Raw genomic sequence first — 144,179 nt, 5'->3', positions numbered from 1 at the left:
TCCACGTATCACTCCTGAAACCTCACCATCCTTCTGTTTCTCCTCTCTCCACAGAGCCTGGTCCTGTTGACGAACCCCCGCTGCCTCTCGTACAAGAGGATGGGACAGTATATGCTGCTAAGGAAATACTGGGGTGGTTCTGTCACGGTTTCACCAGGCTCCACCACCATGCCCATTCAAAGATCAGAGTCTCCGGAATTCTAACTAGCCACACCTGTTCCTCCTCACTACACTCATTATCTTCCCTATATATCAGTGGTTCTCAACTTTTTTAGTTGAGAACTAAAAGTTAAGTTTAGTTAGTTAAGTTAAAGTTTAGTTAACTTTACAATAATAATCAGATAGTAATGCTCAATGAACACATAAACCATACAATCACTTTAAGTTGCTATTTAATTCTGTATGACTTTGACTCTCTTCAACAGCATCGCAGTAGTCACTAATCACACAAACCAAATGCCTTAATTAGCAAATTATTATAGGCCGAGTTGGCCTCATTCCAGCTGCGGTGCACTGCGGTTATTTTTATTGATTTAAAATACAAGTACATCAAAAAAACACATCGAATTCACAGTTCAGTCTTTTGAAATTGTAGGTTTTGCTTGTCAAGTTAGTAGAGCAAACAGGAAGGCTGCCCATCTCACTCATTAACAGCACAGCAAAATTCTTCCATTCTTCTTACCTTTGCTGCTGATGCTGCAACTCTTCTTGTTTGCATGTGTTCCTTCATTGAATGTTCCACATTTAGTTTTTCTCCTCTAATAACAAATTTGACCATTTTGAGGCCTAAATTTACAAAAATAATTGCTACTGTTTGAATTCTTCCAAAGCGTGCGCTTGTGTTTGTGAGTGATTGCGTCATTACATTGCCTGATGAAATAAATGCTCACCAAAATGATTTTATATGACAAATAAAGCATTATAGCTCATTTACATTTGTTTATTTCACTTTAATTTAAATTTAAAAACAAAAATAAATTGTAATGCTATAATTTATTTTTTAAATTGTGGTAGGCATTTACATTTGTGACGGGCCACGGGTTGAGAACCAGTGCTATATTATTCACCATCATTCATCTCTTTCATCGTCTGGTCTCCAATGTGGAAAAAGACTCTAAAAACCTACGTTTCTTATCTGTGTATTATTCCTGGATTCTCCTTCCCGTTCTCCTCCTGCAATCTCCCCATGCTCTCCAGCGTCTCCTTCATCCATCCGCTCCAGATTCCTAGTATATAGTAAAGACTGTTGTTCTCCTGCCTGTTTCATGTCATTTTACCACTACTTCAATAAATACCTGTCTGGTTCAAACTGATCTTTCTCAGAGTCTGGTATCCGTAACAGTTTTGGCTTTTTACAACTTAATTTCACCATAAACAAAAGCAAAATTAGTTCTAACATGAAAACAGATTTTTCACTAAAGATGAAACTAAGAATATTATGTTAGTCAATGCTTAGTTCACTTACTGTAATTGAAGAAAATGTAAGGCCTTAATGTTTATTGTGATGTCTTTTTAAAATATGCATCATATTTTCTGTTACGTACTAAAATGAATAAAACCCACAATCATTTCTACAGTCAGTAAATCTATCCAGCTCTGGTGTCGATCAAAATTAATATTCAAACAAAACTGTTTCTTTTCATTTGTTCTATGGTGAGTGTTTGATTTTAGACACACTGAACATGGCAGCTTTAAACTAGCCTGGTAATACCAGACTCTGCTACTTCACTTTGCTTCGTAGACAGAGTCTGGAATGGCATAATTGAGAAGTGTTTTCTCTCTCGCTAGGGGGCGCTTGTCTGAAGTTTAAAATCATTGGTTACCCGTAAGCCAATCAGATACGTTTAGTTATGACGTATGTTATGTGCCTGTACAGCCGCATCGAAGCACAGACATCATGCATCGAACTCAAATCTATGATTGAACTTCCACTGTAAACCTGTTGTAAACACATGATGATGCGAGCGAAATACCGGAGTGAACATGGCTGTAAACGACTTTTGCAGATTATGCGAAGTTAATCTACGCATACACGGTAACAATTGATAAATTAAACCAGGGCTCTCAAGTGTCACGCATTGAGCGTGACAGTCACTCATTTCGGTCTTTTGTCACGCACTCCCGCCACACATTGTATTTCTCACGCAGAAAAACTATTTATCATATATTTAATATGCCGCAGCGCCCAAAATGTATCTGGCCGCGCCGCTCTCTCTATGGAACCGGGCAGGAATCAAGCGCGTCTCGAACAGTGCCCAAGGAAGTCGACCGGAAGTTGAAGTCGGCCGGGTGCCGCCATCTTGTAGCAGAACTTCACTTGCGTTAGCATCCCCATTGACTCCCATTCATTTTGGCGTCACTTTGACAGTGAATAACTTTACATCTGAGGCGTTTAAAGACTCCATTTGTCCATTATTTATTTCTAAAGATACACGACAATGTATAAAGGGCTCCATTACCTTCTATGTTACATTATGGCCCCGTAGATACAGTTTTTGTAAAAATAGGCTAACGATTGCGTCATAACCACTCGACTCTCTGTCGCACAGTAGAGAAATTACCGTACAGACAGGAGGAGAAGCTCGCAGGCAATCGGGGAGATGTCAAGAGAGATGGCGTACTGGCGTTACATTTTAAAATACTATACAAAATAATTAATAAGAATACTTACTCCTGCTTACTCACGCCAAAGAACTCCCCGCTCAAGCTCGCCGTCTCTGCAAGATTAACGATGGCAGTTTTCACGCACAGCTACTAGAAGATTTACATCTGTCAGACAGGTTGCGGACGTCATCAAGCTTAGTTTGAGTCTGCGCGTCAGAAACGGAAGTGCTAAAAATCGCTAAAAATGGGCTTCACTTGTCTCAATTGAGTTCCAATGGGGTCGCTGTGTCCATTTCTTTTACTGTCTATGGTCTCGAACCTGCCACTTATCAGCCAATCAAAAAAAAAAGAAAGAGGCTACACAATAGCCAATCAGAAAATAGCACTATTGTATCTGGGTAAGATTTAACGCAACAACCAATGAAAAAAAAAAAGCATATCCTGGAATTGTTCACCATCATCCTCGTTCACCCACAGAGGAAACCACTGGAGCTCTGAGCATCACTTTGAGCACAGAATAAGTCATGATCTCCTGTTTTAATGTTACAACAAATTCACAACTTGTTTGACACAAACAATGACAACTTGTCACTCTTGCCTGTCTTCAAAACTTGAGAGCCCTGTTAAACTTTTCCCAAAACCAGTCGGGAGTAGGGCCACAACATCACCTCCATTTAAAATGTTTATCAAACACTCTTCTTGTTCTGGCTTCAGTTTGAAAAAGAGTTGAATGTTCTCCATAACAGAGCGAATTGCATCCCGTGTCTCGTTTCCCATTTCCGCGGTCGTTTCGGTTTTCGATTTCTCTAACCTACAATGTAAAACTCGGCGCTTAGCAACTACGTCACGGCTCTCAGCCCGCCCTCTGTTCGTTGATTGGCCCGGCTGTTTCCAGACCGGTGGAAAACAGAAAGCTCTGACGCTGTATCAGACTGAGTACAGAAGCGAAATGAAATTGAGCGGAAGTAGGAAGTCTGACGTAGTCAGGCTAGCTTTAAACTGGAAACCCTTATTTTCGATTATAACAATATAAAAATGCTCTTTAAATAAATGATAGTCATTTCACTTTTTTACAGTGTAGATGAAGTCATTTCCTGTCTAATTCACACACGTCTTCCACCAGAAAGTGTCTAATTTTCTAATGTTTATTAAGTGTCAAAAGATTTTTTTGTGGCAACTGTACTTACATCTGATTTGTTTGGATGTATTTGGTTGGTCCAAAGAGTTTCCGGGTCACAGGCACACAATGTAATCTTAATGATTAATGAACAATAGTCAGAAAATACGTATGACTGCGCACATTTAATTTTTTATCAGGTCAGGGAGGTTATCTGAGCAATGATGGGAAAAGGTTAAAGGGCAAATCACACAAAACCAGACTGAGAGTTCAGTGAAGATTGAACAAAGGCAATATAATGACTTCTGTCTGTCTGTCTGTCTGTCTGTCTGTCTATCTATCTATCTATCTATCTATCTATCTATCTATCTATCTATCTATCTATCTATCTATCTTCTGTCTGTCTGTCTATCAATCAAAAAAAGAAACTATGGGACAGCGCAGTATTTTTAGCTTCATTCCCATTTTCTTCTTCCTTCAGAAAAACAGAATACAAATTGCTACAAATCCCTGATTTTACATGTTTATTTGCAGTGTAAGAAATAATTAAGTATGAGAAAACATTGCTGCACTTGCAAACCACTTCTTAAAGGCACAATATGTAAGTTTCGCCACTAGAGGACGCTTATTCAAAACAAAGGCACAGCTTGATGATGGCGTGAATGAGCCCAGAATCGTGGGAGTTGTCGTCTTCATATCCACAGCCGATGGAAAGGAATCCGACAGACTTGGGCAGAAATCATGTTCATGGATGAGCTAATGTATTAAAGTTTTACTAATATTATGGTGGCATGAAGAAGGACAGGTCGAGGCCGCTGGAGCGAATGCTAATGATAGACACCTGCAATGAACAATGATTTCAAGTTTATTATGCTTTTGCTGCAGTCGGCCGCTTCCATTCTTTCCTTTGCGTATGTGGGGTAACGCAGCGCTGTTTTACATGGTTAAAACAATCATACTAAATACATTTGAGTGTATTAAAAGTTATATTATAACGTTACTCTGTGTGTTGCACTCTGCATGTAATGCAGTAATCTAGATTGACATTAGTAAAACTGGAAATAGATGGTAGCGCGGATATGACGTCATTGACAGTCGACACAATGACGCTCCGTGCCCTGGATAAAATTGCTTATTTCTCTGGATTTAAACATTGTTGGAAATGTTTGGTGATAATGCAAGTACACAAGTCAACAAAATATATAACATTGTTCTAGTGGTTTTTGGATATTTTAATTTAAAAATCTTACATATTGTGCCTTTAAATGCTAATAATTATTGCTGTCATCAGTAGTTTTTCCAAATAAAGTTGCAATAAATTGAAATAACTCAAGTTGTGACATTAGAAGAGAACAGATGATGGGAAGTTTATCAAGTCTGATTTATTGAGATTGAGAAGGATAAGTTATTTCTGTTCAGTGTTTGTGTGTAGAGAAAACACTCCTCTGTGTATTTATTTATTTGTATGTTTTACTGTAAACTTGTAAACTCTTAAAAAGTGTTGTATGAAGGGATATTACAGTTGTATAGCCTATCATTGTTATTATTGCATGTTCATCAAATGAAGGGGAAGTACCATGGTACCATACAATATATCAGATGTAGTAACATGTAATACCTTGGCATTGTAATACATATTATGGTACTGAATTATTGTCATATTCATATAACATGACATTTACATTCAAAAATACAATGAATTACCATGATACCACGTTCAAACATAGTAGTACCATGGTAATTATTTTGTATACATTAGTATCAACTTGCCAGTGTTTCAACTGTCCACTAGGTGTCACCCATTCACCATATAAAAAGCACTTGGCAAGGGCGTTCAGTGATTTTTGAGAATGAAACTACAAAATTCTCACATACAGGACTAAAACTAGGATGGAAAGGTTTCTGTCAGTTAAACATGATGTACATGTGTGTGTGTGTCATATGCTGAAGAGGCCCATGAAGGTAGCGTGAGCTGTGAGGATGAGCTCTGCAGATTTGCGGGGAACAGAGAGCTGAAGGGAGGATCCAGACTCCAGGAAGTGAATTCCTATGACAGAAATACATACTTCATAATCAGGCACAGAGTAAATATTTTGCAAATATTTCAAGATTTTTTGTATGAACAAGAACTTCTACAACAGATGGTTATATATCTCTGATCTCACCTTCATCAATCATCAAGCAATTGAGACTAAAGCTAGAGTCCATAGAAAAACTGGGGCAACTTCTCCAGTCAACACAACATAAACTCATTATCTGTTGCTGATTACTACAGAAAATGCTTTAATTTAAACATCAACATACTTTCCCAGTTGATTAATCAGAGCACATTAAGACAATTGTTCTGTATTACAAGTTTTCTGAAATGTTTAAATATTAATGGGTGTAATGGTACACAAACATGATGGTTCGGTACATTCAAAGACCCAAGTTTGGTTTGAAGATGAAAAATGTACCAAGCACAATGTTCTCTCACCATTTTCATTCACAGCGATCGGAGTGGTATTGCGTCTGTCAGAGCAGAAATGAAAGCTGCTGCTCTCCGTATGTTTTTCCATTGTCTCCGGGTGCGTTCAAATGTAAATTGTGTGAGTTTATTTTCTCCATTAGATTGAAAAATCTGAAAAAGCCCATACATTTACCCACCCATAGACCCTCCCCTTAAAGAAATCAGGACCAAAATGGTTGAAAATGGACAAAAGAGAAGGATTAAAACACCAGGTGTAAACAGGACTGTGTCTCCCTCATCCACATGTGATCCAATCGACCAAAACACATCTTAATAAAAGGTGTAAACAGGGCCTTATTTAAACATATTCAATAATTAAGACATTACTAACAGGTAAAGTAAATATAATGAATATATAAGCTAATATAGTGCATATATTTAGTGATATTCTCTCCTCTAGAGTTCATTTCTCTAGTGAACTAGGATGCTGTGGACACTAAATGACTTGCCTGAGGTAAATGTAATGCTACGTGAGATATTATTCTCAAGCTGTTTTATTGATGTCTTTCCATGGTTGAAACACTGGTTTAGAGATTACATGTAAATGTATCTATGGCCCTGTCCCAAATTTGTACCCCATTTATAGACCTTTTTTTTTTTTTCCTTTTGGTTAGCAACCACATTGTATTAGAGCACGTGCCCTTTTCTGGATTAAAGCGTGGATCGCTTGTGTCTGACTGTAACCGTGACGTCTGTACCGTGGTGGTTCAGGACAAATACATGCACTGTTAAACCCCTATTAAATATGCAAATATACTGGTGTGATATACTGGTTCACGAACTAGGGAGCATCAATTCTCCTGGTTTTCATAGTGCATTGTGGGACTTTTTAGGGAACGTTTCAGTGCACTGGAAGGATTTTGCAAATGAGACAGCCCTAATCAGTGCCCTGACTACTAAACTTGGGAGCTGATTGAGATGCACCCTTTGTTGATATTTACAGTCGTACAGTACAAAGAGTCTGATTTCTGCTATCTGATGCATAAACGATGCAAGAGTTAATTCTTTTTTTTTGAACTTTGTTGTCCTGATAACTCACCTGCAGTGTAGCAAGTGTTGAGTGGCTGGCTGACGTTACTGGGCATGCTTTTTAGACACTTCATCAGCTTAGTCTCCGCCCCCTTCAGCTTCTTCGTGATCACGTGACCCATTACCCAGGTGGTATCTTTATACAGCACCTGTGGCAAGCAAACAAATAAACTCTAATGCTTAAAGTAATTTATTATAATGAGTAGGGGACATTTAAATAGTACAAAAAGTAGTTGATATAACCTTGACCTGCTCTCCCGTGGGACACGACGCAACAAAGTGTGCTGCGGGACAAGATATAGGAATAGGAATAGACGGAGCATGTGTAAGCTAGCCTTCCCCTGCCTGCTGCTACTTCTGATTGCTTTTAGAATGAAAATCTGCCCATAACTGCTGGTCTAGGATCAGTTTTCTCCATAATGATCGCATATTGGCGAAGTAGACTTGGCAAGCGATCCGGTGCGTGTCTGTGTTTGTGCTCTGGAGACCATCAAAGATTTCTATTTACAATGTGTTTTTGCAGCGTTCTGCACGCTCACAATCCTCTCATTATAACTAGACAAGATGTGAATAAATGATTCATTGTGCAGTGTAGATAGCTTCACTGATTATAATGGAACTTTGTGAGATTGCAGTAAACTAAAATGGGTGACAGGTTTGTTTGTGATTTAAAGGGTTAGTTCACCTAAAAAATGAAAATAATGTCATTTATTACTCATCCTCATGTCGTTCCACACCCGTAAGACCTTCATTCATCTTTGGAACGCAAATTAAGATATTTTAGTTGAAATCATGAGGCCTGCATAGGGAGCAATGACATTTCCTCTCTCAAGATCCATTAATGTACTAAAAACATATTTAAATCAGTTCATGTGAGTACAGTGGTTCAATATTAATACCAAAAGAAAGACAGACATTCCGACACGGAACGCACATTACAAAGTAGAATATCTGGCTGTAGCATTGTTTTTCTGAGAAACAAGTAGGTGAACTTAGCATGTTTCCTAAATATCTGCAAACATACCGGGGAATTTTTATGCTTTATTAAAATGAAAATCTTACATATAGCCCCTTTAACTTTATGAACCTTGAGAGAGGAAATGTCATTGCTGTCTATGCAGGCCTCACTGAGCCATCGGATTTCAACAAAAATATCTTAATTTGTGTTCTGAAGATGAACGAAGGTCTTACAGGTGTGGAACGGCATGAGGATGAGTAATAAATTACATTATTTTCATTTTTGGGTGAACTGACCCTTTAAAGGGAGGTCTCTTTGCATGCTTTATGCCATGGTTTGTGAATGTAGATGCTTTAACATAATTAATCATAACATAATTTATCAGGAGTGTTAATGCTGGGATGTGTAGGTTGTGGCTTGGGGGCCTAACTTGAAATTATTTCATGGTAATAGACATACTGAAAAAATCTATGTATACTTTTACCTGCGGGCTTATGCGGGCGGAAGCGGAACACAACAGGTGAGTGAGAGCACGAGAAGGTAACATCTTTTTGTGGGAGCATGTAGAACTTTCTATTTCTTTTGATTTCACAGAACTGACACATTTTAAGTAACCAGAATTGTTTCATTGTGTTTGAGTTTAAGGAACTTAAATTTATATGAACTTAAGTTTTATCAGCTTTATTTATGATGATGATCACATGATCACTGAACAAGAGACATTTAAGGACCTGTAGGTCTTGACCCTGGCCATACACAAGGTTTTAGAAATACCAAGGTCCAATAACTGTGCAAGATGTCTATAGAGCAAAGACTGGATAATAATAGCTTTGAAACCATTTAAGTCAATCTGTGTAGGTGACAAAAAATAATTAAACAGATGGTTAAACATGGCATTTGGGTTTAAAATGACAAAATGTAAATAGGTAAATGATAACAGAATGATAATAGAATTTTCATTTTTAGGCGAACTATCCCTTTAAATTTTGAGCACAGAGCAACCATAGACATATCAGTTTACAAAGGTTGCAGAAATTAAAAGATTAAAGAAGGATTTGTATAAAAAAAATAGTTAAAGAAATAGAATTTAAAGTAAAGTAATGCATTTGATCTAATTGCAAATTATTTTTTTAAATTACAGCCACACATAGTTGTGCTCAGAATTATTGGCAAATATGATCAAAGATGACTGTAGAAATAAATCTGCATTGATTATCCTTTTGATCTTTAATTCATAAAATTAGCAAAAATCTAACCTTTCATTGAAGGAAAAGAATTAAAAGTGGGGGGAAGCTCACATTATGAAATAAATGTTTTTCTCCAAAACATGTTGGCTACAACTATTGGCAGCACTAGAATTTTTTATGAGTAAAATATCTCTTAAGTATATTCCCATTCATATTTACATTTGTTAGCACACCAGGGGGATCATGAACATGAAATTCATGTCCAGCCATGACTTCCTGTTCCACAGGAGTACAAACATGAGGAAACACAAAGGCCAAATTCCCCTTAATCATTCATCACAAGGAGTAAAACCAAAGAATATAGTTCTGATGTGCAGCAAAAGATTGTTGAGCTTCACAAATTAGAAAGTGGCTGTAAGAAAATAGCCAAAGCATTGAAAATCACCATTTCCACTATCGGGGCAATAATTAAGAAGTTTCAATCAACTACAGATGATACAAATGTGCCTGGAAGAGGACGTGTGTCTAAATCGTCCTAATGCGTGGTGAGGAGGAGAGTTTGAGTGAACAAAGACTCTCCAAGGATCACAGCTGGAGACTTGCAGAGATTAGTTGAGTCTTGAGTCTCAGAAAGCTTAAAAAAATGATCAAACAGCAAGGAGGAGGAGGAAACTGAGGCTTTACTGAGCTCAACAGCTCTGGCCGAGCTCTGATATAAATGAAACGCTACTGACTATTTAAAAAAAGGGGTGGAGCTGTTTTTTGCTGTCTTTCTGTTTCGGTAGAAATTATGTCAACGCACTGAATAATGCTGCACATTTCAAAGCACTTCAGTGGGCCTTTAAATCTCAAGCATTGTGGTAGAATTCACACTCAGCTTCAGTAAATAGTAACGGTAATGCAAACCTTCTGCTGACCAACATACATAAATTGCACTTCAAACAAAAAAAGAAAAGATAAACCGAAGCTCAATTGCTTGCATGACGTGAGAACCACTGACATTTGTTATTGCACGTCAAGCACGTACGGTCGAGCTTCCATGAGGTAACAGAATCAAAAAGACTGTATTTTGATAATGCAGTAGTATCAGTAATAAACAATACCAACCTGACTGTAAATGAAGTAGGTACCCTGGGCCTCCACTGTTACAGTATCACCTGATACCTGAAGCCCCTCCCCTCTGCTCTGCCCTAGTGCCCAAGACAGAACAGTTGTGTCATGATCATCTGAGAAAAACACAGAGAAGAAATGAGAGAAAAACATCTCCAACATTTCTATCTATCTATTTATCTGAAGCACATGAGATTTAAAGGATTAGTTCACTTTCAAATAAAATTTTCCTGATAATTTACTCACCCCCATGTCATCCAAGATGTTCATGTCTTTCTTTCTTCAGTCGAAAAGAAATTAAGGTTTTTGATGAAAACATTCCAGGATTTTGCTCCTTATAGTGGACTTCAATTGGCCCCAAACGGTTGAATATACGGTTGAATACAATACCAGACAAGGAATAAGGGTCTTATCTAGTGAAACGATTGGTCATTTTCTAAAAAAAAAAAAAATAATTATATACGTTTTAACCATAGACGCTTGTGTATTACTGAGTTAGTATTACTGCCCTCCACAGGTCAAAGTTTGAACTAATTGCTATATACTTGCACTAGCATATTGTATATGACAATTTAGTTCAAACTTTGACCTGAGGAGGGCAGTAATACACTTAGCAGTTTCTACACTGTCTGAAATCTAATAGAGAAGAAGAAGAACAGAGCTAGTTGAAGACTAGCATCTATGGTTAAAATGTATATAATTTTTTATTTTTTTTCGAAAATGACCAATCGTTTTGCTACATAAGACTCTTATTCCTCGTCTGGTATCTTTAAAGCTCTTTGAAGCTGCACTGAAACTGTAATTTTGAAGTCCACTATAAGGAGAATAATCCTGGAATGTTTTCATCAAAAACCTTCATTTATTTTCGACTTGCAGCAAATTAGCTCAAAATAAATATGAATAATTAATCATAACTAGTTATAATTAATTATTAATATTTTAATCAGTTAATAAAATTAACTTAATGTAATAAAATTAATATTACAATCAATTAACCTGTTGTTCAATGAACACACAGTGTTAACTGTTTATTAATTCTAAGAAATGTTCATTTCCAGGTTATGGGAAATAACAATCTTATTCTTCTAAAAGCCTGTAGTCAGGACCGACATGAATAGGGACTCCCGTATATGAGCGCAAAACACGGACAACCTTACGTGTGACATGAACAAGACTTTATTAACTAGACTAAACACTTAAACTATTCTAACATTCACACACATACATGCATACAGTTTACCAAGAGAGAGAGAGAGAGACAGAGAGGCTAAAGCAGAGTACAGGAAGCAAGAGGTTACAGCATTGTTGGACATTTCAGCAGACCAACAGCCTTGAGCAAACCATCAGTGTAGTTTTAACAGGCCCATCTTTAAAAGGGGTAAGGATACTCAATGTATCCGATAATGAGACTAAGTTTGATACTTGTGTAACCCTGGGTGTAATCCTTGTGATTTTTAAATATACACATTCAAGGTTGAGTTCGTTACTTTGTTTACTTTTAAGAGTGTTAACCGGTATTTATAATCTGTGTATGCAAATTTGGTTAAGCAAAATCATTCTTTTGGATTGGTTTGTGGAAGTTATGGTCCCACCCCTTTTACTAACAGGTGTATTCTGATTGGTGAGTGAGAGGGATTGAAAAAAAAGACGGTTAGGGGATTGAAGGGAGTGAGACGCTAGTTGGGTTTCTCCGTGTGTTTTCAGTTTTAAATCTTTTTTTTTTGTTCGTAAAGTGAGAGTTATTTTCAGCCAGAATATACTCTGTCAATGTTTTATTTATAGTCTGTTGTCTAATGTGAGTGTGGTGAGTGTTTTAAGCGTTTACGCTCAGATAAGAAGACGGTGTGTAACAGTGTATCCTTTGGGACGCAACATTGTTGAAACAATGATAGAGCTTTGATCGGCTACATTCAACGAGCTCCTCCGACACCAACAGAGAGTCGTCGCAACCCCAGATAGCGCTCTGAGTCCCCGTGAGATTCAGAGCTCCTCTGGCACCGCTGGATACTGTACGCCGTTACGGAGGATTTTGGTTGCAGGCGGCGGATCGAATGAGAACAAGGGAACAAGCCAGCACAAGTACAAGCCAGCTAGTAGTTGCTGTGCGAGTAAACCTCACTCCTCTGATCTCAAGAGATGCTCTAGCGACTGACGCTAGAGGTTGCAGCCTTTAGCCTCCTTGTTAGAGCGTCCGACTCCCACGCCGGAGACCCAGGTTCGAGGCCCGCACAGAGCGGGGCGAGTAGGACCTGGGTAAGGAGGGGTTACATTGGTGCTGTGACCCGGATGGGAGTGAGGTTTAGGGGGGTGAGTGTAACAGAGGCCAGCTAGTAGTTGCTGTGCGAGTAAACCTCACTCCTCTGATCTCAAGAGATGCTCTAGCGACTGACGCTAGAGGTTGCAGCCTTTAGCCTCCTTGTTAGAGCGTCCGACTCCCACGCCGGAGACCCGCGTAGGGCGGGGTGAGAAGGACCTGGGTCGGAGGGGTTACACTTGCATGTCTCTCCAAGTTGAATTAAAACTGTCCTGATGCAATTTGTGGAGGTTTCCGTTGAATCTTTGCTGATATTGTCTTGATGAAAGAGAACCAGTTGGATTCAGAGGATCTTTGGTGAATGGAAGGTCTAGGCCGAGGCCTGGCACAAGCTTGGGGTTCCTTAGAAGCTTCTAGCTTCTTACAGCATCATCTTGACGTCAGCACTTGTCAGTAAAAGAAAAGAAGAGGAGGACGAGCAGGAAGAGAGGGGGTTCCTTGTGATCAGTGAATATAAGGGGTGAAGATGTCACACCCTCTTGAGGTGTCTGAGCCAATAAGGAGTTCCCCTTTCAGAGGAAAGTTTTACGAGTCTTTGTTCTGTAGCAAGATATTAGCATAAGACACTGGATTGGATGAATGAGAGAATAACCTTCTAGCTTCCTATAATTCTAACATGTCACAGAGTTAGTAACATGTAACATAAATTACCAAATAGGAAATTAAAGTTGGAGTCCGTAGATACCAAACATGCTGCCAATGTGATCTCAGTTAACTATACATTTGCAACTGTGGAACATTAATACCAAAATAGTTCAAAAGAGAGAATTAATACATAGAATAAAGCCTATAAAAGGAAAGTCATGAGATGGGAAAATTGGATACATGTTTATACATTTCCCAAGTGGTTATATAGAGAATACATAGGATTAAGAGAGTTTATTTGTCCTTCTCAGGAAGAATGAGTCACTAGTCTCTCCAGAATTCTTCTGGATCATAAAAGTACCATATAACTGTAACAGGACACCTAGGTTGGCCTGTGTGCTAGCAACATTGGGATGCTGGTTACAGTTTTAGGGGGATGAGTTCAGAGAACTTTGATAGTGAGAGTGAGTTTATGGGTAATTCATTAAATACAATGAATAATTGTGTGGCTGATTGGTCCAGACGTTACAGACTGAAGAAAGAAAGACATGAACATCTTGGATGACATGGGGGTGAGTAAATTATCAGGAAAATGTTTATTTGAAAGTGTTTAACAGCTGCTTCTTCAAAACATCTCTTTTTTATGTTCCTTGGAAGGAAGGATGTCATACAGGATTGGAATATTGTTGTGCATTATTTTGGCTGCTCTATTTCCTTTAACTTTAGACACTGTGTGTGTTACACTCACTGTATGACTGCGAGGACACAGGAACAAGATGGAGAAATGTGTGCTGCTCTGCTAAAAGAAAGGACAATTCACATAAGATATACAGACAAACACACATTTTTTTCTCTGATAAGACAGACAGAGAGGAAGTGACAGAAGCAACTCACTGTGTCGTCTCTTTCTCCGCTTCCCCTGTTCTGTCACATCTCTCTTGTCTCGGCCCCCTTCGTGTTTCCGTCTCTCAGGGAATCTGTGATAACAGCTTACCTTATAACAGAATGTATTGGAAATTAGAAATCACATACCAAAGCTCAACTGATTTCACTTCAGGGTTTTACACTGGACAACCCCACTCAATCACTTATTTGTTCTGTAATGCCAGTAATTCCAAAGAAAACATTGTCATGCGGAAAGCTCTATTGGACTCTTCCCAAACTGTTGCAACAATGCCAAAAACACAATTCTTGGTCATTGTTCTCACATATATTACTGGAATAGCTCGACCCATCTGAAGGGGGTGTATATTGGTCATATTACCATAAACTGCACAGGCCCAACAATATGCCAAATTGTTTGACATAGACCTTATAGTCTTTATATTTGGTTTCATAATTTCAGCAGCCAATAATCTTTTTTTTTTTAACTTGTAGTAAATACTTTTGTTCATTTTTAACACTCCTTGTTAAAAGCTGATAAATCTGATATCCTACTAACCATACATGATTATATGGTTTGTTGGATTTTATTATGTGTAATTAACATTATTTCTTGAGTCATTCATTTATTTATTTCACATTTGTTAGAATGGTGTCCTAATATTTGATATTGTAATTATGGTCCATTTTGACTGTTTGGTTCAAATTTAAAATTATTTTATGATACATTGTGAACAGAGGGCAGCCATCAGATCTGTAAGTGTAATTTTCTTTGTAAAACAGTTTGAGATGAGGAAGTGAAATCAGTTGCACAATTAAATCCAGCAAAAATTACTGTGATGGTACCATGGTACATTGATATACACCACATAAATAGGATAGTCGGCTACTCAATGATTACCATATACCACAAGTGTGTGGAGGCACTATGATTTTTTTTAGATTTGTACCATGGTATTCTTGAAAGTGTGTTGGAGTACCATGTAAATACAACAGTAGGCCATAGTACATCAAAGTACTACTATAGTATTTTATACCATGACTACCATGATACTGCCACAGTACATTATGTATATAATGCAGAATGATTACCATATTTATATACTATGGTGTTGGTACTTCAAGATGCTTTAAAATGCCATGTTATAACAATGACAATACCATGGTACTTTGATATAGTACTGAAACATTAGGCTACCATTCATATTTACATTTTAATCTAACTTTCTTCAGAGAATACCTACCTATAACCAGGATACATGTGCAAAACAGGGCATTAGTATTATTTGTTAGTGAAGCAATCGATGGACAACGTTAAGCAGTTCAAATACACATTAATTAAAGCACTCACCTACCCCGTAGCACACGGCGGCATCGCAGCACATCCCACCTTCGTGTCCCGCTGTATCCAGAGGCCTGAACCGCTGCGTTATTTCAGCCATTTCAGCCCTAAGCATCCAAATGTATGTCCACTGCATATACACCACACCCACACAGGTGCAGGCAACAGTGAACACAAGAAACCCCTTCAACACATCCACGTTCACCTTCCAAACAGACGCAGGAATGTTGTGGTTGTTCATTGTAAACGCTGGTGGGATGGACAACGGCGTTTAGAACGACAGCGGTAATATTCCCCAATTGATCCGATAACTTTCGGTTTCGCAACTTTCATCAGACATGTGAAAGAAGTGGGAGTGGAAAAAAAAGTGTCAACACACGGTCGGTTTAATGTAAATTTGATCATATTCGCCAATAATAGGATCAACGAATCAAATGCGATCGTAGTGGATATGCCAGGCTTCCTAATAAATTGAAAGTAAAAGTAATGAATTCCATTAACTTTCCTTTAGGGATTTTTTGATGACTAAATAATGGGAATGCTATTTCATTCCAGAAAGCTTGATAATAATGAAATAATGATGAATAATAATGAAAAAAGTGAGTGAATGTGAATGTTGAAAAACAAAACATTACACACAAATCTAAACCAAAATTAAAAAAAAAAAAAAAAAAAAAAAAAAGGTAACAAATATGACAAGATCTCAGAGTTAAACTGTCAAAAAAAAAAAAAAATCTTAATTATGTCAGATAACACTTAAGCAAAACATGGTCAGGTCAGTGTCTGAATAATTTTTGGTTCTAAATTTTTTTTTTTTTATCAATTTTACGGGTAGTCCATTGTATGAAGAATTTTTGGATATAATATGTCACAGTTTATTTTATTTTGCTATCCTCACTTACATAAATGAACAAGTGACCTGCACCCACTAGTAAAAATATATAAAAAATATAAAAAATGTCTGAATAATGTTTGGTTTGGATCGAGATCTGGGGAATCTGGAGGCCAAGTCAACACCTCAAACTCATTGTTGTGCTCCTCAAACCATTCCGGAACCATTTTTGCTTTGTGGCAGGAGCATTATCCTGCTGAAAGAGGCCACAGCCACCAGGTTCCATGAAAGTGTGAACATGGTCTGCAACAATGCTTAGGTAGGTGGTACGTGTCAAAGTAACATCCACATGGATGGCAGGACCCAAAGTTTCCCAGCAGAACATTTCCCAAAACATCACACTGCCTCCGCCGGCTTGTCTTCTTCCCATAGTGCATCCTGGTGCCATGTGTTCCCGAGGTAAGCGACGCACAAGCACCCGGCCATCCACGTGATGTAAAAGAAAACATGATTCATCAGACCAGGCCACCTTCTTCCATTGCTCCGTGGTCCAGTTCTGATGTTCACGTGTCCACTGTTGGCTCTTTCAGCGGTGGACAGGGGTCAGCATGGGCATCCTGACTGGTCTGCAGCTATGCAGCTCCATACGCAACAAACTGATGCACTGTGTATTCTGACACCTTTCTATCAGAACCAGCATTAACTTCTTGAGCAATTTGAGCTACAGTAGCTTGTCTGTTGGATCGGACCACACGGGTCAGCCTTCACTCCCCACGTGCATCAGTGATCCTTGGCTGCCCATGACTCTGTTGCCGGTTCACCACTGTTCCTTCCTTGGAGCATTTTTGATAGATGCTGACCACTGCAGACCGGGAACACCCCACAAGAGCTGCAGTTTTGGAGATGCTCAGACCCAGTCGTCTAGTCATCACAATTTGGCCTTTGTCAAACTCACTCAAATCCTTACGCTTGCCCGTTTTTCCTACTTCTAACACATCAACTTTGAGGATAAAATGTTTACTTGTTGCCAAATATATATATATATATATATATATATATATATATATATATATATATATATATATATAGGCCTATATATGGCTGGATCTTTTTTTCCAGTTGTACCACATGATTACCATGTAATTATGTACCATAGTATTTACATTGTACTTAGCGATGATAAGTACAAACAATACTGTAACAGCAAAATGCAACAAATCCAACAAATACAAAGGAAATTGAATCCAATTTTCATTTGATTATTTACTGTTTATCTGTAGGATTAAGCAGACACATTAAAAATAATACAGACAATCACAAATGGCAATACAGTAAACATGTATCTCCATTAATATACATTTAAATTGCAAATCAGAACTGAACTTTGGTCTGTCCCTGAGAGCAAAGTCAACGTGCAAGTCTATTCTTTCATAAGCCAACTGCATCAAACACTCAAAATGTTATACCAATCTTCTGACAGAGCATTATGAACTCTTCATAAACACAATACTCTAAAAAACATTTGCAACCATAAAAAGGATTTACTATTGCATGCATAAACACTAACAGTAGATATTAAGAGAAAAAAGGATTAATTATAGAACTAGGCCTAAATGACTCAAACACTGTAAAGCTTATTTAAAAGAACTTAAGGTTCCGAAGAAGTAACATCTCTTCTTCGACGCTCCTGGGGAACACATCAGATCCCGCGGGATTCACTGTGGCACAAGCATCATCAAACATCAAAAGCGATCTATGGGCTGTTCCTGCAACAAATGCCATCATGGGGTTCCCTCCTGGAGCAAGGTCAAGAAACTGCTCATTTCCTCTAAATAGGAACTGCTGGGGGGAAATAAATAAATAATCAAATTTCTGATTTACATTTTTTTTTTTTTTTTTACAGTCACCAATTCTGGGTTTTCCACCATTTCTCTTTTTTTTTTATAGTCACCATTTCTGGTCATCCTACTTAGATCATTTTTTCAGTTCTCCTAACCAACTTTCAATTTGGCACAGCAGTTAATTTCACATTCAAAATACACTAAAACTACCAGAACACTTCATACACGACTCAAATCAACTCATTCTTCCATAACACTAGCAACACTAGCATTTGTTGTCAACCAAAAAATACACTTTGTCACTCATAAAACAATGACCTAAAAAACACGAACAACAGGTAGCATTATGCAATTTTTTTTGTAATAGTTCTTTACAAAACAAGAATGACACTCTCTACTGTTTCGAATTCACTACAGTATATGCTTCATGATCCATGTTTACATCACAGCACAAAATTATTCATAAATTGTGCCCTTTGAAATGAAAGGACTTACATCTGTATAGGTGTTCAGCTACATCGAATTATTTTCATAGTATTTCTTTTTTTAAATTTAGAATATATTTTAATATGGTATTACTGTACAAATGTAGCAAATTGCTGTCTTGTTAAATGTTGTATTATAAGTTTTGAACTTAAGTTTACAGTTTTTTTTTTTTTTTTTTTTTTACAATCGCTAGGACCCATGTCTCAATACTTGGGTCAATTTTTTGAAACTCTTCACACTCTGAGTACAATATCAGTCTATGTGTGCTAAACTGTAGATCATTTATCATTGCTTTGGAACAAAATGCATTAAATTCCTAAGAATTCTTTCAGTTTGCATGAATTCTTTCATGTTTATTCTGGATGTTTACACAATACTGTTTTTAACTAAAATTGGTCGCTCATTTATATGACAACGGCGTTTTGTGGGTCTGCAAATGCAAGCTTTTAAAAACAGGATTATGTGTATGCCTTGTGTGTATGGCTCTTTTTGGCAAACAGATACGCTATGTATAGTGGGCGTCCATAAGGGTTTTGCACAAAAGATTAACATGACGGCACATGCTAATGGATGAGTTGAATCAACTCCACAGCAACTACATAAATTTATCCACTAACTATTCAGAAACGTCCAGTTTCATTCTAAAAGTTGTAACTTCTTCCTGAGTCTCTCCATCAGTGTCGACTCCGGTTTGAACAATGTAAGGCTGAACACCGTTACTGACAATCCTCATTTTGGCTGCGTGAGATTCTCCAGCTTTGTTGTTGTTGAGCTGTTAAAGCTCCGCCCTCTTCTGGAAAGAAGCCGACTGCAGCAGCTCATTTGCATTTAAAGGATTAGTTCACTTTCAAATTAAATTTTCCTGATAATTTACTCACCCCCATGTCAACCAAGATGTCCATGTCCTTCTCTCGTCATTCAAAAAGAAATTAAGGTTTTTGATGAAAACATTCCAGGATTATTCTCCTTATAGTGGACTTCAATGGCCTCCAAACGGTTGAAGGTCAAAATTACAATATGCTAGTGCAAGTATATAACAATTAGTTCAAACTTTGATCTGCCATTAAAAACCTTAATTTCTTTTTGACTGAAGAAAGAAAGACATGAACATCTTGGATGACATGGGGGTGAGTAAATTATCAGGAAAATTTTAATTTGAAAGTGAACTAATCCTTCAAAGGGACACAAAAAAAACAGTGTGTTTTTGCTCACACCCAAATTTGACAAGCTATTATAAATGATCTGTGGGGTATTTTGAACTGAAACTTCACAGACACATTTTTGGGGACACCAGAGACTTATATTACATCTTGTGAAAAAGGGTATAAAAGGTCCCCTTTATGTTAAAAACCTAAAGTAATACAAAAATGAATAAGACAGCAATTTGCTACGTCTACACAATATTATAATATATATACTGAATCTAAAAATTGAAATACTATCAAAACAATAAGATGGAGCTGAACACATACACAGGTGTTAGTCTTTCAATTTCATTACTATCTATACAAAAGGGGACTGTTACAACAGAGACACAGAGGCAGGAGTAAAAGCAATGCTGGTAAGTTTATTAAAGAAACAGTAGAGCAGGTGGTGAAATAGCGAGTATATAGCAGTTCTTGAATGGATGAGGGAATGTGATACTGTCCTTTGATGTCTTGCAGATGCAGATGGAGAGATGAGTAGAGGGATGATGGCGGAGACACTCACACACACAAACGGGTAGGTACACGAGGAGACCAGGAGACGAAGGAGCTGAAGGAGACGACTGGAGCAGGTAAGTATGGCGTTTAGGAGTCCTTGAGGTAAGCATACAGAGAGTGTAGTGCAAACGAGACCGGACAAATGCTGTGTGTGAGTGTGGTGGTTATATAGTGCTGGTGATTGCTGAGTTGATGACGTGCAGGTGGCGGTGATTAATACTCAGGTGATTGAGTGCGTGGGTAACGCAGTGAGGTGGAACCTGACGTGTCTGTGACAGTACCCCCCCTCCCACGGCCCGCTCCTGAGGGCCGCGGACCCCGACGTCGTGGTGGTCGTCCTCTAGGGCGTGGGGCAGGTCTGTCCGGATGGTTGGTGTGGAAGGTCTGTAACAATAGGATCAAGGATATCATTCTTGGGAACCCATGAGCGTTCTTCTGGGCCATAGCCTTCCCAGTCGACCAGATACTCTAGTTGACCACCACGGCGCCGGGAATCCAGAATCTCGTGTACGACGTAAGTAGTGCCATCATCCAGGATGAGTGGAAGGGGGGGCTCGGCGAGGAGACCAGGAGACGAAGGAGCTGAAGGAGACGACTGGAGCAGGTAAGTATGGCGTTTAGGAGTCCTTGAGGTAAGCATACAGAGAGTGTAGTGCAAACGAGACCGGACAAATGCTGTGTGTGAGTGTGGTGGTTATATAGTGCTGGTGATTGCTGAGTTGATGACGTGCAGGTGGCGGTGATTAATACTCAGGTGATTGAGTGCGTGGGTAAGGCAGTGAGGTGGAACCTGACGTGTCTGTGACAGTACCCCCCCTCCCACGGCCCGCTCCTGAGGGCCGCGGACCCCGACGTCGTGGTGGTCGTCCTCTAGGGCGTGGGGCAGGTCTGTCCGGATGGTTGGTGTGGAAGGTCTGTAACAATAGGATCAAGGATATCATTCTTGGGAACCCATGAGCGTTCTTCTGGGCCATAGCCTTCCCAGTCGACCAGATACTCTAGTTGACCACCACGGCGCCGGGAATCCAGAATCTCGTGTACGACGTAAGTAGTGCCATCATCCAGGATGACTGGAAGGGGGGCTCGGCGGCTGCCACGTCAGGTTCTGTGGAGGGAAGAACAGAAGGGTGGTGAGGTTTGAGCAGTGATACGTGGAATGTAGGATGAATTCTACTGTACTGTGCAGGGAGTTGGAGACGGTAGGTGACGGGGTTGATCTGCCGGACGATGGTGAACGGGCCAATGAAGCGGGGACTCAGCTTCTTGCAGGGCAGACGCATCCTGATGTCTCTGGTGGACAGCCAGACCTTCTGCCCCGGTTGGTAGACTGGAGCGTCGGAGCGCAGAAGGTCGGCTGTCATCTTGCGTCTGCGCAGGGCTCTCTGCAGTTGGTGGTGAGCCGAGTCCCAAACCCTATCGCTCTCCCGGAACCAGTAGTCGACTGCGGGAACGTTGGAGGGTTCCCCATCCCAGGGGAACAGTGGGGGTTGGTAACCGAGTACGCACTGAAACGGTGTTAATCCAGTTGTGGCTTGACGGAGGGAGTTTTGTGCATACTCGGCCCAACCCAGGTACTAGTTCCAGGAGTTCTGGTGGCCGTGACAGAAGGTACGCAGGAAGCGGCCTATCTCCTGGATCTTCCGTTCCGTCTGCCCGTTCGACTGAGGATGGTATCCAGATGACAGGCTGACGGTCACACCCAGGAGGGAGAAGAACGCCTTCCAGATGTGGGAGATAAACTGGGGTCCTCTGTCGGAGACGATGTCTTCGGGTATTCCGTAGTAACGAAAAACATGGTTGAATAACAGTTCTGTGGTGGTCATGGCGGTAGGTAGACCCTCCAGGGGGATCAGACGGCAGGATTTTGAGAAGCGGTCTACCACCACCAGGATGCAAGTGTGACCATCAGACTCAGGGAGATCGTTGACGAAGTCCACTCCCAGGTGTGACCAGGGTCTCTCAGGAACGGGCAGAGGATGGAGCTTGCCGGTGGGAAGATGGCGTGGGCTCTTGGAAATGGTGCACTCCCTGCAGCCCTGCACGTACCTTCTGACATCGTTGGCCATGTTGGGCCACCAGAAGCGTTGTTTGAGCAACGAGAGGGTCTCATTGACCCCCGGATGGCCAGTGCCAAGTGAAGAGTGGGTATTGTGCAGAAGTGGAGTGCGTCGTGCCCGTGTGACGTATTGCAAGCCTTGGGGAAAACCCGGCGGAACGGTTTCTTCGGACCATTGGATAGGGTTCACGAAGATTGACTCCGGTAGGATGGTCTCTGGGGCTTCGGGCTTCTCCTCTGGGGCATGGAGGCGAGAGAGAGCATCAGCTTTGGTATTTTTTGAACCGGGGCGATACGAAATGGAGAAGTTGAACCTTGAGAAAAACATAGCCCAGCGAGCTTGGCGAGGGTTGAGTCTTTTGGCAGCCTTTAGATACTCAAGGTTTTTATGGTCGGTGAGAACTTGGAAAGGATGTGTAGCCCCCTCCAGCCAATGCCTCCACTCCTCTAGGGCAAGCTTGACGGCCAGGAGTTCGCGGCCACCGATGTCGTTGTTGACCTCCGCCGGGTTGAGCTTGCGGGAGAAGAAGGCGTATGGATGGAGTCTACTTGGTATCCCCTGCTGCTGCGAGAGGACCGCTCCCACTCCGGTGGTGGAGGCGTCCACCTCCACGACGAAAGGTAAGTCAGGGTTAGGGTGGACGAGGAGGGGAGCGGTGGTGAAGGCTCTCTTGAGGGTCTCGAAGGCGTTGGTGGCTTGTGGGGTCCAGGACAGAGACTTGGGCTGGTGACGGAGCAGGTTGGTAAGTGGACTGACGATGGTACTGTAGTTTTTGATGAATCGGCGGTAGAAGTTGGAGAATCCTAGGGAATGTTGGAGTTCTTTAATTGTTGATGGAGTGGGCCAGGTCTGAATAGCGGAGACCTTCCCCTCGTCCATCCGGATGCCACTGTGGTCAATCACATACCCCAGGAACTGGACGGAAGGCTGGTGGAAGGAGCACTTTTCAGCTTTGAGGAAGAGATGGAATTGCTGTAAGCGTTGGAGGACCTCCGCAACGTGGTGGCGATGTTCGGCCAAGCTCCGGGAGTAGATGAGGATGTCGTCAATATACACCAGAACGAACTTGTGGAGAAACTCCCGGAGCACCTCGTGTATAAAATCCTGGAATACGGAGGGGGCGTTCACCAGGCCATACGGCATCACAAGATATTCGTAGTGTCCGGTGGGCGTGACGAAGGCGGTCTTCCACTTGTCCCCCTCACGTATCCGGATGAGGTTATACGCGCTGCGGAGGTCCAACTTGGTGAACACAGTGGCACCGCGGAGATGTTCCAGGGCCGCTGGGACGAGGGGAAGTGGGTAGCGGAACTTGACAGTTATTTTATTGAGGGCACGGTAGTCAATGCAGGGCCGCAAGCCTCCGTCCTTCTTAGCCACAAAAAAGAAGCTTGAAGCAGCAGGGGAAGTAGACGGGCGGATGTAACCTTGACTGAGGGCCTCTTTGATGTATTCCTCCATGGCCTTCTCCTCCGGTATTGACAGGGGGTAAATGCGTCCCCTGGGCACTGGCTCACCCGGTAGCAGATCGATGGCACAGTCCCATGGCCGGTGTGGAGGAAGCTTGGAGGCGCGTTGCGGGCAGAAAACGTCACTGAAGTGGGCGTAGTCCGGGGGAACATCCACGGAACGCTTCTCTACAGGACTTTCGATGGACGTGGCATCGATAGAGAGAGTCTTGGAGAGAGAAGATCTTGGAACAGGAAGTTCTGGGAAGCAGTCAGGAAAGCAGCGGTCGCCCCACTTCAGGACTTCGCCCGTGCGCCAGGAGATGGTGGGACTGTGTTTTCCTCCAGAACCAGCAGATAGATGTTTTCTGTATGCAGCATGCCCACGCGGAGTTGAAGTGGTCCAGCACAATGACGGACGGTCTTACGGCTCAGGGGTTTGCCCGTGATGGAGTGGATTTGATAGTTAACCGGAGACGGGGAGATCTTGAGCTTGAGTTGTCGACAGAGGGCGCCGGAGATGAAGTTTCCTGCTGACCCTGAGTCGAGGAGCGCCACCACTGGAACAGAGGTATTTGCAGCAGTAAGAATTATCATGGTAGTGAGTGGTTGCATTTTCTGAATGGAAGGAATTATTGCACTCACCACGGGCCGAGGAGGACGGGTTGGGCATGTAGAGATGACATGCCCCGGTAATCCACAGTATAGACACAAGTTCAGGGTCAGCCTTCTTTGTCTTTCATTAGATGTGAGGCGTGAGTGATCTACTTGCATATGTTCGTTGGCTGGTTCTGGAGAGCTGACGGGTTCGGACCGACGGAAAAGGATGGTGGACGGTGACTGGCCCTGGTGCTCGAGGAGACACGACTGCATACGAGAACCCACGCGGATGGCGAGTTGGATGAAGCGTTCGAGTCCTATGGAGTCCTCGTATGCAGCGAGATGCAGCCGCACATTAGGCTCCAATCCCTGACGGAAAGTGGTGATGAGGGCTTGTTCATTCCATCCGCTGGTGGCGGCTAACGTTCTGAACTGCAAGGCATATTCGTTAACAGAGAGATTTCCTTGTTTCAGGTTATAGAGTTTCTCACCAGTTGATGAATCAGTCAGAGGTTTCCCGAAGACCTCCCGGAAGTGAGAGACGAACGCCGGATATGACTTGACTACGGAGCCTTTCTGAGTCCATAGCGAGTCTGCCCATTGTAGGGCCTTACCTTGCAGTTGTGAAATGATGAACGCAATTTTAGCCGTGTCGGTGGGGTAGAAGTGCGGCTGCATCTCCAGGACCAGTTCGCATTGGAGAAGGAATCCGCTGCAGTTCTCCGCCGATCCAGAGTAGGGTGCCGGTTTGGCCATGGGACTGGCGGTGAATGCTGGTGAAGAAGCGGTGATGGCAGGTGTGGAAGTTGCAGCGTTGGTGGAAGGCGGTGAGGGTGGTTGTGGTGTGAGTGCTGGGCGCAATGTGTCCACAAGCTCTTGGAATGGATCGTCGGTGCTCATACTGTTCAACTGTTGTTAAGGTCCGGTCTTCTGTTACAACAGAGACACGGAGGAAGGAGTAAAAGCAATGCTGGTAAGTTTATTAAAGAAACAGTAGAGCAGGTGGTGAAATAGCGAGTATATAGCAGTTCTTGAATGGATGAGGGAATGTGATACTGTCCTTTGATGTCTTGCAGATGCAGATGGAGAGATGAGTAGAGGGATGATGGCGGAGACACTCACACACACAAACAGGTAGGTACATGAGGAGACGAGGAGACCAGGAGACGAAGGAGCTAAAGGAGACGACTGGAGCAGGTAAGTATGGCGTTTAGGAGTCCTTGAGGTAAGCATACAGAGAGTGTAGTGCAAACGAGACCAGACAAATGCTGTGTGTGAGTGTGGTGGTTATATAGTGCTGGTGATTGCTGAGTTGATGACGTGCAGGTGGCGGTGATTAATACTCAGGTGATTGAGTGCGTGGGTAAGGCAGTGAGGTGGAAACTGACGTGTCTGTGACAGGGACAACTTAGGAATCATTTTGTACTGTAATGTAAGCAATGACCATGCAACATATACTGCAGTGAATTATAAACAAATAGAGTGTGTCATTCTTGTTTTGCAAAGAAATTTTACAAATGAAAACATTGTATAATGCTACTTGATGTTAGTGTTTTTTAGATTGTTACTTTATGAGTGACAAAGTGTGTTTGTTGGGTGAAAACCTTATGTTAGTACAAGTTGATTTGCAATGTGTATAAAGTGTTTTGGTTGTATTAGTGCATTTTAAACGTGAAATTTTCTGCTGTGCCAAGATGAAAGGTGATAAGGTGTATACTGTGTTCCAAATTATTATGCAAGTTACATATCAGTGGGAATTCAGTACAATAAACATTCAGATTTTAGTTTTTCTAAGAAAGTGTTTGTTTGTTTGTTTGTTTGTTTGTTTTATTTCTCCTTATCTTTTTAGATAACTGGTATCAATTTCAGACAGGTTTGTTAAAGGTCTACTTAGGTAAATGGAAACCCTACTTAAAGAGGTTGTTCCACATTATTAAGCAAGTCACAGTTCTCATGCAATATAGGGAGGAAGAAAGATCTTTCTGCAGATGAAAAGCATGAAATGGTGCAATGTCGTGCAAAAGGCAAGAAACTAATATTTTAGTAATTTACAGTACAAGATAACTCGTCAGATAAAGGTTTAAATGTTCTGTCAAAAAAATGTAATTGTATTAAAAGGACAGCTATATAAAAAAGCCACTGTTGAGCAGCAAACAGGTATTTGAAACTGCTGGTGTCTCTGGAGTCTTGAGAACCTCTCCATGCAGGCTGGCAGTTGTGCATTATGTTACATTTCAGCCACACCTAAACAAAGCTCACAAAGGGAAACATTTACAGTGGGTTTAGAAATACATGAAGACTCATTTTTAAAGTTTAACGAATACCATACTACAATGGATGAACCACTGAACTCGCATGAACTGTTTTAAATATGTTTTTAGTACCTTTATGGATCTTGAGAGAGGAAGTGTCATTGCTTTGAATGCAGGCCTCACTGAGTCATCGGATTTAATCAAAAATATCTTAATTTGTGTTTCGTAGATGAACGAAGGTCTTACGGGTGTAGAACGACATGAGGGTGAGTAATTAATGACAGAATTTTCATTTTTGGGTGAACTAACCCTTTAAGTAGGTTTTCTATTTACCTAAGTAGACCTGCCAAACTACTTAATAAACCTGTGTGAGACTGATACCAGTTATTTAAAAAAGATATGAGAAATAAAACAAACACTTTTCTTTTTTTTTTTTTTTTTTTTTTTTTCTTTTTTTTTTGAAAAACTAAAATCTGTATGTTTATTGTACTGAAATCCCACTGATAAGTGGGTCACTTCCATAATAATTTGGAACACAGTGTAAAGTGTTCAAGAAGTATAAAGAAATGGGTCTTAATGAAAAAAATGTTTTGTTTTTTTTAGATAATAAAATATTCTTCACACTGGCACTTTTAAGAACTGTTCAATGAAAGGTTCTTTGGGGAACCCAAAATGGTTCTTCTATGGCATTGCTGCAATACACCACTTTGAGAGTGTACCCCTCTCCAAAAAATACCCCTCTTTTTCAACAAATAAATTCTACCTGATGAGTCAGTGAGGAAGCAGCTTCATGAGGCTTTGTCCTGGTCATGTCAGGATTGTCCATTAAATTACTGAAGCTATCACCATCTGTACGACCAAGAAGCTCCTCATTCCCGGCCTCAGTTGGACTTCTGCTCTCCTCTGGGCTGGACACAGCAGTGACACCCAACCATTTGTCCCCCTTCAACCTGGAACAAAATAGACTCACCTATCACATATTTTCTAATCCTTAATGCTTTTCCCTCCCACATTCCCTTTCTCTCTCTCTCTCTCTCTCTCTCTCTCACGCATTTATAAGACGCTGTTTCATCCTGAGTTCTCCTAGATGTTTCAGAACGTTTGCATCCACTTTCTGCAGTCCTTGACGTCTCTTCTTTCCACCCATCAGTTGTGAAGGATGCGGCAGCTTCTTATGAGTCAGGCCTACACTTGCTCTGTTATGTCTGCTCACCTGAAAGAAGGAGTTTACAGCAGCTGAAGTGATGTACCATAGTAAAGTGATGGTAATTCCATTCCAGAGTTCTCCAACTCTTGTGAAAAAGAAGTGTGCTTGATTGTATTGAATGTGCACTAACGGTATACTTTAAATCCCAGTATATTAAAAAAAATGTACTTGCAAATAATTTATTATGAATTAAATAGGCTACTGTGGACCACTCAGGTTTACTTTCATCTTTTAATAATAAAAGCAATTTGTAATAATGTCAAATTAAAAGTTTTACTTTAAAGTATATTTTAAATCATGCTTTAAAGAAGTGCACTTATTTTGATGTGTTGATTAATATACTAAAGCACATGTAAAGTACTTAAACATAATTTTAACTGTAGTGTTATTTGATATTATTTGAAGTTATTTTAAATTAAATGCACTAAATTTATTTAAAAACCTGACATGTACGTTTCAGTAGAAAATACATTAAAGTATATTTTAGTTTACCATAAATGTTTGTCTACATTCAGTAGTACATTTTATAGTTCAAAGACAATAGAAGTAATTATGAAAATACATATAAAGATGTGCTTAAGATGGGTCAAAAAAGCACTCTGAAGTTGCGTTTAATATGCATCTTTATTTAAACTAAAATACATTTTCATTTATTTGCAGTTAACATGCAACTAAGTGTCTGAAAGCATCACATTCAGTTCACACTTAAGTATACTCTTTTAATATAGGTTACTTCCATTAAAAGTACTCTTTTTTTAAAAGGATGCTAACGTGAACTTCTTTTACATAATGGAAGGTACTTCAATAACACAGTGGGATGACTGTCATGGTACCATGTCCAAGAAAAACATGTTCATACCATGATACTTCAGAGTCATGCAGGTGGAAAGGAAAGTCATTTAGTCATTTATTTTATACAATACAAACTTTTCTATATTGAATATAATAAATAGAGCAAAGTTTGTTTCACGATGACTTTAAATGGATCTAATATGCTTAGAAGTGATAAAGGTGTCACTCACCATCCCAGCAGGTGAAGTGGAATGCAGGCCTGGATCAAGAAAGGGTTCAAATCTGAACGACTCCTCACTGCCAACAACCATACAAACACAGTCAAACTTTCAGAGCTCCCTGGAGTACTTTCAGACTCTTTTCGACTGATATAAGACTATTAAATTAGCAGTTTTACCATGGCAGTTGCACATCTGGCCTGCAGAAAGTCTCGGCATATTGAGGTGGCACAGGTAACACAGTCTCCTCAACGTGACGCTTCACTTCCTTTGATCGCCTGCAGATGGCACAACAACATTACTATGCAGACCAGAGACACATAAGAATATTGGAAAAAAAAAAAAAAAATGGTTTAGAACTTTTTTATCACTCAGAAATTGCTAGTATATTTCACAAACAGTTATAAAGAAACGGCAAGTAACACGTTAAATTAAACATGAAATTTTAAAGTAAAAAACACCCTGAAATTTTCTTGTAAAACGTACTCCAATTATCTGTTTTATTTACAACTTACAAAAATATTTTTACAGTGCATTTTGCTTAGTTTTTGGACATAATTGACAGAAACTCTTACTTTAGGTAAGGCGGAAATAGTTCCGAATCCTCTTCAGTTTGTGGTGACAGATATTTCGTGCTCCACATTTCTTATTGCCGCTTTAAACTTTGCCTGAACGTATATGTTATTCGTTTATTATATATTAGCGATATTCTAAGGCTTAAATAGGTTAGCTTATGTGGAATATGACCTAAAATGGGTTGAAAATATCTCTTCAAAAGCGCTGTACGAAGTTAGATTTTTAAAGACATTTTTCGCGCCTCTGACATGACTGCGCGTGAGAGGTAAGAGATATATATATATATATATATATATATATATATATATATATATATATATATATATATATATATATATAAAACATTTTACATACATATTAATAATTTAATTACTTTTCCCTTGAAAAAGTAAAGTAAGGGATTACTCTTAATTTTCCTGTAATTTAATATTTAATTTAATATACATATAATTCAGTATATCCATCAGGCCTTATTTGATCCAATCTATTTTTTATTTTATTTTTTACAGTCTATGGATCCAATACAAAAATAAAAAGCAAACACTTTAAACAAGTTCAATTAACATTTAATATAATTAGCCATAGGACAATATTATTATTATTTTTATTTTTTCCCTTGAAAAAGTAAAGTAAGGGATTACTCTTAATTTTCCTGTAATTTAATATTTAATTTAATATACTTATAATTCAGTATATCCATCGGGCCTTATTTGATCCAATCTATTTTTTATTATTATTATTTTTTTTTTTTTTTTTTTTACAGTCTATGGATCCAATACAAAAATAAAAAAGCAAATACTTTAAACAAGTTCAATTAACATTTAATATAATTAGCCATAGGACAATATTATTTATTTATTTTTATTTTTTATTATTTATTTATTTATTTATTTATTTTTCCCTTGAAAAAGTAAAGTAAGGGATTACTCTTAATTTTCCTGTAATTTAATATTTAATTTAATATACTTATAATTCAGTATATCCATCGGGCCTTATTTGATCCAATTTTTTATTTATTTATTTTTTTATTTTTTACAGTCTATGGATCCAATAAAAAAAAAAAAGCAAATACTTTAAACAAGTTCAATTAACATTTAATATAATTAGCCATAGGACAATATTATTTATTTTTTATTTTTTATTTTTTCCCCTTGAAAAAGTAAAGTAAGGGATTACTCTTAATTTTCCTGTAATTTAATATACATATAATTCAGTATATCCATCGGGCCTTATTTTGATCCAATCTTTTTTTTTTTTTTTTTTTTTACAGTCTATGGATCCAATACAAAAATAAAAAAGCTAATAATTGAAAGAAGTTCAATTAACATTTAATATAATTAGCCATAGGACAATATTTATTTATTTATTTATTTATTTTATTAATTGGAAAGATTGTAGCAGACGAACAGGACTTTTAACTGCTCTCCGAGTCTGCTCACGTCATGCTCTGATCTTTGGGAAGAGTGACGGCAGGGCTCTAAACTTTCACATACCGGCGATTGTTTAATTCATCCGCCTTCATTCAGTAAGATATGTCAGTATCCTTAAGAGTATAAAGTAGTTTTGTTATCACTCACAACATTGTTAGATTTACTTGACGAGAGCGCGTCTCCAGGTTTTAAAGCTTTTTTTGTTTGAAGTGCGGAGATTTGGGATAGCCACACGTTAAATGGACGCATGCGGATCACGTTCATGTATGTGAGTGTAATAAACAACTTCTCAGTACAGGGAGCAGAAACGAAGAACTGGCTTTCTGTTTCTTTTTGACACGTTTGTTGTGTTGGGTTTTGTGCGAATTCCAGTGAACGGAAAAACTTCCACCCAACTTTTCCTGCTGTTGGTCGTCGTGTGATCCAGCAGGTGGAGAAACACGAGCCGCTGTTTCATCAGAGGAAAGAACATTGGAAATCGAGTTTAAAGTAAATCTGTTTTCTTCTGAAACTCCCTCTGGATTTAATTTCACGACTTGGTGGCTTGAATAAGCAACTACCCAGAACTGGTAAGTGGTAACGTTACAGATGTGCTTATTTCAGAGAACACATTTACAAACACACAAGGTTGTTTCATTATAACGTTAAATGTTTAAGTACATCACATCTTAAAGGAATGACAATGGAAATGTCATCATTTAAAATAAATCGTAATGGAATATCATATTTAAGAATAAAAAAAAGCCATACAGGTATGCTGGTTATTATTTTTCATACACACTATTCTTATATGTTTCAGTTTATTGTTCAGAATTTAAGTGAATCAGTATCCTAGAACATTCCTTTAGGATCCCTTCAAGATTGTTTGACAATTAATTTGCTAATTAAGTGGATTATGTTTGCTGTATCCTCTCCCACACCTACTACATAAACCTTTTATGACTGTTTATGCACTATTAAACTCATCTTAGTTTTAAACTAGTTTCACTTTGTCCAAAGAAATGTGTGCATGACTCATTTTAGTAAAAGATCCCACTGGATAAGCTGAAATTCCTACAGGATTTTTCTTCTCGCTCATTCTTATGTATAAACTAATGTAAAGAAAATCAGTGAGAGAGACATGTTTTCCTTTTGATGTCCTACAGGAGCATTTTATCCTATTGGGGGTCATCATAATAGTTGAATCGTGAACTGTTTTTAATAAATATCTATTCTGTTCCCGCTGAGATCCATTAGATTGTCTTTGAATTATTGCGAACTGACAGTAAGATGATGTGTGGCTTCTTGAAGTCATGAATAAACCTGTTGAGTTACTTCAGGTGTCTGGAGTACATGAATTAGTTTGATTCATGCTGTTGGCTCCAGGCTCTGCTTGATTGATTTGACAGCATGTTATTGTTGTGTTTTGTACGTAATATCATAGTAAAGCCATTATTTTTGGACTTGCACCATGATATTCCTTGAAGTACCATGGAGTACCCTGTAAATATAGTGGTGTATGAATATTCAGTACCATGTTATACATCAAAATAATGTAATATTTATTCTGAAACCTTAATCTGTTACCACCACAGTACCTTGAAGGATTGGTTGTGGCCTTGATATTGCTGTGGTTATGAAAGGGAAACCACATTTTCTTATCTTAGTTCCGGTTCAGGAGTATTGATGCACTTTATTTGACATTGTATGTATTTATTTATCTCTCCCTCTTGCCTGTATAAAGTGTGATGTCTGGCTTGCTCTTTTTGTACTCTCAGCCTCGTCTCTGGCACTTTAATTGAAAACTGGATTTGCATGCCTGTACTCTGCACTGCAGCTGCTTGTCTTTGGGGACTTTATTACAGGGCACACACACACACACACAAACGTAATGACAGACCAACATTCCTCAGTCTCGGAAAGGTATGCTGTCTCTGTCTTACTCATTTTAGCTGTCCATCTCTCTTTGTCTCATTCTTTCTCTCAGATGGCTCGTGTCCAAACATAGAATCTGGCTGAAAGTTAATTGTATGAGTTGTTCGGTCTTTAACATGGCATTTTAGTTCTTACATAGATGGCTTAGAGAAAAGTTTAGGAATATAAACTTAGAGTAGGGTACAAAGTTGGGAAGATGGGTGGCATACGTTGCATTCCCAGATGAACATTATAGTGCCATGCTTCACTCTGAAACACGTAGCGTAGGGCTGCTTGCTTATTGCAAAAAAAAAAAAAAAATCATAATGGCTATTATTTTGGTCATAATTGTAATTGAGGTTATTTAACACGATTAGGAGTGGGCAATATGACCAAATTAACAAAGCAAAATATATTATTAAATATATTAAAAGCAAAATATACCAGTGAAATTTTACAATTCTTGATACCAATTTCAATACCACAGCAGAAACTAATACTAGAAGAAAAAGAAGAAAAAAATACTCAGTATCCAATCTAAATGTGACCTTTTTGTCAATTTCAAAAAGGGCAATACAACTTAAAGCGTTTGTTCATCCAAAAATGAAAATTATCCCATAATTTACTCACCCTCAAGCCATCCTAGGTGTATATGAATTTATTCTTTCAGTCAAACACAATCAGAGTTATATTAAAAAATATCTTAGCTCTTCCAAGCTTTATAATAGGAGTGAATAGTACCCTAGATTTTAAGCCCAAAAAGGTGCATCCATCCATCATAAAAGGAATCCATACGACTCTAGGGAGTTAATAAATGCCTTCTGAAGCGAAGTGATGGATTTTTGTAAGAAAAATATCCATATTTATAACTTTCATAAACTACAATCGCTGGCTTCTGGGTAACAGCCGTCCGCGCGTTTAAGAGAGAGTCAAGTTCTGGCAGAAGGTGACCTCTGACCCAACGTATGACGAACGTATAGTGTAAGCTCAGGTGAGAATGGACGAACACGGAAGCAAAGAGGATAGAGCAAAACAAAACGCAGATCACGAATTACAAGTCTAAAACGAGAAGTTTTAAATAAAAATGTTGGAGGATTTCTATATAAGAGAAGAGGAGCTATGTCCTATGTCGGGTCAGAGGTCACCCTTCCGCCAGAACTCAACTCTCTCGTGAACTCGCAGTCGGCAGTTACCGGAAGCTAGTGATTACAGTTTATAAAGTTACAAGTATGGATATTTTTCTTACAAAAACCCATCGCTTTGCTTCAGAATGCATTTATTAATCCACTGGAGTCATATGGATTACTTTTATGATGGATGGATGCGCTTTTTTGGGGGTTCAGAATAGGGCTGCACGATTAATCGCATGCTATTCTCACGCGCATTTCGTCAGTAAAGCCGGTTCCCTGATTACCGCTAAATCGCCATCACCTGCTTTCAAATGAAGCGGCATTTAATAGACAGAGCCGTAGGTCACTGAAAAGCCACGCAATATCGCGTTCATATCGCAGATGAATCGCCTGCGATAATGAACGCGATATTGCGTGGCTTGTCCGTGAACTACGGCTCCGTCTATTAAAAGGCGCTGCGTTTAAAAACAGGTGATGGCGATTTAGCGGTAATCAGGGAACCGGCTTTACTGACGAAATGCGCGTGAGAATAGCATGCGATTAATCGTGCAGCCCTAGTTCAAAATCTAGGGTACCATTCGCTCCCATTACAAAGCTGGGAAGAGCCAGAATATTTCATCGATCATGTTCAGCTGAAAGAAGAAAGTCATATACACCTAGGATGGCTTGAGGGCAAGTAAATTATGGGATCATTTTTATTTTTGGGTGAACTAACCCTTTAAGTGCTATATTCTTGAAGTGTAAGGAAACAAGTCATTTAGGACATTAAGTCATTTTTATGTGAAATGCATCAGTTCGTTGCACTGTTTATGTTCATCCCCAATGATGGTGACTCCGACTCCTGGGCATGCTGAAAATCAGCCGTTATTACAAAAATATTGAGATTGATATTAAGTGTGGAATTTTTTTAAACAGAGACCGAATAAAATGGTGCTCTGCACTAAAACTGAAATGGCAAACCATAGCAGCACAACTTATATACAAGAGCATCTGAAAAGAAAACATCCCGGGGCTCTCCTACCTCAAAACAATGAGACTGCAGCATAAGTATTTGGACTATTACAGTGAATTTGTACACAACACTAGAATATGGTTGTCAGTCCCATAATTTGTGCTTAATATGGCTGCTTTCATACAGCATTGTTTTTTATGAGCTGCCGTGGGTGCGAAGTGCGCTGCTCAAACATACTCTCTGCAACCGTTACAAAGCATTTAACGTTGCTGTTGGTTATTTAAAATATCTAATGGATGAACTCACACCTCAATTGGACTCATTTATTTACTAAAGTGCTGTCAATCATTGTAAAACTTGGTTAAAATATGGTTTTATGGACACCGCCATGTTTGAAACTGTCATTAGTGGTTAGTTAGAATGCGGTTTTGACTTAAAAGGTTAGTTCACCCAAAAATGAAAATTATGTCATTAATGACTCACCCTCATGTCGTTCCAAACCCGTAAGACCTCCATTCATCTTCGGAACACAGTTTAAGATATTTTAGATTTAGTCCGAGAGCTTTCTGTCCCTCCATTGAAAATGTATGTACGGTATACTGTCCATGTCCAGAAAGGTAATAAAAACATCATCAAAGTAGTCCATGTGGCATCAGAGGGTCAGTTAGAATTTGTTGAAGCATTGAAAATACATTTTGGTCCAAAAATAACAAAAACTACGACTTTATTCAGCATTGTATTCTCTTCTGGAATCCTTTCCATTGAATTGATTCCATTGAATTGATTCCGTTGAATTGATTCCATTGAATCCTTTCATCTGTCGGCGTTGGTAATGCACTTTTACTTCGCCGTGGTTGTTTTTGGCTATTAGGACATCCGTGACATTTTGAAGCATCGAAAATACATTTTGGTCCAAAAATAACAAAAACTATGACTTTATTCAGAATTGTCTTCTCTTCCGGGTCTGTTGTCAATCCACGTTCACGACTCCGCTGCTGCTTCTTCTTCTTTCCTATTTTACGGCAGTTGGCATCCAGCTTATTTGTGCATTACCGCCCCCTTCTGCTCCGGAGTGTGGTTCACGACTCCGCAGTGACGCTGTTGACGTAAGACGCTGCTGACGTGTTATCCGGTGCGCACGAGCTTTGTTTACAGTCTGAGGGAGACGCACGCTGAATTCAAGCTATTCTACATTGTTTGTATTTTGGTATTGCTATATATTTTTTTTAAAATGGTGCGTAAGTGTGCATGTCGCGGATGTCCTAATCGCCAAAAACCACAGCGACGTAAAAGTGCATTACCAACGCCGACAGATGAAAGGATTCAATGGAATCAATTCAATGGAATCAATTCAATGGAATCAATTCAATGGAATCAATTCAATGGAAAGGATTCCGGAAGAGAATACAATGCTGAATAAAGTCGTAGTTTTTGTTATTTTTGGACCAAAATGTATTTTCGATGCTTCAAAAAATTCTAACTAACCCACTGATGTCATATGGACTACTTTGATGATGTTTTTATTACCTTTCTGGACATGGACAGTATACCGTACATACATTTTCAATGGAGGGACAGAAAGCTCTCGGACTAAATCTAAAATATCTTAAACTGTGTTTTCCGAAGATGAACGGAGGTCTTACGGGTTTGGAACGACATGAGGGTGAGTCATTAATGACATAATTTTCATTTTTGGGTGAACTAACCCTTCAAGCTGTTTGTTTATACAGCTTTATGAACATATTTAAGCAGCTACTTTAATCTCCTGAATGAACAAAGCATTTCAGAAGTCACACTTGTAAGCAATTGCTACTGTGAATCCCAAAAAGTGACTGAATGCAACCATAGTAAACACCTTTCCTAATCAGGCCTACACTGCATACACCTTATGTTTTGTGAGAAATAGTTTTACTTCATACATAGATTTGTTATGGTTATTTATTGGTAAATTAACCAAAGGATTAATCAAATACTTAGAAAAACAATTATTAAATTAATCTGGAAAATAATCAATAGATTATTCAATTGAAAAAAAAGAGTAATCGTTAATTTCAGCCCTAAAGTCAATGGGTCTCATTCACTGACCGTGCGTATTCAAATTAGCCGTCATAAAGGGTCAAGTGACATGAAAACCAATGCTGTTCAGAGTCTTCTTCATGCTGTATATGAAAATAACAATTTTGATCTCTTCTTCACACAAATCTATCGTATGACATCTGAAGAGCTGTAATAGCTTGAGAGTCAAATGGATTACTCTTATGATACTTTTATGCCTTTTTTTTTTTTAAAGTTTGACACACCAAGTCTCCATTAACTTTCTTCTATGGTAAAGAGCAGCATGGACATTCTGCTTAATATCTCTTGTTGTGTGCCACAGAGAAAGATGAGAGTGAGTAGACAACAGATGTTTCATGTTTGTATGAACTACCCCTTCAAATGGATAATAACAAAGTTCAGAATTGACAGGAAGATTTGGTCTTAGATCAGCGCTTTTCTTTTATCAGTGTCCAGCTCTGAGCAGGCTGGGCCATATGTGTTAGCAGCTGTGCATTGTGATTTGGTTCTCTGCTCCAGATTCCAACACTTATTACTAAAATGTGACCAACATTAAAGTTCCAGACGTTACAGAAACACTGTGCTAGAGGGGAAAGGGAAAGTGAGTAAAAGGGCATAAAAGAGCGCCCTTGTTGCAGGAAGTGCTTTATTTTCGCATGAGTGTTTTTAAAGTGAGTCCTTATTTTAGGGATTGATCTTTATTGATTTTAACACAAAACTTTTTTTTTTTTTTTCATCAGCCATTTTTGTTGCGGTCATCACAAAATACTTCACTGACAATATTAGAGGGTGTTTACTATATCATGGGGGAAGATATTGCAGTCATATGACCAGCCAAATAGGACCACAACAGTATCGAGCTGCAGAACCGTGGCTCCAGCAGTTTCAGACCAGCAGACACAGGATGGAAGCGAAGGGCAGGGCTTATACACGTAATTTTCTTTTATTAGATGTGAGCAATTTTCACATTGATTTTGATATTTAACAACAATAATTTTAAATGCTCACTGTACAAAGTAAGTGACTAATGTTTTAAAACATTGCCTATTAATCGTGTTTAAAGTTAGTGGATACAAACACAATAGTTCATTAAAAAATATATTAATAAATGTGAAACAGTGTTGTAAAGTGTATCCCATTTGATTGTGATATTATCACTACAAATAATACTTAGACACAGAGTATGTGACATTAAATGTCAAATATAACATGAAATTCAAAATAAATATTTAATACAAAGCCTTGAATAAGTGAAATGTGCATTTCTCTTTATGAAAACAATAAGATATTTTTAAAAATAGATAAAATAATCATTTAAAAATGCTCATAATTAAAAAAAAATGCAAACTTTATGCAACAAATAATCTTATACTTAAATTATGAGCGCTCATGATTTATATTCATAAAGAATAAATATAAAGCATACAGTAACTTAATCGCAAAAAGCCCATTTACAACAACCTTCTATACACACATAAGTAATTGAACGGACCACAGGAAAATATTCTATACAATAAAATATGACAACACATTCAATAATAAAATGAGAAAGACATGCACAGATTGTATATTTTTTGGTCACCACATCATGACAGAAATATTACCACTCGACCACAAAATGTTGAATCTTACATAGGCTCTTCTATAATGATTAGCATGGCAATTGATTTCTGTTTTTAGATATTTTATTGGGGGCTTTAAGTACAAATGTCAGGGTGATGCAACTGTCCTGTTATAATGAAGTAAAAAGCCTCATTAAAAGAATGAAAGTTTAAAGACAAAAGTTCGAAAGAATCTTTCTTAAATTTAACAAAACCTCTTCACTGCTGGGTAATATTTGAAGAACTTTAGTCTCCAAAATCAAATAAATGTGGTGCAACTAACCGCAGTTTTAAAAAGATGACCCAAATATTGAGAAATGTGTCCTAGTGATTGTGAAAAAACTGTAACAATATTAGGTCCAGCACTGGATATTTAATAATTGTAGGGGAGGAGATCAACACACATGTAAGCAGAGCGGACTAATAAAAGTATGGCACAATCTGCAGCATGTAATCTCATTTGAGTGTATGAGTCAGGAGTGTGAAACTTTAGATGCACTGCTTGGCTGACAGACACCCAGTCACCTGCTGCAGTTGCATAAGCCAGCAATATGTGTGTAATGTAGACTATGAGTGTTATGCGGGCTGTGGCACAGTGGCAGAGAGTGTTTGTGTTGTCTGTGCTAAAGGGTGTAGCTCTGTCCTGTAACTTGATTTGTAATGCAGATCTTTGAGTGTCTTTGTTCAGGATCCAGAAATCACAGCCTATACATGATTCACATACTAATTTTACTTGAGCTTTTTCCTCCACTCATCCTGTTTTGTGTATACTTATTTTCACCTAAACTACAGTATCGGCTCCTTTTGTTTGTGTGTAGGCTATTCAAATTTGTACATACAACACACACACAATATCCCTTAGGGTGCACTGCTGACTAGCCCATACTGCCCCCTCATACCAAGCTGCTGATGCCTGAAATACATTGGAATGTGTTTACAATGGGAAACATGCATGTGCTGTTACACTAACCCAAGAGAGAACAAGTGTGGGTAAAAATATGTTGTAGGGATGGACAATATATTAACATATTAGCATTTTTATAATTATTGTTATTCAGTCTCATTTATGAAAGCTAATTTCTCTTTTAAAAAAACCTGAAACACTGACACTTAGGCTACATTTACATTCATGCTTTTATCATACACTTTTCATCCAAAGTGACTTTAACTAGATAAGAGGAGAGATGATTGAAAAGATTTTTGTTTGTTTAAATTTGTGAGTGTGCGTTGATTTAAAATTGAAACAAAACAGAGTGTTTTTTTCTCCCTTATTATTACATACACTGATGAGCCAAAATAATATGACGAGTCGAAGGTAAAGCAAATATCATTGATCATCTCCTAACAAGGCCATATATTAAAGGGGACCTATAGTGCTCCTTTTACAAGATGTAATATAAGTCTCTGGTGTCACCAGAATGTGTCTGTGACGTTTCAGCTCAAAATACCCCACAGATCATTTATTATAGCTTGTCAAATTTCCCCCTATTTGGGTTTGAGCAAAAACATGCCGTTTTTGTGTCCCTTTAAATGCAAATGAGCTGCTTCCCCCTTTCCAGAAGGGGGCGGAGCTTTAACAACTCAACAACAACAAAGCAGGAGAATCTCTCGCAGCCAAAATGAGGATTGTCAGTAACGGTGTTCAGCCTTACATTGTTCAAACCGGAGTCGACACTGATGGAGAGACTCAGGAAGAAGTTACAACTTTTAGAATGAAACTGGACGTTTCTGAATGGTTAGTGGATACATTTATGTAGTTGCATGTGGAGTTAATTCAACCATCCAGCATTGGATTGACCCTCGTTTGTGAAGCAGTCCAGCGTAAAATGATGGCATGTAGGGCTGCACGATATATCGCATGAGATTGTCACGCGCATTTCGTCAGTAAAGCCGGTTCCCTGATTACCACTAAATCGCCATCACCTGCTTTCAAATGGAGCGGCATTTAATAGACAGAACCGTAGATCACTGAAAAGCCATGCAATATCGCGTTCATTATCGAAGGCGATTCATCTGCGATATGAATGCGATATTGCGTGGCTTTTCAGTGATCTACGGTTCTGTCTATTAAATGCCGCTCCATTTGAAAGCAGGTGATGGCGATTTAGCGGTAATCAGGGAACCGGCTTTACTGACGAAATGCGCGTGACAATCTCATGTGATATATCGTGCAGCCCTAATGGCATGGTTTTTTGTTTTTGTTTTTTAAGATGGAAAAATGCGGTTTCATAGATACTAGAAATGTGGCTTTTAAATGAAAGGTTGGTAACAACACTCTACTACAACAACTCTTCCTCTTCTCTAAAGCAGCCCAACGTGGCCAAATGCACTGGTTTTACATCTATGAAATTATTTTAGAGGTAGAAATTTGAGTAAAAATTGCACAATGTTAACATTTGTAAACCAGTCATTATGCTACACAGATCAAGATTGGACCTCATTTTGATTTTCTCTGTGTTGTCGCCGGCATGGTACCTTTTCAGGTCATGGATGAGGTTTGTTTCGTTTCCTGCCTTGGTTGGAACTGACAACCAAATGTTAAGCAGCACAACTGTTTTCAACATTGATAATTATAAGAGACTGCTTTCAAAAACATAAATTGTGACTATTGACAGGTACTGTAATTCCTCATTTTCACTGGGTCACAGTGTGTTTACTGCGCTAATATGATCGTACAATAACAGTAGCAAGTGTGAATGGTCTTTTGTGTGGTGGAATTGGCAGAATAAGCACTGTTTTCCTCTGTTGTTTGCTGGTTTCATACGTTTTATTGTATCTGTTGTAATGCCGGACAGCAGTAATTATCATCTTTTATAGTAACAGTGGGTGTTCCATGTTTTTATTGTAGTTAAAGTGGTAATAATGTCCTGAGGTTGTTCCCATCGTGTGTGTGTGTGTGTGTGTGTGTGTGTGTGTGTGTGTGTGTGTGTGTGTGTGTGTGTGTGTGTGTGTGTGTGTGTGTGTGTGTGTGTGTGTGTGTGTGAGATTTCTCTTGAGCTGACAAGTGTACATGGCTCATTGGCTGCTGGCCAGACTTTCATCCTGACGCTGAAGACACCTTGTTGTAAACCAGTTGTAAACAAGTGATGACATATGGTGGAGTGGAGAAATAATGTGAGAATGGTTTCGATAACGTTGTGGTGATGATACAAATGGACAGTGCTTATTCCTCTTACTTTAATATTTGGAATGATCACAATTAATGTAAACTTAATTTTCACACTTTATATATAATATAAAGTAGCAGGGCTAGGGAAAAAAGGAGAGCAAACACGTAAGTTGTTCAACCCGGAGGGTGCGTTTATTTCTTGTGCAACAGTGAGGATGAAAGAAGTGTTGGTGCTCTTCTGCTTCTGTTGTGAGAGTGCTTGAGACAGTGGAGTGAAGATGGCAAACTTGAGCCAGACAGCAGGGAGTTAGCTTGACCAGCAGAGGGTTCTCTCAAGGCTTCCAGGTTCCTTCTAATTAATCACTCTCTGTAAGAGAAAAGGGTAAACAGAAGGCAAACAGACTTCGTGAATGTCTGGGAGATCGAGCCCAGCCCTGCTCTTTCTTTACTGGTGTTTATATGGCCCCAGAGATGAGTGGAAGATGGTATCCAGGTGTGTTGATTGTTGGTCAGCTGCTCTGTGTGGCACGTCCTGATATTGCGGAGTTAGATGCGTTCCTGGGTCAATATATTTTGTTGATCCTGGAACAACATTCTAGTCTGAAAATGTAGTCTTATCCCTATTCCTACCCCTAAACCTAACCCTACCCATATGTTATCCCAAAAAACAGAGGGAAATGATAGATGAATAATACTGATGTAGAAGCACCAATTCATGATTTTAAGCCTAAACTTGACATAATCTGTAAACTTGTCCCCCAAATCTGTTTATTTGAATGTTGTTCTAGGATCAACAAAAATGTTGACCCAGGAACATGTTGAACTCAGCAATATCTGGTTATGCCTCCGTGTGTGTTGCCAGGGGTGACTGATATCAGGATGATGGTATTTTTATATATATATATATATATAATATAATATAATATAATATGCATTTATGTATATGTGTGTGTGTGTGTATATATATATATATATATATATATATATATATATATATATATATATATATATATATATATATATATATATATATATATATATATATATATATATATATATATATATGTATGTATATATATATTTATTCATGTGTATATATGTATATATATATATTCATGTGTATATATGTATACACATACATACACCGATCAGGCATAACATTATGAGCACTGACAGGTGAAGTGAATAACACTGATTATCTCTTCATCACGGCACCTGTTAGTGGGTGGATATATTAAGCAGCAAGTGAACATTTTGTCCTCAAAGTTGATGTGTTAGAAGCAGGAAAAATGTGCAAGCGTAAGGATTTGAGTGAGTTTGACAAGGACCAAATTGTGATGGCTAGACGATTGGATCAGAGCATCTCCAAAACTGCAGCTCTTGTGGGGTGTTCCCGGTCTGCAGTGGTCAGTATCGATCAAAAGTGGTCTAAGGAAGGAACAGTGGTGAACCGGCGACAGGGTCATGGGCGGCCAAGACTCATTGATGCACGTGGGGAGCGAAGGCTGGCCCGTGTGGTCCGGTCCAACAGACGAGCTACTGTAGCTCAAATTGCTCAAGAAGTTAATGCTGGTTCTGATAGAAAGGTGTCAGAATACACAGTGCATCAGTTTGTTGCGTATGGAGCTGCATAGCTGCAGACCAGTCAGGATGCCCATGCTGACCCCTGTCCACCGCTGAAAGAGCCAACAGTGGACACGTGAGCATCAGAACTGGACCACGGAGCAATGGAAGAATGTGGCCTGATCTGAAGAATCACATTTTCTTTTACATCACGTGGATGGCCGGGTGCGTGTGCGTCGCTTACCTGGGGAACACATGGCACCAGGGAAGAAGGCTATGGGAAGAAGGCAAGCCGGCGGAGGCAGTGTGATGCTTTGGGAATGTTCTGCTGGGAAACCTTGGGTCCTGCCATCCATGTGGATGTTACTTTGACACGTACCACCTACCTAAGCATTGTTGCAGACCATGTACACCCTTTCATGGAAACGGTATTCCCTGGTGGCTGTGGCCTCTTTCAGCAGGATAATGTCCTGACACAAAGCAAAAATGGTTCAGAAATGGTTTGAGGAGCACAGCAATGAGTTTAAAGTGTTGACTTGGCCTCCAAATTCCCCAGATCTCAATCCAATCGAGCATCTGTGGGATGTGCTGAACAAACAAGTCTGATCCATGGAGGCTCCACCTCACAACTTACAGGACTTAAAGGATCTGGTGCTAACATTTTGGTGTCAGATACCACAGCACACCTTCAGGGGTCTAGTGGAGTCCATGCCTTAGGGCTGTTTTGGCAGCAAAAGCGGGATCAACACAATATTAGAAAGGTGGTCATAATGTTATGCCTGATTGGTGTATATAGTATATGTTTGTGTGTCTATTCATATTTTGATTTTGCTTTTATTTCTGTATTTTCAGTTTTCATTTTAGTTTCAGTAATTCAGTCATTTTGTGCTTTTGTGTTTGTTTGTTTGTTTGTTTGTTTTTTTTAATTTGGCTTTTTTTATTTCAATTTTAGTAATTTTAGTTCTTTTCATTTTTGGTTCAATCTTGTTTTATTTCATTTAGTTCTATTTTTCTAAGTTATGTTTAGTAGTTGTAATTTTCGTTTACGTTTTTATTTGAATATTTTTTATTTTATTGCAGCTTTATTTCATTTTGTATTAAAACTAATAGTGTGTTTCAGTTCACAAAAACAACACTGCTACACTGAACAACATTTTATAAGGTATACATGTGAAACTGTCTTTGTGTGACTAATTATTCAGCAGCCGATGGAAACGTGACAAGAATGCGTACACTCCCAAGCCTAGTAGTGAGTGACTATCCTTTCTTTCCACGAAAGAAAAAACCCCCAGATATATTTAGATATTTGTCTTTATTTTTTATTTATTATATCCGTTTAGTTTTTGTCAGGATGCTCAGCTACTGTCGAATGGCCATCAAAGGAGGTAAATGCTTTCTGCAGCCAGATGGTATAATTACGGCATCTGCCAGCATAGGCTAATATCATGACAACCAGCAAAACTTTGACCCCTTGGTCATAATGCAGAAATGTTTATTGTATCAACCACCATTTCTGTGTTCCTTCCTAGTACATTCTTAAGTTTTACATCCTGAGAAATGGATTAATATGTTGAAGAATAGAGTATGTTATTTCTCAGCCTTTAATAAAGTGGTTCATGAAAAACATTTTTATGATTTTGTGAATTTTGTGAATTCTGAACGTTGTTTCACTTGTCTTACAGGTGCTGAGTAGTTAGGCTGCTGGTTGTCATGGCGTCATCCTCGGTGAAGGTGGCGGTGCGTGTACGGCCTTTCAACAGCCGAGAGACAAACCGAGGAGCCAAGTGTGTGATACAGATGCAGGACAAGAGCACCTGTGAGTGCAACACAAACACACACACACTGTGTTTTTCTTTCATTTTATACCTTAATTTTTCAGTCTGCATTGTGTTTTAATACAGTAAGATGAGAACTTGAACACTACCTTTTATATGTCTTCAAAAAAAAGAAAAACATTCCTTTCATGTGAATGCATAAATTCCAAACATTTTATCCACTGTAGTTCATGGAGGTGGATAATTTTTGTGTGTGTGTGTGTGTCAAAGTTATGCTGCTTTTTGCTAACAGATAAGTAAACATGCATCAGCCTGTGTTTTTTTTCTCCACAAGACGACCTGCACATAATTTGTTGCCACAATTTTGCAATATGATCATCACATTTCCACAGAATTTTTACATTCTTAGAATCTTATTACCTTCCACAGGGCTTGACGCTTACTACTTTTTTCTTTTTTTTTCTCCAAGGAGTACATTTAAATACACTTTAGGGGTGCAATTGAAAATGTATCAAATACTAGTTTTTCAAAATGAATTTAATAATTATGTAAATATTTATAGGCCTGCTTTAAACTATATATATAATATTAGTTTAAAGCAGGCCAATAAATATTTACATAATTAAAATAGAGTTTGAAGCAGAAATATTGTACCTGTTCTTTTACAATCAATCATAAAATACTCAGAAACATTTAGTAAATGTTGGCAGGAGCAGCAAGAGCAGCTTCTTGGAATCTGTGGGAAGAAAACTGGTATCAGAAGGCTTATACTAATTAGTATCTTATACTAATATTCATGTTTGCAATGTTACAAAAACAGCTATACCTTGTGCCATCTCGTCTGTCAGACATTTAAGTTTCAACCCGTCAAACGATTAGCGCGATCACTGCTGTGACGCTATATAGAAAACAAACAAAAAAAGTATTTTTTTTTTCCTATTTGTACAGAAATAGTTTGATAGGAATACAATGTATTACACGCCTTCATTTCATTCAGGAAGTTTTCTCTTAGAACAAAACACAAAATGGACCGTTGGCAAACGTATCCAGTTTTAACTGGTTTGGCACAGACCCAACATTGGGTTACATTGACCCAGCACCCAGCATCATTTGTATTGAAAACTACTTAGCTCCTGGGTAAAAATATTAAAAATAACCCAATAAAATAACCCAAGAGGCTGAACCCAGCATTTTGGTTAAAAAAAAAAAAAAAATTAACCCAGCATCTTTTAGTAGTGTATATGTGTGTGTGTGTGTGTGTGTGTGTGTGTGTGTATATATATAATATATATATATTAGGGCTGTCAATCGATTAAAAATTTTAATCTAATTAATTACATACTCTGTGATTAATCTAAATTAATCGCATATGTAATTTTTGCTGTGAAAGTATTAAATATTTCAATTCAAATGAATCAATGCAGGGTTTTTCCTGGGTCAAAAATGGTCTTCGGTGGTGACAGACATGGTCACCCACACAAACAGTAAAAAGTGCCCTACCAACGCGATCTGCGAGCCTTTTACTAACAAAGTACCCGTCACTGTAATTCTTTCTTGCCCTCTTTGCAAAAAATAAAAAATAAAAAGAAATTTTATAGCTTTGTAAGAGAAGATGCTTTTTTGCTAAACCTGAAAAGTATTAAAAAGTAGCATTTATAAGTTATATTAGCTAATAATATAATTTTCTAACATATCCAATTGAATGCACCTAGCTAACAACAACTTGCTTTGTTCTAGTTTCACCTCACTCCAGTCTAAACTAACTGATTTTATAGGTAGGCCTACTTTACTACACATTGTCATTTAAATAACCTGAAAATATTGTGGATTATTAAGGCTAATTTTACTAACCACTCTTGCTAAATGGGGTAAGCACGCTTATGTTCTCATTTCAGAGTTGTTCGAGTAAATGATTCATTATAGACCGTGTGGACAGATCAGTTGTTGTCATGATTCATTCAAATGAATCTGTTCAAATGAGTCATTAGGTCGCGAATTGGACATTAGCGGACATTGACGCGTTGCGTACGAATCGCGACTGTCATTAGGACATCGCAAAAGATTTGTCAACACAGAAAACACTTCACCACTGGATAGGATTTTCTTTTTGTTTACTGAAAGTGTGGTTTATGTCAGCTGCACGTGCAGGACGCCTGTCAGAGAAGATGAGGTGACGTTCTTTTGAGCACTATTCGCACCCAGCGGTTATTCAGAAAAAAACATTTTACGAACTTTTAGCATTGTGTCAGTTGATTTAGATTATTATGTGTGAGGTAGAGAGAGTGCAAAGACGGTGCTTACTTTGAAGAGAGCTCGCATGCACGAGGGAGGAGCTCTGCTCGTTCAGCCCTAAAATATAAAATATATATTCAACGCAGGCTCTTGTAGCAAAATATCAATACCCAGGATAAAAAATGCATAAATGTGGGACTTTTAATTATTAACAAGCAATAACAACTGAAATATACAGACTACACTCACTACAGAGTATCTTATTTTGAAATGTCTATGCTTTAGTATTGCCAGCTGTTAATTAAAAAAGATGAGGCAGATAAATGCTGTGTTCATGCCATGGTGTAATTACTAAATGATTTCAAGATGACAACATGTGACATTCTATTCAGCTGTTTATGTCCTCGGACTGGGAATTATGCATTTCTGTGGCAACACTATCAACACCTAAATGAATCTGCATCAGTCAGGTGGTACAGCGGTCACGTGGTGCAAATAGGAGCTCTCAGAAAATTCCCAGCTTGCAAGTTGTAAATACGAGCTCTACAAGGACGTGGGCGCTTTTTACAAGTTGAAATCTCGTAATTATGGTAATTATGACATGGCGTGAATGCACCTAAAATATAGTGCACTCTTACAACCATCTACAACATATTACAATATAAACACCATAAAGTGAACATTAACATAATTCATCAACATTTAATCATAAACAATCGCAAGCCTGTCAATTGCGCAACAGTGCTCATGCTCGTGCTTATATTTATTTAATGAAATCACAATCTTTTGAAGTTTAATAATCACATCAACAGTATAGCGATCCCTGTTTTTCCATTCCCAGATTTAATACCTTTTAAATCTATTCCATGTAATTTCAAAACATTTTCTCTAGATAACTAGTAAACATAAAAAATTGCCTGATTTCATTAGTACAATCAACTCAACTCAATGCCAATAGATTGAGTTGTGATGTGATCCTGAAAAATCATGCTGCACACTTTTACTAGTTACTCTCCATGAGCTTTTCCATTGTAATATCCAAAAATACTTCTGTCTCCACCCACACGTTGAAAGAGGGGGAATTTCGGAGAGTTTGGAAACACGCCTTCAAACCACAGTCCTAAACCGCTGTAAAATCCTGTCGTTCGCAATACTGGCTGCCAGACCTCACATTCCCGTCTTCCTCTACACAGCATTTCCACCTCACTCTCTCTTCCACTGCATCCTGCAGCGCCGCCACTGCATTTGCCTTGCCCCTCTCTCGCTCTCTTTATCTCTCTCACTCACTCTCTTTCTCGCACTCTCTATCTAAAGAATCTGCCGGGCTGGCAGTCTGTTTGGTTTGACCCCCCTCCAACACAAACACTGAGCTGTGTGAGCTCAAGGCAGCAGTACTCCATTGTTACCCAGCAGTGCTTTATTCTGCTGGGGCCTTCTCCACCCTTTGGCTTCCTTTTAATGACCCTGCTCACTGGAGTTTTACTTTTATACTCAACTCAAATTAACTACATCAAACTGAATTTTTTTTAGAGAGGACAAAAATTGATCTAGATCTGGTTTGTTTTTAGCATCATGTCCTTACAAAAAAAAAGCAAAATCACAGCTAACCACAACATGCAATACTACTCAAAATTGTTGTTAAAAAATGTTATGCTTTGATGCATCCCAATTCTGAACTGATTCTTAAGAAATGCAGAATCATGTTAATTTTTAACCGTAGTTGCACATCGTGATGTCACATTTGTGTGCTAGAGACAGTTCTGATTGCTGCCAATTCCACACACAAAAAACCTTGAATAGTATCTAAATATAGTTTGGAAAGGGTAATGCAAAGTACATGTACAAAGGACTATTTTTACTGTGACTGACTGTGATGAAGCGTTTCAACAGTTATTTACATTCTATGTATGTATGTATGTGTGTGCATATTGTGTATATATTCTGCTTAAATTTATTTTACCACCACCCAACTAACAGTATTGGTGATTACCAAAATAATTTTTTATGTTTCTGTAATGGTTAATCCACACCAGTATGTGTAAGCTCTTTAGTTACAGTGGTGTTTCTAATGCTAAAATATAATTATTGTTGGGATTTAATGGATTCAAAGATAGGTCGCAACAAAAGTTTCATCAAAAGCAAGTATTTGGGAACAACTAGAAAGTATATGGAAGTCAATAAAAACAGAGACTGTGGAAAAGTACATAAAAACAATGCCAGCAAGAATGTTATTATGTGTGAATAAAGACTATTTAGTTGTTTCGGTTTATTTGCCTAATAAATGATAATTTTTAGTTTTAAACAAGTTTTTGACAGATACCTAAAATATGTGTTTTCTCTTTATTATGACAGATGGTCTAATAAATTTAAGCACTGTGTGGATATAGTAGAAAGTAGAAAATCTTAAATTTAAAGTCATGGCATTAAATGTTCCATGCACTGTGAAAATGAATATCTTCCTCAGTATTTTTGTCCTGTTTTCTTATACAAATATCTAAACATCCTTAAATCAAGATACATGTACTTGAGATGCAAAATGACAATGTGAAGTATTGGTTTCTTGGTAAATTGAGATTATGCTTAAAACAAGAACAAATATCTATTAATGAGGTATGAAAACATATTTTCCCCTTGAATTAAGTTGCTTTTTCTGAGCCCATTGGCAGAACATAACTTCATATCTCATATCATTATTGCTTCTCATATTAATGCATCTTGATTGAAGAATCTTTAGTCATTTGCACTGGAAAATAAACCAAAAATTCTAAGGAAGAACATCACTTGTTTGCATTATGACGAGAAAGTACAGTAAAAGTTATTTCCATATTGTAGTGTTTGGAAGCATAGGTATTCAGCCCTTAAGATTCCCTACGTTTTCATTAATTGAGCTTTAAGAAGGTCTTTGAAAAAAGTCTCAAGTTTACCTTCATAAAACCTGCAGAAACCCTGTATTTGCTGTAGTCTTCTGTTTATTCCTATTGAAGTTTGTGCATTAAATTAATGCCACTTTATTTTATGTTTTGTTATATATACAGTATCTATGGCATTTAAGTGTAGTTTAAGTGTAAGTACTTTTGCACTCTGTATGAGATGTTTTGTATGCAGCTATGTAGAGTGGGAGTTTTCAGTTTTTACTGAGTTTTCATTGTGTGCAGGGCCTGGTAGGGATATGGTGTCAAAGGTCATTCTAAAGCTACTGAAAGAAATGTGTATGGAGGGGAAGCGCTGTGGCCCTGCAGTGTTTGCAGAGCTGGGATCTTTCCAAGCTCATTATGATGGCTAGACTGGACTGTGTGTTGACATGACTTGGGAAATGATATCTCCTAATGAAAAGCCTCCATTGCTCCCTGATACTCTCATTCAATTCAACTTTTAAGAAGCAAGGAATGCTTGCTAGTAAATATTAGACAAATAGTTCTGCTCTTGGATGCTGATTGGTCAGTACAGCATTCCAGACATGCTAAATTATATAATATAGTAACAGCTAGGGTTGGGGGGAAAAATCATTTCACATATGAATCGCAATTCTATCTTCCGCTGATTTAAATCAATTCCCAAATTTTGACGTGATGTTGTTGGTTCAAAGGAGGTGAAAGTCACCCAGGAGAACAGTTCAGCAGCTGGACAGATTAGAGGAGTGCACAGGCTTGCAACGGAGGAAGCATTATGAATGAAGCTTACTTGACAACAACAGTTACTATATCAGTAACTTAATGAATAAAAATTAGCCTTAAATAATGTTTAGTTACAAGCTTCTCTTGCAATCCTGCCATGCACAGGTACATTTTGCACACAAAAAGCGCATTCAAATACTCGCTTATAAAAGTGAATTAACATATCCTTTCAGATGAGATTGAAAAATAATAATTCAACAAAACTTAAGTTTAATTACACCTGTGAGTTGTATTTAATATCAATCGAGGGCACAGGATTTCTTATACGTGGGGGCGGGGCAGGGCAAGAAATGATTTTGAATCGAATTGTGACCCCCAAGAATCGATATGAATCGAATCTTGAGATTCTAAAAGATTCCCACCCCTAGTAACAGCTATGACACCTGTATCCCTGTGCAGTATGCATAGAGGGGATGTGCAAAACTTCAAATGTTATAAATCTACTAGTCTGTGGGTTATCTGAACAATTAATCGCTAGTATGTGTTCAGGAATCTCTGAATATTTAATAGAATGCACCAATGTATCTGCCAATAATCGGTATCGGCCGATTAAAGCGATAATTTTCACTATCAGCGGATTGTTTAAAATCAGCCGATGATCGGGCCGATTATATCCTGTCAATCAAAAGGGGGTGGAAAAACATGTCAGAAATACTCTGTGTGAAGAAAATGTAAAAGTGATTAATGGATTTAGATAAGTCACTCAAGATGCAATGCTTTATTGAGAATATAGTCACGGCTGAGGGTTTGCAGGAACTCCACTTTGTGTTTTCATGTTTCATGCATCTCTTTGTCTTTTATTTCACGTTCATATATTTCATAAAGTATATTGTAGATCATTTTTAGTTTCCAAATTTGCTCTTTAAAAATACATATATTGTATTATATTATATTATATTATATTATATTATATTATATTATATTATATTATATTATATTATATTATATTATATTATATTATATTATATTATATTATATTATATTATATTATATTATTAGACAGGAATTTTGATCTAAATTATAATTTATTTACTTGTTTTTACCTAAAAATACAGTTGTATTTACCAATACTGTGCGTGAAATTAGTGTGCTGAATTATGTGTATGTCTTACAGGTATTACTAATCCCAAACAACCCAAGGATTCACCCAAGAACTTCACGTTTGATTATTCATACTGGTCACACAGCTCAGTAAGTTTGAGAAACTTTTTTTTTAAATTGTATGAATCTATCAATAATAATAAATTCATTTGTATAGTGATTTCAAAGCAGCTTTACAGAGAGGTACACTGTAACAGAAAGTGATATGTTAATGTCTAAGATGTCTTAAAGGGGTTCTATTATGCTTTTTTTACATGTTCAACTTTCTTTAGTGTGTAATGTTGCTGTTTGATTATGAAAAAGGTCTGCAAAGTTTCAAAGCATAAAGTCACTCCAGTGGGAGTTATTCTCTATATCAGTGTCACTGTTTCTGAACTCCCTGAAATGCCTCCATTGTTGTTTTCTTTTTGTCACAATATTCCTCATTTAAATAATTACTGCCCAAGGCACACGCAAAATAAAGGGGCGGGGCCTAGTTGAGTTAGTGTGTTGAAACTCATGGTTATGGTAAGTGCCGTGACATTTTCGAAACCCGCTCAGAGTGGTTGACCAATCACAAAACACTGGTCTAGCCGACCAATCAGAGCACATTGCACTTTTTGGAGGGAGGGCCTTCATAGAGACAGGAGCTAAACAGAGCATTACTGAGAGACCGAGAAGAAAAAATGCTGCACAATGTAAAATATGTGAAAAATAATGTTTTTAAACATTCAAGCGTGAAAACTAATTCTTGTATTCCCCAAAAACAAAGTCAAAATCAAGACTTAATAGGTCCCCTTTAAAGTCCTTATTGAAACATTTACCTCAAAAACTTTATTATTAGTCATGCCACATATTATTGCAGGTAATCGCAAACAGTACACACATGGGTCCATCAATTCAAGACTCAGTTTTATGATTTGTTAGTATGCACAAATACTGCATTACTTCATACTCAAAAGTATGTACTTTCTGCTTTGTACGAATGCACATCAGTGACGTGCAGCCCATATTAGCTGTGAATGCTTTGCATACTCGAGATATCAATGACAGAACCACTGATGCCACTGATGTACATGCACATTTAGTTTGTTGAAATGTATGTGAATTGGGCCTTATCGAACACACTCACTCTTATCTTCCTCAGACATTCGTCTGAACACAGAAAACTCCTTCTGACTGTCCCTGTTTACTGTGTTGCAGGAAGAAGACCCATCCTTTGCATCTCAGAGGAAGGTGTATCAGGACATTGGCGAGGAGATGCTGCTTCATGCTTTCGAGGGCTATAATGTGTGTATCTTTGCTTATGGACAGACTGGAGCAGGGAAGTCGTACACAATGATGGGAAAACAGGATCCTGGGCAGCAGGGCATCATACCACAGGTATTTGTATGAAGATGGCATGAATGAAAGCTTCCTGCAACAAGTCGTTTTACTATCCACAAGTGAAATGCACAAAGCAATGGAATCACAGCCAATCCATATATATTTGATGTTTAATGTATAGCTATGTGAGATTTTGGACAAGTGAGATTTCACTATAAATGATAAAAAACAAACCAAATGACTGAAAAACGTTGTAGTCTATAGATGAGCAAAACTATATTTTTGTGAGCATCTTAAAGAAGATGTAGCCAAAACCAAATATTTCTGACAGGGGGTCAGAATGAGATTAGAAGATAATTATTTTGCAAATGTGGCTGTGCAAAAAAAAAACCATACTAACCTTATAAATAGGCATCAAGGAACATACTAAAATAATAAAAAAGGGACATCATGACCACTTTAAAATCATGTTCTTGCTTACAACACCACTACTCACAAAGTAAATATTATCTGGACTTGAAATATTGATTTGACCTATATATTATCTCAAAGCATTCTACTAAGAATAAAGTAATCCATTACAATGTATCAAACAATCAAACAACAAGACAGCCCTTGTTAATCGATGGCATATGCTTTTTGTTGCATTTGCAACTTAATTTTAAATAATCATGCTTAACAGTGGAATTCTTGGTGAAAAACTACATTACCCATGATTCTGCAGAGAAATTTCCACCAATCAGAGAATAACAAAAAGCAAATCACATCAAAAGTGCTTTTTAGTCCCTGTCCCCTCCCATGAAGCACTGCGAATGACACAGTCAGTCTCCCTATGCTCTCAAACAACTTAAAGGTGTAGTATGCGATCTCCCAGAATTGTTGTTGAGCACTATTGATATTTGAAATCAACCCAAACAAACCCACCCCTCTCTTCATTGCTCCGCCTCCCAAATTCCCACTTTACCGCCCCCACTCCAAGCCACCTTGCTCTGAGCTGGTCTTGAACCCCTATTGCCAGCATGCAAGACTGGCGTGCTAACAAGGATGCTAGGTTTATCTGCACAGCTCTCACTAGCTGGCCTCCGTTACACATGCAGTGCAAGAGTGGATGTCTATTTATCATAGCAGATGCGAAGCAAAAAAATATAGCAAAGATGATGAATGAATGACAAGGAAGCACAAAAAAATAACATGCAGTACATATGAGTAAATACAAGCAAGATTCGGTTGTTAGTCACCACCAGCACAACAGCCATAGTCAACTCACTCAAAACTGCCCTGTTACTACAGCTAACATTACAACAACAGCATTTCTTGGTTCTTTGAAACGGCAAAACCAATTTACTCGCGTATGGAGCAGAAACAACACAACCTCTGCGTCCATTGTCACACCTTACCGCATTCATATTATAATGCGGGTCCTAAAGCTCTTGCCTGATCATAACCCATCTTTTTACAATGATATTCCTTTGAGATTTTCTTTTTTGTATTCAAATCTCCTTCTTGCTCACTGTGTCATCCACCATCATTCGCCCCCTAATGCTGATTGGCTACACATTTGTTGTGGTGCTTGGTCCGAGCAACTTTTCAACAGGGTTTTTGAAAAATCGCTTACTACATCTTTAAATGCACCCCTTCATGTCAAAAAATGCCAGTGCAGACAGCCTACATTATAAGCGAGATGCTCAGGTTCGCTCTAGGTAGTGTTATTATCCTATTCAGTTGCTTACACATCATGACACATAGGAAAACTGTTAAAGGTATTCCTAACATGTTGGACCATTTATTGAAATTAGTTTACTTTTACCTGTTAAGTCATGCCTTCACAAGCACCCGTAAAATCTGTATTTGTGATGTTTGAGTTGGAGGAGGTGCAACACATGAAAAGGGCATTTGCAAAGTTGTTTGAAAATATGCTTTTGCCATATGCACTTTGTAATAAACAAGAACAATAACAGTTGGGTCTGTTTATTAGGGAGTAGTGAGTGGTTCTTCAAACACTCTAAAACAATTGTAATTACTTGAAGTAATTAATTTATTCTGTACTTGTGCTGAATTGAGCACTTTTAGTGATCACATCTCTCTGATTTTGTGCATTTTTCCCCCCATAGATGTGTGAGGATTTGTTCAGGCAAACAGCAGATAACACTGACCCTGACCTGTCCTTCTCTGTGGAGGTATGTTTGTGTGTGTCTGAGCCACTGTGTGCTGGAGTGTCCATTTGCAGTGTTGAAGTGCCTCTATTATGCTTTTTCGAATATTACCTTTCATGCAGTGTGTAATACAGCTGTTTGTGAATGTTAACGGTCTGCAAAGTTTTAAAGGTCAAAGTGCAAGACAAATTAAGTTGTTGTCTCCTAAAAGAAAGAACTGCATGGACTCATAATGCATGTGACTTCAGATTAAACTGTGAATGAACATTTTCTTGATATAAAATGAGCTGACTCTTTATATATTATACTTTATATTTATATATAATTTATACTGTATTATGATTTGATATAATTTTATGTATAATATGTTTTTAGGTTTCATATATGGAGATTTACTGTGAGCGGGTCCGGGACTTGTTGAACCCCAAAAGCAAAGGGTCCTTGAGGGTCAGAGAGCACCCTATAATGGGCCCTTATGTAGAAGACCTCTCCAAAATGGCGGTTACAAACTACAATGATATTGCAGATCTCATGGACACTGGCAACAAAGCCAGGTATTATTATACACACAAACATGATTATGATTGAGTTTGTAAATAAGCACTCTTTTGATATTTGATTAATCTGTCAATGATTACTTGTATTAATCAGATTAATAAAAGCCAAAAATCATTTTTGTTACTTAAAGGACGGTTGCTGCTACCAATATGAACGAGACCAGCAGTCGCTCGCATGCAGTCTTCACCATCCTATTCACACAGCGTCGACATGACCACATGACCAGCCTGGACACTGAGAAGGTGTGTGTGAGAGATTAGAAAACACTCCTTTTTATGTTATTCTTTACTCACTTTGGTCTCTTTGTGTACTGCTCAGGTGAGCAAGATCAGCCTGGTTGATCTGGCAGGAAGTGAGAGAGCAGACTCATCTGGAGCCAAAGGCATGAGGTTGAAGGTGTGTTTGATGTCATATTAGTTTTGAATTAAAGGAAGGAGTTTAAACAAAAACAACATACTGTCATCATTTACCCACCCTCATCATCAAAAACTGTTTGAATTTTTTTCTGTGGAACTCAGGAGATTTTCTGAAGGATGTTCATGCACCTCTTTTTCATACAAAGGGGATGTCAAAATTAAAATACTCCATAAACTTTTCATAAAAGTAGTTCATGTGACTTGTTAAATATGAAGTACACAGACACAATATAACCAGTCAAAATAAAACAGTAAAAACAATAATATTGTGAAATATTATTACGATAAGAACCGCTATTAATAATTGAGCACCAATAATAGAGCACCAAATCATCATCATTAGAATGATTTCTGAAGTATCATATGACACTGAAGACTGTAGTAATGATGCTGAAAATTCAGCTTTGAATAAATTGCATTTTAAATATTTATTCAAATAGAAAGTTATTTTATGTTGTAATATTTCACAATATTTTGTTTTTTACTGTGTTTTTAATCAAATAAATGCAGTCTTGATGAGCAGAAGAGACTTCTTTCAAAGACAAAAAACAAAAGTGACAATCATAATTATTCCAAACTTTGGTCCCACTTTTATATTAAGTGTCTTTAACTATTATACTATAAATTAAGTCATCTGCAGCTACATATGTGAAATGTATATAAGCAGGGCCTAAAATTAAGACTCGCCAAGTGCCAAATGCAAGTAAAAATCGGTGTTGGCGAGTATATGAATCGGTGTCACATGCCAGTTGGGGAAGTTGACGGGCCAGCGCTGCATTGTTACGGAAGTTTAATCCTTGACAATTTAAATATTCAAGCGCAAGAAGACGCGAAATGGAGCTCATTCATTTTGTGTGCACACATCCGAAGCGCGCACCCAGAAAGCCACGTCTTGGACAGCGCATGAATACTAAACTGAGCTCTCATTCACGTCGTCTTGTGTTTGAGCGGACAAATTCACACTATTTATGTAAAAAAAAAAGTGAGTATCCAAATAAACAGTCGGTTATGTCTTAAGTGAACAGAAACAGCGGAGAACATAAACGCATGTGTACAGTATCACTATATTAGATCTGTGCATTCACTCTTAAAGTGACAGCAGCCTAATATTCCTGCTGCTGTTTGTGTTTTTAATGTTAATCAAACTACAAAAGACAAAGAGAAATCACTCACTGCTCTTGAATGAATAACTTTTTTAACGTTAATAAGGATTAATAAATTAGTTAAAATAAGCTATGAGCGGAAGGGAATTTATCTTAAATTGGACACGTGTCATATGTAACCCAGATGTATCAAGCTTTTTTTGTACTATTTGGAGCTTTACATCTCAAGTTACTTAACTGTACAGAAAAGCTTTGGACATTCTGTTAAGTAAATTATGACAAATTACTCTTTCAGTTGAATTCACATTTTAATCTTAAAAGTATTAAAAGATATTTTAAAATAATTGTTTGTTTTTTAGGAGGGAGCCAATATTAACAAATCTCTGACAACACTGGGTAAAGTCATCTCGGCACTGGCAGACATGGTAAGAACTTCTTTTTCTTCTGCTCTTTAGTTTTTCTGTCTCTCCTCTGTTTCTTACTGCTGCTTCAGTTCTGTTTGTTTCCCATCTGTCATCTCCTCCTCTTCACTTGTCTTTCATTGTTTTGTCTCAATTGTTGAGTTCATTGTCAAGAGTAACAATATACTTCCCCTCCACAGCACGGCTCAAAGAAGAGACGCTCTGATTTCATTCCCTACAGGGATTCTGTGCTCACGTGGTTATTGAGAGAAAATCTAGGTATGTCTTGCTGTCTAAAGGCCTATTCACAGGCTGTGAATTGAAACGATACATTCCTATAGATCTGCTCACACCCAGGGGGAAAATTGGTCTGACGAGAACTTTTTTTTTTCATGTGGGGTTCTAGTAACTTACAGAGATGCAGATATCAGCTGTTTGTCTTGTGAAAGATTTCGATTTTAATGAATATTTTAAAGAAAATTGCCATATTTAAATTGAAAATTGTCACCATTGACTTGAAATACAAATGAAGATCAATTTAAAATTGAAAGTCCGTGCAACTAAAATATTTTACTGTTCTGAAGTTGTTTTTTTAAAGAAAATAAAACGTTTATTCAGCAAGGATGCATTCAAATTGATCAAAAATATCAGTAAAGACATTTATAATGTTACAGAAGATTTCTATTTAAACTAAATACTGTTCTTTTGAACTTTCTCTGAGAATCCTGAAAAAAGTGTATCGTGGTTTCCTCAAAACTATGAATCAGCAAAAACTGTTTATAACAGTGATAATAATTAGAAATATTTCTTGAGCATCAAATCATCATATTAGAATGATTTCTGAAGGATCATGTGACACTGAAGACTGGAGTAATGATGCTGAAAATTAAGCTTTGATAGGAATAAGGAATAAATTACATTTTACAATATATTCAAAAAAAAAAAAAGATTTTTAAATTGTAATAGTATTTCACAATATTACTGTTTTTTTTACTGACCCTATATTTTTAATGACTGTATAAACAGTTGCAAAAATGAGACCTTATAGACCTGTCGCTCTATTATTTTGTTAATGTTAATCAAAAAGCAATATCAAACGACTTCTCTTCATTTATTTCTTTTATTACTGTCTTAAGTTTACTTGAATAATTGCTTGAAAAAATTAAAACATTGCTTACTTAATTGAGAAATACTTGAAAGCTTCATATCACTGCTTTAATTTAATTTGTTAATGTATTCATTTTTAACTTTATTGATAACATGAAGGAGTGTGTTCAATAGTGTACTCTTGTCCTTGGTGCAAACATGTCTTTAAACACTGATGTTTAATTGAGTGTTTGTGTTTGAAGGTGGAAACTCTCGCACGGCCATGATTGCTGCTCTGAGCCCAGCAGATATCAATTATGAAGAAACACTCAGTACTCTCAGGTAAAAGCACAGTTCTTTCTTTTTAAGAATAAATTTGAGGTACGTTTTCTTTTTTATACCATCTAAATTCATGAACTGTGTCTTGCTGCAGGTATGCAGACAGAGCTAAGCAGATAAAGTGTAACGCTATGATAAATGAGGATCCAAACGCTCGTCTCGTCCGGGAGCTCAAAGACGAGGTCAACAGACTCAAAGAGCTCCTCCTGTCTCAGGGACTCAGCAACCTCATCACTGCCTCAGGTATATGTACACGTACTCTTTATATCTGACATTAACAGCTCTCAGAGAGGTCCGTTCACACGAGGACAGTGCTAAAATAAGTATAAACATAGGTAATGTGTCTTGGAGATGCACTCTGATACAGTTATTTAAAGTTGGCATGAAATTGACGATTTGATAGACTTTTGTTCCCTATTGTGAAGTATTATCCGAGTGAAATGGCTTCTGGAACAAGAACAAATATAGGGCTGGAATTGATTTTGTCCATGGGGAATTGATTGGATGGTTGTGGTTTGCTATTGGTGGATCTCATGAGAGTGACAGGTTGTTCCGCCCTCTCATCAGAGAAGAGATGCTGCAAGAGGGAGAGGAAGTTATTTTGATTAAAGTTTAGGAGGACATGTGAATATTAAAAAAAAAAGATGTGTGTGGATAAATAATTTATAATAAATACTGCAATATCCATAAAAAATAAGAATGGTCAATTTTGATTACATGCTGACTTTAAAGCAAAATTGAAGATGGTTTAAACCTATATTTAGTACCAGATTTTAAAATTCATTCACAATTGACGTTCTCATTAGATTCTCATTACTCAAATTAATGAATGACTGTTTTTAACATTATAAAAATCAGCAACAACAAAACAATTTTTTATTAATGTACACTAATTGAAAAAGGGATTTTTCTGTTTTTGAAAGAAGTCTCTTCTGCTCACCAAGTCTGCTTTTATTTGATAAAAAATACAGTAGAAACGGCAATATTGTGAAATAATACCATTTAAATACTGTTTTCTAATTGAATATTTTTTAAAGTGTAATTTATTCCTGTGATCAAAGCTGAATTTTCAGCATCATTACTCCAGTCCTCAGTGTCACATGATCCTTGAGAAATCATTCTAATATGATGATTTGCTGCTCGGGTAACATTTCTGATTATTATCAATGTTGAAAACTGCTTAATATTTTTCTGGAAGCCGTGGTAAGCCGTCTTTTCATAGAAAGTTCATTTATTTGAAATATAAATCTTTTTAAACATTTTAAATGTCTTTACTGTCACTTTTGATCAATTTAATGCATCCTTGCTGAACAAAAGTAAAAACAAACAAACAAAAAAAACTCATGAATGGTAGTTTATTTTTCCTCATTAGAGAAATTAGATGTTTTTTGCATTACAGTAATGAGTATTTGGGAGGGAAATCTGATTGCATGGTCACAAGATGCATAGAAGTTAACAGACATGGACTAAAGGCCACAAACTCTTAATTTGATTTCATAGTGTCTTTTAGCTGTAGACAGTCAGTCATTTGAGAAATTAAATGACTCTCATGCTCTTTTTCTCTCAGGGTCTGAAACGGGCCGTCCTGCTTTGGGTGGTGCATCAAGTGAGCTCCATCAGCCCTCGCTCTCATATGTACAGTCTACCTCTGATGCACCAATGGAGGGTGTGACACCCACTAGTCCTACTGAGCACATCAGTAAAGAGGAGGCCGTGGAGAGACTCAAGGTACACATGACTCTTTCTTGCCAACAACAGCCAAAAACTAGAACACCAACAGCATGTTGGGGAACGTATTTTCATAATTCAGCAGCTTATAGGGGTGTGACGATACACTTAGCTCACGAGACGAGACGATACATGTTATTGGGTTCACAATAATGTGACAATATTTTTAAGAAATGCTATATTTAAGAAATCTTCAATGACAAAATATGACTGAAAAATAGTCCTTTATTTGACTGAAAGTCACAAAATGCAAAACACTGCAGATGCCTTTTACTTATTTAACTAATCTAGGGCTGTCATTAACGATTATTTTGGTAATCGGGTAATTGTTCAATTATTTTGACAATTAATCAAGCAATCGGATCATATTTTTGTGGTAATAAAAATAGACCTATGTGAACAATAGCCTTTAAAATAACTTAAAATACATATAAAAACGAGGCAATAATAATTGGTTTAAATAAAGTATCCAAAGCAAGTCATTTTATGGTTTTATTAAACAACACTCTTATAATACACAATGTAATATACATAATATTCTAAACAATCAACTTGTGTACATATGTATGATAACAAGGGCGCCAAGATCGTTGTTGTTACACTTTACAGCATGAAGTATCAATCCTAGTTTAATATTGGCCAAACAACATTAATTTCAAATATCCACTTAATCTTTAATATTTAGCCACTATAGATCTCTTCACACCCCTGGTAGCTTAGTATTAGAGTAGGTAACAGAGTTGTAATTTCAGAGATTTTCAGAAATTCAGCAGCTACACCACTTTCCAAAAGATTGTCAACTAAGCCAATGTTAATGTCTAACAGGAAACGGAGAAGATAATTGCAGAGCTGAATGAAACATGGGAGGAGAAACTCAGGAAAACCGAGTCGATACGACAGGACAGGTAAGAGCAGGCACAACCCAACGAAGTGTTTGCAGTATTCAAAATGTGTACACAAGTATAACATAATCTGTTGTAATGGACTGAATTAAGATGTAATTTATGAAATAACTTTACCCTGTGAATGTGAATGTCCAGACACACCAAACCGACAAGAACTAATGCAGACGAAAGCCGACTGTGTTGTCACATGCATCTGGGCTGAAAAGTTGAGCTTGAATGCGCTGCAGAGACTACAGCCAATGGCCAGCTAACACATAATTTCTCTGCCTGTATGATAGGAAGTAACTCTTCATATAAGCACGTGGCAGTAATCTTTCATAAAGGAAAGAGCTAGCATGTAGCTATATAAATCAAAGCAGTGTTATTATTTAACCAGTATTTTATATTTAATCAGTAAATTCTAGGGGTGTAACGGTACACAAAAATGATGGTTTGGTACGTACCTAGGTTTTGAAGTTCGATACAGGTTCGGTACAGCAGGGTGAGAAAACAAAACAATTTTTTTTATTATTATTAAACAATGTTTTACTGAACAAATTATGTCTCTGTCTTTAAATGTATTTAATTATTATTACCGTTTTCTTAAGGATAAAAAAATCTATCTCTGCTAATGCTGTAAACTATTAGGGAGCCCTTACTTGCACATTACTATAATGAAGGTTACAATTAACAACAGAGCCCAAATTATTAAATTCATTTGCTATTTATTTTTAAAATGTAGTTTTAAATGAAAATGCACTAGTGTAAACAGGGCCTCAGTAACAAAGCATCGCTATGTGTTGCTTGAAACTCTTGAATTTCGTGTGCATTATAACTGCTTTCATTACAATGCATCAAGGTGTTTTATATGGTTTTTGCAAAGCAAGTGACCTACTTGTGCTTTATGTGTATTTTGCATGTCAGTCAGATGACTTCAAACTCAGTCCTTAGCTAGAATAATGTGGACCAGACTTTATGCTGATGGTCAAAAATCTGGCTCTGTGAGACTGATACCAATGTGAATCCCACACTGTTTCTCTTTGTTGTGACGCATTAGGGAGTCACTGCTGGCTGAGATGGGTGTGTCTGTGAAAGAGGATGGAGGAACAGTGGGTGTTTTCTCACCCAAAAGAGTGAGTCAAGTCATATTTATTTGAATTATGCTGTATACAATACACATTTGGTCAAAGCAGCTTTAAAGGTGTGAACACATTTATGGTTTCTCAGACGAAATCCAGACATTTTAATTGGAATTCATCAATCAGGAATTTTGCATGAGGGCAAAAGTTCGCCCTATGCTGATTTCACCACGGTTCAAGTTGGTCAAGCAAATTTGCTGCGTTGACTAACAAAAATCTGCTTGGTTTGAAAGTGACTTTTGTGTGAGCTCTGCTTCATACATAGTTACACTATTGATGATAGACAGTGGAGCTTTTTGCTGATTAAATTTCACTGAGTTTTTGCTAATGTGACCACATCTTGAGACTCAAAGTTTCTCTAAAACATACAAATATGATTTTACTCATACTCAACTATCCTAGCACACAACGTGTCCTCATTAGGTCCATAATGCTTCCAGGCGACTGATCATGTGTTTTCTCCCCAGACGCCTCACCTGGTGAATCTGAACGAGGATCCTCTGATGTCAGAGTGTCTGATCTATTATATTAAAGATGGAGTCACTAGGTGAGTGAGCAGTGAGTTTTTGAAGGAGTGATGTTTCTGTGTAAATACTGCACTGTGTGTCTCATGGCTGAGTGTGTTTGTGTGTGTGTGTTTCAGGGTTGGTCAGGAGGATGTGGATATTCGTCTCAGCGGTCAGTTTATAAAGGAACTGCATTGCGTCTTCTGCAGTGAAGTCAATGACAATAATGAAGGTGAGAGCAGTCACATGACTTTTATTACATTCACTGATTTGCACAAAAGTGACACTAAAGACATAATTTTACAAAAGATTTCTATTTAAAATCAATGCTGGTCTGTTGAATTTTTTTTATTCATCAAAGAATTCTGAAGAAAATCATGGTTTCCACAGAAATATTTAGCAGCACAACTGTTTTCAACATAAGAAGAAGAAAAAAAGAAGAAATATTTCTTGAGCAGCAGATCAGCATATTAGAATGATGGATCATGTGACACTGAAGACTGGAGTAATGATGCTTTATATTCAGCTTTGATCACAGAAATGAATTATATTTTGAAATATATTCACATAGAAAACAGTTCTTTTAAATTGGTATATTTCTCAGTATTACTGTTTTACTGTACTTTTGATCAAATAAATGCGGTCTTGGTGAGCAGAAAAGACTTTCAAAAACCTCAAAAACCAAAAAAATCTTACTAACACGGTTGTGTAGGGCTACATGTAAATAAAATATTACATACATATCCATATGTTTTGTCACATAAGTAGCCATATAGTTATATAGTAGTTATTAGTGCTGTCAATCGATTACAATTAAATGAACTAATTAATCACACATTTTTCTGTAATTAATCACGATTAATCACACCTAACATTAAAGTTTTTAATATATTTTTATGTTTCTACATTAATTTGAAGATTAAATGTGAAATTATTACAATATTAAGACAGTATATTTTAAATATTTGATCTAACCGGTTGAAAATATACAGAAATTGAAGAAAGTTATCAAACACTTCACAGTCTGCACTGCAGAAATTATAAATTAAATATAGTTAATCCTTATTAAAGCTACAAAAGTTATTCAGTCAAGCAGTGAGTGATTTTCTGTTTGTCTTTTGTTCTTTGATCATCATTAATGACAGACATCACAGCAGCAGGTTTATTAGGCTGCTGTCACTTTAAGATCTGACGCACATGTTGCGGATCTGACTCTTTATGGTCATTTAAGACTGTTCTTACAAGGATACTCAAAGCGGGTATTTGGGCATACTTTTGTGGGGGGGTTTTTTCCATTCAAGCGTGAAAGATCTCAATGCGGCCGGCGCGCTGTCTGAAAGAGCTTTCTGCGCGCATGAGTCGTGTGCCTGTCACAGATTCACAGACGGTGCGCTAGTACAGATTTAAGTTCTTTTTTTTTGTCTTATCGCTTGAATAGTTTAATAGCTCTTGAATGAATGATAGCGTGATGATATAATGTAACTCTAGCTAAAGGGTGACAGGAAAAAATGGATGCTGCGTTAATTGCATTAAATATTTTTTTGTGCGTTAAATTAAAAAAAATTAAACATGCGTTAATTTTGACAGCCCTAGTAGTTATATAATGCATTAAAGTTTTAAAGACTATATTTTGCCACATCAACAAGTGATGTTTTGGGCATGACAAAGCCATTTTTATGTTTTTAATGTTTGAAACGTATGTAATCAGGTCTCAAACCTAAATATCTGTGTGTGTGTGTCTGCAGTGGTGGTGACTTTGGAGCCGTTAGTTGGAGCAGAAACATACGTCAATGGCAAACGCATCAATGACGGTGTTGTACTCAAGCAAGGTGACCTTTTTTTTTCAATTCAATTTTTGATGTGTTTTTATTTCTGTGGTTCAGAATGGAATACTAGTGTATTGTTTACTACACTACAGACCTTGCAGTACATACTGCCTATTATTTTAAATAAAATGCTGTTATACAGGACAACATGTCAAATACTTTCATTTGGAAATAACTGCAGCTATTTTGCATTTTTAAATCCAATTAAAGGGATAGTTCACCCAAAAATGGAAATTCTGTCATCAATTACTCACGCTTGTGTTGTTCCAAATCCATAAGACTTTTGTTCGTTCACATTTGGAACACAATCAACAAAAAAACATATTGCATTTATATAGACCCTTTTCACATCTCCGTGTTTTTTCAGAAGCGGAAATCGTCATAGTTGGGTTAACTTTTATAGCAGTGAATGAGAGACTACATTAAATGTTTTTTTGTGTTCCCATTTGCTCAAATAGCAAAAGAAAACTCTGTTTTCACATCTTTCAAAAAGAGGGGAAAAAAATAGAGAGAGATTGATAACGGCAGTCAGAAGAGAGCAAGATGTCAATTTTACCATCACTTCCATAGCCGCTTGCCAGTTGATGAGTCAAGAAAGAAGGAGAGTCAAGTTGAATTGTGGGATACAGCAACCAGTGCATTGCTCTCTGGTTGTATACTTTACTTTATGGCAAATGTTAGTGGTCATCTGGATATTCTGTTCACATGCTATGCACAGTTCTGTGTGATGCAGAAATCGTAGTCTAGCAACATGTAATTCCCAAAATGTATCTTCCTACAAAAACATACTATAGCTTGAAAACTTTCATTCTTGTTTGTTCTTTGCTTGTATAGGTAACCGTATAGTGATGGGGAAGAACCATGTGTTCAGGTTTAACCACCCTGAGCAGGCCCGTCTAGAGAGAGAGCGCAGTGCCACACAGGAACAGCAGGGGGAGCCAGTGGACTGGAGCTACGCACAGAAAGAACTGCTGGAGAAACAAGGCATTGACATAAAGCAGGAGATGGAGAAGAGGTAAAAACACATTTAACAGATGTTCCTATATGGAAGGTCTTGTGTTCAGTTCATAGCCTTGTAAAAATGTATCTGAAATAAATATTAAAATGTGTGATCAAGCTGGTTATTGGAACGAGGTGTCTGGTTTGTTGCTGGTCCAAGGTGATCTACTAGTCATGACCAAAATGGTCTACAGGTCAACCTCAGCAAGATTTGTTGGTAGTCCATCTAGACCAGCAAAAAAACCTGGTTTCAGCTTCTTCTTTTTTTCAGCAGGCGTTTCCTTGCTAATGTTTTCTCTCTCTCTCAAACCCACTCTCTCTTAGACTGCAGGATCTGGAGAATCAGTACCGCAAAGAGAAGGAGGAGGCCGACCAGATACTGGAACAGCAGAGACTGGTAAGAAAACACACATTATTTAAGATAAGAGGGTAGGGTTGTCAAAAGTACAGACTTCGGTACCAAGTCGGTACTGAAATTAATTTTAAAAATGTGACGATACCAGATATGTCTGTGATTGGCTACAATGATCAACGCTTCAAAAACATGTTGTAAATGGACATCTTTGACGCTCTTCCCCGAGCGCTTACACAGATACACGCAGGAGCATTTGATAGATCCGCTGATAGATGCCTGCTTTCAAACACTCCTGTTTGTATCTGTGTAAGCGCTCGGTGAGCATCAAAGATGTCTATTTACAACATGTTTTTCAAGTGTTGATCATTGTAGCCAATCACAGGCTTATCTGTTGAGCACGTGAACACAGTGGCCAATCAGAGAGAATCTGTTCAACAGTGCTCAAAATGCTAGGGGGAAATGCTGGTATCGTCTTTTTTTTTTTTTCCTTTTTTTTTCAAATTTCAGTACCGACTTGGTACCGAAGTGGTACAATCTGGTACCCTATACCCTTGTTATAACCTTGGTTTTAAATATTTTTATTTGTTTTAAATGTTTTCACAGTGTGTGTGTGTGTGTGTGTGTGTGTGTGTGTGCGGTGTGCAGAATGGCTGGCTACTGTTGGTAGAGCGCTCCAAATCAGTCCATTAAGAGGTCCCGTGACATTTAGCACGTTGCCATAGAAGCTACAGTAAATGCAGCTCGCTAGGTTTTAGAAACAAGCTAATGTGTCTTTCTGTCTCTGTGTGCAGTATGCAGACTCAGACAGTGGAGATGACTCAGATAAGCGGTCCTGTGAGGAGAGCTGGAGGCTCATCTCTTCTCTCAGAGAGAAACTACCAGCCAACAAGGTCAGACACGCACCGCTGTAACGCCAATACAACGATCCTGAACTCTGTTGACTTGTTAACGTGGTTTGTCTCTCTCTAACACATGCACAACCAACCTTGTTTTGAAATTGCTTAGGTTGTCGATTCATTAAATAAACTGTATTATATATATTTTATATTTTAATCCAAACTCGTGCTCTATAACTTTATTTAAATCATTGTTCAAAAAGCTTTTGTCTCAAAGCTTTTATATGGCTTCAGAAGACATGTTTTGGAATTTTGCACACAGGTTACATGAACCACTTATAGAATATATTATGATGCTTTTTTTTAGTCATTTTTCAGTCTTCATTCACTTTCATTGTATTGAAAAGGACGGCCAGGATATTCATAAATTCTGCTTTTGTGTTACATGCTAGAAAGCTATATAGGTTTGGAACAACATGAGAGTAAGAATATAAAAAAAAGAAATTAAATTTTTAGGATAACATTTCCCAAACCTTGCATGCTATGCTAATAAATATGCAGCATTTTGCTGTATTACCAAGAAAGAGAGGAAATTTTTATTAGAATATTTAGAATATTATGTATTATGCATTTTATTCTTGATAAAACATAAATGGCTAAATGATTGCTAAATAATTTTAGGATAACATTTCCCAAACCAAATATGCAGTATTTTGCTATATTACCACGAAAGAGAGGACATTTTTATTAGAATATTTAGAATATTATGTATTATGCATTTTATTCTTGATAAAACATAAATGGCTAAATAATTTTTTCATTGCATCTCATGATTTGGTCCCACTTTATATTAAGTGGCCTTAACTACTATGTACTTACATTTAAATTAATCATTTGATACTATGCACTTCTTGTGTTCATATTAGGGCTGTCAATCGATTAAAAATTTTAATCTAATTAATTACATACTCTGTGATTAATTAATCTAAATTAATCGCATAGCCTACATAATTTTTGCTGTGAAAGTATTAAATATTTCAATTCAAATGAATCAATGCAGGGTTTTTCCTGGGTCAAAAATGGTCTTCGGTGGTGACAGACATGGTCATCCACACAAACAGTAAAAAGTGCCCTACCCACGTGATCTGCGAGCCCGATACTGACAATAAAGTACCCGTTACTCTCACTGTAATTCTTTCTTGCCCTCTTTGCAAAAAAAAAGAAAAAAGAAAAAAAATGATTTTATAGCTTTGTAAGAGAAGATGCTTTTTTGCTAAACCTGAAAAGTATTAAAAAGTAGCATTTATAAGTTATATTAACTAATAATATAATTTTCTACCATATCCAATTGAATGCACCTAGCTAACAACAACTTGCTTTGTTCTGGTTTCACCTCACTCCAGTCTAAACGAACTGATTTTATAGGTAGGCCTAATTTACTACACATTGTCATTTAAATAACCTGAAAATAGTGTGGATTATTAAGGCTAATTTTACTAACCACTCTTGCTAAATGAGGTAAGCACACTTGTGTTCTCATTTCAGAGTTGTTCGAGTAAATGATTCATTATGGACCGTGTGGACAGATCAGTTGTTGTCATGATTCATTAAAATGAATCTGTTCAAATGAGTCATTAGGTCGCGAATTGGACGTTAGCGGACGTTGACGCGTTGCGTGCGAATCGCGACTGTCATTAGGACATCGCAAAAGATTTGTCAACACAGAAAACACTTCACCACTGGATAGGATTTTCTTTTTGTTTACTAAAAGTGTGGTTTATGTCAGCTGCACGTGCAGGACGCCTGTCAGAGAAGATGAGGTGACGTTCTTTTGAGCACTATTCACACCCAGCGGTTATTCAGGAAAAACATTCTCCGAATGTGCCTCGTGAAACATGGATTCGGTCTTATGAACTTTTAGCATTGTCTCAGTTGATTTAGATTATTATGTGTGAGGTAGAGAGAGTGCAAAGACGGTGCTTACTTTGAAGACAGAGAGAGCTTGCGCGCACGAGAACGGCTCCAGGTTCAAAGGTCAATACGGAATGGATTAATCTGCGTTAATTTTTTTAACGCGTTATTTTTTCTCAAATTAATTAATCAAAATTAACGCGTTAAAAAAATAACGCAAATTAATCCATTCCGTATTGACCTTTGAACCTGGAGCCGTTCTCGTGTGTGCAAGCTCTTTCAAAGTAAGCATCGTCTTTCTTTCAACTGACACAATGCTAAAAGTTCATAAGACCGAATCCATGTTTCACGAGGCACATTCGGAGAATGTTTTTCCTGAATAACCGCTGGGTTTGAATAGTGCTCAAAAGAACGTCACTTCATCTTCTCTGACAGGCGTCCTGCACGTGCAGCTGACATAAACCACACTTTCAGTAAACAAAAAGAAAATCCTATCCAGTGGTGAAGTGTTTTCTGTGTTGACAAATCTTTTGCGATGTCCTAATGACAGTCGCGATTCGCACGCAACGCGTCAACGTCCGTTCAAAGGTCAATACGGAATGGATTAATTTGCGTTATTTTTTTAACGCGTTATTTTTTTCTCAGATTAATTAATCGAAATTAACGCGTTATTTTGACAGCCCTAGTTCATACATGTTTTTACATTGTACTTATTTTTTTTAAAAACCTGCATATAATTACATCTGTAATTCATTTCTGTAATTACATTTATAATTACACTGTTGACCCATCCCTTACACCTTACCCTTAAACCTACCCGTACCACCAAAGCTTTCCCTAACCTTACCCGTATCCCAATTCAATAGCAGAAAAAGTGTTTTGCAATTCAGTATGAACCCAATAAGTACATTGTACTTATTTTTTGATGTAAGTACATAGTAGTTAAGGCCACTTAATATAAAGTGGGACCCATGATTTTTAATGAAGACTGCACTTAATTTTAGATGTTATCAAAGATAAACTTTAAAAAACCTTCTATAAAAGTTTTTTTTTTTTTTTTTAAACTTTATTTGTTGTTTTATATTTTATAGTTTCTTACTTTTTTTTTTTTTTACTTTTTTTCTCGCCATGAATATATCCGTGGTAGGTGACATGGCGTTACATTATAAACATTACAATCAATTAATTTACATTATAATCAATTAATCATTGTATCTTGCTGTCATTTATCTAAAAATAATATAATCTTGTATCTTGAGTGTTTTTGAGAAGCGGCCTTCAAATTGTTTGAGTTTTAAAAGCTCATCTCGAGACCACTGCATTCGGTTCCACTCTGTTTCACTGTGTGTAGCTGTTTCTGAACACTTAATTTCTGACACTGGACAGGAAGTAAGTCTTCTGTTCTCGCTGATTGTTTGCAGATGCAGTCTATCGTGAAGAAGTGTGGTTTGCCCAGCAGTGGGAAGAGGAGGGAGCCGCTACGTGTGTATCAGATCCCCCAGCGCCGCCGCATACCTACCTCCCAGGAGTCCAAACACAGACTCAGCTTGGAAGAGCTTCGCACACAGGCTGTTAAAGAGATCTGCTATGAGGTGCCTCATTGTGTTCAAGTCTAACTTTAAATCTAAAATGGGAAATGCAGGCACCTGAAAATGGTTTGTTTCAGGCCTGAGAAAGAATATTATATGTATTGCTAACATTGTTCTACAGTACATTACAGAGAAATATTAGACTATAATGATGAGCCTTTAAAATATTAATTTTAAACTTTCTCAAAACTGCATACTCCAATCTGATTTGGCTTGTCACTAACCATATGTATATTAAAGTCTATGTATATTAATGTATAATGTTTCAGACACTTACATAAGCAGGAGTTTATATTAATAGGAACATCTCTTCTTATGTCTCCTCTTAAGGTGGCGCTTGGAGACTTTAGGCATACACGACAAGAGATCGAGGCCTTGGCCATTGTCAGGATGAAGGAGCTTTGTCGGACATACGGCCAAAAAGACCCTCAGGAGAGAGAGACCTGGAAAAGTGTGGCGAAGGACGTATGTGAGACTGTGGGCATCGGAGAAGAGGAGGGAGACCGGGAGGAAAGAACAACAGCAGGAGGAGGAGGGAGTGAGGGTGGAAAGGCCGATATGGGAGATCTCAAGGCTCATATTGACAAGTTGACTGATATACTGCAGGAAGTGAAGTTGCAGAATAATATGAAGGATGAGGAGATACGATCGCTAAGGGATCGCATGGTGAAGATGGAGAAAATATTCCCTGTCGAAGTTCAGGTAACACTCGTATATCAAGACACAGTCGCAAAATGTACTTACACTTCTCCCCAGTCTATTTACTAACTGTATGATGCAAACAAAACTGGCAAGTGCTGGCTGAAAATCTGATTGACTTGCCTTACGCAACTTTCAGGAGTCAGTGCACCAGCCTGCCTGGAAAGTTTGTGCTAAAGTTGTGCTTAAAATTTATGCAATTATCAATTCTGAAGAAAAAATAGTCACTGTATTGATTCGAATTCATGTGTTAATATGGCATTAATTATTTACGATAAACCTGTCCCAAAATGACATTTAAAAACAAACTGTGTAACCATCCTATTAGACAGTTTTGCTTGTGGAATAAATAATCAATGATCATGTACTTGTGTTAAAGGTGTAGTCATGTAGTGGTCAGCCGATATATTGCCAAGGGCATTTTTTTTTTTTATTATTATTTGCATTGGCCAATAAGTGTTCCGTTTGGCTGATAAAGCGAGACTTTTATTTTGACGACTGAGAACAGGGATTTAATCACTGTCTTTCACTTACATTACTATCACATTTTGAAACAGGTCTTGATTTTGAAATTGTGAGAAATATGTTTTTATGAAAGCTTGTTTCCACCACTAAATACAAAATAAAATCTTACAATTCTGACTTTTTTCTTGCAATTGCAAGTTTGCATCTTATAATTCTGAGGAAAAAAAGGCTATTGTGAGTTATAAAGTCAGAATTCACAATTCTTGTTGGTTTTTTTCGCAATTCTGATTTTTTTTTTCTCTCAAAATTGCATGATGTAAACTCACATTCGCGTCTTTTAAAGTCAGAATTGCATGTTTATATCTCGCAATTCTGACTTTTTTTCTCAGAATTGTGAGTTTTTATCTCACAGTTCTGAATTTATAACATGCAGTTGTGAGTTACAGTCAGAATTGTGAGATATAAACTTGCAATTCTGAGGAAAAAAAGTGTCTCTTCCCTCACAATTGGACATTATAGCACGCGGTTGCGAGTTTATATCTCACAATTCTGACTTCATATCATGCAATTCTGACTTTATAACTCGCAATTCTGACTTTATAACTTGCAATTCACTTTCCCCTTAAAAACATACTACCGCCTGTGTAGTCATGTGACTCCGCCTCGTCCAGTGAGCGGCATGCAAGCAACACGGAGGCGAACGCTGAGTCGACACACAGACTTCAGTGAACCCTGAAGTGTGATCACTTTTACTTTTCACTTCTGACTTAACTCGCAATTCTGACTTTATAACTCGCAATTCTGACTTTATAACTTGCAATTCTGACTATATAACTCCCAATTCAGACTATATAACTCACAATTCTGACTATATAACTCGCAATTCTGACTTTATAACTTGCAATTCTGACTATATAACTCCCAATTCAGACTATATAACTCACAATTCTGACTATATAACTCACAATTCTGACTTTATATTATGCAGTTCTGAATATATATCATGCAATTCTGAGAAAAAAAAATCAGAATTGTGAGATATAAATTCGTGGTTGCGAGGAAAAAAAGTCAGAATTGTGAGATAAAAAGTTGCAATTACCTTTTTTGTTTTTTATTTCATGGCGGAAACAAGCTTCCATATGTGTTTTATAATGTAACGGAGTAAAAAGTAAGATATTATGCGTTGGAATGTCGTGAAGTGAAGTATTAGTTCCTAAAACTCTGATAAAGTACAGAAAGTAGAAAACACACTAAGTACAGACACAAATCACTTTGTGCACCTTTAAAGCCAATGTCAAGATTTTCATAGTATTTTTATTCCAGGGTGACGAAGAAGACATTGAATTTGGTGGGGCCAGAGCTGATGAACCGGCAGCACAAGTCCACAGACGTGATGAGGATTCTGGGTACCGGCGAGGTCGTCATCGCTGGCAGTACCCGGAGAAGTACCACGACCCTAAACGCCGCAAAGGAACCAACAATCAGCCAAACAATGCCCTCTACACCGCTCCCTCAGGACACTCTCAGAACAACCCATTTAGTACGGCATCCTCTCGATTCTCAAATCCATCTTTCAATTCTCAAACCCCTCGCAACCCCAATGGACCTTTTTTGCCAGGCACCGGACGGTTTTTGCCACCTCAAGAGAGGAAGCTACAGTTCCCCTTTAAGAATAATCCCCAGCACAGAGGCTTCATCTGGGGCCCGTCCGCAAACCAAGAAGGTGGAAAGGACCCATCTGCTCAGTCGTCCTCCAATCCTGATTTGGTTCATACCTTCCAGTCCTCTCCCTCGCCAAACAAGGGCCAATGGCAACACAATCATCACCAACAACGGCGCAATCACGGTAACAGAGGCTACGGAAACTGGGGTAACAGGCAACGCCCACGAAACCGGGGACGGAATCCATTCGATGGATATTTAACCAACGAGCAGGCTGGGAACGCTGAGCGTAAAGACGGTGGGTCAGTCCAAGGGCAGCACAAGCAAGGTAGAGCACGCTACTCCTGGTACAATCCCAATTTTGCTTCAGACCAGTCTGTTGGAGATGGATTCCAGCACTTTAACTACAACCAAAGCAGACAAGGTCTTTACAAACACCCCAACTCACAGTATAATCACTACCAGCACCCTCATAATCAGGACAACCCTCCAGAGATGACCCAACTGAGGTCTGAAGGCAATCCCAATCCACCTTCTATCCCAGATTGCAATAGCACCCCAATGGAGACCTGATTTCATCTATGGAGACCATGATCTTTTGCATAGTTCTTGGACAGGACTCTTAGAAACCTCGGACCCTCAGATATACGGTGTTGTGGTTTGTTGTGGAAGGGTTTTAGATGCTGGGAGCGTCCAGAAAGGGAGAAACTCCCTAGTGCAATAACAATGCTGTACGAAACATTTTATGCACCTGAGTTTTTATGTACATATTGCAGTTTCATACCTGCACCTACAATACCTGATTTTATGTGCGCACATATCTATGTTATTCAGATGTATATATATATCTATAAGTAGGTTATAAATTGAAAGCATATGTATTTGCAAGAGAATTGAGCTTCTTATGTCGCACAGTGCACTGCAACATTGACGTTATGGCCTGAGAAGTACTGTATATGGCCTATGAAGCTGTTTGGAGAGTTCTGTTGGATATCTGATGATTTTACATTGTGCCTTTTGAAAAGCCAAAGAATTTGGAGAATTAGTAGCCCTCAGACTCATAACTGCTTTGGATGCTGCCTTTTTTTATAGCTGATGTTTTTCTTTTTTTATCTTGCAATTCATTTATTTATGTTCTTTTATTCTTGCATCCTGAGGGGCTTGTGTTTCAGAAATTGTCTTCTGTTGTTAGGGGATAAAAAGACATGGGATACATAATCCTAACGCAGTTAAGTGCAAACAGTTGAGGTGGCAAATTCTTGTTTTTGTTACCTTGTCCTAATCGGGCACATTATGATAAAGAGACAATAGCTGCGCTTCCATTACCCTTCAAATTGCGCAAATTGAAATTGCAAATTGAAAATACGCCCAATGGAAATACAGGCAAAACTCCCATATATTACGAAAAAGTTTTTACGCTCACATGAAGTGGTTTTTCAGGCAATTCGAAAAAGGAATATTTCGCAAAACTGCAATGGAAACTATTTTTTTTTGCATTTATAGATCACCTGGCATACGATCATTCTTTAAAGATGAAGTGGTATGTTTGGACAGAAGATGAGACAGAGTTCTTTATTAAACTCATTAAAGACAAAATAGTTACGGGAATACTGGATTCTAAACAAAGAAATGCCACAATTTATCAAGACCTTGAAGCAGATGGATTGAGAAACACCCAGAAACACCTCATACGAAGTATAAAGGGCTTTTCTTGCCATTAATGCTTGGATAACACTCCTAAATCTCCTTTGATTAAAAATAACGGCTACTTAAATACTTAAACCTACTAACATCCATTGCCATGATTTTTGGAATGACTTATCATGCGTTAATGGAAACGCTGTCATTTCGCAATAGATTATTATCGACAAATTTTTTGCGCAAATCTGTAATGGAAACTCAGCTAATGATTCTGTCTCTTCTCTGTTAAGGTGCAATCACACTGACAATGTTTTGCTGCAGCAAAGCGACAAAGTAAATCATTTTCAATGAGAGTTGGCAACAATCGAAAGGCTGTTCGCAATGCAAACAACCTGAGCGGAGTTCAAATCCCGCTCCACATACAGCAGCTGTATACTAAAAACCGAATGATCCGACGTGCTATTATATTTATCGCTTCATGCATCATTTAACGTACAGGGAAACAATCTTTGGTGTTTGATTCTTATTTTTGGCCAGAATAAGCTGCGGAGTGGACCAGACTTTATACCGATAGTCAACAGTCTGACTCTGTGATACTAGCCAAATACTGCACCCTAAGATGCTGATTGTTCAGCTGATGAAATATCCTTCCAAAAGACTTTCAGTAGACGACAACTCCGTGAGATTTTTCAGTTTTTGAAAGTGACGTGACCTTTATACAGCACATGTAAAGCCTAACTCTATCCCTCAGCCTTGTTTTCATCCATGTTAAATTCAATATGGTGTCTACACTGACTAAGGTCTGTTATCAGACAGTTTGGGTTGAAGAATAAATCATGGATAACAACCATTGAATTCTTGCTGTATTCTTGTAACACCCATTTAGGACATGCTGTTATTCCCATTTTGACTTTTTGTAAGTTCTCAACTGACAATGATCTAAAACTGAAAAATAAATAATTTTACCTTAATTGTCCCAGGTGATGTATTTGTTTCAGTATAATTTCCTAAAAAAATACAATACAGATAAATAGGTAAGCAGTAGTAGTAAAAACAAGAGGATTCAACATTTAGATTACATACACAAATGTGCATGTGTGAATGCATACTAATGCTCATACACACAATCATTCTTGCTGACCGCTTTTCTCTACTATAAAAGGCACAAAATTCAGCACAATAATCTGAAACTTATTTATTTAAGTGATTTTGGAGCATTGTGATTGTGTGTGTGTGTGTGTACTCTAGCTACTGTACTGTATAATGCACATTCAGCACATTATGTCACTGGTGCAATGATCATAACACTCCCACTCTCAGTGGGACATGAGGCACATATTTTACACTAAACCAGCACACATTTATCTACCCACTCTGCTTTCTGCCGCATGGCTATTTTCAACCCTTTGCGAAAGAACTGGGTCATCTGTGTCACCCACATCTGATGTTACACACTCGCGTACAAGCAAAATATTTAGATATATTTCTGCTAAGATATTCAGATATACTGTATGTTCATCACTGTTTTATGAAGGATTTGAAATTTTTTTTTTTTTGTGTGTACACTACGATCCTGATGACTCTCTTTGATGTAAGATATATTTACATATGTTCAACAAGACAAAATAACTCGATTAAAGATGTACGTGACCCTTGGTTCTTAAAGAACAAATGTCAATTCTGTCATCATGCACTCACCTGTCATTCCAAACTTCCCTTGTGGAAAAAGAAGTGTGCTTAATTGTATTGGATTTGCACTTTAGGCCCAGTTTCACAGACGGGGCTTAGCCTAAGCCAGGATTAGGCCTTAGTTCAATTAGGATATTTAAGCATCTTTTATAAACGTACACTAGAAAAAAAAAAAACATTAGTGGTGTGCATCTTGAGACAAAACAATAGCACTGAAATATTTTAAGATCTGTCAGTACAAGTTGCTTTCAGTTAAAACAGCTCAAACATGCATTTTAGTCTAGAGCTAGCTTAAAGGGATAGTTCACCCAAAAATGACAATTTTACGTTTATCTGCTTACCACCAGCGCATCCAAGATGTAGGTGTCTTTGTTTCTTCACTAGAACACAAATGATGATTTTTAACTCCAACCGTTGCTGTCTGTCTGTCAAATAATGCTAGTGGATGGGAACTTCTACAATAAGAGTAAATAAAACTTGCGCTCTGACAACGGCAGTGATGTCTCGCTCTCATTGAAGTATATGCGCGAGACATCACTGCCGATGTCAGAGCGCGATCAGACCAAACGAATCGAGTGATGAATGCCGTTGGACATAGTGGTGTATTAGAGGTAAAAAATGATATAAATACTGTTCGGTTTCTCACACAAACCGATCGTTTCGTGTCTTAAGACATCAGTGTGTCGTCACGAGCCGCAGGGTTTCATTTGGATTTGTCTGTCGTGTTTTATTTACTCTTATAGTCCAAGTTCCCGCTGACTTGCATTATACCACTGACAGACGGCAGCGGTTGCAGTTAAAAATCATCATTTGTGTTCTACTGAAGAAACAAAGTCACCTACATCTTGGATGCGCTGGGGGTAAGCAGATAAACATCAAATTTTCATTTTTGGGTGAACTATCCCTTTAAGCTTTGTTTGTGAACCCAGGGGTTAGTGTACTTCAAATCTTAAAAGTATATACTTTTAATAAACTGTACTTGCAGAAAATATTATTGAAATAAAAAGCCACTTAAGTGTACTTAAAGAGAGTACACATTAATGAATATGTTTCTTATTCAGCAGTATCTTTAACCATAAAACCAAAAGAAGTAATTGTGAAATAAATTGCATGTAAAGATGTACTTTAGTCCTACTTAAGTTGGTCAAAAAAGCACTCTGAAGTTCAGCTAACTGCATTTAATATAAATCCAAACTATAATACATTTTCATTGCTATTAACATCTGAATAAGACATTAAGTATATTGTTTTAAAGTATATAATTTCCATAATAAGTATTGTAATTAAAACTATGCTAAAGTACATATTTTTCACAAGGGTTGTATGCATTTCTTCATTCTGTGGACCAAAAAAGATAATTTTTGGAAAAATGTTTTTGTGTTTTTACTCTAGTATCACTGGCTGCTTGTTGCTTATTACAGTTGTGCAGGAGTTGAGCATATATGTATGATTTGTCAAGTAACAATCAGGATGGTACTAAATAAAAAAACAACATGCAGGTTTTTTTAATCCCTCTTGAAACAATAAAAAAGACCATATAGTTTCTGCATGGGGTTTATAAACTTATGAGTAGGGATCTATGATATATCAGCCACCATATCGGTATCGGCCGATATATGATCATTTTTAATGTTTAATGTTTTTAATGTTTGTTCGTTTTAAATATCGTTATCGTCCTGGTAAGAAAATTTGGCTGATATATTAAAGCCGATAAATAATGGATTATTTCCTTCAGCTGAGACACCTCAGATGCGCACTGTTAACCATGATGGTTTTGAATTGCTTGAAATATGATAGAAATCACTTCAAAAAAGAAAATACAGTTAAGTCCATCATGTGCAGCACAAGTCTGTCATATAGTCTACATAAAATAATAATGAGAACATTAATATTGTGTGTTTGGGACATGGCTTTTAATGGTGAGACTTTTGTTTTTGTAATCAGGCTCTCAAAAATTATACAAAAACTTTTTAGTTTCAGATTTATAGATTTATCGGTCAATATATCGGTTATCGGACAAAATTTTCATATCGGTGCATCCCTGCCTCTGAGCAAAAATGTATCTGAATACTGTTGAACTCGGTGTAATGTCTAATGCGCAAGAGGTTCGAGGATTGCATTTGTTTCATCAGATAAATCACTGGTATGTTTTTCTCACAGCTGCTTCATACTGTCTGACAAAGCTGTACGGCTCATACTTCATTTTCGTTTTCTGTTGATTATGGGATGAAATTATTCCCTAACATATTTTAGCCAGTTTTTGCAAGACTCACTCAGGCAGAGAATATCCAAATGTCAAATCACTTTTAAAATGCTGGATTTGTTCAAATGACCTTTTAGATGCGTTTTAGAGTTTTGTGTGCTGTAAATTTGTGCTGTTGGATGACATTCACAACAATCTTCAACACAGACGTGTGTATGTGCGCATGAATCATGCAGGTGTTGCTGTGATCGTCATGCTCCAGTAGTTGACATAAATGACTCCTGTGACAATAGTTTTCTCCACACATTTTAAAGGCAAGCAAGATACATTCAGTACAGGGCATGTTTCTTGTTTGTTTGTTGTTGTTGATTTTTTTTTCTTTTTCATTTTTTCTTGTTGCATGACAGTAAATTTAACATATTCAGGCAAAATTACCATATGAGGGAGTGCACTAAATGTATATATACATTAGTGATATACACTAATGATAGTTCAGTCCTGCTAATGATTATGCACGTTGGTTAAAAAAGATCAGTCATTTCGATGCCTTTCCATCTTGCCAAAAGATGTTTCAGTAACCAACTCAGGTGCAATACTTCCAGAAGTCATTGAGAACTGTAAATACAAAGAGACATTAGAACCAGCCAGTGCTGAATACAGAGGTGAACTTGGATTACCGCTAAAGGGACTTGTGTTACTTCATTCAGAACTGACACAGGACCAGCTTGACCATTCGCCCTTTAACTTTAGGTATGCTAAGAAAAGCAGCAAAACTGATCTCAGATCTGTTATGCTGTGCATTCCCTGTTTAATAGAGTAAAGCTGCGTTCACACTACCAGCAACAAAGTGATACAATCTCCTTCATTTCAATGGAGAGCTGTATTTTTTTGTGATAATCCAAAAACCTATGGAAAAATTCTATTGGGTTTTTGTCGAGGGAACCAGTGATGCTAATAAACTTGTGTCATCTGTGCACCACTCATGTTTATCTTTAGGCAAATGAAAAGCGAGTTTCAGGAGCGACCATCTATAGGAGTAAAGTCAGTGGAGTGCACGTGATCCGTTACTACGTCCTGTAGTGGAGAGCGTTGCCAAGTCCACGGTTTTCCCGCGGAATGTAGCTACTTTAACACTATTACCGCAGGTTGTTTTTCATGTCCGCGGGTTGAAGCAATCCCAAATAACATGATATTTAGCTCCTGGAATGTGAATTTTACCAGGGGAACCCTGCCAAAAACACAAATTTTACCTCCCAGAATGTGATTATTACCAGGGGGACCCCCTGAAATGCAATTGGGCTAGTTTTGGGCTAGATTTGAGTAGAAATCAGTTGCGTTTAGCAACTGTCCTGTAATTTATGATATGTCTCCATGTTCATACAGTGGTACTTGCCATGCTGAGTCCAATCCAGAATGGTTTTTTGAACCCAGACAGACTGGCGGTGCTTTTGCCGCAGATAAAAAGCCGTGATGGCAAAGAGCACTCGCTGTTTCTTCTTTAATTTTAAGCATTTTTTGTACTGATTCCATTTATATTAGACTTTTCCCTCCAAAATGATTGTTTTTAGTGGCAAGAAAACTTATTCGTTGTCTACAACATGGAATAACATCTGTGAATGTCATTCATAAACGTTGGGCAACCAATATGGGACTGCCTTAAATGACTGCCAGCAACACTTTCTTTTCTTAGATTTTATCCAGATCAGTTTTTGAAAGTCTGAACAGCAAAAAAAAAAAACAACAACCATGAAATCTGATTTTTTTCCAATCTGATTCCAACCGTGGAGGTGGTTTTAAATGCGATTCCAATCAGATTTTTACAGATGTGTGTCAGTCTGGATGCTCTGGCTTCTCAAATCGGATTTTAAACTGTCTTTTGCATCACTGGACAAGTCTTATTTGATCACTTGCAATTAACAGTGCGGACAGTCTGCCTAAAAAAAAGATCTGATTTGAGAAAAAATCTGATTTGGATTTGCAGTCTGAACATAGTCGCTGGCAGTGTGAACGCAGCGTAAAGCTTATGCTTGAAATTTCAAACAACATAAAAATAAAGAACCAGATTGTAAGTGTAACAAATACAGTGAATCTTGGTCCAGGTCCTAGGTCCAGTTTCTCAAATTCAACACATATGACCGAGATTAAAAGATTGCAAAACTGATCTCAGTTCAATATAAAGGGTATAATTCTGTCTGTGCCTGTTTTTTGTGCTGAGCTAAATGTTTTTGTCTTTTTGTTTTGACTGGGTACTATGGAAGCTTGTTTCAGCCACGGAATAAAAAAATAAAAAAAGGTAATTGTGACTTTTTATCTCACGATTCTGACTATTTTATAACAGAATTCTCAGTTTGTATTTCACAATTCTGATTTTCTTCTCGCAATTCCCAGTTTATCTCTCACACTTATGAGGAATTGCAAGTTATAAACTCGGAAATGGGAAAAAAGGTCAGAAATGTGAGATATACTAGCAATTGCGAGAAATAAAATCAGAATTGCAAGGTAAAAAGTCACAATTAACTTTTTGATTTTTTATTCCGTGGCGGAAATGAGCTTCCGTAGGGTTTAGCAGCATGCTGTCAAATTACCACAGAATTTTTTTTTCCTTGTAGCTTTAGTTTGCAAAAATAAAAGATGCATTTTCACAGTAATGCACTCGCTATAGTGGAAGTCTATGGGGCAAGGCATTGCAATATGACAAATGTTAAAATACATACAATTTTAAAAGCCTAATGTGAGAAAATACTACCCTTCTCTGCACAAAGCATCAGCCGAGCTTCACATTACAGCTTTAAACCTTGTGGTGTGTTTGCCCTTAATGTCATTTTAAATGCATTACTTTAAACAACATTTTTATTTTTGCAAGCTGAGGATCAGTCCAAATGATTTTCTGTGGTAACAGCAGGTGGATTTAAGAGCCACATTCTGAGGCACTGCACATTGTGATATTCAGTAATGACTGATGGGAAATGAACAAAAGATATTAAGCCAATCTGTGTCTTTCTGTCTGAAATCATGGAATGACACAAACACGTTAAAAGTGAAGCGCTTCGCTTTTCATTGTCACTGACGCAGCGTGTATTTGTCAAACACACAAAGCAATACTAGCACAGTTCTCTGGTCATGTTAACCTATGACCCTTCATGACTATTTGTGAACTATGACCTTTAAATTATGACTCTGTCCACTTAGTGCAAAGGATGCTGACCGCTGAAGCCAAGCCCCACACATGTGATGCCTTACAAAAGTATTCAGACCAAGAACCAATTTTTAAATTATAATGAATTACAAATCGTGCAGATAAGTATGTATCTTCTGCACAAAACAAGCACCAAAAACAGATTTGAAAAAATAATGATCCTCTTTGCCTGCTATTATTCGAGCAAACATATCTGGCCCAGTCATACTTCCCAAACATGCATCTGCGTGAAATGGGCGGGACTTGATTTTGTTGTGGGAATTGATTGGATGTTTGGATGGTTGTGGTTTGCTATTGGTGGATCTCATGTGAGTGACAGGTTGTCCCGCCCTCACGCTGTGCTACTTTCTTTTTATCACGACTTTAACGATGTTTGCATTCAAATTTTCAGTTTCAGTTCCAAACAAAAGAATAAAAGATTTTAGATTTTCAAACTAAAGTAGAAAAATGCTGTTTCTATACCATTGCGACAACTCATTCTCATGGCATGTTAATAACTATTTTGCGTTATTTGGCGAATTGGTGGCTAATTTGTATGAATTCATACAAATATTATTCATGCATTACACTGACAGTTAGGTTTAGGGAGCGGGGTTAGGGATCATGCTTATGTTTTTCCTAAACAATTGTACATATCCGTACGAATGACATTGTGCAATTGTGCAACATTGTTCATACGAAATCTGTGTTTGGAATGGTTTATATCACACTTTCATCAAGCGTTTCAGTTTTAAGTAAAATGCGAGGTAAGATGTTAGTAGTATAAACATTTAACGGTTTTACTAACGACCAACAGTAATATCAAGCGATGCAAACTACTCAACTTTTGTCTTTCTGAATTGAAAAAAATAGGTTGTCATTTATGTGTTTTTATATCATTCATAACTGAATGTGACGAGACTAGAAGCATTTTTCTCTTTTGAGTTTTCAAAATATTGAATGTGTGCATATTTTTTAATATTATCTGCAAAAAAGTTCAAATTCATTCTTAAACATTTAAATTGATTCTTATTCTTTTACTGTTCTTTCTTTTTCTTTATTCCCCTAAATCCATTTAAATCCTTTATGTATTTAATTCATTTAAATAAGACTATTACCATTGGGGTCTTCTATTTTTTATTTTTATTTTTTAAATTAAAATCACTTAGAAAACTAATAGCACACCTCTCTTAAACAAGTCACATGGTTTGAGGTATCTTTCATGTGGGATGAGTTCTGATCAGTTGTTTGATAGCAATAGTAACAGTGACTAAAAGACGCATTTTTAAATGCGTGAATTGGTGAAGGTCTGAATATGTTTGCAAGGTACCATATACACACTCACACGCCCCTCCCCTAACTTCTCTTAAAGGGACAGGTGCACCATTGTAAACACAAGGAGAGATGGAAAGGAGGGAAATGGAGGAAGACTTGTGATGTGTCCAAACAGCTGTTTGCAGTTGCTGCATGTTGCTCCCGTCACACGCCGGAGTCTTTGCCACGCTCTCCTGCACCGCGAGAATGAAATGTGACAGGCGGCGAACGCCCCAACAAAAGGGACGGGCATCTCAGAAACATCTTCACTTGTGTAAAGTCCACCTGGCTTCCATTTTCCAAGTCACTCAGGTGCAACACCAGCAATGGAGAGTCGGAGCGAAAGAGTCACTTCATCCACGCGCGCAAACACTCGTTCATACTTTGTTGAACACACACCCGCACATCCAGGCCCACGCGGAATCTGAGCAGATTTCCGCAGAATGCCTACGATTCGCAAACTTTTACACATCATTCGCCCGGCACATTGTTCGTTTAATAAATATTCGATAATGCTTCCAGCTGCCAATAATAACATAGCACTCTTAGCTTCATTTAAGTCATTTTATCACATTTGATCCATTGCACAGAATTCCGCGGTTGCAACAGTGGCATTCCGTAGTGAAAACAGCGGAATTCCACAATGGAAACTGCAAAAAAGTACAGATTCCATCTGGGCCTGCTGATAAAGAAGTTTTTTGACACTCTCATTCACCTCCTTCAATCGGCAGTACGTCCTCCTGGAAGACTGAAACTTCAGTCTCTCCGAATAAAGAAACGGAAAAGTTCTCGTTCGTCGCATTTCTGTGATGTTGCGGACAGCCGTTTCCATGTTTAATTGGTAGGTTATGTTGGGATATTTGAGTAGGGTTACAGAGAGCAGTGCGGAATGGGCTGGAAGCATGTTGAAGAAGGCATGCAGGTGTTGTAATATACGGGAGAGCAGAAAAGCGATGGTACGCCGTGTTCCGTCTTTCCCCCCCCTTGCTTTCTTTGTCTTTTCTGGCTGCACATGTTCATGTCATCTCTCTAGTTCCCTCACGCACGTGACTCTTTCTTGGAGTGAGGCTTGTTGCCCAGGAGAGCATCCATCTCGCTCACAGTCTGAGGCGTCATCTGAGACAGCACCTGGAGAGAATATGAAAACAGTGTTATTAGAACGGCTGTGTCTCATTGATCAGAAGTGTCAGTAAAGACGTTACAAAAGATTCTATTTTAAATCAATGCTGTTGGTTTAACTCTCTAATCAAAGAAATGTATCAAAAAATGTACCACGGTTTCCACAGCAATATTAAGCAACACAAATGTTTTCAACGTGGGTAATACGAAATGTTTCTTGAACATCAAATCAGAATATTTGAAACTTTGTGAAAAAGAAGTACACTTCAGCACACTTAAAAAAAGTAATTATGTAAATAATATACTTTAAAAGAAAGTGTGAATTGAATGTAATGTTTTCAGACACTCAACTGCATGTTTTATACAACTAAATGTATTATAGATACAATTAGTTGAACTTAAGAGGGATTTTTACCCACTTAAGTAGGACTTAAGTACATCTATGTAATTTCATAATTACTTGTAGAATTAAGTGTAGAATTTCTAGCATTTCTATTGAAACATACAGTATGTCATCTATTTAAATATTTGTAATTACACATTTATGTGTAATGATAAAGATGCAATTTAGTACATTTAAAAAATATTTAAAAATAACAAACTACAATAAAAATTATAAATAATAAGTACTTTACATGTGCTTTAGTATGTTAGTCAACATATCAAAATAAGTGCATGACAAAAGACTTTAAAGTAAAACTTTTAATTTTACATTATTATAAAAGTGCACATTTTAAAAGTCTACTTAAATGTGTTAAGAAACATACAGTAGTCATGAATGATTACTTTCTTTAAGAACACTTAAGTGGACTTTTATTTAATTAATATTATATTACCAGCAAGTATAGTTTTTTTTTTTTTTAAATATACTTTTAAAGGTGCCCTAGATTCAAAAATTTAATTTACCTCGGCATAGTTAAATAACAAGAGTTCAGTACATGGAAAAGACATACAGTGAGTCTCAAACTCCATTGTTTCCTCCTTCTTATATAAATCTCATTTGTTTAAAAGACCTCCGAAGAACAGGCGAATCTCAACATAACACCGACTGTTATGTAACAGTCGGGATCATTAATATGTACGCCCCCAATATTTGCATATGCCAGCCCATGTTCCCAACCTTATGAAAGGCATTAGACAAGGGCAGAACGTCTGGATCTGTGCACAGCTGAATCATCAGACTAGGTAAGCAAGCAAGGACAATAGCAAAAAATGGCAGCTGGAGCAATAATAACTGACATGATCCATGATAACATGATATTTTTAGTGATATTTGTAAATTGTCTTTCTAAATGTTTCGTTAGCATGTTGCTAATGTACTGTTAAATGTGGTTAAAGTTACCATCGTTTATTACTGTATTCACGGAGACAAGAGCCGTCGCTATTTTCATTTTTAAACACTTGCAGTCTGTATAATTCATAAACACAACTTCATTCTTTATAAATCTCTCCAACAGTATAGCATTAGCCGTTAGCCACGGAGCACTAGCCTCAAACTCATTCAGAATCAAATGTAAACATCAAAATAAACACTGTACTTACGCGATTAGACATGCTGCATGACAAACACTTTGTAAAGAGGTTATATTAGCTGTTTGAACTTTTTTTATGTTGTTTAAGGCAAGCGCGAGCTCTTGGGGCGTGGAGCACGAGATTTAAAGGGCCACACACCCTGAATCGGCTCATTTCTAATTATGCCCCAAAATAGGCAGTTAAAAAAATTAATTTAAAAAAATCTATGGGGTATTTTGAGCTGAAACTTCACAGACACATTCAGGGGACACCTTAGACTTATATTACATCTTTTAAAAAAAGTTCTAGGGCACCTTTAAGATTTAAAGTGCACTGCAAATACACATGTAATACAATTAAGCACACTTCTTTTTTCACAAGGGGATTTCTAAAGGATCATGTGACACTGAAGACTGGAGTAATGATGCTGAAAATTTGAATAAAAGTTTTTCATCACAGGAATAAATTATTTTAAAAATATTTTAAAACACAAACAGTGTGTGTGTGTGTGTGTGTGTGTGTGTGTGTGTGTGTGTGTGTGTGTGTGTGTGTGTGTGTGTGTGTGTATTACCCGAAGCGCTCCGAGGTTCTCAAGAAGTTGGTCTGTATTTGAGACACCTAGAAGTACAGAACTGACCCCTTCACTGCGCAAACACCACGCTGAGTGAGAAATTTCACAATGTTATTGTAGACAAGCACTTTTTAATTAAGAACATGGAGACATTTGAATGCACAGGCCGTTCAATGTCTGTCTGATGCATATCATATAAAAATGGCAAGCACTTTCTCAGTCTGGCATGCTTTAATATAACACAACTTATTTTACACAACTCAGCACATATAAGTGGATGATTCTTGGCCAGAATAAGCTTGAAAGTGAACCAGACCATTTGCACCAATAGTCAAAAGTGTGGCTGAGCAGAGAAACACTCACCAATGGCAAGTTGAGCAGCCGTGCAGCCCAGCCTGTCAGCCACCAGATGGAGCTCTTTGATTTTTGCAAGCTGTCTGCGCCCTTCTTCACTGTACACTCGCTCCTTTAGCCACTGATAACCCTAAAAAACAATCGAACATTGATAAGGGATCATGTATTCATCAAGTACAGGGCTGTAACATGAATGTCATTGCATTAGATAACAAAATATCAAATCAAATGACATCAAGAAATTGAAAAGAGATACATATGAGGAGGAGAGAAAATCTACGGTTGACAAACTCTCTATGACTCACTTTCATTGCGGCTCTTGAACAGTCTGGAACGCCATCGCTGTATTTTCCTGTGATCAGCCCACATGCGAGAGGAGACCAGGTCATCGCTCCAACACCTGGCAGAGCATGTGACAGTCACAAGACATGGAGTTTAAGTTGACATCTGTCCTAATTAAACCTCAAATCAAACAATTAAGTCATAAAATAAAAGTAATTAATTTTAAAATGTACATAATTTAAGAAGTCGGTCATTACAAAAGTGGCATTTGCATCATAGTACTGTGGTGTGAACTACTTCTTCAGACCATTTTGTTTATATTTTCCAGCTGGAACATGGGGACAGGGTTAGTTTCATTAAATAGTCCCTGCCGGTAGATTCTGTATTAACAAAATATATATTTGTAGCATAAAACATTTTAAAAACATCAAAAAATGTTATTATATTGTCGTAGACGCTTCACCAGTGACTGATTTTCGGAGAGCTCATAATAGTGTGAAAAACACTTTAGTAGATTTGCCCTATCTGTAACTATCTGCGCTAGTCACATGACATCTGCGGCCCATGGCACTTTGCATACTTACAAAACATTATAACTGCCATTTGGTTTAATGGCACATGTTTTGGTTTAATAACACATTTGGTTTAAAGACAGACAATTGAAAGTAATTATATTGTCCTCTGGACTGCTTCATGTTAAAATAAGATGAGACAGCATACATGTGATGTGTTAACCTAGCATTCACATCTGCATAGAGAATGTATCTGGCTTTACACATTAGATTAATGCATATGCTTGTGAAAAAGATGGTGCTTAACAGTACTAAATGTGCACTTAGTGTATTTTAATTTTTAAAAGTATATTTATAAAAAAAAAAAAAAAAACTGTTCTTGCAGGTAATATAATATTAATGAAATAAAAGGCCACTTCACTGTACTTAAAGAGAGTACACCTTCATAACTGTTTCTTACACTTAGGTAGCCACACTTTAAAAAACAGCACTTTATAATAATGTAAAATTCAAATTTTTACTTTAAAGTACATTTTAAATGATTGTTTTTAGCATGTTCATGCTTTGAATAAGTACACTCATTTTGATGTGTTGACTAACATTCTAAAGTATATGTAAAGTACTTGATTATAATTGTAGATAATGTAGTATTCAATATTACATGTATTAAATTGACATTAAAGTACATTTTAGCTTACCATAAATGCTTGTCAGTACATTTATCAGTGCACTTTAACCATATTTCAAAGACAATAGTAGTAATTATGAAAGTAATTTGAAATTATATAGATGTACTTAAGTCCTACTTAAGTTAAAAAATCAATACATTAACACAAACTATAATACATTTTCATTCAATTGCAGTTAACATGCAATTAAAGGGATAGTTAACCCAAAAATTATTCCATGGTTTAATTCACTCTCAAGCCATCCTAGGTGTATATGACTATCTTCTTTCAGACGTACACAATCAGAGATATATTTAAAAATAGCCTGGCTCTTCCAAGCTTTATAATGACCAGTGGGGGGGGGGGGGCAATAATAAAAAACAATAATAAAACAATAATAAAAATTATTGTTTTAGACTTCTAACTCGTGGCTGGTGTTTTGTTTTGCTCTATCCTCTGCGCGTTCGTCATTACATCATGCGTCGACTCGGGTCAGAGGTTACTCTTCCGTCACAAATCGATGTGTATGGCTGCCTGCCAGGAGCTAGTTATTATAGTTAATAAAGTTTTAAATATGGATATTTTTCTTACAAAAACCCATCGCTTCACTTTAGAAGGCCTTTATTAACCCCTGGAGCCATATGGATTATTTTTATGATGGATGAATGTGTTTTTTGGGGGTTTTTGGCTTCAAAATGTGGCCCCCATTCACTTCCATTATAAACCTAGGAAGAACCAGGATATTTTTAAATATATCTCCAATTGTGTTTGACTGAAAGAAGATAGTCATGTACACCTAGGATGGCTTGAGGGTAAGTAAATTCATTTTTGGGTGAACTACCCCTTTAAGTGTCTGAAAACATTACATTCAGTTTGCACTTAAGTTTATTCTTTTAACATATATTATTTCCATGCTCCTTTTTAAAAGTATGGGTAAGGGTAATGTCCTGATTGTGTTTCATTTTAAGGTAACTTTTGTGGACTGACCGATCTTGTGGTAGAGCTCTGGCAGCTGCACCTCGACTTTATCCCTCTGGAAATAGTGATACTCGGCCTGCTCACATACCGGTGGGATTAAGTTAAACTGCCTCGCTACAGAGTACGCCTCCTAAACACACAAACACACACAGAAGACAAGAAAAGGTTAAATTGTCCTTTCTTTGGCCGAGATGTTAACAACCAGTGTTGTCTACAGCAGTGTTGAGGAGTAACTAAAAGAAGTGACACTACAAATTTAAAGGTACACTATGTAGCTTTTTTTGTTCAAAATGAACAAAATTTAAATAATGCGTGAATACATCAATCTTTCTTCCAAAACAAGTTTTTGCCTTACCCTGATTCACTATGGTAAGCCTGGGTTGTAACTCATCTCATGAGTTACAACCCATGTAAATATATTTGTATTCTTTCATGCTAAAGTAGTACAAATGAGGGTACTTTCTAACTTCTTCGCACAATCTCTCGTCTATGTAGGCCTCTATTGTCACTGTAGCTCGCATGTGTTCCGGTGTGGTGAGAAATCGAGTCCCCCCAGGAATCGGGTCTCCTTTAGGACCCCGAGTGATCCCATTGGTTCAACAGACTTTTAATGGGTAGTATTTTTAGCGCCTGATTATAATTCCTGCAAAATCACGTTACGATTTCTATCATTTAAAATGCGTTGTAATTACCATTAATGTCTTTTAAATTGCATGGTTTATATACTAGTATATAACTAAAGCTATATTGTGAAATCAAGCATTGCTAGTTAATTTATTAAAAAATTATAATAGTAATATTTTGTACTATACCACATTGCTATTACTGTGTAAAATTAATATTAAATTACTTTTACAGAACATAGTATGTTGAAAAACATAAAAATACATTTTTAGGCATGGTTGTGTTTCCAGTTTGTTTTATTTTGCAATACATAGGCATTCATTTTGTATTTCAAGCATATTGTTTGTGAACTTAATTAGGGATGTCCAGATCCGATCAGGTGATCGGAAATCGGGCCCGATCACGTGGTTTCAGACTCGATCGGAATCGGACGTTACCTCCCGACCAGGACTCGGAGTTATGCGGTGGCACAGAGTTAGACCCTTTTGACTCCACACAGAAACAGCAACGCGTGCGGCATGACAATACTTTGATGCAGAGACGCTATTGGTTAAATGCCGGCCGGCAAAGTAGAACACAGAAGCAGCTTGAAGCGGAAAGCGCGAGTATGTCTGCGGTCTGGAGTAAGCCAGTAGGGTGACCACCTGGCTATTGATCTGTTGCAGGACAGTCGATGTGACTTTGTGGGACAATGCGGGACACGTGAGACAGATACATTTACTACTATTACGCAATGTAAATAGTGATTTACACTTGTTGGCAAACTTGGCATATGCGCCGATTAATGTTTCTGCCGGTGGGTTCTATAATGTTGCGCTTATGGCAACATTAAATCCTGGAGAGAAGAAAATTCTAGATTCACGGCTGCACATGCAGGAGGACAAAGTCTGAGCGCGCAGATGTAATATCTGAGGAAGAGCGCGGGCGCGTCCAGTTTTGTGCAAAGGAAACTGCCTGTGAGCGGAGAGATTGCTCGCGCATTTGATGCGCTCTCGTGATACAATAATGCGCTCTCGACATTTTTCATTATAATAACGCCATAGAACCCGCATTAAATGAACTATAAACGTGAGTAGAATGTCGTGTCTGAACGTCGCAATTTTGTATTGGTTAAAATAAATGGAGAATATCTCGTTTTTCCTTAGGTGCAGTGCAGCTCGACCATTTCCGTGTGTGGCGCTTGATCGCCGCCGTTCGTTGGAAATATTTGCCATCAGAATGGATGATTACATGCTTTAAATCATCGATTTAGGCAGCTTTGAGCAGCTCTTGAGGTTCTTATATCATATGTGAGATGAAATCCTTGCTGGTGTAGTTGTGTTTACCGACTTTGATGAGGCCCGCTCTTATCCCTTTGCGCTGTCCACTCAGTTGATGTCCACTCTCTCTATGATTGCATTGGTTATTTTCACAGCTAGATTATGACGGCTGCACAAATAGATTTTTAAATGCCAGTCACATTTTTTATTATATTTCTTACTGTTGTATTGTAATTTCAGGTATTAAAAAAAAATAAAAATTACAGACATAAATGAAATGCAGGACACTACTTAAGTCTTGCGGGACGCGGGACAAAGCTCCCAATTTCGGGAGTGTTCCGCAAAATGCGGGGCGGTAGTCTGGAGAATAAGGTGAATTAAATAAAAAATAAGGAACATCCTGGATCTGTTTTTTCTCTCTTCTTTATTCTTTTTTTATGTATTATAGAAGTATCGGATCGGGACTCGGTATCGGTAGATACTCAAAATCAAATGACTCGGACTCGGACTCGAGGGCAAAAAAACCTGATCGGGACATCCCTAAACTTAATGTAATAAACATCATACAATAGTGAAATAGGTTAAAATTAGTCAAAACATCACAATAACAACTTTTTTTTGATCAGGCATTACCGCCTGGGTCCTAAAGGAGACCTGATTCCTGGGGGGGACTTGATTTCTCATGACACCGGTCTTTTCTGTTTATGCAGTTTTTCTTCATCTACCTTGTGAATCGATGCCCCCAGGGCACGGGTGCAACCTTGTGGATAAATTGCTGCAAAAAAATTTAATGCGCATGTGTGACCTGCACATACATTTAAAATGCCCTGCACATACATTTAAAATGCCCTTAGGTCTTGGTAGCATGTAGTGTAACAAGCTTTCTCAAAGGAGTAGCTTGAACTACTATAAATCGCAAGCTTGTGGCTTGACAACGTACAGTTTCAAAGTTTCCCAACACTGGTACACACTTATTTCATTACAATGGAGAACAGATGCTTATGGATTGAACTTTGGTATATTGAGGGACGACAGATCCTACCATGATCTCCATGGCGCTCCAGCGTGACGTTCCCCAGTACATGGCCATACCCTGGTTTATAACAAATGTCATCGCACGTACTACCTCTGAAAGAACAAACACACAACAGTGCTCATGATAAGCGATATAGCATAAATTATGCATTGGTAACACATGCCATGAAAGATGTAAAAGCAATGATAGACCTTCCATAGGGCTGTTGACATCGTTTCGGTTGGCAAAGACAATATCCACATAATCCAGCTGTAGTCTAGACAGAGAGCCTCTGAGACCTGTAGATACATCACCATCACTGTCTGTGCGCTTAATTATTATCATGATAATGGAGGCGGCACTTTACCTTCTATGATGTGTTTTCTAGACAGGCCTCTCTCTGTCTCTGCCCTGAGGATTGTGAATGCAGATGTCAGAGAGAAGATATGGAGTCAGAAAACGACTCAAGATGAATATATTCACTGATATATACTGTATTTGCTGATCACATGAGATTTGTATGTGGATATTTTGAGACTTTACTAACAAATTTTGGTTCACAAATAAATTTAAGTTCTTTCAACTGCACAGTTACATTTGTAAAAGACATTTTGTTTATATATTCATTTTGACACTATTCTGACACATTTGTGTCATTCTGAATATATGCTTGTAGAACTGAACAGATACTCACTGTCCTCCCCAGTAGATCTTAGTCGTTACTACATAACTGGACCGTCTGAAACAGATTTTTTTTGGGGGGGAAATGGTGGTTATTACAGTGAGGACAAGCCTAATCCTGTCCTATAAGTTTGCTCCATTGAATCCAGATAACACCCACATCCAGGGCTTGACATTAACTTTTTTGCTCACCAGCCACTGTGGCTAGTGGTTTTCCAAAGTTACTAGCCACTCAGCATTTTCACCTGGCCACAATTGTGACATTGATGGAAAAACTGCCATATAGATGTTTTTAATATTATCTCATAATTTGGCAGCAGGTTTATTAGGCTGCTGTCACTTTAAGACCTGACGCACGGATCCATTATACTGTTACACATGCGGTTTCTTTCTCAACAGTTTACGTTCACTTAAAACATCACCTGATTGGCATTTTGACATTATTTTGTGTGTATTTGACTATTTAATCACAATAAGCAGCGAAAAATAACTCAATTTAGTACTTTATGTGCGCATACTTTGGGTGTGAGCACAAAATCTGCGGGAACGAGTAAAATTATGCGCAATGCACGCAATCCCATGCCGAAATTCAAGCCCTGTAACACCAACAATATTCATCTGGAGCAAATGAAATGAGTGAGTGAGGGGAGGAGGGTTTGTGTGTCGACTAGCTGTCAAAGAGATGGTACCGTGTGTCTATTCTTCAGAAAATGAGTATAGGAAGAGTTTCAGATATTACAGTATTGATATGTATTTGATATTTTTGACAACACTACATTGCACTTAGTTTTATCATTTCAGAAGTCTTTTTAAAAGGCTACAACTGAAAAATGTATATTATATATAAAATTCATCCCGACAAAGTGGCTAGTAGGAGAGACTGCGTTACACATCACTGCTGAAATACACCCGCATTTGGCTGGTCGGCGGGTGTTAATGTCAAGCCCTGCCCACATCTACTCTGAACTCAACCTGACAAAACCCAGAGCAAAAAAAGAAATACAAGATATAATGTAAAAATGTAACTTAATTCATGCAAACTGATTTGACACAAAATTCATCCAAAATGAGAGGCATAAGAATAAAAACAGGTCACCTCCAGCCTTTCTTCTTAATGATATTCCCTAGAGTGATTTCAGCCCTGCAGAAAAAAGGAACACAAAATCTGAAAATCATTATATATTATTATTATTATTATTATTATTATTATTATTATTTCTACACTGGGAAAAAAGAAGATTAGATTCATTAGATTAATTAGCCTCAATCTCAGTCTTGTTTTTAAGAAGAAATATTTTAGCTGATAACCAACAATACCTAAATATATTACATAAACGTATTATAATATATATTACAGTAGTCATATACATTTTATTTCTTACTCTCCATACATTATTTCAGTATATTAATTCGCATTTATACTCTATGTAAGGAAAAAGAGAAGAAAAGGAGAGAAAGAAACAAATGATAGAGGGGCAACAACATGACAGCAAGAACAAGAGGAGAGTGCTGAAGAGAATGTGCATATAGAAACAGAGATCGAGAGCGAAAGATTCATAAATGCCTTGTGGCAAAACAAGCCATGAACAGTTGAGCACACATTTATCAGGTGCCTCGGCTCTCCGCATGCATTCAAACAAGCGCTCTTTAACTGAGTCTGTGCTCTTGATGTTTAGTAGTGCTGTTTGCTAAGACAAGCATCACTATTACTGTTTCTTATGTGAACATACCAAACTCTATTGAGCTTTAGCATGTAACTTGTATCACATTGCTTGTGTACGGGCATGATGATATTCAAAAATATATAATTTTTATTTCAATAAAAAATATGAAATGTTTTGAAAATGAAAGCTTCTAACATGAAATAAGAAGTAAAGGTAACAGGTAAACCTTGTGATTACCCTTCTGAAAAAAGTGTGCTCTTTTGTTTTGAGTGTGCTCTTAAAATCTTATAAGCATATTAAAAAAAACTGTATTTGCTGATAATATAATATTAATGAAATAAAAGGCCACTTAAGTGTACTTATAAAGAGAGTAAACTTTCATGACTATCATTTAAAAAGTGCACTTTGTAATAATGTTAAATTAAAAATGTTCATTTACATTTTAAATCAGTATATTTTAATAATCGTTTGTTGTGATTTTAAGTGCAATTATTTTGATGTGTTCACTAACAAACTAAAGCACATGTACAACTTTGTTGTGTTTTAAATATACTAATGTACTACAAATGTGTAATAAAAAATAACTTAAATACATGACATACACGTTTCAACAGAAATTATATTAAAGTATATTTAAAGTATATATAAGTATATTTTAAAGTTTACCATAACTGCTTGTCAGTACATTCGGCAGCACACTTTATATTTCAAAGACAACAGAAGTAATTATGAAATTACATATAAAGATATACTTAAACCCTACTTAAGTGGATCAAAAAAGCACTCTAAAGTTCAGCTAAATGCATTTAATATAAATTTAATCAAATACATTTTCATTTAATTTCAATTACCATGCAATTAAGGGTCCAAAAAATTTGACATTCAGTTCACACTTAAGTATAATCTTAAGTATATTATTTCCATAATAAGTACCTTTTTTAAAGTATGAAAAACTGTAAATTTTTTTACAAGGGAAATAAAAGCTTCTAAAAAGCATGACTACAGGTAAACCAATGACCTTGTGATTAGAGAGGAGGATTGGAGGATTCTATCCAGGTTTATTTGCAGAACTAATGTCTGAAATCAAACGGTGTCTTACAGGAGTGAGGTTAATTCCATTACAGCTCAAGTTGCGAGGCAAATTCAATAGATTCTTAAAAAAAAAAAAAAAATTATGTCAGCACATTCATGAAATTAGCTGATGTGAAAACAGAAGTGACTATGTGTGACCATGTAAGTCCTAATGTAGGTCACCAGAGCCGTATGCCAGCCAGATGCCCGCTGTATGACTTTGAAAGCGTGAAATGGAAAGACATGCTACTTCAAGTGTAGTGACCCTGCATTTAAAAGTGACCTGGCTACTGGCTACTAGTGATTCATTTTTCAGCACTGACTATTTTGAAACTATTTCTTAAATAGATTAAAAAAGTATTCAGTCATTAAAGGGGTATTTCACCACTGACGAAATGGGCTTTTAATAAAACTTGGCTGCCTATGCAGTAGAAAGGTGTGAAATTGGTGCAACTTGACTAGAGAAAACAAAGAAAAAAGGCCATTTTTCCTATTTGCCAAATAGGAAGGAAAACATCAACACCCAAAATGCATTGGGCATGTTACCATCCAAGGCCACTCCCAGGATACGTTTACATGACAACGATGTACTAAAAACTAAAAAAATGATGACAGTGTTATCAAAACTATCCCAGTTCACACAGATCAGTGAAAACGAATAAAAACGCTGTATTACACATGCCAGACAAGTAGTTGGCAAGGTCACTTCGTAAAAAAAGACGACACGCCTGCGCACATACGCATTGTACATGCCGTCACTGTTTTCACAGGTTCATGGTTTTGCAGTTTATATGGAGGCGATAATGGTATCTTTTTTAAAAACTTGCAATTTGAAACCCATTTTCAAAAGTTGCCGTTTTCAGGCCACCAAAACGTTGTTGTTGTTTAAATGAACGGCCAAAAACGCATAAAAAGTTTTCAGTTTTAAGTTGAAAATCGTGTCGCTACCCAGGTAAGTTTGAGATTAGTTTGAGCAAACTCTGTATCTAACCAGAGCTGAGCATTGTGAGCCTGTTGAACCTTATCCAAACCAGGTTGGATTTGAATGTATTTATCAACTCTAAACTTACTCTGAAACTTTTAGAGTTTGTAAAACTTGCTTCATGGAACAGGCCTCAGGTAACACGGAAAACGAGTAAACATTGTTCATTTACATATAGGCTACCACCGTGTGGTTGAACATCGGCAAAGTTACACTTTAATTTATCAATTATTAAAATGAGTCACAAAATGCAATGCAGTTGGGTAGCATGTCTACTGACCTTTTAAAATGTATATAATATAGTTTAGATGATTAGAATTGATTCAACTTTGTCACTGTGCAGAGAACAGTACAAACATAATGAAATACAGAAATATAACCAGAAGCAAATAGCAATATCTATAAGTATAAATACATATGCATATATAAAAGTATTATATAATATATGCTAAAGTGCATTTAAGATGAAAATGCATTAGGGAAATTGTATATTGTGTAAATGTTCAACATTAGTTAATATTTCACATTTTTAATCAGTCCTACAGTGTATGGATTTTAAATATTCAATAGGTAATAAAAGCTGCACGCATAATAAAAATAGTTTTAGATGGAGTATAGCATGTCACACTGCAGGACATGTGGACTTCTCAGAGGTGATTCATGTAATCTATGAATGACGATGAGCGTGTTCGTATAATCCCTCCAATCACAAAGATCTGCTAACAGCTGTTCAGTTCACACCCCCTTTATTTCAAACTAACTAGGTTATGCCACATTACATCAGCGCAGTCCAATCCTGCTGCTGGAGGGCCTCCTTCCTGCAGAGTTTAGCTCCAATCTGCTCCAACACACCTGTTTAACTGGGACTGGAGCTAAACTCTGCTGGCAGGAGGCTCCCTCACCGGGATCAGGATTGGAAAGCCCTGCACTACACCACAGATCTTAGAGATATAAAGAAAAATATCCAATCTCTTGTTAAAAAAAAAAAAAAGAAGGACACTTTAGCATACTTTTACAAAGAGTATATGGAAATAATAATACTTAAAGGCCCACTGAAGAGTGTTGGAACACACAGCATTATTCAATGTGTTGACGTAATTTCAAATGAAACAGGAAGACAGGGCGATGTTTCAAACAGCCCCGCCCCTTTTTTAAAATAACCAATAGTGTTTTGTTACAGCTCTCCAGAGCCGTTAGACTCTGTAAAACCTAGTAAATGTGTGAGCAAATGACCGAAGGCTTCAGCGTCTGTAAGAGTGTCGGAGGAGGCAGGACTTCAGATTCTAGAGAGCATTTGATTGGACCGAAGATTTGACGAGAAACTGAAGTACAATGTGATGTCATGAAAATCCATGATCCATTTTAGCGGAAGTGAGAGACGGGAAGTTTTGAATGCTTATATCTCCTAAATGCGAATTTTGTCATTGTTTTGGAGCACACCAGCTTATTCAAAACATTAAGGCTTACATATTCATACTAAAAGATAAAAAATGTACTTTTTGATTTGAGGGGGACTTTAAGAATACAGAATGTAATTATAAGAATACACTTAAGTGCAAACAAAATGTCACGTTTGGACACCAAATTGCATGTTAATTGCAATTAAATGAAAAGGTATTATAATCAAAATGTATATTAAATGCAATTAGATTAACTTTACACTGTTTTTTTTTTTTTTGACCCACTTAAGTAGGACTGTAAGTACATCTTTATATGTAATTTCATAATTCTATTGTCTTAATAAAATATGGTTAAAGTGTAGAATGTACTGACAAGCATTTATGATAAACTAAAATATACTTTAATGTCATTTCTGTTCAAACCTGTATGTCATTTACTTAAATATATTTGTAATTACGTATTTGTAATTATGGAAGTTGCAATTTAGTCTATTTAAAATATTTTAAATATAATATTGAATAAGACACTACAGTTCAATTTATAATCTAGTACTTTACATTAAAGCATGAAAAAATTTATTAAAACAATGACTTAAAATTTACTTGAAAGTAATTTGATAGTATTACAAAGTGTACTTAAGACAGTCATGAAAGTGTACTCTCTTTAAGTACACATAGTGGCCTTTTATTTCATTAATATTATATCACAGTATCTACGAGTACAAAAAAAATGTATATACTTTTAAGATTTGAAGTACATTAAGTGCACATTCAATGCAATTAAACACTTTTTTTTTACAAAATACATTCAGAAATGTACTGGTAGGAACAAAATCTACACCTGTGGTCCAGTACATGACAGGACAGACAGGAATCTCTTATCCAATACATTTGTGGGAGTCGTACCTGCCTGAAGCATACACTTCTGCTGTGTCGAACAGATTCACTCCATTCTCATAGGCTATCGTCATCAGACTCTCTGCCATCTACAGAAAAAAACATCCACACACAAACACATGCATAAGATGTCAGAGATCAGGTCATTTAAATAGATTAAAAATATAAAGATGTTTCAGTTACCAGAGAAAAATGATTTGAACTCGTCCAGACTAGCTATATCTTTTACCCCAGTACTTCTGTGATAATTACATAGTTCTGGCACGAAACTCTAAATGGCGCAGGCTGATAGGTCTTTAACTCATTTGGTAGCGATCATGTTATGATCTACATAGCACAGCTGATTGGTTGTTATTGCAACATCGGCCAATGAGCTGCGGCTCAACATTCAAACAAATACGGTAGTGTTTGCTGTTGCAATGCGCATTCAGAAACCCTCCTCCTTCCCCAGCTCCACCTGTATAGATCTGCTATGGGGTTAATCGAGATTGCAGTCTCTTAAATATTAATTGTGCAGCTCTAGGAGGTAATCATGTGAAGTAATGTAAAAATGTATCCCCGAACATTACAGTTCACCTCATCAGAGATCTGAGATCCAAATGTCACCCAGGTGCCTGTGAACAGAAAGAGAGTGTGTGAGACAGAAGGATGAAGAAGTTAGAAGGGTGAGATAGGAGAAGGGTGTATTTACAGTTGCAATTTAGTATGTAATAAAAAACATTAAACACATTTAACACATTAAAATAAGTTACTTCTTTAAAGCATGCCAAAAGATTCTTAAACGTAATGATTTAAAATCTACTTTTTATTTTCACATTATTACAAAGTGCACTTTAAGAGTGATTAGAAACATAGTCATGGAAGTGTATACTCACTTTAAGTGGCTCTTTAAGTACACTTAAGTGGCCTTTCATTTAATTAATTTTATATTATCCAAGTCCAGTTTTTATAAAAATGTACTTTTAAGATTTGAAGTACACTACAAGAGCATATTCAATACAATTAAGCACACCTTTTCACAAGAGTAAGCTGGGTTAAATTAAAGTATTTTAACATGGAAGAAATAGTAACTTTAGCTATAAATAAATAACTGACTCTCCAGTCTTAGACAGAGATGACTGAAGCTCTCTGGATACTCACCAAGTCCCAAGCAAGAAACACGTAGACCCGACTTTCCAAGGTTTCTGAAAGAGAAGATGAGACAGAGCAAGAATATTTAGTACTCTGTTTTTTTATATATATGCACTGGCAACAATCCTTAGTATCTTTCTTCTACTCATCCATATTAGGAATCACTTACCAAAAATAACTGATATAATAACTTATATTGCGTCAGACAGAGCGCAATAGAAAATGAACACAATCCCAGGGAATGTTCTCAAAACTTTAGCTAACATCCTGGCAAGGTTCTCTCAAAGCTATGAGCAAACATTCTTCTAGTTCCTTGGAAGGCGATCATTTGTTTATATAAAACACATACATTTACTTTTTTTTTTCGAAAATGACCGATCGTTTTGCTAGATAAGGCCCTTATTCCTCATCTGGTATCATTTAAAGCCCTTTGAAGCTGCACTGAAACTGTAATTTTGACCTTCAACCGTTTGGGCTCCATTGAAGTCCACTATAAGGAGAAAATCCTGGAATGTTTTCATCAAAAACCTTCATTTATTTTCGACTGAAGAAAGAAAGACATGAACATCTTGGATGACATGGGGGTGAGTAAATTATTAGGAAAATTTTATTTGAAAGTGAACTAATCCTTTAATGTTTTCTCTAGCATTCACATAATCAAGAAAAACCTGGAAAACTGGCCGTTTAAACATTCTGAGAACATTCAGAAATAATCTGAATGTTTTCATACTAAGAGGGGACCTATAATGCCCCTGTTACAAGATGTAATATAAGTCTCTGGTGTCCCCAGAATGTGTCTGTGAAGTTTCAGCTCAAAATACCCCACAGATCATTTAATATATTATGTTGTATATTCCCCATTTTTGAGTGGAAGGAAATGCATGCTGTTTTCGTACATGTATCTTTAAATGCAAATGAGCTGCTGCTTCCCACAGCACTTTCCAGAAGAGGGCGGGGCCTACAGCTTGTGCCCCGGATACTCTGCCAAAAACTAAAACATCTGTTTAGTTTTGATTATCATCTCTATAGTGGTCACGCTCACGTGACATTGCAGTTATTATCTGCATGCTTTTCAAAGCCATAACAGTTTAAACTTCTGATATATGGTTTTCTGAGCGCACACATCTGAAGCACATGCACAGAAAGCTGTCTGTCAGACGGCGCGCCGCTTGAGTATTAAACTAATTTCTCTTACGCATCTTATTTCACTTAAACTGTCAAATACACACAAGGTTATGTCAAAAACACGCACAAAGATCACATAAACACAGTCGGTTATGTCTTTGAACGTAAACAGCAAGCAAAGAAATCGCATGTGTATATTAGATCTGTGTATTAAAGTGTCAGCAGCATAATATACAGTACCTACTGCTGTATATGCTGTTAATATGAATCAAACAACAATAGAAAAACAGAAAATCACTCACTGCTCTTGACTGAATAACTTTAGTAGCTTTAATTAAAAACACATTTCTTACTTGAATGCTGCTGTTAAATGCTCTGGCGAGGAGATAAACATGATGGACTGTGTACAGCTCACTCAGGGCGGAGTCTATGCTAATAGGGCAGAGTCCGCCAAGAGTTGTGGGCGGGGCCTAATTATTTTATGACATCACATTCCTAGAATCAGCAAACGGCTTGTTCTGAGACACTGCTTATGATTTATGAGGATTAAAAAAGAGGAGTGGGTGGATTTTTACCATTATAGGGTGGTTGTGTGCACACACTGACGACACACATTTATGTTCAAACACCATGTAAAAGTGAATTTTGCATAATAGGTCCCCTTTAATGAGATCATTAGCAAAATGTTCTTAGAACATATTTTTGTTAACTGGGATAATTCTGTTATTTATGCATTTTAGATGTTAAATGTAAGTTCAAAATACTACATATAACAAAAAAGGATTTTTATGATAGCAGTAACAGTACAGGTACTATCGTAATGGGGTAAAAATTTAATATAAGTACATAATTACATTATATAATTAATAATGTTCAGATGAGTGAATGTGTATGTTTCATCTGTACTTTTGTTTTTTTACTGGGCAAGCAGTTGTTTTATTCACTTTCACTAGGTTAGTTTTCATAGCCTTTAATTTACACACTGTTTGAGAACAACACTGAGCAGGATATATAATAACTTTTTATATAAAAGTACCAAAAATCTTTAATGCGATTAATCAAAGACATAATCAACAGATACTATACCTATACTATATTTTTAGATGTCAACTTTTCATCTTAACATCAGATTGCATGTATTGGCTAATGGATATGAAGCTGTGTTCAAAACCATTGTAAAATAGCCAATGAAAGAGTTGAAAGCTAGAGCAGCGCCCTTGGCTGCTTTAATTACAGATGCATGAACACCAGTTGAAGATCAGCTATGCGTTACCCGTGCCTGCTTTTCATTTGAGCCGCTGCTCACTTATGTGTCCGATAGAAACGGAGAGACAGAAAGAGACAGATTGTCAGCGTGTTTAGATCCAGGAGGCTGAACCACGCTTTCTCTTCTCCACATCTATTTTTGTTTGCCCGGCCAGTCTATTTATAGAAATGTTGCAACTGTGCATTTGTTTTTGTCCAGTGTGTGTGTGTGTATGTGTGTGTGTGTGTGTGTGTGTGTGTGTGTGTGGAATGGACTATTCATTATATGATACTGACATATTACCAGCCAAGACTGTGAGGAATAACTAAATTAATAGCATGAATCATTAATTTGATCTAAAAAAGCAGAAAAAAATGGCACATCTATTCATCACATGAGAGGAATGGGTGAGAGATAAAACTGCAAAGCTCTTTCTCGCTGACACAAATATTTTCACTTTCTCTGTCATCCTTCATTTTTATCTTTCTCCATCCTTTCCTCTCTTCCACAGCGCTGCATTAGAGTGCTGAATCACACACACACACATCGTTATGAATGTATATGATGAGAAGCCGCAGGGAAGAAAACACGAATCATGCGCTGAATATTCACAGTCGATGCTGCATGTTTACATGCACGCTTACACACACACACTCGGTCCCCAAAATGTAGTGAACACGAGGACCACACACACTTGTTTTTCTATCATGGTGGGGACTCTCCATTAAATTTTCTATCCCTACATGTAAACCTCATAAAAACATTTTTTAATATTATGAGTTAATAATATTATGTAGAATAAGAATCTGTTAAAAATTCAGCTATCATTTACTCTCCCTCATGTCGTTTCAAAACTTTATGCCATTATGCATGACGTATTGTTGAACGTAGAAGCGCAGAGGATAGAGCAAAACAAATCACCGCTCATGAATTAGAAGTCTAAAATGATAGTTTTTAATGAGAAATGTTGGAGGATTTTGACATAAGAGAAGAGGAGCTTGAGTTTATTGCCCAGCCCTATTTGTATAAACCGCGAGAGGCGTCTAAGCTTACGATATTCCTACATCCTGCATCATACGTCGGGTCAGAGGTTACTCTTCCGCCGGAACTAGACTCCAGTTATTATAGTTCATAAAGTTTTAAATATGGATATTTTTCTTACAAAAACCACTTCAGAAGGCCTTTAGGGAGCAGTATGGATTAATTTTATGATGGATAGATGCGCTTTTTTGGGCTTCAGAATCTCGAGCCCCATTCACTCCCATTATAAAGCTTGGAAGAGCCAGAATATTTTTTTAATATAACTCAGATTGTGTTTGTCTGAAAGAAGATAGTCATATACACCTAAGATGGCTTGAGGGTGAGTAAATCATGGGATCATTTTCATTTTTGGGTGAACTAACCCTTCAAACGCCTTCCCTATTCTACTTACGGAACGAACGCGGCACCAGTTTCGTTTTTTTAGTAGAATAGGGAAGGCGTAGGATACACAGCGTAAGCTTTTGGAAAAATACAGAAAGCGGAAGCACGTGCACGGCTATCATTTGTGTTTATAAAGCATATACAGTTGTATTTTTTCCGAAAATGAGTGATCGTTTCACTAGATCTGGGATCGTTTTAAGCTCTTTGAAGCTGCACTGAAACTGTAATTTTGACCTTCAACTGTTTGGAGGCCATTGAAGTCCACTATAAGGAGAATAATCCTGGAATGTTTTCCTCAAAAACCTTCATTTCTTTTCGACTGAACAATGAAAGACATGAACCTCTTGGATGACATGGGGGTGAGTAAATTATCAGGAAAATTTAATTTAAAAGTGAACTAATCCTTTAAACAAACTATCAAGAAGACTCTGAACCCCCATTCTCTGTAAGGAAAAGAGTGATTATGTACCATTCGAAAGGTTGGGATTAATAGGATTTGTTTGTTTGTTTTGTTTTTGAAATAAATTAATATTTTATTCAGCAAGGATGCATTAAATAATTAATATATACAATAGATTTCTATTTCAAATAAATGTTGTTCTTTTAAAATTCCTATTCAGCAAAGAACCTCGAAAAAAAAAAAGTATCTTTCCACAAAAATATGAACTGTTTTCAACATTGATAATAATCATAAATGTTTCTTGAGCAGCAAATCATCATATTAGAATGATTTCTGAAGGATCATGTGACACTGAAGACTGGAGTAACGATGCTGAAAATTCAGCTTTGATCACAGGAATAAATTACATTTTAAAATGTATTCACTTAGAAAACATTTACTTTAAATTGTAATAATATCTGTAACAATATTACTGGGTCATCCCGTGTCAAATCAACCAGAGGACCCCGGCTCATATTTTTGATTTTGTTCATATTTTTTTCTGTAGAAAGACAAACATAAATAGTGAACATATTAAATGCCACAGATGTACATTTACTGAGTAATCCACTATTTTTAGAGGGCGGTCAAAATTACAATTTTCACCTGAGATCTGGAGCCAATTTACAGGGGTGTAAAAATGATTTTAGAAAGATGGAGGCAGCATTATTTTATTTTTACACAGAGATTGGTAGGTCTACTAGTAAAATCTGCTGACTTTAGCAATCTTTGTTTCATTATACGCCAACAGTGACAGTTCAAAAATGGCAAAAAGCACTTCTCAAGTTTGCAAGCCTAAAGAACAAATAATGTTGATTTTGGTTGATTTGACAAGGAATCAAAATAAATTTTATAAAATAAACGCACATATAAGAGACTTCTTTCAAAAACATTCAAAAATCATACAAACCCCAAGCCACTGAACGGTAGTGTTCAATGACAGAATTTTCATTTCTAGGTGAATTAATCTTTTAAGCGGTTTTCTGTTTCCACACCAGCCAACGGAGGTCATTTCAGGTTCTACTAACAATATAGGCAAAACCCGACCACCCCACCTACACATGATTCAAACACATACTACAACACAAATGCACACATGTCGACAGATGCTGGCTCTTGCACTGTGCCCAAGATGAGTCATATCTCTCTCATAATTTCTAATATTTTTAATATCTCCTGGCAGCAGTAGCAACAAAACAACCATACATTTCGTTTATAACTTGGTTTCTGTTTCTTCAGCATCATTCTAGTCATCATGCTGCAAGTAGGTTTATATTAAACCATTTCCTGATTGGTTGTGACTGTGTTATGTGAAGCAGCATTTCACTTTCAGAGTGGAAAGACAAATAACTTGTCGCCTGGTCATCATCAGTGAAGACTTTTTATTGTCTATTGTTGTTTTATTGTCTTTATTTGTTAGGTAAAGACTTTTAGAAGTCATGCACCCTCTATATCACTTTCTTTTATCTCTCTCTTTTGAACACAAGCTTTTTCTGTGAAAGAAAGTGTTTAATGATGCTGAGATCTTGGCTGATTCTCTTTTTCCTACCACAAACCTGGCTATAAATCATCCTGTTCACACACAAACACATGCTGTAACACTGGCCTCCGCAACAAGCACGGTGTTCTGTTTACTGATATGTTTACATAGACACTATGGTGTGTATGTATAGACATGCACACAACTGTAGTTTGTGAAGACAGCACTGAAAGAATCCATGTTATTGTGCGCTTTGGCACACTTTATGTTATTGCTGGAGTATTTGAATTTAACCAATTTAATTAGTGGTGATTTCTAAGGCCTCTAAATTAACAACATGATCAAAACCTGTTACACACAATCTACTACAAGCCTTTTGCCGTCTGATTGATAGTTCACACTTTTTAATAAAATCCTTATTTTTTATTTAAGTCCTTTTAATATAATTCTAAAAATGTCGACTTCTAGGTTCACGTGTCTTTTTCCTGTGAAATCTTTACTTTGGAATGGATTTTTATAAAGTAAACGTAAGGATAACTTTTATATTGTTAGTAATATTTTAAGATGAACACTTACTGGACTGAAGCAACTTAGGTTTTTTTTTTTTTTTTTAGAAAGATCATGTTAAAATGTGAATATCAATTATAATATATCAGACGTTTATTTGTTCATCTCTCAATTATTGTATTATATATTTTGCCCAGAGCTTTGATCATAAAACTAAGCATTTAAATATCTTAGGAAGACATATTTTTAGGATATATAGCATGACAACTAATATTTATATGCATTTTATTGAAGTATTCTGCTATACTGTTATAAAGGTCTCATTGTTTTTTACAGTATCAACATTTCATCTTATTTTTTGTCCATATACACAGTATATATCAGCAACTGCACCGAATTGCATATTTTTTCTCAGTTTGGGCTTCTGAATATTATTGAGCTGTATTTTCTCCCTCATGTATGAGCTCCATATTCACAGAATATATGAGCCATAAAAGCCTGATGTATCAAATTTGAAAGAAAAAAAAAACTTTTTTTTTTTTAGATTTTGTCTAAAAAGGTTCAATACACAGTTCCGTTTAAAAAACGTAAACATCTCACTCAAATTATTATGCTGATAATATAATTTGCAATGACATATTTATTTTCACTTTTGGACCCCACTGAATCTGCAAGAGGTCACATCAATGGACACATCAGGCAGATTCATAAAAATCAGAAATGCAGAGCACACAACACCATCCAGACACACTCCTCGCAGAATACTGCAGTGCACCACAACAGGGTGGAGAGAGAGAGAGAGAGAAAGAGAGAGAAAGAGAAAGAGAAAGAGAGTGTGTGTGTAACAAATGTGAAAATGTGAGTGAAGGCAGATAAAGTGGAAATGAAATAATGACAAGCACAGGCAACAATGAGATAGAAACTGGGAGAGAACAAAGAGTGAAAAACAATGATTTAGAAAGAAAGAGGGAACAATTTTGAGGGAGTGTGAAGGAGAGAAAACAGAATGGACAGAAGTGGTGGGAGAGAGCAGCGCTCATTTCTCCACAGAGTGTCTGTCTGCAAACCGTAAAAGGCCCATTCTGATTAATGTACTTTATAATGAGTTAGCATAGGCAATTACTGCACATGCTGAGAAGAGAGGGGGGAAAAAACGAGTGCGTGAACAGGAGAGAGAGTTGGCAGAATGGCGTTCTCATGCTACACCTTACATACGTCTATATACTACATATATAGTGTGCACAAGAGAATATTGCATAATGTGCTCAGCTTCACCTTCTATTTCTGGTGTGATGAATGAACCGAATATGCATTATACTTTATTATTTGATTGGACTGCCAAAAGTTATGATGAACCAACAAAACTGGAATAATGCAAAACACTATATTTATTTCTGAAATGAAAACTGGATGCCACTTGCCAAATTAAATATGCAACAAAGTAAAGTCATGCATCATTAGTGTACATTATTACTGTTTGAAATTTTGGTCTCACTTTATATTGTGTTTTTAACTACTATGTACTGACATTTAAATTAATAATTTGATACAGTGCACTTATTGTACTTATATAAAAAAAACCCTGCATTTAATTACAACTGTAATTAATTTCTGTAATTACATCTATAATTGCACTGCCTTCTCTTACACCTTAACCCAGCCTTAAACTTAACCTAACGTCAGTATTGACACCACTCTTTAAAAAAAATTAAACATCAGTAAATGAATAAAACAAAATAAGCAGTTAATTAATTTGACATAATACACCTAAATTGAGTTGACCTAACTAATTTAATTTAATTTGAATGAAATAAATTAAATTGTGTGTAAAACTTTCTTCAGTTAAATTAAGTAAGGCTAATGAAGTAAGGGTAATAAAGTGTGACTGTATTTTTTATTAGTGCATACTGCACACTATCTAATGTGTATACTTTAAAAGTATATACTGTGTATTCAGTAGCTTGCCGAATTTTAAATATTCACAATATATTCACATTATTTTGCTGGAAATATTGTCATATTGATACACATTAATGAATTTTGTTTTATAAATGATTAAACAAATTAATAATTTGTTTTAGCTATATTTAGTTATCAGTATGTTACCCTGTGTCCGAAATCGAATACTACTCTACTATATAGTATGCGAAAAACAATATGCAAACAGAGTAGTATGTCCGAATTCATAGTATTCGAAAAAAAATTAAGCGAAAAGTACCCAGATGACTTACTACTTCTGGAGAGATTCTGAATTGCGCATACAATGGACACTTTACTATCCCATGAGGCAACGGGAGAGGATTTGTGAATGGAGTTGAAGGGACGTAACTGACGCTGGTAAGTCATGTGACAGTAAAAACATAGCGGATGTAGTATGTCCGAATTCATTCATACTACACGCATTCCTACTAAATATCACATACTTTTTCAATGGTCGTGAAGTAAATTTAAATTCAAAATGCAGTACCTACTCAACAGTACACAATTTAGGATGCAGCTTTAGTATTCTATTCCAAACATAGCATCATTCGAATAATTTGCACTTGACTTATTTCCATTAGAGACTAAACAATCCCCAAGAGTGTAGTGCTGGTGAAGGACAGGGATGGCATGAGGAGCCAGAGTGGATCTTTGGCGTAAGGTCTGTGTGGAATCTGGGAACCAACTGATGGAGGCAGCGGCGGAAGCAATGGAGACCCAGCGGAGCTGATAGGCCGACGGACCTGGGCAACATCCATGGCTCAGAAACCCAAGGTGGAGCCGCTGGTGCACGGAACCAAGGTGATGATGGAGGGAGTGAGGATGACGGGGAAGCCAGAGGGAAGGAGGACCCAGGTGGAGCCAATGGGTGGAGGGTCGAGGCGCAGCTGGAGGCTTGGAAGTCCATGGCGGAGGCAGAGCGACGACTGACAGAGGCTGAGCCGGATGGACGAGGGAATCCGGAGGAGTCCTAGGGCCGAAGGATCACAGTGGAGCCGACGGGCTGACAGGCTGAGGTGGAGATGAGGTGAAGCCAAGGAATCCATAACACCGTGCCAAGCTGGTGATTGGGAGGGCCGAAGCAGAGCCAGAGACTTGCACGGAGCTAGCAGCGGTGGCAGAGCAGAGGAGCTAGACAACACCAGGGAAGGTGGCGGGTCCAGAGAAGGAGATGGGAGCAGGGAGTCCGGGTGGGAGCAATGGAGCAGGAAGGTCTCCGGACAGACCTCCAAACAGCCAGATGGAATCAGCGGAGAATATATAAATTCAAGGGTCGAGGAGGGAACTAGATCTATCAGGCAGTGGTCTGCTCTTGGCTCTCTAGGACTGACATGGCGGCTGGCACTGGCTCTGGGGCAGATGCAGTGGCTGGCTCTGGCTCCGATGTGGGAGTGGGCTCTTGCTCTTGGACCATGGTGGGCATGGGCTCAGACTAAGAGTCAGTAGTGGACTCATGCTCTGGCTCAGGTTCTGTGCTGGCTGCAGGGCTAACATGTTCTCCTTCCTCTCCCTCACAGACCGTGAAGGGGGACCCACAAATCCGCAGCACTCACTCTACATAACTGGCGAACATCCCTTGAGGACCTTCCACGGGCAGGCATGCTTTTGACAGCTCATTGAGGCTAGTCTGGTAAAACAGACAGAGGGAGCAGTCATTATAGTGTAAGGCATGCCAGGTTGAGAAAATTCCTCATGTGATCCTCAAGGGAACGTTCCTCCTGATCCAGGAGGAGGAGGAGGCACACAGATGGTATGTCCATAGATCATTTAAATCTTTATTTGAGGATGGTTCTTCTGTCAGGTGTAGTGGTAACCTCGCAAGAAGAAGATTAAAGTAGACAGTACTTATTACAATCCAAAACACTCAGGAGAACATAGGAATCCACGTAGGAGAAATGCTAAACCAACAAGGGTATAGTATAAACACAAGGTAAATATTATGAGAGACAGGTACAAATCAAAAGTAACCATGGAAAAAAAACAAGGACTTAACAAACAAAACAGGACTGGAAAACTAAAGTAACTAAAGGAAAAAAACCCTAACCCCTAACTGTGACAATAATGAGTAGTACTAAAACTGCATATCTTTTTTTGTGTTCAGCAAGATGACAGAATTTAAATTTCTGTGTGAACAATCTATTAAATAATAATATTTGTCATTTAAAAAGAAAAATAGCGAAGGTATTCCAAACTGTCTCAGCATGGCAAGTACATCTCATCTCAAATGTTCAAACTCAGTTAACTGTAACTGTACAGCAGCTGCTGAAAAAATGAACCAGCATTGGAAGAAGTACTTATGTGACATGTCTGATCAATCCATGTCCCATAATGCATTTTAAGAAAAGGTCCCTCCCCTGGAACTCCTCAACCTTCAAAAATTTAATCTAGGCATCTTATAGCAACATGAGTTTCTCCACAGTTGACAGCATAAAGCAGCTATTCGCTTGGCCAATTTAAAAGTTGCAGTGATGTTGCTGGGGCAGTGATAACTGTGATGCAATGTCTAAAGCAACAGCAGACATAACGGAGGAATATGTGTAATGATGTAGGACAGGAATGAGACTGGAAGATGTTTCATGACATACTGAAAAAAATAACTGATGCAGTTAAATATGAGTCACCATATGCCTGTGAGATGAGCTTGATAAGATTAATTTGCTTAATGTGATAAAACAGATCTGTTTCATTAACATGACTGTTAGCACCTAGGAGCTAGAGCAAAAACTGAAAACACTAAAACCCAAATATAAAAGTGTAAAGACCGATCAGAGTTGGAGTACTGGTCTTGTGGAGTACTCTGGAGGTTTTGGTCTTGGGGTTAAGTTATGGTTTAGTTCTGGGCCTCAAGGGTTCTAGTCTTGGTCTCAGGGGGTCTGATATTACATTTAAAGTTCATATATTTTTCTTTTATATTTTGAAATTGCAACTTCATCATTACAAATGTGTAATTACATATGTATTTAAACGAATTACATATATTTTTAAATGAATTTTAGTTTACCATATATATGCCTGTCACTACATTCGATGGTACTCTTTAACCATATTTCAAAGACAATAATAGTCATTATCAAATTACATACTAAGATGTACTTAAGTCTTAAGTGGGTCAAAAAGGCACTCTAAAGTTCAGCTAATTGCATGTAAATTTAAACTATTATATATAATAATGCACTTTTTTTCTTTTTTTTTTACAAGGACATACTATTGCCACAGTGTTGAAATAACTTAAAAGAGCTCACCATCCAATGTATTTTCAAGTCAATGCTGAAGGTCAGAGAATTACAGAACTGTTTCACTGCAGAAGTCTGTCGTATTTGGCTTTTCACTTGCTACAAAAACATGCTTGAGATGAATTAGATTACAATTTAGATTTGTACAAAATGAACAAAAATGTAAATTTTTTGATTTGTTCACCCTCATGTCTTTCCAAACCCATAAGACTTTCGATCATTTTCTAATCACAAATGAATTTAGATTTCTGTGCCTCCAAAGTCCATTTACCCAAGACTTTGAGACTTAAAATTCATAAAAAGATAGTAAAAGAAATACATATGAATCGAGCGGTTTAACAAAAGGCCCCGGTATACTTCAAACGAAGTTCTTTTTCGTTCTTCGTTTAGGAGTAAAACGAAGTTCGAAATTCGTGACCAGCGATATACTGTAAACGAACATCTGACACCGCCCACACTGCTGAGAGCGACGATTAGATGAATATGTAAATATGTTCTGTACACTTTCTTCTAAGTAACAAAATAAACACAACAAAAATGAGAAAACCGCAAGCATAATAAAAGCGTCTGATCATAACAACATTGGTATATTAGCACGAGCTCTGCAAATTAGCACTCCTATCAAGTCACGTCTTCATATAGCACTTTATTCAACAGATTGCTTAAAACCAAGCAGCTTTACAGTATCAAACATGAAAAACAGTGTTAGTGCCTCATTTTTTTACAAGCACAACTTCATTTTGTACTATAAAGCGGCTATCCAGTGTGTTCATGTTTTCACCCGCGGAGCTCTTACCTCAACGAACTCAAACACACGAAATGAGTCAGAGACGCGTCCCACGCGAGTGAAGGCGGAGCCTCGGCGCACACCTCCTAATACGTTACCGTCACTGACCAATGGTAGTACGAAGGTGTTTTGCAGCTGGAGCGAACTTTTCCTGAAAGGCAAAGCCGTTTGGCAAGCCGTTTCGAACTTCCAAAAAGAACACAAAACAAACTTTGTTTTGGCCTGATTTTGTTTGAAATGACGTCACATCAGTTCGTTCTTCAATTTCATTTGAAGTATACCGGGGCCTTGAGTCTTCTGAAAAGACATGATTGCAGAGTATATGATGAACAGATTTAATTTATGCTTTTATTCACATATAAATATTGACCAATGCACATACAAAGAGCACATCAAATATGGTAAACAGGAGCTCAAACATGCATGTCTGCAGGTATTATAACCTCCTTGCTTCATATAATTTGAAATATAATTTTATGGTGCATTTTGTCCTTTTTGGAGCTTAACTTTGGTTATATGAAAAGTGAAATATGGACGTTCTTCTAAACATCTTTTTTTGTGTTCCAAGGAAGTAAAAATAGTCATACAGATTTGGAACAAGGGCGAGTAATTTATTAAAGCAATAAGCGCCAAGAAGCTGTGGTTTACAGTGAATTTATAACAGCTAAGGGGCGTTGTAAGGCACAACGTGGAGCGGAGTCAATTGAACAATATCAATTGAGAACAAACATATGTTTACATTGCTAAGAGTGGTTGATAAGTGTGTTGTGTAGTGATACACAGAACCGCTGGGTGAAGCGGTCATAGCCGTGTTTTATCGTGAATAAAACACAGCTATTGACCAATCAGAATCAAGGACTGGAACTAACCGTTTTATAAAACAAATTATAGTTTTCATTGAACCAACACTTTAAAAACATTTCACAATGAAACAGACCCTTGTAAAAAGTGCACTTTAGCATACTTTTAAAAAGAGTACTAATTATGGACACAATACTTTTAATTGAAATTAAAAGTGCCTTTTTGACCCACTAAAGTAGGACTTAAATACATCTTTATGTGTCATACTTCAATTGCCTAGTGTAGAATGCACTGACAAGCATTTATGGTAAACTAAAATACTCTTTAGTGTCATTTCTATTGAAACATGCATGTCATATATTTAATAGGTTTGTAATTACACATTTATAGTGATGAAGATGCAATTTAGTACATTTAAAAAATATAACCTACATGTAATATCAGATAACACATTACAGTTATAACCAATTTAAATGTATAACCAAGTGCTTTAGTATGTTAGTCAACACATCAAAATAAGTGCACTTCTTTAAAGCATGACAAAAGATTATTCAGTTTTTAGTTCAAACAAAGTTAAAACATAATGACTTAAAATAAACACTGAAGTAAAACCTTTAATTGAACATCATTAAAAAGTTCACATTTTAAAAGTCTACTTAAGAGTGTTAAGAAACAGTTATGAAAGTGTATCCCTCTTTACGTGGCCTTTTATTTCATTAATAATATATTATCTGCAAGTACAGTAAATATACTTTTAAGATTCGAACACAACAAGTCCACATTCAATACAATTAAGTGCACTTCTATTCCACAAGGAGAGGTCAGAACCTTCTAGTGTTCACATGTTTGCCTGACAGCAGGCACAGCACCGGCCAACACCCATTATATTGACACTATAACAAATGAACATGTTTAACAACACTGTAAGCCACTTCAACCCTGTAGGAACTGATATAAAAATAATCTAACATATGGTTTGTGAATATTTTTCTGGCTAAAGAAAGACGTTGCTGTATAACCTCTCTCTATGACAAGCACAACTGCGATATTCACAGATGATGTGTCGTCAGATGCGTATGTTTCTTAATGGCCTCTATCTCTCAGTGCATGAAAATGAAATGTAGGCTATTTAATCGCAACAATTAGGAGTAATTAGCATAATTATAGCTATTGTTATTCTGAATGCCATTAATGGTCAAAGCAAGTATATTCTAATGTGTTTGTATACATGCCTTACATTTCGAAAAGTGTATGAGTGTACATTTAACTGCATTTATGTGGGGGTGTTTTGAATAACATCTATTAACTTTACCAGAATAAAAGAGAGAGAAAGAGAGAGAGAGAGAGAGAGATTTGGTTGAGTGACAGGAATGGGAATCTCTTGAAACAGGCTTTGGCATGAAAATACAGTGACCACTAACTGAGGTTACAATCTTTCTATTTTTACCAGCCAACTTCCACCCTCTGGCTAATAATCTCTATCTTTTACACACCATGGCACAGCTGCTGCTCAATAGAGATGATAACGCAATGTAAACTAGACAAATTTTGATGTTGGCTTGGGAAAGCCTAGCTCAGGGGTGGGCAAGTTTGGTCCTACAGAGCCGCTGTCCTGCAGAGTTCAGCTTCAGCTCTAATCAAACACACCTGAACAGGCTAATCAAACTCTTCAGGATTACTAAGGCTACATGCAGTCAAAGGCTGCGTCCGAAAACCTAGGTAGCTGTCTTGCTGCCTCGCTGTCTTATAAGAGAATGACTTGTACGGCAGCGTTTGTGCATGAAGGTACCTCACGAAACTGATTTCGGACAGACTTCTGAGGCAGCGTAACAGTTTAATGATCTACAGCAATATAGCGCGAGCTTTGGTGAGAACTAAACAAATATTTAATTATTACAGTAGTAATTTCTCGATAGAAATGATATCAAAATTGAAATATGTACATTTTTGTTGTAAAAATTGTACATTTATACACAAACTGAGCAGCAAACGCAACTTTCGGACGCCATCTTTATTTTTCTAGCTCAACTGTCACAGAATGGAAAGCACAGGATTGTGGGATATCAAAGGCAGCTAAGGATACATCCATGCTTCCTTCAAAAATCGATCTGAGGAAGGTATCTCATGAGACAGGAAGTGAAGCTAACATTGGATTCGGACGTGCCTTGATGCCTTACTTCCTTGAAATGTGTCCTCAGAAGGCAGCATTTTCCAGTTTTCGGACGCAGCCAAAGAATATAGAGGGTATGCATCGACGTCACTTTCCCGCCGAAAACGCGCTCCCTCAGCTGGACAGAGTGGCAAAAGAACCTGCTGCGTAACTGGATTAATAGGAGAAACGGCGAAAACGCGAGTAAAACTAACGAATCACCCTAAAGGTTGGACTCGAAAGTGTTCCTTACAATTTGTCAAATAAACCTAATCCATGGATATTGACATGTAGCCAGGAGTCGTGTTTCCTGACATTTATATGTGCCTGATTTGACGCGGGGGAAATACATTAAAGCAAATTTGGCTGTGAATATTTTATATACAATATCGGTAGGTTAAATCTCCTTAATCACTTATATCAATGTTATATCGTCATATTGTCCAGCCCTAAAACATATATAGGTTTATAGTATAGTTTTTGACAGTGTTGTTTATTTAAAAACACCCAATTATGCATAATATAAGATGGAAAATATTTAATTGATGAGTCGTCAACATAATATATAACAATACAATATGATTTTACCTCAAAATCCAACAATTCGACACAAAATGATAACTGCAAATCCATGTTTCTTTGCCTGGAGTCCAGCTGTTTCTGTGACTTGCAGTGATCCATTTGCTTCTTTTTATGTTTCTTTCTCTAGTTTTTAAATATATACCTCAGGGTTTGTGTCAAATCTATTTGTAAAGTCAGTTGCAAAGCTCTTTCCCGTTTTGAATGTGTTTTGCGTGTTTTTCGCGACATTCACGCTGAAAACCAATGCTGCTGCTCAGTCTTTTGCCACTCAGCGTGCGTAACCGCAGTCCTAACGGTCGACGGTGACGTCACGTGCATACCCTCTATACACTAACAAGAAGCGAAACTCAATAGAAAGTTCCATTGCAACACTGGCGCCCAGCGGCAGCCCTGCGTTTCCGCCATTTTGGGGTGAAAGCGACTCGGCCACTAGTTTATATGGCAATATCAGCTGCTTTGTTAAAAAAAAAAAAAAAAAAAAAAGTACATTAAAGCTGAAATCCAACCTGAATGATGACAACACAGAATAAAATACTATCGCTAGTGATCATCAAATCCTTTTTACAGTTTATTTTACAGACTTTAGACTTCCACTATTTTCACAAAACCTTTTTGCTCTCTAGAAACCCAGTCAGTTTGGGTTAAAATTCTTTAAAAGCAGGGATGCAAACAGGTAAGGAGGAAAAAAGGTGAGAACATCGCGTGGGCGGAGGCATGCTTCTCATGATGTGTTTTTTAAGAAAAAAATTTGCTTTACATGATCATTTGTAGTTACTTTAAGGGATTTTTTATTTATTTTTAATACTGTATTCAGACGAAAACTGTAATGCAGGATATTTAAGACAATATTGGCTGATTAGACGGCAATACTGAGCTAAACTGCAAAACTCTTTGCCCTCTCTCTTCACCGTTCCCACATCTCATACCTCAAATACATAAAACATTCCCCTTTAAAGACATTAGTTTTTAAAGTTAGAGTAAAAGAAACAATGTACAGTACTTGAATTGAAACAACCAAGTACCCTTGTAAGACCCCCACCCCCATAAAAACATTTTCTCATTGGATCTATGCAAATCCCATAAGTGATCCATTTTGATCTCAAAAAGGTGAGTTGTCACTGAAAGGTGAGGAGTTTGCATCTATGTAAAAGGCTTATAAACACTGAATTATTACCAACATATGAAATTAAATTAAGGACATGCATCAGAAAAATTGGGAATGTTGAACAATAAATATATAACAGAAAATAACAGCTTGTTTTTGCAGTGTTGTATGTTAAAGCAAAAGTGTCCAAAAGTGGGAATTATGCGATAACGCAATGCATCACGTATTATAAGATCATTATGTTTGTAGTGTGATCCATTAAAACGTACAATATATATTTCAATTCAGATAGTGGAGTAATACTACACTGCTCAAAAAAATTAAAGGAACACTGGATATCTATACTGATATGGACTGGGTAATGTGCTAGGAATGAAAGGATGCCACATCGTTTGATGGAAATGAAAAGTATCAACCTACAGAGGACTGAATTCAAAGACACCCCGAAAATCAAAGTGAAAAAATGATGCAGCAGGCTAGTCCATTTTGCTGAAATTTCATTGCAGCAACTCAAAATGGTGCTCAGTAGTTTGTATGGCCACCACATGCTTGTATGCATGCCTGACAACGTTGGGACATGCTCCTAATGAGACGATGGATGGTGTCCTGGGGTATTTCCTCCCAGATCTGGACCAGGGCATCACTGAGCTCCTGGACAGTCTGAGGTGCAACCTGACAGCGTCGGATAGACCGAAACATAATGTCCCAGAGGTGTTCTATTGGATTTAGGCCCGGTGAGCGTGGGCCCAATCGAGCTCCACGGTGCCAGGCAGTGAGCACAGGGCCCACTAGAGGACGTTGGGCCCTCAGGCCACCCTCATGAAGTCTGATTGTTTGGTCAGAGACATTCACACTAGTGTCCTGCTGGAGATCATTTTGTAGGGCTCTGGCAGTGATCATCCTGTTCCTCCTTGCACAATGGAGGAGACACCGGTCCTGCTGATGGGTTAAGGACCTTCTACGGCCCTGTCCAGCTCTCCTAGAGTAACGGCCTGTCTCCTGGAATCTCCTCCATGCTCTTGAGACTGTGCTGGGAGAAACAGCAAACCTTCTGGCAATGGCATATATTGATGTGAGTTGGATTGCCTGTGCAACCTCTGTAGGGTCCAGGTATCGCCTCATGCTACCAGTAGTGACACTGACCCTAGCCAAATGCAAAACTACTGAAAAACAGTCAGAAAAGATGAGTAGGGAAACAAATGTCAGTGGCCTCCACCTGTAAAACCATTCCTGTTTTGGGGTCGTCTCATTGTTGCCCATCTTGTTCACCTGTTGTTAATTTCATTAACACCAAAGCTGCTGAAACTGATTAACAACCCCCTCTGCTACTTAACTGACCAGATCAATATCCCAGGAGATTAACTGACCTGATGCTATTCTCTGATTAAAAAGTGTTCCTTTAATTTTTTTGAGCAGTGTATTATTATTCCATTAGGTCTATATTGTTCGCTGCAAACATAATGATCTTAAATGCATTAATTATTAATTTACTATTAATAAATGTGTAAAGTTGCATAAAATGGAAATACTCAATAAAGTAGGCTAACTACGTTACCTCAGATGGACGAATGGCTGGATTCCACAACTGGTAAAATAAAACATATATAAGACAATACAACATTTACTGTAGGAGCCATACAATTTACTGGTGCCAAAAAAAATTGTTCTATTGCGCTTCTGATTTGGCAGTGAAATTCGCTGATTTTGGGTGCGTAAGATGTGAAGGATTCAATGGTCCAGTTAGCATTTTCACACCATAATGGCAGCCATGCTACCGGAGCGTGTTACCCAAAAAGGATAAGAGTTTCACCGGGTTCTATACTCTTTGATGCAGCTGAGGTTTTTTTTAGGGTTGGAGCTAAACTCTGCAGGACAGCGGCTTTCTAGGACCGAACTTGCCCACCCCTGGCCTAGCTAAAAGGTTTGAAGTAGTTTTAAAAGCTTACAGTCTGAAGTTTTAAAGGGGACCTATAATGCCCCATTTACAAGATGTAATATAAGTCTCTGGTCTCTCCAGAATGTGTCTGTGAAGTTTCAGCTCAAAATACCCCACAGATGCTCAGATGTGAGCAAAAACATGCCATTTTTGTGTGTCCCTTTAAATGCAAATGAGCTCCCGGCACTTTCCAGAAGAGGGTGTAGCTTTAAGCTCGCACTTCAGATGTTCAACAACAATAAAGCTGGAGAATCTCAAAATGAGGATTGTCAGTAACGGTGTTCAGCCTTACATTGTTCAAACCGGAGTCGACACTGATGGAGAGACTCAGGAAGAAGTTACAACTATTAGGATGTTTCTGAATGGTTATTGGATAAATTTATGTAGTTGCTGTGGAGTTGATTCAACTCATCCACTAGCATGTGCCGTCATGTTAATCTTTTGTGCAAATCCAGCATTGAATTGACCCTCGTTTGTGAAGCAGTCCGGCATACAATGACAGCATGACAACAACACTCTACTACAACAACTCTTCCTCTTCTCTAAAGCAGCCCAACATGGCCCCGCCCCCTTTATTATGTGTTCTCGGGGTGGGGTTTATGTAAATTTTGAGGTTAGTGATGTCACTAACCCTGGAAGAAGCTTGTTGTAGTCCCTACCAGCGAATTCTGTAAAAGAAAATATCTCCCTTTGCATTGAATTTTGAGCGTTGTAACTTTGCAGATGTTGTTTATGATCAAGCAGCAACATTACACACTAACTAAAGTTAAAAAAGTGAAATCATAATCAACCACCCCTTTGTGGCCATGCAGACAGGCAGACAGATACATACATACATACCACTCCCTATCTACAGATACCACACAGGAAGGGAGTGTCTGTCCAATATGAGAAATGAACATCCAGAGTTTGCTTTTAAGGCCAGGTAGATCAAACAGACTGATGTGCAGCAAAGTGGTAACACATTTAAATAATGGCTCAGCAATCACTGAGAAAGTGGGTGTGCAGTCTGAGGCTGACATTAGTACAACACAAACACACACACTCTAATACAAATGTACTGAAGGCAACGTGATATTTTGAAACGCATCTATGGATTCCTTTCGCCTCCACCCAGAAAGGAAAGTAATTACAGTGGCAGAGCAAGTACATTTTGATCACAAATGATTCTTTCCTTTATAGGATAACATGCAATGATGAATCACATGGAAGCTTGTTTCCTCCATGGAGTAAGGAAATTTAATATGGTAAATGCAACTTTTTTTTCTCAGAATTCTGAATTTATATCTCACAGTTCAGACTTTATAACTTGCAATTGCGAGTTTATCCCCCAGCTTCACAAACAAGGCTTAAGCTAGTGCTAGACTAAAATGCGTGTTTGAGCTGTTTTGACTGAAAGCATCTTGCACTGATGTATCTTAAAATATGTCAGTGCCATTGTTTTGTCTCAAGATGCACACCAGTAATGTTTTTTTTTTCTAAAGGCATGTTACATAAATGCCCTAATTGCACTAAGGCCTAATCCTGCATGGTTTAGTCTAAACCCTGTTTGTGAAACCAGGCCTAGAAAAAAAGGTCAGAATTGCAAGATATAAACTCAGAAACTCAGAAGTCCAAGTTTATAATGTGCAATTCTTTTTTCTCATAATTGTGAGTTTATATTTCACAATTTTGACTTGTAGATATAAACTCAGATTTTCAAGAAATAAAGTCAGAATTGTGAGATAAAAAGTTGCATTTATTTATTTTTTCCTTGGCGAAAACAAGTTTTCATAGTATCACGCACAGTCAGAGCTGGAATGTGTATTAGGGTCAATTTTGAATCCATGTTGACTTTAATGGATAAATCTGCAATGCCCCATGTTCTAATAATAGCATCCCTCGGACAGTCAAACATGACCTTTAAAGACTTAATGGACAGCATGGATTGTCCAACTGTGAAATATGTGCATGTGTGTGCTATATAATTGCATTCCACAGAATACACCTAACCTACAAAACACACACATATACACACATACATGTTTGTTTCAATACAAATTTCTGTCATGAAACACTAGATGGCACAGGCTGATAGGTCCTTAACTCAATCTGCTTGCAATCACATCATTCTCTGTAAGGCACAGCTGATTGGTTCCTGTTGTATCAGCAGCCAATGAGCTCGCTGCTCAACCATCAAATACTGGTCAGTATTTGCTGTAGCAGTAGCAGAGCGCTTTCAGAAACCCTCCACCTTCCCCAGCTCCACCTGAATAGATTTACTATGGGTAATTCATGTACGCAAATCCCGAACTTGCTCTGCAGCAGCAGAAGCAGCAATAACCAACATCATCAGCAGCAGTGTAGCAGATCTGTTCCACCAATACCAAACATATCAACATTGTCATATCCATTACCATACCAAACACTCTGAGAGTTGACAGAACTATATTAGTGAGGACACTGCATAGACTTCCATTGATTTTATTTCAGGTTAATGATATTTTCTATTGCCTAACCCACCCCTACCCCTAAACCTACATGTGCAAAACACAAGATTCAAATAAAAACATGTTTTGGCCAATTTATTAGTCCTTCTAACTACTGAGGACCAGTCAAATGTCCTCACTAGTCGACTGTCATTATACAAAGAACTCCATTACCCAACTAAATGTTTACATTCCCTGATGAAAATGTGAGTGGCACTTGTCTGTGCAAAACTCACTGACACAATTCTAAATAATTGTAGGTGACTGCCAGAGTGTTTCTATGCTGTTGCTAAGGTGTTTGGAGTAGCACATTGTTGTGCGGTAGCTAGAGATTTCTGGGAGGTTGCTTGAGTATTGATAGGTGGTTGCTGGATGGTTCATTATAAATCAAAAGAATCATTTTAACAGTGCAAAACTGTTAATGGTTTAACATCACATTATATGTCATTTTACTGTAAAATAATGTCAAATTTATTGGGTTTGCAAATAAAAACTATGAAATATCATATCATTAGTGAAAAACAGTAAAAGGACAGTCCCAGAAATTCCTGCATGACACATCCCATGTGAATATATTTTCTTTAAATAGTTTTGTTATCAGTAATGTTCATTGGGGTGTTTTGTGTTACATATTCTGTTGTTTAGTTCATTTTTATTGCATTATTTTAGTGTTGTGTTTGTTACACAGTAAAAAATATTTTCATGATTTGTTATTACAACATTTTTTCTTTTGTCAAATCAACTTTAATAATTATGGAAGAGGATTAGGGCCAAGCAATAATGAAAAAATAAAACCATCTCGAGAATAAAGTTGTTAAATTTCAAGAAAAAAGTCGAAATAAAATGTTGAGAATAAACTCGTTACATTACGAGAAAAAACTCGTTAAATTTCCAGAAAAAAGTCGAGATAAAATGTTGAGAATAAACTCGTTAAATTACAAGAAAAAAACTCGTTAAATTACGAGAAAAAAGTCGAGATAAAATGTTGAGAATAAAGTCATTAAATTACGAGGAAAAAGTCATTAAATTACGAGAACAAATTCGTTAAATTATGAGTATTAGTTTTTTCTCGTAATTTAACGAGTTTATTCTCAACATTTTATCTCGACTTTTTTCTCGAAATTTAACAAGTTTCTTCTCGAGATGGTTTTATTTTTTCATTATTGCTTGGCCCTAATCCTCTTCCGTAAATAATTAACGTGGTTCAGATAACATAATATTTTGAGTTTCTGGTGATTAAACCAATCACCTTTATTGTATTAACTCAAATTTTTAATTTCAATGAACTCAAAATTTTAAGGCAACCAGGTAACTTACTTTTTTAAGTTAAACCAACAATTCCTTTTTACAGTGTATAGTGGTGTTTTATCTTTGTACATGTGTATGACCATGTTCCCCCGTCTATATATGAGCACTGGTCATGTTTTATGGACAGACCACTTATGATGAACTCTGATTCATCATGTGACTTTCTACTGTACCGCCTGAGTTGTTATATTGATAAAAGGCTGATTTTGGTTATTTGTAGATTGGTATAATGAAATATACTGTTGTAATACAGGCACCAATATACAATCCCATTTAGCTGAAACATTGTCAGTTTTCTACAGTGAATTTCTGGCAACAACAGCTGCCGTTTGGTTTGTTTGTTTGTTTTTCGGTAAATTTAACAGGATATTTTTACAGTGTATTTATGGCTCAGGACCATCAACTCTAAAACTCACCTGTTTATCATCTGCCAGACACAAATCACAAGTCAGATTACTTTTAAAAAGTAATAAAACAAGCCCTACTCATTCAGCTTTTGGCAGGTTCTGTGTCTTATGTAACAACTAACTCTGTGAGCTTATCAAATGTAATTTATAATATATAATAAGTTTTAAATCAAGGCCATGTCTTGAACATTGGTGAGGGAAATTCTAGGACTAATTGGGAAATAATAATTTGCAAATATTATTTGCATTAATTTGCATTAAAATATGCACACATATAGGCTACTTTTATTTGTATGCCTAATGTGTCGAAAACATAAAAGTGTCTCGTCACACTATGAAATTACATGAATCGCGTAAAAGCATTTTCAGTTCAAAACGGCCATATTTGAGAAAAGAGTCGAGTACATCACTGTCTGTTACTTGTCGGCCTTTTAACATTTCTATTGCAAAAAGTATTAATTGTTTCGCTATTTACATCTTAACTCACTCTCTTTTAACATTAAACTGACATGTCACGCTCTGCTTTTGCTTCTGATTGGCCATCTCAATCATTTTGACATTGACAACCCCTGTTAGACTGCTGAGGCAGACCAGTCACCAGACTAAAAACGTAATTTTTAACAACATACAGAGCACTGTGAAATTAAGTGCAGCAGAGCAGTGCAAGAATTTCAAATATTAGGGGGGTGAATTTGGCCATTTCTAATTATTGGAGGGAACTTGTCCCCCTCAATGTCAAAGTGGTGACAGCCCTGGTTTAAATGCACTCAACACTGAAGACATTACATGAACTGATCAGAAAATTTAGGCAAAGGGTGCGATTCGATGCCTGGCCCTTTGACATCCAGTTTGCCATTCATTCAACTCACCCACAACACAAGCATTCAAGTGAACACAAACGCACTCAGCACTGTCAGCGGCCCCTAATGAATCTTTAAAGAAGCTATAAAACATCAGCCAGGGCAGAATAACCCAGTCCCAGCCTGAGCTGCCACCCAACAGGTGGTGTTACACACATACGCACGCCAGCTCCACCTGTCTCACCTGTATTTCATGCTACTGTGCCGTCCAAAAGCCTCCTTCATGTGGGCGTGGCCTTGAGGCAGGGGCCGTGTTTTGACTGAGCTCTGAGGGGGGTAGTTGCCATTTCCCCCCTGTCCGCTCCCTCCTCCTCCTCCACCTCCTCCACTGCTGCTGCCCCCTGGTGGAGGGGCAGTTCGCAGGCCACACAGCCGGTCCTCGCTGCGGCTCTTCAGATTGTGCTCCGTACAAGCAAATGAGACCTGCATCTTGACTAGCTCTCACACACTTGCTGACACTGTGTGTTTGAGTTTATCAGACTGAAGATGTTTGTGGTAGTCTCACAGTACGTGGCAGATAGATAGATAGATAGATAGATAGATAGATGCACAGGGCAAAGTCAGGTCTTGCACCTGCTGACACAAACTTGCAGCTGTTGCGCGGAGGGAACGCGTCCAAACGCAACCCTAACGCGGTGGGGTGCGTGTTTATGTCGCCAGGAAAAAAAGTCACGACTGGCTGCTGTCCAGGCCTTTAATGTGCTGCTGTGTGCACAGTCTGTCTATGCAGTCGCCTACTGCACTTCTCCAATACCCTTATCGACGCAACTTGAAGACGCTCCTCTCCGTCTTGAGGCATTCCTCCGCAGAATCCGGGTGGTCTCTCTGTGCGAGGCGGGGGACCTCCTCAAAATGCGGAACCACCCATCCACACCGGGTTTCCACCGACAGGATGCGCAACAGCCGGTGCCGCTTCACCTAATGGCAGTAAAGCCCAGATACGCGGAGGTCCAATGCGACTGCAGAAACGCGACTTGTGTTCACGCGCGCCTGTTCATCTCGTCGTATGAACACAGAATCACGCACAGGCAACCTCTTTCACGCACTATGTGGTGATGGTCACTATCTGACACACAGCGCGCCCTTACGCGCTCGACACACGGCAGCAAATGTAGCGCTGTTCTTCTGACGCGTAATTATTGCCATGGTGATCATCGTACGCGATCAAAAGAGAGTTTGACAGCTCCGCAGTGTCCATATTCCATCGTCAGATCTCACTTTAGCAGAAGATATGTCTCATCATGAAGGCGTTATAATGTCAAAATGCTGTCGATGGAGATGTGAGGGGAATTGTGCATCCGTTCAGAGCGACAGAGCCATCAAACGCGATACTGCCAACTCAGAACCCAATGAAACCCTCAGTGAACCCCCACCCTCTCTCTCTCTCTCTCGCTCGCTCGCTCGCGCGTGCTCTCTCTCTCTCTCTCTCTCTCTCTCTCTCTCTCTCTCTCTCTCTATCTCTCGGATTTCCATTGTGATTAATGTGTGAATTGAGCAGGACCACTGCGGAATAATCATGTTATTGTTTGGGTCACACACACACACACACACACACACACACACACACACACACACACACACACACACACACACACTATTTTACATTCCTCAGTTGCTTATATAGCCTACGTATAGACCTCAAAGGATATATTTTTAAAAACAATACTAAAATAATACATAAAATAAAGGTTCTAAATATCATAAAACACAAAGAATAAGTGGGAAAAAACGAATAAAGGTTTAAAAATATGCACAGTTCCCTATACAAGTAGAACAAAACATCCAGACTATCAGTCAGCCAATATAAAACTATACATTTCACTGATAATACTGTAGGCCTATATTAAATTTTAGCTACTGCATAAACCATAAACTGACCAAATTTGATTAACATCTTGAAATGAAAAACTGCAATAAAAGATAGAATATTTTTGTTTTGAAAGAAATTTCCATATATTTATATATCAGTAGACACCCTGCAGTACATTCTGTGAATATTAGAACAGTAGAATATTATCAAATTGACTAGTTCCATAAAGTTCCATAAAGTCAGTAATGTTTCCTAAAGTAAGACATGAGATCATCACTTTTATCCTTTGAGAAAGCTAACAAAGTTCTTCATTTTTTTTTTCAATATTTTATATACTCTAGGAAACATTTTACAATCTCTGGACACAATCACACTTCAATCACACAAGCCATGAGAATGAAAGAGCAAGGAAAATATTAAAGTCGCAATGAAACGGAAGTAGTGATAGACCTTGATGGTGAATGCAATTTCACCAAGTGCCACATGTTCCTGGAACAACATTCCAATCAGATTTGAGGGACAAGTTTACAGTTTATGTCAAGTTTAGGCTTACAGCCAGGGTTAGGTGCTTCTACATCACTGCTGTTCACCTAACATTTCCCTCGGATTTTAGGGATATCTTATGGGTAGGGTTAGGTTTAGAGGTAGGGATAGGATTAGGACTACATTTTCAGACAGGAATGCTGTTCCAGGATACAACAAGATATGTTAATCCAGGAATCCGAGTGCAGGGGATTATTGAAAAAAATGTAGGGTGGGTTTGGTTCTGTGCATCAGTTGATTGGATGTTGAGATGTGGGCGTGGCACTCAAAAGTGGAGGCAGGATGAACATGAGCTTGGAGGGGTGGAGTTTAAACAGACTAAATGACTGGAGAATTCCTGACTACATCTGTGGTTTTCACTGGAAGATCCAGTTTTGACATTTTGATCGAACATTACAAGGTCCAAATATAATAAAAATGAAACGTGCATGGATGAATTGTTCACATTAAAGGATTAGTCCACTTTCAAATAATGTTTAAGCTTGTACCCATGTTTATGTGATACTTTTGCCCTGGTTTTCATTATCATGCCACCTTAAGTTCAGTATGAAATGAAAATTCACACTATGCATTTTCTAAAAGAATGTTATAGATCTTAAAGGATTAGTTCACTGTCAAATAAAATTTTCCTGATAATTTACTCACCCCCATGTCATCCAAGATGTCCATGTCCTTCTTTCTTCAGTCGAAAAGAAATGAAGGTTATTGATGAAAACATTCCAGGATTATTCTCCTTATACTGGACTTCAATGGACTCCAAACGGCTGAAGGTCAAAATTACTGTTTCAGTGAAAATGCAGTTTTTTTCGAAATTGACCGTTCGTTTCGCTAGATAAGGCTCTTATTCCTCGTCTGGTATCGTTTAAAGCTGCACTGAAACTGTAATTTTGACCTTCAACCGTTTGGAGACCATTGAAGTCCAGTATAAGGAGAATAATCCTGGAATGTTTTCATCAAAAACCTTTTCGACTGAAGAAAGAAGGACATGGACATCTTGGATGACATGGGGGTGAGTAAATTATCAGGAAAATTTTATTTGACAGTGAACTAATCCTTTAAGATCTATAACATTCTTTTAGAAAATGCATAGTGTGAATTTTCATTTCATACTGAATTTAAGGTGGCATGATAATGAAAACCAGGGCAAAAGTATCACATAAACATGGGTACAAGCTTAAACATGAAATATAACTCAGACACACTTTGGTTCGAACAGGTTGAACCAAATTGCAAGAACCTCTCAGTTGATCATAAACCTATACAACGAGTGAATTGTACTCAAATATGAATCAAAGAAATGTGCTCTCGCCTCATAAACTGTTTAAGAAGGCCAAGGGTGTTTTTCAGAGCCAGATGGTTGTGCTTCTGTTGCTGCTGTTGTAACATCTGCACTGAACCAGCTCTCTGATAGCAGACCACAGGTACAAGAGATAAAATCCTCAAAATCATTCACACCAAAGCATGTCTTATCCTGAATCAGAATGAAACTTCAGTTGTTTAAGGAGACATGTAAGTATTTCTGCATTCTGAGTCATGGGAGTTCTTTCTCAACTGACGGTTCAAATGCATCAACATTTGTACACTGTCATGCAGCTCTAGCATGTTTTTCAAAGCTGTAGTCAGTGCGCACAGAGACTGCTGCCAGCCAATCAGAGCATGGCAGTGCAGAGGAGGCAGCCAGTGACAAGCGAAGCCGTGCTGTGTAGTGAACATGGGGGAAAAGAACAAATCTGTTCTCATCTGAGAACATCTGCATGCAGAGCCAGAGAGAGAGATGGGAGTGTATCTGTCACTCAAAGCATGCAGTTTCTGACAATGCAAACGAACCAATCAAGAATCCTCTTTCATCATTTGCTGACAATAAATGTCTCTAACCAGACCAATATTGCAGGAACTGTCCAGGGTTCTGAAATGCTCCAAAAATGCCGGATCAGCAAAAGATTTACAATAAATCCTAAATTAAAGGCAATTCATTTAAATTAAAGGCAGATTTTTAGGGCATTATATATATATATATCAGGCATAACATTATGACCACCTTCCTAATATTGTGTTGGTCCCTCTTTTGCTGCCAAAACAGCCCTGACCCGTCGAGGCATGGACTCCACTAGACCCCTGAAGGTGTGCTGTGGTATCTGACACCAAGATGTTTGCAGCAGATCCTTTATGTCCTGTAAGTTGTGAGGTGGAGCCTCCATGGATCAGACTTGTTTGTTCAGCACATCCCACAGATGCTCCATTGGATTGAGATCTGGGGAATTTGGAGGCCAAGTCAACACCTCAAACTCGTTGTTGTGCTCCTCAAACCATTCCTGAACCATTTTTGCTTTGTGTCAGGACATTATCCTGCTGAAAGAGGCCACAGCCACCAGAGAATACTGTTTCCATGAAAGTGTGAACATGGTCTGCAACAATGCTTAGGTAGGTGGTACGTGTCAAAGTAACATCCACATGGATGGCAGGACCCAAGGTTTCCCAGCAGAACATTGCCCAAAGCATCACACTGCCTCCGCCGGCTTGCCTTCTTCCCATAGTGCATCCTGGTGCCATGTGTTCCCCAGGTAAGCAACGCACACGCACCCGGCCATTCACGTGATGTAAAAGAAAATGTGATTCTGCAGATCAGGCCACCTTCTTCCATTGCTCCGTGGTCCAGTTCTGATGCTCACGTGTCACTGTTGGCTCTTTCGGCGGTGGACAGGGGTCAGCATGGGCACCCTGACTGGTCTGCAGCTATGCAGCTCCATACGCAACAAACTGCGATGCACTGTGTATTCTGACACCAGAACCAGCATTAACTTCTAGAGCAATTTGAGCTACAGTAGCTCGTCTGTTGGATCGGACCACACGGGCCAGCCTTCGCTCCCCACGTGCATCACTGAGTCTTGGCCGCCCATGACCCTGTCGCCGGTTCACCACTTTTCCTTCCTTAGACCACTTTTGATAGATACTGACCACTGCAGACTGGGAACACCCACAAGAGCTGCAGTTTTGGAGATCCATCACAATTTGGTCCTTGTCAAACTCGCTCAAATCCTTACGCTTGCACATTTTTCCTGCTTCTAACACATCAACTTTGAGGACAAAATGTTCACTTGCTGCATAATATATCCACCCACTAACAGGTGCCGTGATGAAGAGATAATCAGTGTTATGTTATGCCTGATCGGTGTAAGGTAACACTTTATTTCGATGGTCCACTTTAGACATACTTCTAACTATAAGTAACTTTGCAACTACATATCAACTTCTACGTATCTACTAATCGAACCCTTACCTAACAGTCTAAATATGCTAAATATTACTTCTTACCTTTTTATTTTTTACTCTGAGGTGATATGCACATGTTCTTGACAAGCTTTGTGAGATTCACTCTCAGAAATAACATTAGATGTTGTTATGCTCGAACTGATAATAAGTGCAGCAATACTGTGTTCTGAAGGTGGTCACATCTGTGTCAGAGATGAATTTCCACTGCTGTGTCCCCGAGCAAGGCTCTAAAATGAAGCTTATCGTATCCCAAATGTATCAGATTGAACTCCTGTTTAGCTTCAATAGTTGTCTCAGCTGCAAACAACGTGAGGTGCAGCGACTGAACATGTGCTTTTGTGGAATCAGAGCACAAACCACCTGGTGTGTGATTGAGTCCATATGGCGGAAGAAAGAAAGACAGAATATGCCCTCTTATTTGCCTGTAAGGTGTGTCCTACTAAAAGCATAATTAAGATATAATTGCAAATTAATTGACAAAAGTAGGTCTCGACCGATACGGAGGACGAAAAGCTCTACTTTCTTTCTTGTTCCAATTTCATGGAGTAAAAACACATTGGAAAACAGTTTATTCTCATTAGCTTTTTTTTCTTCAATAAATTGTTGCATGGCCTCCAGTGGACAGCAAAGAGAACTGCGTGTCAATTATTCATGGAAGTAAGAATATGTTTTTCAAAAGAGGAAACCTGGAAACAGATCGCTGTCCCCCCTAGAGAGACGGAGCTTTTAAGTGCTTCCATCTGGAGAAAACACAACATGCGATAACATAAAAGCGTACACAGATACACACACGTGCACGGACACTTCTAACCGCGGTTTGTGAATTCAGACAAACACAAACCTAAAACATTTTGTTCTCCCTCTGCGCATTTCTTCTGTCACTCATCTTCCAGATCCTCACCAATCCCTGTGGTACTCATTGCCCTCTCTCAGTGCTTTTTTTCTCTTTAAGCTGCTGAGCATAAGCCTCTGCTTCCTCGCCATCTTTATCTTCACAGAACCAATATGTCCCATAATTCAGGCAAGACATTTAAAAACATGAGAAAACACACAATATCAGGAATTATTTATAGACCTCCTGTGGTGAAAATCAAGTTTTTAATGTTGTTTATATGTCTGTGTGGTGTTTTTAATAGCCTATGCTTTAAAGGGGATTTGAAACTTTAAAGTTTGAGTGCTATAATCGATTCCCGGTGCATCTACCATCCCAGAAAAAGGGACAGCCAAGTAACTTTGATTTGGTAAGCCTTTTTTCTGCATGCATGTGAAAAATCGAGCCACTCAGATTTTGCTCCCTTTGTAATGTAGAAAGGGGATTTTTTTCTAATATTACCGCCCCTTAATCTGCAGGTTTCCACTTACGGTGCCGCCATTTTGTTTTCGCAAGCGAAAATAGTGTACCAATAACTGTTCTGTCGTTGGCTGCAAGACGAGCACTGAACACTATTGTTAGCTTGGAGAGCCTGCATTTTTGACTAAAAAAAGAGCATTTCTGTCCAAGCGATATTTTGGGAAAAAAATATTACACTATTTATAGCATTTGATTGTAATCATAAACGTTAGCCTGGTGTGTATGATATGACTCTGTTTGGCAAACAGGTTCGCTATATATAGTGGGCGTCCATATGAGTTTTGCACAAAAGATGAACATGACGGCACATGCTAGTGATAAGTTGAATTAACTCCACAGCAACTACATAAATTTATCCACTAACCATTCAGAAACGTCCAGTTTCATTCTAAAAGTTGTAACTTCTTCCTGAGTCTCTCCATCAGTGTCGACTCCGGTTTGAACATTGCAAGTCTGAACACCGTTACTGACAATCCTCATGATTTATGAATACATGATTTACTACATTTGCCAAAAATATGCAATATACAACCAGAACACACTGTGTAATCCACTACATCCCAAAAAGCACAAAACTTGACCTTCTACACTGTCAGGAAAAAAAGTGCAAAAATATGTAATAGAGTCTCTATTATGATTTTTTTTTGGTTATTGTCTCCCAAAAGAAAGCACTGATTCTGAACTGCCTGAAACAATTCGTCAGTAACTCCAGTCCTACTTCCTGCACAAACTTACGTAGGTTTGTAACAAATTTGCATAATGCCCACCTATGTAGTGTTGTAGTACTCGAGACTTGGACTCGGTCTCGAGACCATATTGTAACGGTCTTGGTCTTGTCATGGACTCTTGTGCATACTGACTCGGAATTGACTCGTACTCGTACATATTAGGACTCGGACTCATTCCTGAGACCACTCGAGTCCCATTCGAAATATTTCATGCTTAATGTTCGGGGGCAAAGAGCAATGATAATATTGTGGTCAATAAAACAAAATGCATTTGAATTATAATTAACTTGACAATATGTACAATAGTAACGAATCGCTCAAAAGTCGGAAAATTCGTCAGTGTGAGGCGTTGCCATAACGCATTTTGACTGCGTGAGATTCTCCAGCTTTGTTGTTGTTGAGTATCAAAAGCGTGAGCTGTTAAAGCTCCGCCCTCTTCTGGAAAGGGGGCCGGGAGCAGCAGCTCATTTGTATTTAAAGGGACACACACAAAAACGGCGTGTTTTTGCTCACACCCAAATTTGTCAAGCTATAATAAATGATCTATGGGGTATTTTGAGCTGAAACTTCACAGACACATTCTGGGGACACCAGAGACTTATATTACATCTTGTGAAAAGGGACATAATAGGTCCCCTTTAAAACTGCAGTGACCTAAAGCAGTGTTGCTAAGTCCCCGGGGCTACTTTGCATGTCCATCCCCAAATAACATATTTAGTGGCTGGAATGCGGATTTTACTAGGGGAACCCCACCATGAAGCAGATTTTACAAGTTTTTTTAACACATTTCTTTTTACCCCCCGGTTTGGTTTGTGTAACATTAGCGACACATTATTAGCTGTTTGATAACTTAGTCAAGCAAAAGGCTAATCATATTAATTACCATAAGGCCTATGTGTCTGACGTTGTAAAAAGCGATACATAAAACACATTATCATTCTGAAACATCGACTTGTAGACAAGTCTGTATAATTTACTTTTCCACTTATTTTTCTGAATCAGTTTCTGGTTCAAGCATATATATTGCTGAATTAAACCAGTATTTCACGAGTTCACACTTCACGCTAAAAAATGCTGGGTTAAAAACAACCCAAGTTGGGTTGAAAATGGACAAACCCAGCAATTGGGTTGTTTTAACCCAGCGGTAGGGTTAAATGTTTGACCCAACCTGCTGGGTAGTTTTATTTAACTCAACTATTGTTTAAAAATTACTTTATTGCTTAATTAAAATTAACCCAAAGTATGTTGGAAATGAACATTTATTAATGTTCAATGAATAATTATTAAACAATAAAAATTTATTAAATTGCTTATTAATAAATTGATATTAATAAAATATTAAAGCTTATTAATAAACATTCACCTTTTGTCTATTATTGTTGCCTCTAATTGCATCTGGTTTTTAATTTCCCAACTATTTTGGGTTCATTTTAAGCTAGCCATATAGCAATTTTTAAACAATAGTTGGTTTAAATAAAACTACCCAGCAGGTTGGGCAAACATTTAACCCAACCGCTGGGTTAAAACAACCCAATCGCTGGGTTTGTCCATTTTCAACCCAACTTGGGTTGTTTTTAACCCAGCATTTTTTAGAGTGTTACAAATAAGTCAGGTAAATTAATTGGTAAACGTATTTGGCGTGCTGTCTGGTGAGAGGGCTCCGAGCTCGGTAATCGGCCCGAACACAGAGTACCCCCCCCCCCTTTAGGTTATATGAAGTAACCCAGAGAGTGTGAGGAGACGGGGTGGTGGAGGGATTCTTGGGTGAGTTTGACTGTGATTATATATAGGCCTGAACTCATGCCATGATTACAGATTGTTGACAGCTGGTTGAGATGACGTAATGAGATAACATAATGATTGTGTAGCTTATTTGACTTGTTCCTCCCGAACTATGTTAATAAAACATAATTTCCACTTGCCATTGTGCAGCATTTACTACAGTAAAGATGCCCGAGTGGAACTCTGAGCTGCTGTAGTGAGTGGAGGTGGGGCTATTTTGCATATATCATATATTCATATATTTATAGATCATATTTATATACCAAATGAAGCAAGGGTGTAGTTACATTAAAGCTATTTTAAGGCATGAATATTTTTCTTCACATGATAAAAACGTTTAAATATGTAATTTTGATGATCAAAGATGAATTTTAAGGGATAAAATGATTGACTACAGGGGGACTTTAAATTACAGAGAGATATGAATGACAATGACAGCCCCAGACTCACATCATATGCCAACGTTAATGTGTCGGGATGCTAAATAAACAGTGTTTGATTGTGTTTACCCTTTTCAGGCAAATATAAATGACTTATTTATCATTGTCTCTGCATTTCGAGCTGGACAGAAGAATCAAAACATGCTGTTTTGCACCTATATATATATATGGTGATTTGTGAATCCGAACTGATTTGAGATCACCGGAGGTCAGGCCATAGAGGACCTTCATTCTTTTACACATACACACAAACAAACACTCTAAGTTCTCTCAGGCTATATAAAGACAATGTAGCCCCTGTGCCTCAAATCAGCGAACCTTGAGCACGGCCAGCAGTTCCCATGGCAACCCGCATTGAACAAATCACCTGGGGACACAGAACAGCCTTATGGGATTTGTGGTGCAATTATAACAGGATTATAAGTATTATGAACTTCAGAAAATGCCATACGTGTCCCAGTGGTTATATTTATTAGGGATAAAGATATTGTGGATATTTGGAGTGTACCGTGCATTGCATGCCGAGTATGAAATACATGATTTACTACATTTGCCAAAAATATGCAATATACAACCAGAACACACTGTGTAATCCATTACATCCCAAAAAGCACAAAACTTGACCTTCTACACTGTCAGGAAAAAAAGTGCAACAATATGTACCCTCTAAAGAGTCTCTATTATGATTTTTTTTTTTTTTTTTTGGTTATTGTCTCCAAAAAGAAAGCACTGATTCTGAACTGCCTGAAACAATTCGTCAGTAACTCCAGTCCTACTTCCTGCACGAACTTACGTAGGTTTGTAACAAATTTGCATAATGCCCACCTATGGTTTTCATTGGCTGCCCGTGACTAATGTCTACTTTGCCCCTTAAACACTGTAGTTGTAGCTGAGACTGGAAGAGTTTTTTTTTTTTCTCGACATGTTGAGATAATGCTGTTTTCTGCTGCCAAAGCAAATCCACTTTGATGCACTTCTAAAAGATGAGACTCGTGCTTACTCGAGACTCGCGTTACTGTTCGTTTCACTGTGTATCAAATGCTGAGGAAGATCCAGAGCTGAAATCCAGCATTTGGTTTCCGACACGTGCTGTAAGCGGTCGACCAATCACAACAGACTGGTCCATCTGACCAATCAGAGCGGAGTAGGCTCTCGGAAAGGCGGGGTTTATAGAGACCGAATCCTTTATTGAACCGTTTCAGACACTGTGAGAAAAGAGCTGATGCTGCAATGAATATTATGAGAAAATGTAAGTGTTTTTTGACCTTGGATGCATATAAACATATTGTAGGAGAATCTGAAACAAAAGTAGGAACCTTTAAAGCTGCAGTCTGTAAGTTTTGCCTCTTTGTCGCCATCTCTGTTTGAAGCCTGCAATTGCAGTTATTTGCCAAATTATCATCTTAATGATACTGTCTTCCGCACCGTCTGCTGAAGTTGGTCTCATCAGTTTTTTTCCGGCTGATTCGACATGTTGAATCGATGTCGGAGCTTGTCAGTGCGTCGGGCAATCTGATCATTCTGATTGGCTGTTCAGCTACTGCCACCTGCTGGTACGGAAAGACATTTCATATTACGCAGGCGCAGAACGGACATGCTACTTGGCCGTCGGTTTGGTGTGTCAGGACAACTTTGGACCCAGATGCTGCCGACGTGAGCCAACCCCGCAGTCTGCTTTCGTCGCCACTAGTTCATCGGCGTCGGCTTGGTGTGTTCCTGCCTTAACGTGGGTTGTGCCTCCGCACGACTCCTCAGTGCAGATGAATCTAATGTTTTGAAGAGAATGTTTGCTGTCATTCACCACACTGGTGGATACTGTACAAGTACCTCAGAATCACAGATTGTAGTCTTGGAAGTATAACCAAAATAAGTAACAAAGTAAGTAACAAATCTGTCACTTTTGTTCTGACAAACTGAGAAAAAATGAACAAAAAAAGTGCGCTACCAATAGTGATTAAATCTAACGATCGCTTAGCTCATATCACATCAAACCAGGCAAGTTATTATTACTGTTATACTTTGTTCTCAAATTGTTTATGTTAACATCTGCATTGCATGACTATGTGTATTTAGTGTGTATTAGCGTTACCTGTAGATTTTTATTTCTTTACAGCCTCATCTCTAATGTTAATTTGTCATACAATCTGCCATCACAATGAAAAGTTTAATTATTGCAGCTGCTGTGAGAAAAGGCTATAAATGATCCACCACCTGCAGCAACCACACATGATATAGCCTACTAGCTGGGACTCGTTCTTTATGTAAACAGACGTGACACGATGATGCAAAGATGAACGGCGGCATGCTCATATTTCCTGCGGAAACCCACCAGTACCACTCGAACACAGTATTACAAGTAGTCGCCGGTAGTTGGCGATATCACTTTGTAAAGAAATACTACACACTTGAACACCTAATACGCATGTGCATGACATCACCGTTTTCACAAATACACGTTTTTGTTTACACAGAGAGAAAAACAGTATAATTTTCAAAAACTTGCACTTTTTCAAAAGTTAGTGTTTTCAGGCCCCCAAAACGTTGTTGTCGTGTAAATGAACGGCCAAAACGCATACAAACTTTGTTGTTTTTAGTTGAAAATGGTGTTGTGTAAACGGACCCTAAACTGAAAGGTTCAACATGAAGCCAAGACATATGATCAAAATCCCAACTAAACTTGACATACCCTGACATAAATGTCTTTACTGTCACTTTTTATCAATTTAATGCATTCTTGCTGAATAAAAGTTTTAATTTCTTATTCTGTATTCTGTTCTGAACGTAGCTTCTGTTCTGCTACTGCTGCATTCATTTTTATAAACCTTTCACATTCGCTTTATCAGGTTTGACATTTTGACACCAATGAGAGTGCATTTCCCAAAACACACACACACACACACACACAGCTCCTCACTCACCGATAGAGCATGGCTTGTCTCTCTGATTGGCAGTCATTGATGCTGAGGCCACACTCCCTCAGGTAAAGCTCAAGACGCCTCCGCTCAACCAGTCTATGTGCCGCCTCCAGAATCTGAGAAGCCAGGGCATCCGTTTCTCCTTTCTGCCCCTTCCCACGGGCTTGCACACTTGCTTTTGTCCCAGTGCTGCTCGCTGCCCCAGACGAGGCTTTAGGCTTCTTGCTGATGCCATACAGGTCCTCAACGGAGAACTTGCCCCCCTTCGCCCCACGACCCCCAAACATGGCCATATTCCTGGGTTTTGTTGAGTTTGTGTTGGTCTTCGGTTTGAGCTCTCAGATGAGCGTTCAGACACACTCCAACTGGCAGGACTAAATGGACAAAGATAAAAGAAAGGCAAAAAAAGCAAAGAACAAAGTTTCAGCATGCAGGTACTAAATTTAAATATATCATTTGGAGATGTCACATTTATCTGAAACGCATACAGATAAAAGAAAAAAAAGAAAAAAGTTTGTTCTTTTGCACAATGCAAATGATAAAAAAAAGAACATCTGTACACATCACTGTCAAAAATCACACACACACATTCCTTTCTAAAACATCTCTTTCACTACAAAAAAAAAAAAAAAACACCAAACATTTGAGTAATTTGAGTCATTTTCTAGTAAATATATCTAAACATTCTAAAAAAAAAAAAAAAAAAAAAACAGGATGCATTTACTTGACAAGCAAAATTGCAAAAATAATAAGATTTGCTTTCATAGAATATATCCTGATTTAAGAATATTTTTCTTACCCCAATTATTTTTTTGTTGTCGTTGTTGCTTTAAGCATAAACCTTTAGTTTTAATTATGCTTTAAACAAATAAAAACAACCAGACAAATTCAAAAAGTTTACAAATCTCAGAAAAAAAGTATTTTTTTCTTACTTTTGTCTCTTTTGCTTTTTCCTCTCTTTTTCCCCAGTCTCTTTCGCTCTTTGGAATGAAAGATGACAGAGGATTTACAATGATGTCGTATTTAGATTTAAAATACACACACACACACACACACACACACACACACACACACACACACACACACACACACTAATGCTCAAGCTGCTTGCATTGGGCTTGATTGGCAAAAAAAAAAAAAAAAAAACTCAGATAAAAAGTGACCAGGTCGCTCCTCCCTCATCCGACAGACTGGTGTAGAAAAAGAAACACTAAAAAAGACACAATAAAACAAAGGACTGACATCCAAAAGGAAACCAAAAATACCACACCAAGATCTAATAATAAAATGAATGGTTGACAGGCATAACAGTCATAACATAATTTTCAGACAGAGCGCTATAAACAGAATATGGTAGAAGATGATGTTACTCAGTACTGTAGATACAAGTATATACAGTCCTTTTTCATAGACAAATCACAAATTAGATCTGTTTTACATCTCGACTGTTTCTAGCAATGAGACTACATGATGATCTAATGAAGACTAATATTTCTCATCAAATTCATTTGAGACCATATGATTTGAATTGTGCTATCCACAGTCATTTCTATTTCTATGCCTATTCTTACTGTATGTAATATGAGCGTACATTATTATTTCATTTAATATATATACAACAGTTAGTTTTCAAGAGTGCTGATATTTGTTGTAACTTCACTGGATCGTTTCACTCCACTTGCCATGAGCTTCCTATGTTTCAGACTGTGTGATATTTGAAAACAATCAATCCAGGTTGAACCTGCTTTGGTTTCATTGTAGGATGTAAAACATTTCAGTCAGTTGATATGAACCTGTTGTTTATAGAACTGTTGTGCAATATCACAATCTTTCTGTTATTGACATGAATGTCAGCACAAACACAAAAAGCACAAAAAGCAACATCTACACCATAGAATCCACTGAGTTGTTTTTCAACAGCTTCTCTATTGAACATTGAGTACTACTCTCTCTCGCTCTCTCTCCTTCTCTCACTCGCTCGCTCCCTCACACACACACACACACACACACAGATGTGTTGCTCTCTGTCCCATTTGTGTCAGAGGAGCACAGGAGGTATTGGGAGGGGATGAGGGAATAGCGAGCAGTGTAATGGACTGCAGCAGATTCACAGTGATTAATCTGTTGCACTCAGAGCAGCTCCAGCTTTACGCAGAGCATTCTTTAGCACTGCACTCTTCATCTATCAAAGCACATCCGGCAAAATGCAAAAAAGACTTGTTTATAAAGAATATATTTTTATTTTTATTATTTCAAACATACACCTATCAAGATAAAAGTGTACTTAATAGCATACTTTAAAAAAGAGTACTTATGGAAAATTCTTGAAATAATAAACTTTAAAATATATTCTTGAGTGCAAACTGAATGTAATGTTTCCAGCCACATAATTACATGTAATATGCAATTACATGGAAATGTATTATTGTTTAAATTTATTTTAAATGCAATTATCAGAACTTTAGAGTGCTTTTTTGACCTACTTAAAGGGATAGTTCACCCAAAAATGAAAATTTGATGTTTATCTGCTTACCCCCAGGGCATCCAAGATGTAGGTGACTTTGTTTCTTCAGTAGAACACAAATGATGATTTTTAACTCCAACCGCTGCCGTCTGTCAGTCAAATAATGTTAGTGGATGGGAACTTCTACTATAAGAGTAAATAAAACTTGCATAGACAAGTCCAAAGTAAACCCTGCGGATCGTGACGACACATTGATGTCCTAAGACACGAAACGATCGGTTTGTGCGATAAACCGAACAGTATTTATATATATTTTTTAAACTCTAATACACCACTATGTCCAACTGCGTTCAGCACTCGATTAGTGAGGTCTGATCGCGCTCTGACATCGGCAGTGATGTCTCGCGCATATACTTCAATGAGTGTGAGACATCACTGCCGCTGTCAGAGCGCGATCAGACCTTACTAACGAGTGCTGAACGCGGTTGGACAGTGGTGTATTAGAGTTAAAAAATTATATAAATACGGTTCGGTTTATCACACAAACCAATCGTTTCGTGTCTTAGGACATCAATGTGTCGTCACGATCCGCAGGGTTTAATTTGGACTTGTCTATGCAAGTTTTATTTACTCTTATAGTAGAAGTTATACCACACGCATTATTTGACTGACAGACGGCAACGGTTGGAGTTAAAAATCATCATTTGTGTTCTACTGAACAAACAAAGTCACCTACATCTTGGATGCGCTGGGGGTAAGCAGATAAACATCAAATTTTCATTTTTCATTTATCTCTTTAAGTACATTTTTATAGGTAATTTCATAATTACTTCTATTGACTTTAAAATATGGTATTGACAAGCATTTATTAATGGTAAATTAAAATATAATTTCATTTCATTTCTGTTAAAACTATGTCATGTACACATCTGTAATTGTCACGATTATGTTATGTTTATGACTCTTTTAGTTCCTGTTTCCTTTCTGTCTTTAGTTCCTGTTCCCTTTGTTCCTGTTGTTCATTAGTTGCTGTGGTTACTAATTGATTGTTTATGTTTACCTGTTCTTCATCTAGTTTCCTTTGTTTGTATCTAGCATTTATACTCACAGTGTTTCAGTTGCTCTTGGTCGGTTCTGGTTGACGTTTGCGTTTATGTTTGTTTTGTGTTTCTCCTGCAATCTCCTTTGAGTTAATTTTAAGACTATATATTCTGAAATACCTTTTCGTCTTCATGTTTGTTTGCAACCACAGTTGTGACAGTAATGATGACTTGCAATTGAGTCCACTTTAAAAGTAATATCAAATAACACTACAGATTAATCTGTAAGAAGTACTTTACATGTGCTTTAGTAACACAAGACATCAAATAAAGTGTACTAGTTTAAAGCACAACAAAAGGTTATTAAAATATAATGTACTATAAAGCTAAACTTTTAATTTGACATTATTAAAAATGTACTTTTTTGAAGTGTACTAATTTATGTTAAGAATCACAGTCATGAAAGTATACTCTTTTTAAGTACACTTAAGTGGCCTTTTATTTAATTAATTTTATTACAGATTACAAGTTCATTTTATATACTTTTAAGATTTGAAGTACACTGCAAGTGCACATTCAATACAATTAAGCACACTTACTTTTTTCTCATTAAATAAAGACTTATATTACTCAATTTTGCTTGAGTAATATTTTATAATATACTTTTTAATATACTTTGCTCAATTTATAAAAACTGTATTTTTTTGCAAAAGAACACATGGGATTGTCCATATTCTCGTTCAGCTTTGCAAACTGTGAAGTGGAACCTTTTGCAAAGCGATAAAGTCTAAGCAGTTTGATCTTCATATCCTGTAGTTAATATTGCATCCATTGGAGAAGCACTGTGGCTGTGGGAATACCCATAATCCCTTACTCTTGAATAATTTATTTAAGTGTGGTCAAGAGTGGCCACTGACTTATGGGGATGTGTACAACATTTTTATTTAAAATTAATAATGTTTTAGCTCTAGTCTTTTTGTTGTTGTTACAAAAGTTGTGTCTCTATTAGGTTGAATTAATGTATTTATATTTGTTAATCTGCGTCATGCATCTCCTTAAAGGTGTCATGAACTGCATTGATTTATTGTTTTATAATGTTTCCTGGGGTGCACTTATAATGTTAGTAAGCTTTTTACACCAAAAATTGTCATAATTTAGAAATAAAAGCCATTTTTTCCACCCTGATTTTAGCCTCTGATTTGAACGCTCTGTTTTAAGGGCCGTGTCTGCTGTGAGGCTTCAGTGTAAACGCCCACTGCTGTGACTGGCTCACATCTTTGCCTATGAAATAGCTAAGTATTTCTCTCTCAAAAACTTTTAGCATGTTTTTACTATTACAGCTCTCAAGGTTAACTAATCGTGAAAAGTACTGATTATAGCATTACATTTAGATCTGTGGCATTATATTTAGATCGCAGCATGAAAGTTTGCAGTGATGAACATTGTAGTCGATAGACATGTTGAACTCATGAACTCAATTTCTGCACACTAATGAATGCTTTCGAGTGCTAATGATTGCAAACTCAATGTAACTAAGATTTATTGAATAAAACGGGAGTTTTGGCAGAGAAGTCCAAAACTCAGTCACTGATAAACTTGCGCTGTTTGATTGACAGGTCTAGCGACTGTAAAATGAGCTTTCTTTGATCGCTTTCTATAATTTAATCAACGTTTAAATAACAGATTATTTTCATCCTACTAAGAGAAACAACATGAAGTTGACTTTTTAGTCACTGGTTTGATTTACTGACATACAGACAAAGAACATCTGACTGTACGTGAATCATTACATATCAGATCAGGCATTAGAATTAACACAGTTACTGACATGTTGTTGCATTACTGTCGAGTCCATATCGTAAAAGTCTGTTTGCAAAGCCTGCGCCGAAATGTACCACAATGAATCCTCAGTGAAATGTATCAAATACAAATAAATAAAGCTCAACTGAGACATTCACATGGTTGAAAATAAATAATCATATTCCATTAGGATCCTTTGAAAGGTAATGTTATTTTTAGTCCTGAATCGCTCTTCTCTCCTCGTCATCTCACTAACACGCCAGTGGGCGGGACTATTGTTGCAATGATGAGGTAGGCGTTGATTTCTTCTTTCGCCTATCTATGACATAGATAGGCACATTCCGGGACGAGTCGTTCACTGGGCCTGGAGTCAATAAAAGCTTTTATTGGACTAACAAGGAAGTCTTGCAGGACTTCTTGAAACTTACAGGATATTCTTGTAGTTTGATGCCCTCTTATATATCAAAAGCTCAAGGAAAAGTTGATTTCTCAATTCATGACCCTTTTCACATCAGCATCTACCTGACAGAATGCTTTGCAGATGGCTGTTTCATGTCTTTAGAAGAATTTATTTGAACATTTCTGTCAGAACAGTGTTCAACCATGTGATTCAAAAACACACACAGGATGTGACAGCGGACATGAACTGCCCTTGATCCATCCGCTGTAAGAGGGTCAGATTATCAGGGATTAAACTCTTGCCTAAGAGACTCCGATTGACTGCAGCCTCTCTGGGCACAGCTGTTTCATTTCATCTCTCCTCTTTCATTCAGTCAATCACTCTCTCTTCATGCCTTCATTCCAGAACATTGGGTTCTGGCCAAAGTGAGACAAACATTTATGACGTGTCTTTGCGTATCAAATATAGATATTCCAAACTTCTGCTCCTTTGACTTCACATGTCCCATTACCTGCTAGTCTGTACACAGAAAATTCATGTGGGAAAGTACAGAGTGAATCTACATTACAATTTCTTTGCTAAGGAACACTGAATTCTTCAAACAATGTAGCTTTAAGGTGCTAAATGAGCAGGGACATGTAAACCCCAGTAATCTGCAATATTATATAGAGGCAAAGTCAGTGTCACTCCAGCATCCCAGGAGCTCATGCTCCGATGCCATGGCAACTACGTAATCCATGTGCAAAACAAGGGTCCAAGGTATGGCTGGCTAGCATGGCCCTTTTATAGCCCCTGCTGGTGGATGCTGTAACTACGTCATCTTGCAGCAAAATAATCTTTTTCTATTGAAGGACATTAAAAAGAAGCCATGCAATCTGTCAACATCCAATTTGGTGAGGGAAAATAAACTAATGGATATCTTTCTGCAGATATTA

At 37.6% G+C, this 144,179-nt stretch overlaps 4 protein-coding genes across 10 annotated transcripts; 1 reads left to right on the top strand and 3 right to left on the bottom strand.

Annotated features, from left to right (window-relative positions):
• Window positions 1-5,085: 5,085 nt before the first annotated feature.
• On the bottom strand, window positions 5,086-16,160 carry tnfsf13 (TNF superfamily member 13). 4 transcript variants are annotated; one of them, XM_048189763.1, is made up of 6 exons: window positions 15,651-16,160; window positions 14,308-14,407; window positions 14,162-14,212; window positions 10,512-10,594; window positions 7,270-7,408; window positions 5,086-5,768 (listed from the first exon to the last, which is right to left on the bottom strand). In XM_048189763.1, exons 1-6 carry the CDS (start codon window positions 15,876-15,878, stop codon window positions 5,659-5,661), a joined length of 711 nt encoding a protein of 236 aa, XP_048045720.1. In that variant the 5' UTR covers window positions 15,879-16,160; the 3' UTR covers window positions 5,086-5,658. The 4 variants fall into 4 exon arrangements, with proteins under 4 accessions (XP_048045720.1, XP_048045721.1, XP_048045718.1 ...); XM_048189764.1 differs by having other exon boundaries at window positions 14,162-14,209; window positions 15,651-16,158; XM_048189761.1 differs by having other exon boundaries at window positions 10,512-10,630; window positions 15,651-16,156.
• Window positions 16,161-17,717: 1,557 nt separating this feature from the next.
• On the bottom strand, window positions 17,718-29,908 carry LOC125267799. 2 transcript variants are annotated; one of them, XM_048189759.1, is made up of 6 exons: window positions 29,649-29,908; window positions 29,253-29,351; window positions 29,086-29,152; window positions 27,906-28,069; window positions 27,620-27,806; window positions 17,718-18,311 (listed from the first exon to the last, which is right to left on the bottom strand). In XM_048189759.1, exons 1-6 carry the CDS (start codon window positions 29,714-29,716, stop codon window positions 18,108-18,110), a joined length of 789 nt encoding a protein of 262 aa, XP_048045716.1. In that variant the 5' UTR covers window positions 29,717-29,908; the 3' UTR covers window positions 17,718-18,107. The 2 variants fall into 2 exon arrangements, with proteins under 2 accessions (XP_048045716.1, XP_048045717.1); XM_048189760.1 differs by having other exon boundaries at window positions 17,718-18,308.
• Window positions 29,909-31,071: 1,163 nt separating this feature from the next.
• Window positions 31,072-76,736, top strand: kif1c (kinesin family member 1C). 2 transcript variants are annotated; one of them, XM_048189756.1, is made up of 25 exons: window positions 31,072-31,343; window positions 31,452-31,648; window positions 45,065-45,198; window positions 52,178-52,254; window positions 53,347-53,526; window positions 55,581-55,646; window positions 55,998-56,176; window positions 56,311-56,422; window positions 56,499-56,576; window positions 58,059-58,124; window positions 58,301-58,379; window positions 59,450-59,528; window positions 59,620-59,768; window positions 61,093-61,253; window positions 62,079-62,158; window positions 63,195-63,270; window positions 63,744-63,823; window positions 63,920-64,014; window positions 65,528-65,611; window positions 66,443-66,623; window positions 66,932-67,004; window positions 67,754-67,852; window positions 71,131-71,301; window positions 71,629-72,000; window positions 73,786-76,736. In XM_048189756.1, the coding sequence occupies exons 3-25, from the start codon at window positions 45,093-45,095 to the stop codon at window positions 74,695-74,697; spliced, it is 3,555 nt and encodes a 1,184-aa protein (XP_048045713.1). In that variant the 5' UTR covers window positions 31,072-31,343; window positions 31,452-31,648; window positions 45,065-45,092; the 3' UTR covers window positions 74,698-76,736. The 2 variants fall into 2 exon arrangements, with proteins under 2 accessions (XP_048045713.1, XP_048045715.1); XM_048189758.1 differs by having other exon boundaries at window positions 31,072-31,347.
• A 3,214-nt stretch (window positions 76,737-79,950) lies between these two features.
• Window positions 79,951-126,092, bottom strand: LOC125267797 (voltage-gated potassium channel subunit beta-3). Of its 2 annotated transcripts, XM_048189755.1 has the most exons (14): window positions 124,886-126,088; window positions 100,876-100,919; window positions 100,312-100,349; window positions 99,745-99,824; window positions 94,818-94,862; window positions 93,735-93,779; window positions 93,408-93,451; window positions 93,253-93,339; window positions 93,068-93,153; window positions 90,152-90,272; window positions 88,008-88,102; window positions 87,712-87,832; window positions 87,349-87,437; window positions 79,951-85,274 (listed from the first exon to the last, which is right to left on the bottom strand). In XM_048189755.1, exons 1-14 carry the CDS (start codon window positions 125,128-125,130, stop codon window positions 85,185-85,187), a joined length of 1,230 nt encoding a protein of 409 aa, XP_048045712.1. In that variant the 5' UTR covers window positions 125,131-126,088; the 3' UTR covers window positions 79,951-85,184. The 2 variants fall into 2 exon arrangements, with proteins under 2 accessions (XP_048045712.1, XP_048045711.1); XM_048189754.1 differs by having other exon boundaries at window positions 93,068-93,339; window positions 124,886-126,092.
• Between the last annotated feature and the right edge of the window lie 18,087 nt (window positions 126,093-144,179).

Source organism: Megalobrama amblycephala, linkage group LG4 (assembly GCF_018812025.1).
Source record: "Megalobrama amblycephala isolate DHTTF-2021 linkage group LG4, ASM1881202v1, whole genome shotgun sequence".
Classification (NCBI taxonomy): domain Eukaryota; kingdom Metazoa; phylum Chordata; class Actinopteri; order Cypriniformes; family Xenocyprididae; genus Megalobrama; species Megalobrama amblycephala.
This window is presented reverse-complemented; position numbering and strand designations above follow the sequence as displayed.

What these genes read in the sequence shown, in the direction of transcription:
- tnfsf13 (XM_048189761.1), bottom strand. Translation starts at nt 15,878, where the DNA reads ATGAACAACCACAACATTCCTGCGTCTGTTTGGAAGGTGAACGTGGAT. An exon ending in ATGCCGCCGTGTGCTACGGG is followed by an intron (nt 14,408 to 15,650) that starts GTAGGTGAGTGC and finishes TTCTGTTATAAG; the next exon opens with GTAAGCTGTTATCACAGATT. An exon ending in GCGGAGAAAGAGACGACACA is followed by an intron (nt 14,213 to 14,307) that starts GTGAGTTGCTTC and finishes CCTTTCTTTTAG; the next exon opens with CAGAGCAGCACACATTTCTC.
- LOC125267799 (XM_048189759.1), bottom strand. Translation starts at nt 29,716, where the DNA reads ATGTGGAGCACGAAATATCTGTCACCACAAACTGAAGAGGATTCGGAA. An exon ending in CTATTTCCGCCTTACCTAAA is followed by an intron (nt 29,352 to 29,648) that starts GTAAGAGTTTCT and finishes TGCCATCTGCAG; the next exon opens with GCGATCAAAGGAAGTGAAGC. An exon ending in CCAGATGTGCAACTGCCATG is followed by an intron (nt 29,153 to 29,252) that starts GTAAAACTGCTA and finishes GGTTGTTGGCAG; the next exon opens with TGAGGAGTCGTTCAGATTTG.
- kif1c (XM_048189756.1), top strand. Translation starts at nt 45,093, where the DNA reads ATGGCGTCATCCTCGGTGAAGGTGGCGGTGCGTGTACGGCCTTTCAAC. An exon ending in TCTCGGCACTGGCAGACATG is followed by an intron (nt 58,125 to 58,300) that starts GTAAGAACTTCT and finishes TCCCCTCCACAG; the next exon opens with CACGGCTCAAAGAAGAGACG. An exon ending in AGAAACTACCAGCCAACAAG is followed by an intron (nt 67,853 to 71,130) that starts GTCAGACACGCA and finishes GATTGTTTGCAG; the next exon opens with ATGCAGTCTATCGTGAAGAA.
- LOC125267797 (XM_048189754.1), bottom strand. Translation starts at nt 125,130, where the DNA reads ATGCAGGTCTCATTTGCTTGTACGGAGCACAATCTGAAGAGCCGCAGC. An exon ending in CACAGTAGCATGAAATACAG is followed by an intron (nt 100,920 to 124,885) that starts GTGAGACAGGTG and finishes CTTCTCTTTCAG; the next exon opens with AAACCTTGGAAAGTCGGGTC. An exon ending in AGAACCTCGGAGCGCTTCGG is followed by an intron (nt 85,275 to 87,348) that starts GTAATACACACA and finishes TATTCTCTCCAG; the next exon opens with GTGCTGTCTCAGATGACGCC.